Raw genomic sequence first — 130,917 nt, forward strand, 5'->3', positions numbered from 1 at the left:
TTTCAGGTAAAGTGGAAACAAAACTACAAAGGTACAAACGGTACAAAAGATGAATAATTGGGAATTGAATAAAGAAAATAAATAAATTACTTGTAAGAAATACAGGCAAGAAAGGGAGGCTGTAGCTCAGTTGGTAGAGTGGGTTGCCCACTAATCGGAAGGTTGGTGGTTAGATCCCAGTTCCTCCTGTCCACATGCCTGAGTGTCCTTGAGCAAGACACTAAACCCTAAAAAAAAAAAATTGCTCCTGATGGTGTATCATCGGTGTGTTGTAAGTTGCTTTGGATAAAAGCGTCAGCGAAATGTAATGTAAACGAAATAAATAAATGTTGCTGTAAATAATCTGCACCTTTAGGATACAGTAAGGGCTAACAAAGATGAATTTGAGGAATAATGGCACAAATAATCTGTTTATTTATCATTTAAGCTCCTCTTTAAACAATGATCCAACTCCATCTGTACAAATACAGTATTATCACATTATTATGTCAGTTCTTCCTCCATGGATAATTAGCCTTTGACAACTCAGCACGAGAGAAAGTATATTTTCTCCTCCAGTTTACCCGTTATGAACTGCTGCAGTGTAGAATGAAAATCCCTTCTGAAACACAGTTTCAGAAGTATAGACTAATTTAATGATTTCTCTATATGCAAAATCATGCAGTAAAATAGACATATAATAATAAATTCCTCTAGTGTGGCTGTAGCTTGCCTTCTGACGGCACACACGTAAACTTTGATAACCTACAACTAAACACAGAAAAACTTAAATAATTGCTTTTAGCCCCAAAGATGAAAGAGTAAAAATCTGTGCTTATCTGGAGTCCATGACACTAAAATCTACATATTGAGACAGAAATCTTGCTGTAGCTATGAACTTTGACCTAAATTTCAACTTACACACAAATGTAATGACAAAATCAGCCTGCTACTACCTCCAAAACATCACACAAATAAACAAATTGTAAACAAAACACAGTATGGTCATGTGTTTATTTTCAGCATGCTAGGCCATTGTCATGGTGTCTTCACAGGTCTTAGTGAAAAATAAAAATAAAATCGACCAGACAGCTGCAGTTTAGGCAAGGCAAGGCAAGGCAAGGCAAGGCAAGGCAAGGCAAGGCAAGGCAAGGCAAGGCAAGGCAAGTTTATTTGTATAGCACATTTCAACAACAAGGCAAAGTGCTTCACATAAAGCCATTAAAAGCATCAAAACATCAGGCAAAGGAAAAGCAGCTTTAAAAACAATTAAGAACATCAATCGAAACATTAAAAAAACTGTAATTAAAACATTAAACAAGCTAAAAATAGAATAAAAGTTGCAGTGCAGTTTAAGAAATAAAATACAGAAGTAAAATGCAGAAATGCAGGAAATGTAAGTCGCTTTGGATAAAAGCGTCAGCTAAATGAAATGTAATGTAATGTAATATGTGGAGCATAAAAACTGAACGCTGCTTCTCTGTGTTTAGTTCTGTCTCTGGGAACAGAAAGGAATACCCAAAATGCTGCTGCCAGACTTCTCACCAACACCAAGAAAGTGGAGCACTTTACATCAGTCCTTAAATCACTGCACTGGCTTCCTGTGTGTCAGAGGATAGATTTAAAATGCTATTACACACACATCCATTAATCACTAAATGGTCTTGGGCCTAAATACGTCTCTGATTTACTTGGACGTTACGAAGCGTCCAGACCCCTGCGGTCGTCTGGGACAGGTTTACTTAAATGTTCCCGGAATCTAAACCAAGCACGGTGAAGCAGCTTTTAGTTTGCTCCCCACCCGTGGAACAAGCTTCCTGAACACCTGAGGTCTGCTGACACCGTCAGCTCGTTTAAATCAGGGCTTAAAGCATTATTGTTTGCTGTGGCTTTCCAGTAAATTAAATGTGTAACCTCAATTCCAAAGTCTTGGACTTCAAACTGCCTCGTTTTTTATTGTCTTCTAAATGCAATTACCTCTTAATATCTTATTCTTAATGTATTTCTATGCCTCTCTAAAGCACTTTAAATTGCTTTGTGTCTGAATGGTGCTCTATAAATATACTTGCCTTGCCTTTTAAGATCATGCTTTTATTATAATTATTTTGGGCTTTGATGGACAGAATTTGAGGTAGAGGCCAAAGATAATGATTGTTTTTTGTTTTTTTACTTGCAACAAGTTCATAAATCAGGGGGTGCTGTTTTAGTGAGTCACAAAAGGGTCTGTAGGTAATCATGCATTCAAGCGATTAAATCATTGATGAAGCTGAGCATGAAAGAAAGAAGAAGAAAAAAACACACTTACAGGAAACATGTCCACTTACTTCTAAAAATAGCCGTTGGCCAACATTTATTTATTTATTTATTTTTTTTAAATGACTGATTACAAGCTTGACATAGCACTTAAATAACAATGAAGCTGTACTGTCTGAAAACACAGACAGATGACCACCACATGCTGCCAGAACAGCTTCAATGCACCTTGATGTTGATACAAGTCTGTGGATCTCTGGAGGGATGCACATTAACCGTCTTTAAGATGCTCCTTCGCCTGGTGTTTTGTGTACAGTCTGTCCAACATGGCAATCCAAAACCTCCTGTGGGTGTTCAACTGGGTCAACATCTGATAACTCCAAATGCCATAACATATGATTTACATCATTCGCCTACTCAAACCATTCAGTGACACCTTATGCACTATGGATTGGGGGCAACGTCATCCTGGAAGAGACTACTTCCATCGGGATAGAAATGTACCATCATGGGACAAAGGTGATCACTCAGACCAACTTGGTATTGATTTTCAGTGATCATTTTCTTAAAGAGGAAAAATGGAACTAAACCATGCCGGCAAAATGCCCCCACAGCATAACACAGCCACTACATCCCCTCACTGTAGGGGTCAAGCACTCAGGCTTTACCTTTAATTTGTCATCGCTCTGAATATGTTCAGGGTGGCGGCAGATGACACTGTTAGATCGGAAGAAGTACTCTGAAAGACCTCAGGACAAAACATATATTCGGTTTTAAGGTTCTGCAGATTACACCTTCTCAGGCTGCAGTAAAACTGATGTAGATTATGTTTATTCATATTATTACTGCCTTTGTAATCAGCTGTCACACCGTGCATGGAAGAAATGTCTCATATATTTGTTTTTAATATAGCTACAGCACTGCTGCTAATGTGGGTCACAGAGTCCTGCCAGGCAGCCAGGTAGCATTGCCCTACGTGAGAGTGACGCCCTCTTGTTTCTGTCTCGGTGACGTGCCAACAACAAGCACACCGGGACGGCCGCGGGCACTTCTGGCTCTTTGGGTAAACAACAAATATACTGCGTCTCTATTTGCAATGACCACAACAGCAACAGCCCACAAACGCCAATGTGCCAAACAAATAAGCTTCTGAATAATTTAGTGCAACGCCAGGGAGCACAGACAGCGAACAATATTAAAGTGCATGATGCAATATATAGGCTTTTCATTGTACAAGTCACACATTTCTCCACAATTACTCCAATGACATGGTTTCATAATATCTACAGCAAAGTCACAACAGCTTGTCCAAAATAGTGTTTTACCTCCTCAAATTACATAATACACACCACTTTCTCATATGCCTAAAACACACACGCATAAAACGAGCAAGCACGTTATATCATCAGCAGATTCAGCAACTTAAACAGCGTTTAAAAGCAAATAAAGCTTGACTTACCTTTCAGAAGTGAACACAGCTGGCCTTTATTCAGCCACGGTGGCAACAGTATCCTCTCTGTCCATCCTGTGCCAGTCCATGTTCTTTGGAAATCGTTACCAGTCCATTTAGGTTGTCATGTTCCGTTTCAATTTTGAGAAACTGCGTCCTCCTGAAGCAACATAAACTTGTGATGACGTCTCACCTTAATAAAATCACCGGGAAAAACCGGTCCCTTTCCGTAGTTGCATGGGTCTTCTGGTTTAGTTCCAGCTGATAGACATATTTTCCCAGAGTTTGTCCCACTCCCACAGAGAGTTTACAACAAAGACTTCTAATATACTAACGTAAACGAGCCAGGGCCTCTCCATGAAGCCTGACTGTAATGACACAGAAAAATGTTCTGTTTGCATCTTCTCAGGGAAATCCAGGTACTATAACTTGATATGATCCTCTCATTGTTTTACTTTTGTTGGGGTAATTCAAAATATGCATGACAGCTTTTGATGGTGGAACAACTGGGTAGTTTATTCCATCATCCTGGAGGCTCAGCAGTGGACTTGAGGGTGCGTCATCATGGCTAACACTCCCGGGATCAATACATTTTAACTGGTTGTTAAAATGTATTTAAAATGCATGCTGCTGTTTTTGGAATGTGTACCGTCTATTTTTTAACAATTTATAGGCAATTTAGTAATAATACTAATTCTAATACTAGAAATTAGTATTAAACATGAGCATAACAACATATCATTTTCACCAATGAAAGCACAATAAGTTTCTTTGTTGAGAGAATTTATAGTTCCCAACATTAACAATTATGTAATTCTTCACAAGCAACACTTTCAGAAAACACAAAGTAAAGAACAATGTCTGTATAGTTAACATTGGGCTGTACAGATACATGTATGTCCTTGAGACTTTTCAAAACCTCACTGCTGTGCATTCACCTGCATTTTTACTCATTTCTACTGAAAGTCGTTTTTTACAACAACGATACATCCACACTGTCAGGCAGCTAAAATCCACCCAATAGAGAAAGAAATGTATTTTTCTATGAATCATGGAGAAGCTAGGGAAAAAAGGTGCATATGGATTGCAATGAAGCAAAGAGGGTCTTTGAAAATTTTGATCAGAAATTTATTTCCCTAATGTTACCAGCTGAAAGGATTTATTTATTTGTCTGCAGCATCATCATCTACCTGATCTTTGCACATGCAAAAAGTGAGCATTGCATCATCTTCCACATGAATTGTGTTGCATATTTAACATCGCTGAACAGCCTCTCAGCCAAATACATTCACAAAACAGAGACACACAGTGTGTAAGTGTGCGCGTACCATTAGTATAAATGTTCTGTTGTTTCTTTCTGCTATGACTAATAATCCATCCTGATCCCACCCGGTGCACCCCCCTCCACCTCCCCCCAGCCCTCTCCCCCCTCCCCCCATCACTGTCTTTTCCTCTAATGAGCTGTGGTCTGTTATCAGTCATTACAGGAAGCCTGATTATCCGACTGGCATTCTGCACACGCTCACAGAGAACTTCCTGAAGGTGACCTTTACACGTCGCCATAGAAACTGCCTCTCTGCTCAGAGATGCTCGGCTTGCTCACTGAGTGTCAGAGAGACACACACAGAGAGAGAGAGAGAGAGAGAGAGAGAGAGAGAGAGAGAGAGAGCGATAACAGAACATTTTCTCCAAATAAAAGTACATTAGTATGCTGCGAAATAAAGCCCAGGTGCAAATCATTTTGTGATGGTTGCACAGATCATTTTGCGAACCAATGATAAAGATTCATGAACTCACCGAAACAAGGGGTTTCAGCTTCTTATTTCATCCAATTTATCCTAGAATTAGGACTATAAAGGTCCATGATTTTCTCTGGTTTTAGGGTAATTTTCACAGCCACTACTGCTTGAGTTAATTTACACTCATGCCCTTAATCCATTTGAAAAGAGTTGCTTGCAAGTTATATTCAAAATTCAAATATTCAGTAGCGCAATGTAGAAAACCGTTTACACTAATTAGACCTGTATCAAACATACATTTCATTGTGGTGTGTTTACAATTGGCTACAAAATGTGGATAAATTAAGAAAAGAAGGATCTATTAATGTAAATTGAAAAGGTCTCACTGAAAGATGTGAACTAAAGCGCCAGTGAGACACCTACAGTGCATCCGTAAAATATTCATACCACTTCACTTTTTCCACATTTTGTTATGTTACAACCTTATTCCAAAATTGATTAAATTCATTTTTTTCCTCAAAATTCTACATACAATACCCCAAAATGACAGTGAAAAAAGTTTGTTTGCATTTTTTGTTTCAAAGAACAAAAATATAACTCATACATAAGTATTCAGCCTTTGCTCAATACTTTGTTGAAGCACCTTTGGCAGCAATTACAGCCTCAAGTCTTTTTGAGTATGATGCTACAAGCTTGGCACCTATTTTTGGGCAGTTTCTCTCATTCTTCTTTGCAGGACCTCTCAAGCTCCATCAGGTTGGATGGGGAGCGTCGGTGCACAGACATTTTCAGATCTCTCCTGAGATGTTCAATCAGGTTCAAGTCTGGGCTCTGACTGGGCCACTCAAGGACATTCACAGCGTTGTCCTGAAGCCACTCCTTTGTTATCTTGTCTGTGTGCTTCGGGTCGTTGTCCTGTTGGAAGATGAACCTTCGCTCCAGTCTGAGGTCCAGAGCGCTCTGGAGCAGGTTTTCATCAAGGATGTCTCTGTACATTGCTGCATTTATCTTTCCCTCCATCCTGACTAGTCTCCCAGTTCCTGCCGCTGAAAAACATCCCCACAGCATGATGCTGCCACCACCATGCTTCACCGTAGAGATGGTATTGGCCAAGTGATGAGCGGTGCCTGGTTTCCTCCAGACATGACGCTTGGCATTCAGGCCAAAGAGTTCAATCTTTGTTTCATCAGACCAGAGAATTTAGTTTCTCATGGTCTGAGAGTCCTTCAGGTGCCTTTTGGTAAACTCCAGGTGGGCTGTCATGTGCCTTTCCCTGAGGAGTGGCTTCCGTCTGGCCCCTCTACCATACAGGCCTGCTTGGTGGAGTGCTGCAGAGATGGTTGTCCTTCTGGAAGGTTCTCCTCTCTTCACAGGACAACGCTGGAGCTCTATCAGAGTGACCATCGGGTTCTTGGTCACCTGACTATGGCCCCCCCCCCCCCCCGATCGCTCAGTTTGGCCAGTCGGCCAACTCTAGGAAGAGTCCTGGTGGTTCCAAACTTCTTCCATTTACGGATGATGGAGGCCACTGTGCTCATTGGGACCTTCAATGCTGCAGACATTTTTCTGTACCCTTCCCCAGATCTGTGCCTCGATACAATCCTGTCTCGGAGGTCTACAGACAATTCTTTGGACTTCATGGTTTGGTTTGTGCTCTGACATGCACTGTCAACTGTGGGACCTTATATAGACAGGTGTGTGTCTTTCCAAATCATGTCCAATCAACTGAATTTACCACAGGTGGACTCCAATCAAGTCGCAGAAACATCTCAAGGATGATCAGTGGAAAGAAGATGCACCTGAGCTCAGTTTTGAGTGTCATGGCAAAAGCTGTGAATACGTATATACATGTGATTATTATTTTTTTAATTTTTAATTGATTTGCAAAAAATTAATAAAAAAAACATTTTTTACGTTATCATTATGGGGTATTGTGTGTAGAATTTTGAGGGAAAAAATGAATTTAATCCATTTTGGTATAAGGCTGTAACATAACAAAATGTGAAAAACTGAAGCGCTGTGAATACTTTCCGGATGCACTGTATGTCACATGTAGTACAGAGTAAGTGTGTAATGTCTGTGTCTCCATTGTGAGTCTATGTAAATTGTTGGCATGCCTAAGTAAGCGATATAGTGAGGCTGAATTGTTGGACACCTTATATGTGTGTGAGTGAATGCTGTGAGAGGAAGTCTGGGCTATCTGTAAATACACAGAGACACTTAAGAAACAATGGCACACAAGGGCTTTCAAAGATGTTAAAGACTCTTGTGTGAAAGAGGCTTGTTCTGATTTACACTGGTATGAAATGAAGGATATGAAAGACAAAAAATCTGCACTGTTAATTTGTTTATTTTTATAATGCACAATTTCCTATTACGGCCTATGACAACATCCATAAGGCAAAAGGCTGGTGTACACTTTGGATGGGTCCCCAGTCCTTCCTGTATCTTCATCTGTATGTGGTACAAAGGTAGGACCAAAATTTGTATGAGTCACTCCTTTAATTAGAAATAAAGGTGAGATGCATTGCCATTTAATGCTCACCTATGGCACTGGTCTCCTATAAAATATGGGCCTTGAACATGTACTCAGAGAAAGTACATTTTTCCATTGAAACCTTAACAAAAAATGTTTTTACCATGACAGACCCATGTCTGCAAATTGTCACATGTATCTGATATACACAAACATATGTAAGATTTAGTCATTTATATATTGTTAACTTCACAGTACAAAGACACACAATGTTGTTGCTTCACCTGTTTTCCTGTAGGTAAAACGAAATGCTCATTTGAAGCACAGTGGGAAATGACCTCTCCTTTGAGACATGATAGCATCTCTTCATCTTAGAAATATCCCCAAAGTCATTGTCATAGTGATATCTGCAATAACCTTCTCTCATACTTGTGCTTCCTCCAGCACAACCTCCACTGCCACACACAAACATGCCTCTCACAATCATCATCTGACCCAGTCACCTGCTGTTTTTTTTGTTTTTTTTACACACCTCAGTATAAACACAGAGAACTTACAACAATAAGTGTGTTGGCTTTCTGAATATAGTTTTCACGGACTGACTGTCCTTTCACTGCATACTGAAACTCTGCCTTTTGACCAGGTAAAGACAGATTTTTCCAGACCTTTTATGCCTCTTAAAATACTCTTATGTTGATCCATAATCTGCTAATACTGCACCTCTCTGAACAGCCATTTAAAACAGAAAATTGCTGATTGCTTTTGCCTATAAGTGGAAACATCCATTTGAGCTGTTGTTGCTTGTAAATATGATGTTTGATAACATGTGGTGTTAAAGTTCCCGTATTATTTTCTATTACTACAGCAGAGCATGCAAGAAGATCACCTCATGCCAGGCAGCTTGATCTGCAGCAAAACTTAGAGAGCTGAAAAGTCAAAAGTTGTATAATTTTGAAGTGTTGTATGACTCGCAATCAATAAATTGTGACAATGACTCACTGAACAGGAAACTCATTCACCTTCTTTATTGAGCAGGGATTTCATATCGGAGTCGTGACGTCTCTTTAGGTCGTACCTTCTTTAAGAGCAGCGCTGAGATGGTGACTAACACCTCCTTCAGTTGTATACGTCATTGACGGAGCTAAAAATAGACTGTCGGGGAATGTGACTGGAATTCTGGAAAACGGGGTGTGTGTGTGTGTGTGTGTGTGTGTGTGTGTGTGTGTGTGTGTGTGTGTGTGTGTGTGTGTGTGTGTTTTGCATCATTGTGCACCTGCTGAGGATTTCGATTCATGACTCAGATGCATTTGTTCCAGTTTCTTCTGTGACTTTGTTCACTGGTTTGTCATTTTGTTTCTGTGACTGGTGCTCCAGGACATCCCACTGAGCCAGGCTTTGCGCGCTGTGTTACTTTTTGGGGAAGTGACTGCGTCATTAATATTAATGTCTTCTAAAATGTGTACAAATGTGAAGATTATCGTAAATATTTGGTAAACTATTTATTTGACAGAGACCAAATTCTATGGAGCTGTCCCTTAATATTTTTCCAGTGACATTGTTTTTGCCATCACCTATGAGAAACAACCCTCTCTTCCTATGGTAACATGTCCCAATTAATACCCAATCCGTCCGTCTATCTATCTATCTATCTATCTATCTATCTATCTATCTATCTATCTATCTATCTATCTATCTATCTATCTATCTATCTATCTATCTATCTATCTATCTATCTATCTATCTATCTATCTATCTATCTATCTATCTATCTATCTATCTATCTATCTATCGATCTGCTTGTCTTTTTGCCAACTATGTCTTTCATCCATTCGTTCATTCATGAATGTCATTCTCTGCTAGTCGTCCCAACCTTTCTGCCTGGTTATTTATATTCGCCACTGAATCATATGTTGTCATGGATAGGACGCATGCGCAGTATGCAGCGTGAAAATCTGAATCATCGATGGAAAGAGAGCGAGGGAGCGAGAGAGGTGACTGTAGAGTGATGGGACCCGGCTGAGGGAAGAGCAGCGAGTGATTACTCTCCAAGCTGGTAATGACAGGTAAATTGCGATTTTTTTTTTTTGTATTTTTTTGTATTATTAGTTGTAAACACTGTGTATCGATAATGTTACAGCAGCAGAGTTGGATTGTGGCTTTTGGAAATAGCATAACGGGAATTCATATTTCCTGCGGTGACTCATTCAGTGGTGTCATCCGTGCACAAGAGCCCATCATCTTGCACATCTGGAAGCAGCTTCCATTTGGAGAATAATGTCGAACAAATGCTTTCTTGAAATTTAGTGCTGTCTACAAATTCGACTATGTCTTCATTTATGAGCGTTCCAGGCATTGGTCCTAATCCAATCAAATAAAACTTTAAAACGTATAACTGTATCTGCAGAGGTCATTTATTTTTCAAACTTACTCCTTTTTTGGATGATTAAAATCGAATTTACTCAAACTTCTTTGACGCAAAGTCCGCGTTTCTAAGTTGAAGTGAAAAACGTGTTGTGTGTCTGTTTGCGTCTCACGGGGGGGTTGGGAGGAGGAATGGATGAGGTCTGTTTTCAGACTGGCGTCACAGATTACGTCTGTGTGTTTTCCTGCTGGGCTTGAGGGACTGGATGGGAGTAATGGCGTTTAGCACCACGGCCAGCTCAAGCTTCAGCGGTTCATGTTGGGGTTACAACACGATGTGGACATTCACAGCTCGATTTTAATCTTATCAATGTCTTCAGATTGTATTTCTCATAAGCTATCTGTTTTTCGTCAAGACAGGCAGACATTTAGTTTAATTGGCAGGCTTATTTTAGTTGTCTCGCGTGTTGTGGACAAAGTGTCAATAACAGGACTGATTGAAAATCAGAATTATATTTGTCAGTTGTTAAACTCATCTGACCACTGTCACAGTTTTATTTTTAATTTATTATTCTAGTTTATCCACAGCATTCCAGTTTTGATGTTTAGTCAATTAGATGACATTGTTGTTGGTTTTGTATGTTTCTGTATGCTTGACTGTTGTCAAACACCCATATGGTCAAGGACACTGATTCAATTTTACAAGAACTGAAGTTAATTGTCCCAAATGTTGCTCCTCTGCATTAACATTGAGGATGAAAAATGTCCATTTTCCTATAAAATACATATTGTAGTTACACATTCAGGCAAGGGTGTGAATTGAAAGAAATTAGACCATCATGCAGTCACGATGACTTGTAAAGGAACTGCAGCTCAAAATCAAGAATCTCATGTTTTGATTTTATTTGTCTGGATGATGGATATTTTCTTGCATATTTGCAGATATTGGTACAGCATGATTTTGCCGCATCTGGACAGACACAGTTGTGCATGAGAGTCCTCAGCAGATACAAATTAGGCATGATTTGATTAACACGGGGCGCCAGGGAACAGTGTGCCTCATCTTAATGCTGTATTTCACTCATCGCACTCTTGCTCTGTGGCCCTGGCATCTCCCATATACTCTGTGTACAAGGATGTTCAGATAACAAAGATAGTGGTAGATTGGAGTGTCTCTCCTCCCACAGCAGACACATAATTGGAAAAACAATCACCTAACTGGTTTACCAGGAAGTGCAACCAGGTGCAAGCCTGATAGAAGAGGTGTGTGGATATTGCTACTTTACTTAACATTACATCATCCATTAGAGCTGCTTGATTTACATACTTCTCCTGATGAAGCAGAACACCTATTTTTAAGCCACTTGTTGTGTTTCAAGTGCAGTTCTTTTGCCCTGTGTGTCATAAAAGCACACAGCATTGCCTTGGAACCATAATACACTCTGAACTAACGCATTGCTGGGATTTGCATCGTGACTTCTTTTTTGAAATGTCTGTGAGCATTTACAAGATACAGTACCAACAGTGGGATCAATATTTCACCACCACTTTAGCTCCCCAGTCTGACTTTATTGTGGTGCAGCAGAGACAGCAGTTAAGATTTAGTGCAAACTGATAAAAAAAACTTCAAACATGGCTTGTTCGTTCAGAGGCACTGAGCTGTGTATTGCCTTTGGAGACCAAACCATGAGGGAACTAATGTGTGTGAAATGGCATTTCCCAGAGCAGGTGCTGTTTTGTCTTTTTATGACATTTTTTTTATGATGATATAATAGGTATCTACTTATATAGTGACAAAACAAAAGTATGGGAAACATGTCATTACCAAACAGAACCTACCACATAAAATTTTGATATAAACATCTTTATTATGAGGTATATTCCTTTATCTGTTGTTATCTTTGTTCTGAGTTTAAAATTTACAATACTATACGTTATCTGTCTGTTAAACCGAAGAAGTATTTCTTTAATTTACAAAGCTTGCAAACTGCAACTCACTAAATATATTGCTTTGTTTGCAATGCGCAGCACAAAAAAAAAAAAGATTTTATGTTTTATCATGAAGCATATTATGAAAAGGAGGTCATTCTGTACATGTCAGCACTCTGTATTCAGCTGAAAAAAATATTGAATCTAAAAAGTCATATGTCACGCCTTATTTCATAAAAGCAGACAAGGAGAACGCATCATTAATCTCAATGCACTGAGGCATCTATGCCTTCGGTACACTGTTACATCATTTTGTGGCAGTGTGTGTGAGGGTACATGCTTGTGTGTATGAATGTACTGCATGTGTGTTTGTGTGTGTGTGTACATGTTTATGCATGGGGAACAGCTAGAGAGAATTTGTCCTCAAACTGTGTGGGTGTGTTGTTTTGAATGAGATGTGCAGTTATGCATTCATGCATGTGTGTGTTCACAGGCAGACAGATGTGAAGGATGACTTCTTGCTCAGAGATCTGTGGGTCAGATTATGGCGAGCAAGCTCAAGCCGGCGGAAACTACCAGAAGTATGGAGTCCGCTCCTACCTACACCAGGTGAGAGTGCAGACACACGCACATAAAGAAGTGCAGGATATTATCCTACAAATATTCATGATTCTCATTTCACAAAAGTCATAAGCCTGATCAAATAATTACTGGATCTTCATGTCTTGTGGGCGATTTTTTTCTGTATTTAAATTGTAAAAAAAGATATCTTTTGAATCCCTTGTTCAGTTTTATGAGGAGTGCACAGCTTCTATCTGGGAACGTGATGAAGATTTTCAGATTCAGAGATCGCCTAGCAGGTGGAGCTCTTTACTTTGGAAGGTAAGCTTTTTCAAACAAAACAACGTTGCTGTCATTTAAATAATCGTATGCGGATGAAGCACCTCGCATTAAGCGCTGACTTCTGTCTCTCCAGGTCTGTCTCGCGTTCGGCACTCTGATCTTGTTTGCGGGCCTCATTGTTGTTCTGGTGGGTTATGCAACTCCAGTTAGGATTGAAGCATTTGGTGAAGATGATCTCCTCTTTGTTGACAGGTAAAAGAACAGTGCAATACACTAACGGGAAGTAATCCGTGTAATATCTTAAATTAATTATTCATTAATTATTTTAAACCGTCCTCCTCGTAGGTCATGTACTGTTGTTGTTTTATGAAAATGGGGAAGTATGAGAATGTGTTGATTCTATAAAGGGGGCTGAAAACACCCATACATATCATTTTTGGAGTAAATGGAAACAGATATTTTGTTGTTTGGTATGAGGATGTGTTTATTATTCTTACAAAGCTATGCTATACATTTAACTTTAACAGTTGTAATCTGGACTTTATTTGCATTAATTGAGACAGTAAAACAGTATTCTATATTATAAATACTGTATAGATGTAACCATTATAAATCACACACTGAATTAGAGCTGCTGTTTTCAAATAAACTTGAACAAATATTGTGTGACAAATAAAAAATAAAAAATAAAAAAAGAACCAAAAAAAGAAAAACAAATCCTATTTAATTATGTGTTTGTTGAACAACAGGACATCTGAAAATGCGAGTAAAAAAATTGGGAAAAACAACACATTTTGTATCAGATGACTAAATGAATTAATGTTTCATTGTCTCGCTTTTGAACAGCCACGCTGTCAGTTTCAACCGTGCACTGGACGTTTGTAAGCTGACAGGTGCTGTGCTGTTCTGTGTGGGAGGAACCTCCATGGCTGTGGGTCTCCTGCTGTCTGCCTTTGCCAAAAGCTACTCCAAAGAAGAAAAGTATCTGCAGCGGAAGTTTAAGGAGAGGCTGGCAGATCTGCACGCAACAGTTGGTAATGTTGCATTCTCTACTTTCCCGCTATGACAAATAATGAAGTAAAGTTCAAATATTACGTGTTTAAGCTGTAAATAGAGTGACAGATTCTTGATTAGTGTTATTTTGTACTCATTATGTCACAGGTTCCCCAATAATGAGAGCACCAACTCCCGGAGAGGGAACGGTGCCAGTCACACTGTCCAAAGTCCAGAACATCCAGCCAGTGACCCCAAAGTCAGAGACCTGATTGATGTCCAGATGGAAGCATAAAGTGAAGTGTGTATGAGGATTGATTGGTGTGCAGACTTTGTGTGTGAGTGTGTGTGTGTGTGTGTGTGTGTCTATCTATGTGTGAAGTTTCTCTTTTTAAAGGTCAGCTTACATGACTGATAGCATTGGTTCCTCATCTTAATTTGCTTTGTTTGATATTAAAACTTGATTTTAAAGGAGTTAATATAGATGAACAAAGTTTGTGTTGTCATGAAACTCACAAGCACACAGGCAGTCTCACCCCGAAAAAACAAACCACAGTAACAAATAGTCAAACACAGCCAGTGAACAACGGCATCATAGTTTCCACAGAGCTTTTTTCTGTCAAGAAGATTAACATGTTGTAAAAGAGGATGTCACTGCTGGAGAGCTGTGGTGTTATTGGTGACTGGCCCCTATTCGCAGAAATTATCAAAAGTAGCACTGAACACAACAGTCATAATCTTCTGCCCAGTGAACATCAGAGCACGAGTGTTTCTGTGTAAAGAATATGTACTTTTTAAGCATGTACATATGTTCTGTTCAACTGTTCATCCAAAGACGACAATGACATCTGCGAATCACAATATGAATAATAGTTCAGTAGCGTTTTACAGTTTACATGTGACAATGACCCTAAAGTCTTAACAGATAGGCTTCTAGAGGTGTCAGGACAGATTAGACACAAACACAGATCCAAACAGACCTTCGGGGCAGATTTCCCACTGACATTATCTTCTGTCTTATTAGGCTTCCGATCTGGTTTCCTTCAGTAAATCTTCAGACAGGATCAATAGACGAGACCAGACAGACTGATGAAAGGTACATTGAACCAAACAGAACATGCAGAACAGTGTAGTCTGTCAGATTACTTTCTAGGTAGGACAGCTGAGGCATTCATAATACCTTCTATCTAATTTGTTACATTTTGACACTTAAGACTTCCTTCACCACATTCTCCCTTCATTTGCTTCCTTTTTCTCCCTTTGACAAATGCAAGCACGCAGACACACAAGTATCCATCACAGCATGCATATTTTGCAACATGTTGAATCCAAATGTCGTTAGCTGCCTGGCATGAGTTGGTGCTACTTGTGAAAATCAAAGACAGAACAAGGGCGCATCAAGAGAGACAAACAACGTGACAGGTTACATAACTGAGCGATGACGAGAGAACGCTCTCTCGCTCTCCAACGAGATATCAGCAGCATCATCAGTACTGATGCTGGTCTGTCATGATTCAAAGATTCTTTAGATACAATAACTGCCATCCCGCTCTCACATACAAAACTTAGATAGGATATGTTGCAGTTAGCCGAACACACGATGTGTAATATTATTGAACTTAGAAAATCATCAAAGCTTTTTTCACAGATTGTGTACTGTATTTGCACTGAAACAGATGTTACTTTAAGACGTTTTTTTGTTTTGTTTTTTTACAGGTTTGGCATTCACACTTACTGTAACTGTAACTTACAAGCACAATAAGCTATTAATGGTCATGTTTTGCTGCTTTTTAAAACACTACATGTATTATAAAATCTTATGTTCGTTTTTGTTACTGTTTCTTTTGGTTTATCTTTTAGATTCATTGTGAAAAATTCAAGGTATACTGTAAAATGCAACATTTCTTTTTACTGTACTTGGTTAGAACAAAGTTAAGGTGGTAGTTACTGTCCAATTGCCATCAAGCTACGAGCCTCCTCCTGTGCATCAACGCTGCAAGTCATTCCAAACTATGGCTCTTACACACATCGATGCAGCAACATTGCAGGATATTCACTGTAAAAAAAATGTTGAATTTGCTATGCTGGCTACATACAGTAGGTTCATGTAAGTTGACCTTTTGATATCATTCCCATGACCTCCACTCTTCTGTCTTTCTACTTTTACTTTAAAAAAAAAAATATGTGTCATTTTAACACAATTGCTATCAGATACAACACCAAATTATAGCTATTCTGTAACCATGAAAAATAATATACTAACAAATAAGAAATTTTCAGAGAACTTACTGAACCATTGAACAGCAAACCTGCACCACAGGACAAATAGCAAAGAAAACAAGTTATGGACAAACCCTCCAATGCCCCCTGAACTTTAGTAAGTGATCTAGATATGTGCTGATTTGTAATAATATGTTCCATGCTGCATTACAATCTCAAATCCACAATGGATATTTTTCTGCTCTGACTAACTTTAAATGTCTCCTGATGTAACTGTGGATTATCCCAGTAAATGAAAAAAAAAAGAAGAAGTATACTGTACTTATTGGAGACTGGAGTGGATAAAGAACTAATATATATATATCAACGTCTATAAACAGTATGTCTATTTTTCAATGAATACAATAAAATTGACATATCCGCAGCTCAAAAATGTGTGAAAATTGTATGTATCTAAGTCACAACATACTCACTAAACAATCAAGTTGTAGTTTACATGCATTTCTGTCCAAACCCAAATAGATATTAAACTCACAGTGAGCTTGACCTTTGATGACCAAAATCTTATTGGATGTCTTAAAAAACGTCATTTGTGTCACATTGTCCATGACCTTTCACCTTTGATTACTAGAATCTGCACATCATCCTTGTGTCCAAGTAAACATTTGTGTCAAAGTTGAAGGTCCCTCAAGGCGTTTGTGAGGTATCGTGCTCAAAAGAATGGGAACGGCGTGAGGTCACCTTCAAAAACTGAACAGTTCATTGCTGAGCAAATTTGAAAAGTCCATCCTGTCGTTCTTCAAAATATCACATTCATGACAATGGGTCATTGTAAGGTGACATTGACCTTGGACCACCAAAATCTTAAGATAAGGTAAAATAAGACTTTATTATCCCACAGTGGGAAAATTTAGTTAATTGTTGGTACAAAGTGAATGCCTTTGGCAAGTTAGAAAAAGTAACCTCAAGGTGCTCTTTAGATATTGTGGAACAGACAGATAAAGCGAATGTAAAGTCACAGTGATCTTAAACTTTGACTATTGACCACCAAACTCTAATCAGTTCATCCTTCAGGCCAAGTGAAGGATTATGCGGCATTTGAAGAAATACCATCCAGGCCTTCCTGAGCTATCATATTCAAGTAAATGTGATGAAATGGGCCCCTGTGACCTTGCCTTTGATCTTTTCCCCCTAAAATCTATACCGTTCACCATAGGTATCAAATAAATGTTTTTGCCAAGTTTAAAGAAATTCCCTGAAGGGGCTCTTGAGATATCCTGTCCAAGAGAACAGGGCAGACGGACAGACAACCTGTTTTTTAGTTGTCGGACAGGCCAAACGTTCATCTCTTTAATCCTCCCTGCTGTTTTATTTTAAACTCACTGCCTTGCTGTTTTGAATTAACCTAATAATTGATTTTTTTTTTTTTTTTTTTTATCCACTTAAATCCTTAAGAACCTATAGATGACTGGTTAGTTTCATATACTATATATATCTACTTTGACCAAGGTGATTTTATTCTTAAAGGTACGGTGTATTCCCTTAATGGTGAAGAACAGAGAAAGGATACATAATTATGTAATAATAATTTGTTATTTCAATAATTATAGGATTAAAGTAATTAAAGGAAGGCTACAAACTTTACACCGTGTAGAGGCTCTTATAATCAATCACGTGAGTGTCCTATTCAATACTTTATTAACACGGCCACTTGCACGCGTGCACACACACACACGCACACGCACACACACACATACACACACACACACACACACACACACACACACACACACACACACACACACACACACACACATGCACACACTGAGAGCACATAAGACAGAATTGATGGTGACTCCAGAAATAGTATCTTGAGGATCATCACCTCAACCAGTCAGGCCTCATGACTCAAACGTTCCCGCCCCTGCCTCCCCTGCTTTTCTCTGTGTCTTTTGCTCTTTGCTCTCTCCTCTCTTCCTCACCCATGTTCTCCATCTCTCGCGGGATGGTGACTCACCAACACACTGACTGTCTGAATCCCAATTTGAACAGTTGCAGGGATGAGAGGGCAGTGAGGCCATCATAGACACTGAATTAGATCACTGTTCACATTATGGTTTCCTGTCTGTGGGAGGCAGTTTGTAGTGGCTTTAATCAATCTTGTTTCAGGGTAACACAGTGAAGCCAAATGGCTAAATGGAAGTGAGGAGACTGTCTTTCCAAGACAGAAAGTCAGTTTTCTCTCTACCAGGACTGAAGCAGCTCAAGACAAGGGACCAGTTTCAAACTAAGGCTCTGAGGATGATTGCAAGATTTTGATTCGATGTCTAAATGTACCTGTTGCACGAATATTACCAATGTAAAAGCGAAGTTTAACTTAACACTCGCTAAAAATTTCACAAATTCCATTGCCTCAAAAGGTATTATCACAGTTCAAACATTTTTGATTTGGATTTGTTTTTGCTAAATTAGGTTAGTTATTCCATATTGAAGTGACAAAGTTAGAAACAGGAAGAAAACTGCCTACTGTATTTTTTTGTTTTTATTTTCTGGTAGCAGATACATATAAATAAACAAATATATGTTTGACATATCAACGATATAATGAAGAATTATGATATGGAAAAAATAAAGACTGAAAAAAATAAGACTTTCAAACTATAGTCATGATATAATTTATCTTATGATTCAGACACATACAGTGATACACATAGGATACTGTATTATACTCACTTAAAAAGTTAATTTTGCTTTGGAAAATACACAGACGTACCATACAAAACCATCTTTAAAAACAAGCTGCAAGCATGTTAAAAATAAATATAGAGTTTGGACTCAAACATTTAATGTATAAGTGTATTTTAATTTCCCAGCATCACTCACTACAGTGCTCACAAACAGTATAGCAACCCAACAGGTATCAATAGGTCCTAATGTAAAATAAGGATATATTTCAATAGAGTTTATTTAGTTTCTGTTTCAACGATGATAGTTATGTGTAATGTTTTGATGACATTTTTGTATTATTCAGCTGCCCGCCATTCAAAATATTACTTACTTGCTCAGCACTGTAAAGCTGCTTCTTTTAAGTGCAGCTTCTATGAGACCATCTAGAACAGTATCTGTGATTGCAGTGAACTACTTTTTAACTTTCTGTGAATTTTCTCTGCCACTGTAATTACTTTTAGATTGTACTATTTTCCACATTGCTCATTTTCTCTTTCCTTACTAATCATTCTCTTGTCTGCTTTTGTCGCTGTTCTCTTTATCATGCTCCTCTCCTTTCTCTCCATTTGTTGTGGCATCTTTGCTACTAGCTGAGTTTTCCTCCTCCACATCCAGCTCTGCTTCACTTTCCACCTCATCGTCTTCTCCACTGACCTCTCCATTCACCCTGTTCTCTTCTTCATGCGAATCTTTGGTTGCTCCCCCTTTTGTTCTGCTCACATCTTCATCCTGGTTACTGTTGCTACTGCTACTTCGACTGTTATCATTCTCTTTTGTCTCGTTATCTGACTGGATCTTCCCTGGTTCGTTGCCGTTCTCCGTCTTTTTCTGTCCCTCCCCCGTGTCTACATCATTAACGTGCTCCATACTGCTCTTCTCCCCCTTACCACTGCCTTTATCTCGCTTCTCTTCTTCAATATTTTTGTCGGGCTTCTTTTCACCCTCAATAGGTGTATGGTTTCCATCCTCTCTCTCTTTACTGTCTTGCGTCTTATCACTGTTAGTGCTGCTAGATCCCTGCTCCTCACTCTTAACCTCCTCCTTACTGTCCTCTGTGACCTCCCTCTTCACTTCTTCTTGTACCTCCGCCTCCTTCACCTCATTTGCTGCAGTTGCTTCTCCTTCTTTTCCATCATTTTGCTCATCGGTTTCCTTCTGCCCTTCTCCCTCTGTTTCACTGTTTGTCCCCTGGTTTTCCTTTTTGTCTTCTTTGCTTGTGGAAGCATCTTCTTCTGTGGTGTTTTCGGAAGCAACTGCCTCTTTCTCTCCGGCCTGTTGGCCTTTGTTCTCCTCTGTGGCTTTTGCATCTCCAGTGTCAAGTTTCTGCAATGCAGGACCAATACCACAGAGACATTACAGCTCTAAATAGTTGAACAGGCACACAGAATAATTGGATTGTTTACAAAAGTTCGGTCTGTGAAAAACACTTTTCTGAAAGAGAGTGGCAGTGCTGTTGGTGCTAGTGAGGCATCAGCATGTACAAATCAAGAGGGGCTGTACTTTTTCCTAAGACCCTTTTTAAGGCATGAAAATCAATAAGCAACAAGTAGTGTAGAAACAACAGGCATTTGAGCCTCCAAATGCCCCAGGGCTATACAGCTACTTTTCAAATAATAGGTATTAATGAATGTGTAATTACAAGCTAAATACATAATTGCATAGTTCTGCAATTGTATAGAATTAATTGGCTAATCAAACTAATTGTTCACATCACACATGGGTGTCATTTATATGAGCTCTGTCTGAAAGAATTCATGAAATAACACAGTCAATGAATATAAATATAATCTGTGTATATATATATATATATATATATATATATATTTATCTGGTAGAAAAAGAAAAAGAATCACATGCAACAAAGAATGAACCCACAACATTGCGACTCATTAAACTGAACGTACACCTACATCTCTATTCAATGATGTCATTTTTTTTAATGTTTATACCTCTTCAGCCAGCTGGTCCTGTTTTTTTTTGCCATTAGCGTTTCCATCATCAGCCTTTGATTCCAGCTCATCTGGGGACAGAAAGGTATTTTAACTGAGCAAATAAGTCAGACAGTAAGTGCGACTGATTTCACGGAAAGGTGTCTGATTCTTAAAAAAAAAAAATGTTAAAGCAAATTTCAATGTGATATTATGACATATAGAAAACCCCGCATCCCATCCTCATTTGTGATATTATGTCCTAAATGGGCTTTTTGGGCTCAGTATAAGATACAGTAAAGGTGCTGGTATCTTGGTGCAAATCCAATAAAATGACTCTATCTCACACTGGTAGAAGTAAACTTGACTTTTTGGGGCAAAATCAGACAAAAGAAAAATGAATGTCAATAGTGGCAAGTGGAATTCAGTTTTAAGGCTTCACAATGTAAAATTATATTGTCGCAAAACATATATATATTGCAAATACAATTAATTTGTGTCACCCAGATGAATATTACGTCACTTCTGCTGTGTGAAAGCTCACCCTTTTTTATTTTTTTTTGTCATGTGATTTTTCAGCTTAAGTGTTCCTTTATGTGCTCACTGCTCAGCTATTCAAAACCCTGAAACCTAAATTTCCCAGTCATAGCAAATTAATTCAATTCAGAAATCCATAAAATCTGTCCTATAAATAAGGGAGCTTTTATTCATCCTCCAGTGAGAGACTTGTTGAAATGATCCAGCTTTCATCCAGCAGCTGTGCAGTCAGGCTTGGACAAACACAGCACAAGAGGGACACCTGGTGGTGAAGAGGAACACCGCCCGAGACTGTTCATGGAAGTAAACAACTTCCCCCAGACAATGGACGTGTGCCAGAGAGAGCCAGTAAACACTTTACACGCTCATTCAGTGATCTAAATGTCAAACTGGATCACTAACATCTTCCTCATCATTGTTATTATCACCACTGCAGTAATCATCCCAATCATCACGACAGGTAAGGTAGACACTGTTCTACCTAGACCTTTTAGGAAGTACACAGTTCCATTAGAGATTCACACCACCAGTGCAAAGATTATTCTGCCTGAGGCACAATGTGCACGACAAACTTAAAACTACCAGATTGGTGGCACAAAAATACAAGAAAAACACTCGACCACTTGACCCCTAATAATTGTCCTCAAGATTAGTATCCATCTGTAAGACAATGTCTTTCAGATGCCCGCAGAGGAAACATCTGTCATCATTTAGTGTGTAAACAACTGCACCGTCCCGGCACTTAAATGAAGACATCATAGTGCAGCTCAATACCAGCTACACTCATTTCTATTGAAGCAATCAGCTCAGCAAAGCAGGTTTGTTGGAGTGCAAAATAAATATGGGGCTTTTTTCCGTTTCCATGCGAGCATATGCATCAAAGGCCTTGGAGTAATTAACCCTAAACATCATAAGAGGAATACAACTATACGCTCTGATAAACAACATAATTACACACTTGTTTTGAAACATTGGATGAGACTGAAATTTCCAATCAGAAATAAGCAGCAAGAGTGAGGAAAAAAACACAACAGTGTAATTAAAGCCTTTAATATCAGTTTCCCTTTCTACACATACCAGTTAAAGAAGAAAAATGACTCGGGTAGAGATTAGAAGAGTTTATGGAGACATTTAATGCATTTCAAATGCAAAACTGATTGAAGTTTAGCCATGGTGGGAGATGAAACGTTATGGTAATAATAACGGACCTCTTTAAGAATATTTTATGGAAATCACCCGCATTCATTAACAGTGAGGGCCGAACGATTGAGTGTAAGCAGTAAGCAGTGGATGAGCTGCTTCGACTCTAAACATTTTAACGTGATTTGAGGATGAGGCAGCGGCTCGTGAAAATGCTAAATCAAATTTAATACAATATTTAGAATCTCCTCTTCTTGCTCTTCATTAAATCCAGTAGATTTGGGTTCTGGCAGTGCAAATGTTTGGACAGTTTTGTGTGTGTGTGCAAAATGTGTGTCTTGACTTTTTTTTTTCATAATCAGGCGAACACACACATACTCCTTCTCACACTACTGGCACAAACACAGACAGAGCACACCCATGTTTCAGCATTAAAGCTCCATCTCATCCATCAGTATGAGGTAAAACAAGGATGCAACTGTAAGTGGGTATAATTACTCATATAAATGGCTCTTTCTGCCATCATCTTGGAAGGTAAAGTAATAAATGACTGTTGTTCTGGAGAAATGTAATAAAACACAACTGAAGATGAAGTGATAGCCTGGATGGATAATCTCCCACTCTTCAACTTCATCTTTGTTTATACACCAATACATTATTCTGCCTTACTGCTGCAACATTTTTGCTCAGATCAACCCAGAACCAGAACAACATCGTCAAATACCCACCATAGTAGATCTTTTTTGTATTTCATGTTCCGGCGTAAGGTACACTAACAGGTGTATCTTTTTACTTATGTAAGGGATTGCTGCAATTTTCTCTTGCAGAAGTTATAGCAATGGTTTTAAGCTTTACGGGGAGTTGGACATGTGAACAAACCTTTTCTTTTTGCTGAAAAGAATAAAAGAGCTACACTCTAATGTTGTTAGATGATGTTTAAAAGCTTCTCCACTCCTCCAGGAAGCCCTCTTGAGTTAAAGCCATTCAGCGCAATCAAGCTCTTGACTCTGCAGGACATCTGTACTAGGCCAGGGGAAGAATTTTTTTTTCACTGCAAATGGAACCACAAATAGGTTCATAGAGGATGTATGTGTGCTTTTGTGAAATCGCAATGCTGCAAATAATTTATTCAGATTTCTAGGATCAGTAAATGTTCTCAGTGGTATGAAACTTGCCTTGTGTTGACACGTTATTGTGAGTTTGCAATTTAAAAGGAGTGATGGAAATCAAAAAAATAAATCAGAACAACTAAAATGGAATATAATAGGAACAAATGCCCTTTACCTCTTTTGATTTGTTTTAGTTTTTCCAATGGATTCCTTGGAAAGGAAAGAAATAGTGAACAAAATCAAGCCTCTCAAGCCTAATAGGATACACATGTTTTATTACATCCTCTTTGTTGCTGATATTCATCACGAGACACTCAGGCATAATAATCCCTGACAGGTTGGTGTCTGCTTTCCAAGCATACTGGAAAGATGTGTTCTTGGAAATGCTGTGAAGTCAATGGTCTAGTTGCTGTGTAGCTTCACAGGAGCAGACTCTCTACCATCAAAGGAACTTCTCAGAAAGCATTACCAAAATGGCAGAGGTTGTAATTTTAAATCATAACATAGCTCCGCTTTGCACAGTATTGTATGCTCATAAACCGGAGCACAGACCAATTGTCGACATGGCCTCCACACGCCCATTCTACTTTCAGTGCAATAGTTCTACTGCAGATGTTGAACCAAACTATTGTACCATTATGTACTAAACCAAATTTCCAAAGCACAACTTCCCACTGCAGATCTCAACAACTTTTCTACATAACATAAAATTCACCAATTTAACCATGCAATAGCCTCAGTAAGAAGAAATAATAACAACATAAGGCTTTTTTCAAAATCAAAGAATACAACTCCATCTCTTGCCAGAAAAAGCACCACTTGGTGGCTAAAATACTAACTCTGACTCATCTTCTACATTAAAAGGTTAATCTGAAGCTATCAACGTGAGTCGTGTAATACGCATGGCCGTTTACTAAAGAAAAGCATGTCTTTGACATGCTTAGCGTCGTCTAGACATGAGAAGAGGATGTCACGTGATGGAAGTCATGTGACGAACATCACTCGACAAAGGTAAAGAGAAGAAGTACCAAAGGCTGCCGCAGTCTGCCTAAGGAGACAAGAGGGGTGGCTTGATAGTGTAAGTCATGGACTTAAAACTAGGATGACGGTTTTTTTTTTTATTACTATATCTAAGGTTTAGTTTTTTTATAACGCTAACCACTTAGGTTTCCACATGGTTTTTGACTGATGTGTCTGACGGTTTGCTCTTTTGGACTTTGTAGTCATTTCAAAATTTCACTCATTCTGCTTGCAAAAGATCTGTGACTGACGAATCAGAATTGGAAAGTTTCAAGCCAACATTAGCATTGTACTATGTTGGCGCTGAGCTAGGCAACCAACTTTATTTCTGAAATATTTAAATGATTAAAAGCAAATTTTTCCATCATTTTAATGTTATCTATAACTGTTGTTTGTAAAAAAAAAAAAAAAAAAAAAAAAAAAAAAAGACAAGAAATGACAAGCACTTGTAAGGCCGGTCAGCCAGACTATTGTCGACCATCAGGTGACGTCTCACAGACCACCGTTTACTAATCACTACTGTACTGGATTACATGAACTCTCAGATCTTGAAATACTACTTAATGTGCCTAAATAACTCCACACATCACTTCTTGTATAGCACCATACAGTACAGTACATTGCTCATTTACAGCCACTGGAATTAACCCACTCAGCAAATGCTTGAGTTATAGCGGGGTATAAAACAACATGGGCAGTAACTCTGAATTGCAATTATGAAATGTTGCCACTCAGCAAGTGTACTCCAGTCACTGACCAGGGTCCTGTTAAAACATTTAATAACTGCATGTGGCCAGCTACCGCGAGAGACACCCAGTTGGTGTTGAGTTTATAGTGATGTGACACACAGAAAAACAATCCGGCTGCTCAGTATAAAACATTAAAAGCTGATGACTAGACACTTTGTATCACTCTCATGCATACATACAGTATATGTTCATGTAATTTACAGGTTTATAAGGCGGAAGATCATACAGCATACGGCATACAGAGAATTATTAGATGTATAGGGTTGATAAAATCCCCTTGCTCTTTTATTCTGTAACGTAATATAAACACAATTTGATGTTTGTAAGGATTTGTAAATACTAAATTTGTGACTGAAATATGACCTCATAAATTCTATTAAAGGGGCACAAACACCAACAACACCAGATTCAGTTCACTTGTCATTAGGAGTACTCCTTTAGGCTAACTGTGAAGTACATTTTAAAATCCCCTCTGTAGCTGTGGAAAAAGCTTTTTCTCAAAGACATGCTATTTGAATTATGAGAATTGTAGGACCCAACTGTTTTGGAGCTTGATCCACACTGGGACCTAAACGTCAAAATATCTTGGCCTCTTTTGCAACAATTTTGACCTGTATTTTTTTTAAATGCAATGTCTCTTCTGAGTCCCACAGCTCTACGGGAATGCAAATCACTGGAGTATCCCTTGAAAGGTTATGGCGTATTTTTTTTTTCCGATACATCTTGAATGCACTAAAAACAGATACACTGATCTTTTTTATTCTGATTGTGCAGGCCATCTCCACTATGACATTTATTATGTAAAGTATTACTGTTCTATATCCTTTACATTAAGTTTTTTTTTTTCACAATTGCATCTGAATAAATAGATACCAAGCACTTTATCTGGAGTGAACTTTTTCAATAGAGAAAATTCCTCATATCTACTGTGTGCAGCCCTCCGCTTAGATAGCTTTGACATTAAATCAAAGGAAAAGCTCTGCTTAACAATGTTGCAGTCAGACAGGCAGAGTAATATTTATAAAGGTCATGGCTTCTGTTACATTTTTAAATAATTCATAGAGCTTGTTCTCTCTCACTTGTCTCACAGTTGCCGGAAATCTTACCTCCCAGTATCTTCATTATTTGAAAGTTTTAATCTGAATAGCTTAGGTCTAATCAGTGCAATATGAGCAGATATTAAAATCAGACTTTTTTTTCTTCTCAGCACCAAATAAATAAACATGACAGCATGCCCTAAACTGCAACTATCTTATATAAAAATGTTCTTAAGTCACTGAATATTGTTGGGTATTTAATGATTAAAACATTACTCATTGACCACCACAATTCTGTACTGTGCTGAAAGTGAGTGATTCACATCTTTTGTAAAATGCTTTCATGTTATATTTAGTCTTGAAATTCAACAAGACCAGAGGTTGTTTGTTCCTCGCCTCATATGCGACCAACAGGAGTGTTTCCAAGTGGCAACCCACCGTGACGTCACCCATCGGATTGTGAACTGCTGTTTTTAAGGCTCAAGTCTGGAACTCTGGTTGTCGGCACCTTGGTTTTTTGGAGCAAGAAGTGACCACATATGGACGAGCAGGGGAGGAGCAAGGATACTATTTGTGCTCATCTATCGCCAAAACTGACTGCATCCAAGGCATGTCAATCAATTAAGGCTTTGAGGCCCAATATCTAATGAATTATGGAATTATTTTCAGAGTGGCTGGCAGAGCACTAATCACTTCAGGGTGTTTTTGTAGATAGCCCCTAGCAGCCCTCAGTGGTATTGCACTTGAAGGCACTTCGGCATCGGCTTCTCTTTTCAGACCCGCAGACTACTCCCATATTTAATTAGCGCCCCAGGTTAGGTTTAGGCCCAAAATCCACTTGGTTAGGATAAGAGAAAGATAACAGTTTGGGTTGTGCATTATAGTTTCTACTGTATTTCCTTAAAGTTATACAACCTTAATCGTCATGGCAACAGTATATGTGGGTTTAAAAAAACGGTCTTAGCTGAACCCAAGTCTGCTAACGTTTCCAACCATCCACCCAAATCATATTATGACTTACATTATGTAGACATCATCTGAACTGCCTCACTTCTCTGGAACACCAGATTGGCAATACTTATACGATTTATTCGTTTTCGGAGAACAGTCTATCTAATTTACATTATTTGGACTAAAACTGGCTAAAGATAGAAATGCATAACATTTGAACATGTATGTTTAACTGCATTATAACTGACAGCAATGGACACAGCAACTTCCTAAGCCCAACACTAACACATGATGTAAACTTCAGATATCCACAAATGTCAGTTATTTACCCTTGCCATTTAGGTTGTATGTCAAAGCTGTTTCAGTGTCTGGGGCTGATACAAACCCCACACAGGCTGATGCTCCTATCACAACTACTCCGATGTGCGTCTACTGAGCTCAACGTCAAAAAAAAAGATTCTAAAACACGCAAAACAGACTAGATTAGAAGTGACAGACGTGAAGAATATTTGTGTCATTGAAAGTGTCACACATTACCCTAACCCTATATTTTGTATGTCACAGCCAGTAGTGTTGTATGTCACAGCTGAAACACTTGTTAACAGATTAATGTGACAGATTAGTACAGCTACCCTGCTCTTTAATCCAGTAATCCTGCATCAAAGGGTCATGAAGAACCTTTTTTTTTCCTGCTGTAGTGAAAAGAGGGAGATGAAAGCAAGGGGAGAATGAACGAGGGATAGACAAGGATGGCCGTGTTTCTGAAATATGACATACGAGCGTGTGCACAAATGCACATAAAAACCGGCATGCACATACTGTAATACACACGTAAATACTTTAAACGTAGTGCTCACAAACTACACTTTCTGCGAACTTTGCAAGGAGAAAAAAAAAAATGTTCTTTAAGAGTTGCCATCTCTCATCCCTCGCTGCTTAGCCTCTTTTTTTTTTTTTGACACGGGCACACGATTTAAGACACACAGCCTCTCTTTGTGTACATGTCTCCTGCCTCCCAATGCTGTTTGGAAACCTATTTCACTCTGACAGGCATTATAGATACATATGCTAACAGGGCTAATTCCCCAAGGCAGCATCACATTTTATGACACCAGAGGCAGAAGGGCTGATCTGGCTTGTCGGCTTGGCCGAATGCAAAGGTACGGATAAACACACACACGCACACACACACACACACACACACACGCGCGCGCGCGCGCGCGTGCACGCACGAATCTTTATTTCTCTCACATTCAACCTGCAAATAATACAAAGAATGTTTTAATTTAGATTTTTTTGAAACTGACTTTAAATGAAAGTCCCTTCAAGAATGTGCATCCTTCATGTAACATAAATTGAACTGGCTCCTGCTCCATTCAAAAATGGAGCCTAGTACATGAAAAGGAGGCAGGCGGCTATTCAGAACATGAGGTTTTGTGTAAAGTGGATGCCCTTGAGGTTTCAACACAAGCACTGACAGACTTATCTGGGGTATTTGGAACTCACCATCTTTAAACGTCTATATGTAAAACAAAAGACATGGAGAAATGTATTGAAGTACTGAGACTGCTCTGGAAGTGGACCAGTGCATTGCTGTTGTAAAATTTACTGCAAAATGTTACAGAGAGTAGAGATCCTGGAGCAGTCGTTTTTTTTTTTTTCCCATATTGATTGGTTTTAGGCTGCAAGCAATCCACCGTTTCCAAAAGATTTGCCATAGTATGGGAAAATACCACCAACTGCTCACCCCATTATGTGCACCTTTTCAAGTGCCCACAGAATAAAATATCTAATCAGCCAAACATGCGGCAGAAGCTCGATGTATTTAGGCATGTATTTGCGGTCAAGAACGTCTACTGGAGGTCAAACAAAGCATAAAAAAATAAGGGAAAATGGTAGTTTAAGTGACTTTGGACATGGCATGGTTGTTGGTGATAGACAGGCAAGTTTAAGTATTTCATAAACTAATGGTCTCTGGGATTTTCACGCACAGCCGTCTCTACGGTTTATGTAGAAAGGTGGTGCTTCTCTTGGTAAAAAATGTCTTGTTGATGACAGAGGTGTGACGAGAAGGGCCACACTGGCTCAAACTATTAGAAAGGCAACAGTGACTCAAATAACCACTCGTTACATAAAAAACTATGCAGAAGAACATCTCTGAATGGTTTCTTGAACATAACAATGAGTTCACTGGAATCAAATAGTCACCAGGTCTCAATCCAACAGAGCGCTGAATCAGCCTCACTTTTAGAACCCGGAAACTACGTCCACATTTATATACAGTGTATGGAACATACGTTAACAATATGCTGCATTACACTTACTCCATAAAATACTTGATGGCATAGAATACATATAACTTGTCACTACCCACCTCTGGTTTTATATAGTATACGAGGGGCATGTACAGGACATGTAAAGATTCAGATAATCAGTAGACTCCCCTTTTTCTATCTTTGCCTTTCCTCTCTCTCTCCTCTTGTGCATACCTTTCTGTCAGTCCTTCCTTCTTCAAGCACTAGGCTCTTTTGTTGATTTTCAGAGTAGCAGCAGTGGGCACAGGCAAGTAAAAATCTGCTTTGATGACTCTAAATGGAGAGATTATCCAAATGAAAGGCAATTATCCAAACCCCACCCATCCCTCTGCCCTTCAAAATCTCTGCGCTTTTTTTCTCTCCACCCAGTGCTAATGCTCCATCATCTCAGGCCACTCGTCATATTCACTATTTGAGTCCACTTGTATTCCTCTTTCTTCCCTTCTCCTTCCTCATAATGTTCTTCTGCCTCCACCATCTCAACCTTTTATTCCCACCTCTTTAACCTTCTCTTTTATCTCCCCTCCTCCTATTTCCATCACCTATACAAACACATATTTTTCTCGTTCTCCTTTATTCTTCTCCTTTTTCTCACTCCTGCTGCTTTTACTGCTTCTCTCCTCTCTTGTCAAGGGCGCCATTAATTGAATTGGTCACAAAGGCCCTTTAGGAAAGAGAACAGTGATAAACATCCTATTTCTATTTTGAGGTCAGCAACAACTGCTTATTGCTTCTGTACAAACAGAACATGAATGTGGTTCTAAAAGCAGAGGCTAACACAGATCGGATTGGACCAATAATTTAACTTAAAAGAGCTTCCGCAACATAGAACTATGTTGGGTGAAGCACAAGTCAGGGAGTATGCCTTGTTGGTTAAGTCTTTTAAGCCAAATGTCTTTGTTATAGTGAGTTCAAATTCATTCTGTGACCTTTGCTGCATGACTTGTCGCACCTCCTCCCCCATGTCTTTGCTGTCACTCACCGCTGTGTTCACTCTAATGAAGCAGAAAAGTTTGAGGCTCTACAATACACCAGACAGAAACTGCTGGAGTTATCCTCAGTCTGGCTCCCAGCAGCTGATAGACAGTGAATAATGGGGACTGGCGTAGCGACACACACACACATGGACATACACACAAAAACTAACGTTCCTGTCAAAACACAGCCAGGACAGAACAGAGGGAGAATCTCAAGTTACGGGGTCATCGTTTGTCTTTTTTCTTCTCTCTCTATCCTCTGCTTGCCTGTCTCAGTGCCTTTCAGTCTGAACATCTCTCTCTCTTTCTCTCTCTTTCTCCCTCTTTCCTCTCTCACCAATACATTTATAATGACATGACACCTTCATAATAATCTTTTGTTTTTGTTCCAATGTTCCAGCGCATCTGAGGTCTGAAGTGTGGGTTTCATGCTGTGTTCTTTCCACAGCCTCTGCCAGTCAGACAACTTTTTGGCTGTGTTCCTTTTGGCACCAGAGTTGGATGTGTTTACCTCATACCCAGCCGGGGCAGGATTTCCCTCCGGAGGAAAAGAACACCAAAAACACCTCTGTGCTATTGTGAGTCAGCATACAAAGGGAATAGGAAAACTGTCCTCCAACTGAGGATCTAAATATCATCACAACGCTCAACTCAGCTGGTCGAGAAATGCTAATGGCTACAAAACTCATTTATTTTTGAGCAGCCGATGGGTAGCTATGACAGCTTATGTTTACTTTTCACAAGCCAAATATAAAAATACAATTTTTGCATTGATTTGTTTTGGGAAAGGCAATGAACAAAAATAGTACAAATGCCCTTTGTAAACTACCATATCTAACATTAAGACAATTCAGCACCATGGACAGAGACAGACTAACTGCAATACAGAGACTACATTACATGCAGATGTCCCGCTCCGTAACAAAACAAATACGTAAAATTGTGTGTCTTGTTAACATGACAGCATTTGGACAAGATTTTATAGGTCAGACAGGGAAGAGGGCATAAGAACGTGAAATGCTCTCAAAGCCATTCAAACAATCTTCTCTCGTGCCTCGTTTAGTTTTCCGAGCTGTCTGTCTGTTAATTTAATTTTTGGTCAATGTCACCCAAGGGGACCAATAATGCAGCATGGTTTTCTGTGCCTGGAATATGACATGCCACCCAATCTGATGCAGGTGATTTAGAGGGTGACATTACAGGATGCAAATGTGTACATGCGCGCACAGACACAAACAAATACGCACACACGCGTGTTCTTCAATCCTGTCTTTTGCTGCCAAATGCCAGATCCCCTCAACCACAGACACACATTCTCCACGCTTCTTTGGGCTTCTGCTGTCAACTCTCCTGCCAGAGGAGAAAACAGGCAGCATCTATCAGGAGTCACAAGATGACGTCATGTGGTTCATACCAGAGAAAAAGTCGCAATAAGGCCAGCAGCAGTCTGCAGAAAAATCTATATTACTTTTAATGTAAAATACAATGAATAAAGTAGACAACATTTTTTTTTTAATTTTCTTAACACAATAATGAAAAACAGCTGTTGATGTCCTGAGTGAAAAAAAACAACCTCTAAATGTTGAGAAGAATGGCACCATTGGGGACAAAAGGAACAACTGAGGCAAAGTTTCTGGAGGACATAATAATATACTGATCACAAGCCCAGAAGATGACGTAATGTGTTTCTTGCAATAATGGTAAGTGTCATCATGCTAGACCTGCTTTCAATATTTCATGGTGTATCCTTTGCAGAGCAACAGTGCCACTATGTGGGCATTTAAAAGTGGAGCAGGTTGCAGAGGATGGCAAATACTACACATTACATCCTATACCTCATCATGTCAACAGTACATAAGCCCTCTTTGAGAAACATGAAATGATATGCAGACATGAAGAGGCAGGGTTGTAATTACTTTAGGATATTGCAAGTGTATAAAATAAATACTGAATACAGAGACTACTGATGATAAAGAATTGAATTACAGGAGGTAATTGTTGCAGCCACAACTCACCCTAATGTTTGACTAATTTCTCAAATATCCTTAAGCAACCTGTCATCAGACTGAATATGGTACTGCTGACCTCCAAAGCTGCACCCATACTGTAACTGTAAAGCCACCATTATATCAGCAGGTGTAACTACATGTCACTCTTTTTCAAACTGATTTATTGATTGTTTGTATTACCGTTGTCCGATGTGCCGAGAGTCAAGCTTTGTCCACTCCTCCTCGTCCTGAGGGAGAGCAGTCTGGCCTGAGAGATCTCCCTTACAATGGAAGACAGGTGTTCCCTGTTGTTGCTGCTGTGGCTTGGAGGACAGGCCTTGGACTCTCCATCTCCACTATCACTGCACCGAAGCATAGACTTACTCTGCAGGTAGTGGAAGTCAAATTTTTGTCAGTAAGAAACTTGTGAAACTAAAGACCAACAATAAAGATGTATGCATGGAAATAGAAAACAGATTGTACATAATATTCTGAGACATCTTCCCAATAAATTGCATCTGTTGATCTAAAGCCCTTAGACTGGAATTTTGACATGAGTTTTACATGGTATATTTAGACCAGCGATTGTGGAAGTTAAAGGATGTTGGACAAACGATTTATTCACAAATTTAATTTCCTGTCTCCAACTGTGGGATTGTAAAATATCATCTAAATAATGAATGCAAAAGGGGCATGCAATTCTTACATTTTCACTTTGCTTTGAGAATCTGTAGATGGGCGGTAGCGAGTAAGCTTTCATTCTGCAAATAAAACGGACCAAAAAAATAATTGTACTTACTTAATTTGAACACTGATTCATCAACATGGGCACCAGATATAAGCCACTAATTACGACAACTTTTAAAACCCTTTATAGATATAATTATTCAAACAAAAATTGTTGCGCTATACCATTTTGGTAAATCAGATCAGTTCATAGTGAAACTAATAGAAAATATAATATTTTTAAAAAGGACAGAACAAAACCAAGGAACCGGGGGATGTAGCTTCCACGAGACTTAAAAAAAATACTAGCCCTGAAGGAGTGATTAGTTGTCACACTGCACATACAAACACAAACTGAACGGTCTCCAAGAAGCATCCCTTGAAGCCATAGTATTCCATTTTTAACTTTCCACACAACTCTTTAGGAAGGACTTATAGGACTGACTGATACTAATACTGTGTATGATTTAATGCTGTCCCTGCTAAAATGAATACATAAATAGATGTTAAAGGTTTTATATGAATACATGCGCACAAACTGTACTGCTTCTTTTTTTTTTAATGTAGAATATACTTAGAAGCAACATTTCCAAATTCTCTGTTTGTGCACTTTTGTTTTTTCATATCTCTATTGTAGGATTGATATGAGTGCAAATAAGAAATAAAAGAATTTTCAAAGGTAGCTGATAATGACATTATTTTGCATGTTGTAGAGTTGTATGGCAGAGGGCAAAAAGTAGGACAACCTCTTTGCAATGCCTTTCTGAATACAATCCAGAAATACATCCATTCTGTTCTGAAAGTGACTTAAACTGTTTTTGTTTTTTTTAAATATTTCAATAACAGCAACATAATCAAAACTGCAGATATGTCAGTGATAAATGAAAGTCTGAATTTTCAATCAAGTTGTCAACCCTCACACAACATGTTAGTATAGTTTCCAAAGTGCAGGGCTTACCCTTTGACCCTCCTTGTCCCTCTGGGTTTGTTGAAGAGTAAGTCACTGTAGGGAAGCTTCTTAAACCTTTCTCTTCCCACAGCCACATAAAGCTGACCGCTCTCCAGCTGATTCCCATCCGTCACCTGGAGGCCTGCATAGGTGAAGAGACTAGAACACACAAAGAAACTCAGAAGCGTCGTGGTTTCCATCATGTATTCACACCACTACATCAGAACAAGACACACTTAAGTTGTTGAATGCTCTCCTAATCACCATATAATCATTACTGAGCTAATTGGAAGCATTAGGCACACCGTTTTTTTTTTGTTTTTTTTTTACCAATAAACAAGAGAAAATATATTCAAAAACACATTTGTTGAGGAATAATGAATGCATTTATGTTAAATCCATGCAAGTTTATGCATTAAAGTAAAAAAAAAAAAAAAAAAACGAATGAGATCATCTGCTACAGTGTAATGGAAGAACATGTGGTGTAAGTCTGAAGTTAATAAATATAGACAGAGTTCATATCAAAAAGTGTGGAAACAAATACAGTCTATACGTGCATTTAAAACAAAAGTGATACCATCGCACTCCACCCAGGACTCTCAAACCCATCTTCTCTGTGATCATTTCTAGTATTCCGTCGAACTGGGCCAGCATCCTCTGGTGGATCAGCAGCCTCATTGCAGGGTTTAACACGTCACCATTGGCTACCACACTGAGTAAAGAAAAGAAGAAAACACACTTGGTTGAAGTAAACATTGACAAAGACTTGATTCCCTTGCCAAGTATGCAAATTCCTCTGAGTTCAGGAATCCTTGACATTATCTTCCACATGTGTAAAAAAAATCGAAACCAGGGTTGATGCTGACTTGTATATAGTATCATACACAAATGCAGAGATGAATTAAGACGTATTTGCAAATGAATTTGAAAACTCAGCAGACAAAATCATTCGGTGTGACAAAACAATGAAAGATGTGAGTGTGAAACAAGAGAAAATTGAGCTTACAATATTGTGCATGGCTCTTTGATGGGTTTCAGGAATCGAGCTGACACCATGATCCTATTAAGTGGTGGCAGTTTGGCCTGAAAAAGGGGGATAAGATACAGTCAAAAAAAATCGGCAAGTACATATGTCAAACATTCAGTAACATCCTTTGAAATAATCTGTTCTGGGTTATGAAGGTCAAAGCAGATGTAAAAATTGGAGTCTCATTTCTGTATTGTGATAACAGGAAATGCAGGACTCTTCTGAAAGCTTGTTAGCAGATCAGCGCATCCACATGGGATCTGAGGACAGCTGGAGGCTCAGAACAACAGACCTTTATGAACTTTAGGGACTTTTGCTTTAGGGACCAACTCTAACGCCACAGTTTAATCCAGTTGGCACGGGCAACATTTAAGTTAACTCTGGAGCCTAAATTTAGCTGCCCATGCAGGACAGTCAGCAGGGATCATAAAGTACAACCTGAAGACCCAGAGCTGCTTGGAGAACCAGAACCACGGGGAGCAACAGTTTTGAGGGAGCATTATGTGCATATTGTAGGCAATATTTCATACCTTTAAAAAAATATCTCTTATCTTTAGTACTGTTTTCAGCAAACCAAGGCTCAAAACAAAGATTGCGTGACATCAAAAGCTTCTACCCCGAAGCTTCTACGCCTTTTGTACACGTTAAAAGAATCTGTCTCTGATCTCTGTGACAGCAAAAGAAAGAGCCCTCTGTGATCCTTTAAAGTCTCAGAGAGCTCTGCAGGTCGTGTCCCATAACACCTGTAACCCACTGTGACTCGAAGACTAAGATTTGGGTCCTATGAGAGAACGAGATAAGGGAGGAGGCGTATTGACAGTCTTCTGGGGTCTATGAGTGCAACCTGGCAAAGGGGGTGCGAGGGACAGAAGAACAAGTAAAAAAAAAAAAGACAAAAGAATGATTTCAAAAACAAAGAGTGGGACATGTTTCGAGGTATAGCAGGCCAGTACACATACACATCACATTAAATACTACAAAGTGTTATTTTGTCCCTTCTATTTGAATGAACTGAGTTGACAAAATATTAGGAACACTTTTCAGTATAACCCTGTGGAGTTCAACAGGACAGTCTCCAAAATCACCATTAAAATAAATTCACACTTCTCTCAATCAGACAGAATAACTATTGAACATTATAATCCTCTTGAAAGCAGGATATATGGCTCGGTTTTTTTTTAATTAGAATGTATGCTTCACCTGTCAATGGTTTGAATGTTATGAATACATATAGTTATGACAACATAGTATACTACAAAACCACAGAGACAGACACTACCCACCTGGCTAGTAACCAATCCACGCCAGGAACAAACAGAAACAAGCAAGGCAAATTAGTATAAATCAGTCTCTACGGAGCGATCAGACGCACACGTTTTGTTTTTCCTATTGGCAGTTATTTTTTATTAGCACCTTATCTTTCATTGTACAGCAAGCAAAAAGTCCCCTCCGGCTTGTTTTAGTGTGCTTATACACATTCCACTTGGCAACGAGCAAGTGAAGGGAAACACCGTGTACTTTTAATGCAGCTTATACTCTTCACTACATCTCACGCCCTCTCGAGTCCATCCAGAGTGTGCACATGCCACGTGCAGTTAAATCAAGTCAGAATTTATGACTTTTTTGTACAACAGGGTGCTGCGTCTTAACTGGTGCTAGAAATCACTATGAGCAAAATTCATCTCAATTAAACAAACTAACATTACTGTTTATTCAAAGCAGCAGGTCTGAGCGCTGCTTCGAGTGGGTAGTCTCAAATGCATCCAATCAAACATAGAGCAACAGAAAAAGCATATTTCAAGGAGAAAGGGAAATATAAGAGCATATTTATGGAAAGGACTGTTTTTAGAAGGAGGATCCAGAGCTGTGTTCAAAACAAACCGCATTTAGAATTGTACATTTAAAGCAGTAACCTTAACTCTGCATTAGTTCATCCTGTAATGCTCCAAAAATCAATAAGGACAACAAATTAACTTAGAAACCATCCAGCCCGTGAAGAGTTCTCAGCATTACTTGAGCCAATCAGGCAGGTTAAGTGTGTGTGTGTGTGTGTGTGTGTGTGTGTGTGTGTGTGTGTGTGTGTGTGTGTGTGTGTGTGTGTGTGTGTGTGTGTGTGTGTGTGTGTGTGTGTGGGGGGGGGGGGGGGAGAGAGGGAGGGGGGTTCTTGTAAACTAAATTGGCTCTTTAAATGCTCGACATGCAGCAACAGCAGCAACAACAGGCCCTTAAGGTTATCTGTGATGACAACAGTTCTTGCTATCATTCATGAGGCAAAAGTCGAACACAAAGAGTATCAGTGTACGCTGGCAAAAGACCGGAGCACCCTATTATTTTCTCTGATTACAATTAGCATGTCAAAGTTTTTGTTGTTGTTTTTTGACATATTGCCCCCATAACAATGTAGATTAAGTTATTAAGGTTTGGTGTATTGGGTACTATTACACGTATTAAATTTGACCATTAAACAAATTGCAGGTTCTCTTCATGTGGAAAGAGGACCTGCAGTTGACTTTCAAAATACATGAGCCAGTGAGCTGCCTGACTTTAAGCTGTTCTTGCTTTGGCTGTGACTTCATACCTGGTGATTAAAGATGCATAGAAAGGAGGGATGATTATGATCCATAAATCAATAATGCATGGCCACTGAGACAACAACAAAGTGTTTCTTCACAGAGAACAACACAGGAGGAATACTAAACATTACACCTTGCTTAAAAGTTCTTTATAAAATCTTTACACTGTGGGTGTTCCCAAATCATCATGTATTGTGTATTTAGTGGCCGTTTCAAACGTTGAAAACTTGGATGAAGGACGAGTGTTGTGGTTGAAGTCCTACCTCAAAAACAGAGCCAGTGAAAGGTTTCATTAATGTCTTAAAATAAAGCTAAAGTAATGCATGAAAACAAAAGCAATTTAAATACACATTACAACATGGTTCCTAAATCAAAGAGATTATATTACGTTTAAAAAAATCCAGAGTTAGGACTTTCACTGTGACTGCCATGTTTTCATTAAAGAGGTAATGACTTAGAAGGCCGACTGCATTTGTGTCAGGCTCCTACGACTACTGACAGCACGGTACAATCCCACTTAAATCAGGCAAGAGTAGCTGGACTTCTCACTGTATTACCAAAGTGAGAGTGGAAGCTGACAGCCTTCACTAACAAGAGTATATGTGAGGCTGCACCCCTCGACTGTCTGGATTATCAACAATGTTAACTGTGTAATCTATAGTGCAGTGGTGATAATTATGAATTCTTTCTAACAGCATGGCCGCTTGTTTGAATTGGATGGATTCACAAACCGTTTGCTGTGATGCACCCCACAGTCACACTAAGATTTGAGCCTAAATGTTTTACCACATTCAACAGAAACTTGCCTTTCCCTACTAACTTAACACATTATTGACTCTCTGACAGGACACTTGCTTACGTCAGCAACACTTTTGCCTTACCTGTATTGGAAGAGTCTGCATCATCCTCTTCTTTCTGGAGCCAATCTGTAGGTAACTGCAAACAAAGCATAAAGTGAAGTAAGCCGGAGTTAATCATACATTCTACTGTAATGCACAACTTAGTATTGTACCAAAAATATGCAAATGTATTTATTGTAAGAAAACATTTAGATGGTGAATTATTTGTGCATTTTTCATCTCTTGCAACAGCACTGATTTTCCACCCAATTCCTCCGAGTATTGAAGCAACAATGTGGTATGCTGTGAGAAGGACAATAGGATGATGCTGTGCAGCAGAAGGTACCCACATCATCCCCTGGATATTTACTGTAAACATACAGCAACATGGAGACGGTAAACAGATTTCACTTTCCAACTCAACTGCATCACTCACCACACTCTCACATTCAATTAAAAAGTGGAAACACAAATCTGATTATGTGTTTATTTTTAGGCCAGGGCAAAGCACCTCTACAGTACTGATCCCATTTTCCTCATGCTGGGACTCAGCACTGTTCGTAAAACTGTTGAGTCACATTAACTTCAAGACCATTTCTCAGTTAACAGGTCGCATGTTTAGTGCCTAATTTTATATAGGCTATATAAATAGACAACAGCAGGTTGGCCACATTGGCTGTGAAACCAAGTCAGTATATTTCAAAAGAGATTTTAATTACTTACAGTCACCACTATGAATTACAAGCATGGCCTCCTGCAAGGCAACGATTTAAGATAAATCTGCTAATCAACAGTTGGATGTAAAACAACGGTATTTACGGATATGTAAACATTCTCTTACGCTCATTGTGATATCAGATATGTATTGCCTGACCACACGTGAGTTTGTTCTTACTCTAGCTTTTTGAATCTCTCCTTCCCGGCAGCGACGTACTGCTCCCCACTCTGCAGACTCTCCAAGCAGTCCACTTTGTGACCTCCTCTCGGTGTGTAGATGTTTCTCACCGCTCCAAACGGGGCTTGTATACCGCCGGTCACCTCTCTCAGCAAAGTCTCAAAAGTGCACACCCTCTTCTGGTTTATCACTATCCGACGAGCCTCGTAGTACGGGTCACCGTTTCGGAACATGAAAAGGTTTTTCACCACGGGCTGCGACAGAAAGTTTGGCTTCTCCGAGCTCATATTTACGCGTAAAACCGAGCTGGCGCGCGACGGAGAGATACGTTTGTTATAGTGACCGTACAACAGGTTGACCCCAATTGCCCCAGAAAGGCGTATAGGCCATTATAATGTCATTAGAGCTGGTCCATTCAGGCCAAATGTTAAAGGCTGAGTGGAACAACACAATACGGCACGCAGTTCGTCGATCAGCAGTTCAAGGGCAAAAGACTACCCATAGTACAGGAGGAGGTTACTGATTAAAAACGTGACCACATGCACAAAAGCGTTCCAGCGTTATGAACGCCAACTACCCATAATGTTTTGCAGGATCTATATCCGCTACAAAGGAAACAGTGCAACCGCCAACGCGTGTGCACTGCTACGCCGCAGGTGATGGTAATAGCCAAATGGGTGTGTGTAGTTCCCCCACCCTGCAGGCTGGGTATCAAGGGAGCTCATCTGTTGGGATGTATCTATGGGAACAAGCCGCTGTTATCTCGCCAATTACGCGGCACCTCACACCGTAATCACCAGGTAGTTATTCATTAACGGGATGAAAAACAAAAAATGAAAAATATTTCATAAAAAGCACAATCTCACTGTGCACGTGCACAAAGATGTGTGATGACAGAAAAGGAAATTAAGAGCAACGTGTAACAGTTACACGGGACGAAACTCTCCAACAACCAAGCGACAAAGTTAATTGGGCATCAAGAGACCAGGTGGAAACCTGCCTTTGCCGGTGACATCCTGAAAGTAGGACAAAAAACATGTTTGTTTTGTGAACTATAATTGTTCTGCAACAACAGGGACATCTGAACTCTATATGCTCTTTTTTCTGTCTAGTGTTTTCTGTGGAGGCTATCAGAAGCCAGAAGTCATAAACACCTGCTTAATTTGTTATTTTAAATACAAATCCCTGAGCATATGTGAACATATTTCCCCATTGGATGAAGTTTTATATCAGATTTTGTTTGTTTGTTTGTTGGTTCGTTCACAGTTGTGGCACAGTCTACGGTTTAATTTCTCTGAATTTTAAGGTTCTGCTGACATATTTTTGACAGAAACGGAACCCAATATTATGGTGCCAGAGGGTTAATCATCATCAAACCTCTTCTTACTTCTTCCCCTCCTCCTTCACCTTCTTGTTGTCCTGACCTCGTTCATCAGCAGCAGCAATCACTGCAGGATTATTGCTCTATATGGGGTCTATTGGGTGGAGGATGCAGGACAGTCAAGGACAAAATAGGCTCGAACATAAGATTTCGTTTTTTAAAGTATGTGGCCTAATATGTAATGCACAAGTTACATCCTAATACATATCGGGTTGTTTTGTAACCCAGCAGTAAGAGTTTCCAGCTGCACCCGCTTACAGTCAAATACCACCATGGTGACATAGTACCCTTTACTGTGTGGATTAAGAACAAGCACATGGTAGATATACAGCATATACACATACATTGCAATTTATCTATCAAGAGAGGGCACCCTTGAGCCAATAAACCTACATGGGTGAATGAACATCAAATTATGGCAAGTGGAACAAACTCTTTTACACTAATGGACTGCATGTCCCTCTGGCAATTTGGATGCATTTTTTTTGTTTTTGTTTTGTTTTTTTTTGTTTAGTTTTCTTGTGTTTTAAATTGTTACGTTTGCACAATGTGTTTAAACATCCCAGAGGAGCAAGGCTATGAAGTAAGTTATTTTGTTCACAGTTCACTTCTGTAATTGAGCTTCTCAGGATAGTGATAAATTCTCAATTGGCTTTTCTGGAATAGAAAAACCAAAAGATGCGCACTGTTTGAGCTGTAGGAACATGTCTGATAATCTACAACGATGTTGTACATCCAGTCTTATGCAGTGCCTTTCTTTTGCCAGTAGAGGGAAGTGTACACCAAATAACAGGTCACTTCTGAAGACACACACTTGAGGGGGTAGTTTTCTGCAGTGAAAAAGTTGCTTGCCATTGTTGAAGCTGTGAAGTTATACTTGGACCACTGCATAATCACTGTTTACACAAAAGTGTTGCCTGAGAACCAGCAGTATTTAATGCATTATTCTTATAACCAAAGAAGCTATAATAGTGTGAAACTTAGAACTGCACAATCTAGAGCATAGGGCCATCTACATTAATGTGTTTGCTATAAAATTCAAATATCCCATTACTTGGGCCAAATCTAGTTTCCTGGTGCTGAAATTAAATTTAATAACTCCTTCCTCTCTCTAATGACATGCTTTGGCTTTTGGTGTACAAACTTACCCCCTCAGCACAATATCACTCACCTACTAATTCATTTTAACTCCTGGAGAGCCAAAAAGGTTTAAGCAAAATCCTCTGGCAGGTTTTTGAGTGTGTGCATGCAGTTTAATACAATGTCAAGTCAAAGCCCAAATCACATACTGTATTGTGCTGCCCACCTTGAAACAAGACAACTTCCATGTCCGTCCACCTCTCCTTGTGTATATCTTTTCAGTCTCAACATCAGTGGCAAGACATGAAATTATATATAATTGCTGTTGTTTATTGGATGTGATAATGGCACCTCTTAAACCTTGTACTTGCATGGCCAAAATTGCTTCGCAATTGCCCCATTTGACAACATTTGGAAAATCCACACAGCTAACATCTGTCATTGCTCGTTATCAGTGTCAACAAATGGAGGCAAGGTGGAAACACAAAGATTTAGAAACACTAAGGAGCCTGTTTCATATCATAAAAATAACACCAAATAACAGACCCATGATGGTATGAGGGGAATCAACAGGTTTGGCAATATTCACTAATCTCTCTGCTGTTACAACAATATTTGTTCTCAATTAATGCAGCATAATGCTAATGTACTGCTTTCCGTTTGTGTACTCTCTTCTATGAAAACTACAGTATGCTAGAGAGCTGTTGAACAGGTAATTGTTATGGAATACAGATTTAACAAAGACATTAGAAAGTGAATATTTACGTTTAAAAACCCTGTGACTGAGAGGAACACCATTCAATGATCAGACCGTCCACTGATTAGAACATGTCAATAAATCTCTATGTATTTTAGACGGTAATCATCCCCACATGCCGTCTGCTGTGGATATCGAGTCCTCTGTGTGTGTGTGTGTGTGTGTGTGTGTGTGTGGCTTGTATCTGAGAGTGTGTTTGACACTGTTCTTACCGTAATGAACACTGCTGATTCCAGGTCGTGCTGACAATCATGAAAAAGCTCAGTTATCAGAACTCTTCACTGCATGAGAGCGGTGTTTGTTTCCCTATTTTACTTGTCTGTGTTTGGACAGACAACATCACTTGTTTATTGATATTTCTGTCTGAAGGCTGATTGAACATGTCTCACTGTGGAATACTGAACCCAACATTATGATGGATCAATAATCTTTGTTCATTTAAGGCACAAAAGAGTTAAAGAGGAACCCTGCCATGCAGGAAAAAGATCCTTCTAGAGCTGCTGAGGAGAACCTACTGAAGTGACTGGTTTATTACAGTAATACAATTAATTAATGTAATTTAATATTAAAATAATACCTTTGTTGATTAGCATTTAATTACAAATATGAATATAAATCAGTATTACCTTTTACAAAACCACTGCAACCTTTGATAGAAAGTAATACAGAGAAATATTACTTTTTTAAGGGACAAACAAAGACAATTTAAATGTAATCATTTTTAATTATAATTTTAATTATACTTTATTTGACAGTACAAAACAAAATTATACAGTCAGAAACACCACAAGGCACAGAACAGCAGCACAGGCATACAATTTGGGACATAATCAACCCTTGTGTGTTACATATACCATAAGGGGTGAAAACAAGTCATTGCTGACCCTATTTGGAAAAAAAGGGTTTCATGGTTTCTGATTAACAGAAAAAGTTTGAGAAAAAAAAGTTACATGGATTTTCAATGTAATTCTCATCAAGATCCTTAAGGCTAATATATATCTATATATATAGTTGTTGGTCTTGTTACTCAATATCATACAGTACAATACAATACAAGGCCCTCTACATTACATTTACGTACACAGATATATAACTTAAATGACTTCATTAATTACATTACACACTATTTATTTGCAGTTCAATAAAAAGGAGCTTTTTAAAACAGTCTTAAATAGTGAATAAGATTGTGTAAACGGTAAAAATTAAAGCTTCATGCCTTCTGTGAGGAGAAAAAACGTGACAGTCATAGTTTCCAAATCACAACCTGAAACTTTGTGGGGTGAAAAATAAACACCCACAAACAATAAATTTAGCACGGTTGCACTAATTTGTGACTAGTGGGGAAGAAAGAATGATCTGAAAGTAAATTAACAATCAAGTGGTCTACTGATTAAAAGAAAGAACATCCCTTGGCAATATGTTCTCGTTTGAGGAAGCGATATCTGAATTTCTGAGCTCATAGTATTCTTTGGTTGATTAAATCAGCAGTGTGGTTGAGGATGTTTTCACTCTTTGAAAATGAGTTAAGAGTGTTTGTGTACTTGTTAAACCGATAGGACTCCAGGGCAGCTGTTAAAAAAGACAGTTTCAGTTTTATTATGTTGTGGGAATCAAGTCACCACTGTGATTATTACTGTAAAACACAATGGATGAGTGTTACAATAAACCGACAATTGCTAACACTGCCCAACTGTTGGGTCCATTCAATGTAACTGAAAGAAAGGACATCACTTACAGAAAAAAAAACATGAATTTCACATTTGCAAAAACTCGTGTTCATATGTGACCACATACACGTGACTGTGCACATGTGAAACATGATGTAATGTGTGAAGCCCATGTAGAGTCCCATGTGAAAACTTTATATTTTCCCAAAGTTACCGTATGTTGCAACATGTGGAAAACATGTGTCATACAATGATTACGTGTCCCATGTGCAAAACATGCAAGGAGTTGATTTATTTTCAATCAGTTTTACTGATCTGTAACTTTTGTGTTATACAGCCAGCTCCGTGAGAAAGCTCTTGTTTACTTGGACGTCGTTTTAGCTTTATCAAATTACGTTAGCAACTAAAGCAAAGCACTGCTTGTAAAGTATTTGGATGTAAACAAATGTATTTTGCAGGAATAGCTGACAGCGTTATACTATTGTTAACAGTCTTTAAAAAGAACCAGTAAATAAACAATTACAAAACATCATATGGACTGGGATTCAGTAAAACCTGTGCTATTCTTTTGTTTAATTTCTGACAGCTAAATACTTGAAGAGTTTTGATCCACAATAAGAATATGACAATAATAAAAATCCAAAGTAAAAGTCTCTAACAGTTTTAGATTATGAGCGAAACAAAAATGAAATTAAAACAACATAAATAAATGAAAAAGCACTGGCTACACCGAAACTAACATGGCATGCATTCAGGGACTTTTGCATTCATGGAAGTAGCGGGCTGAACACCACACAAACTGTTTGATTGAATCCCATTCACCGGTGTTCATTAAAAGGTGGAGAGGGCCAATGCACAGCTTCACACATCCACTGTCAAATTGAAAGAACACTACAACTTCTATGTTTGTTTTTATTTTTATTTTTTGTTGGCACTTTTAAACTCCACCCACCACCATTATCACTGTGATCAATTTCAATGGCTCTCCTCTTCTTAGCTCTTCAGACCTTTGCTGTGCATGCGTTCATCCACCCAGTGTCCATACTGTCATTCTGTCTGTCTCTCTGTCTGTCTGTCTGTCTGTCTCTCTCTGTCTCTCTCTCTCTCTCTCTCTCTCTCTCTCAGACCACCAACCAGTGGTGCAGCTGTGGAAAAGAAAAAGTTGAATGCCATTGAAATAAAACATAGCACTGTGCTACTGTACTGATGATTCTGCTTAGAATAAACTGTAACAGCAAATCAGAGAAATACAAAGTGTATATTTATATAAAACCTGCAGAATGCTGCTGCTGCTGCTGCTGCTGGATATGTGTGATTACAATAAAGTATGATCAAGTCAAGACTTACAGTGAACTGCCGAACCTCCCCGTTGTCTACCAGATGATGCTCTGTCTCCGGGGTGATGGCATAAGCCAGTCTCTGTTGAAGACAGAGGAGCAAATTAGAGTGCCTGCTCGAGCAGAACACGGTATTTAATCTTTAATGAAAGGGCTCCATCAAGATGAAAGATTAACACTTATACGACTTATTTCCGCCAAGAAGACATAGCACATACTTACATCGCAAAACTTTCCGGGCAGTGAGCAGAGTTTGTAGATGGCATAGAGAGGCACCATGGCCATCGAGGACATGGCCAGACACCAGCCCACCATGTTAGCCCACGGAGGAAATGTGTAGGAGCCATAGCTGGGAGGGTTGAACGTGGCGAAGCTCACCACAACCATGAACTAAAGGAGAAGATGTTGTGTAAACAAAATACTTGACAGTTCAATGGATATACTCTTGAGAGCAATTTCATTAAGTGGCCGTTGAAGATACAGGAGGTTAGCATTGGTCGTTGAGCCATTAAAACGACCTGCATAGGAAGAAATGAAGGGGGTTCTGGATGCCAAGCCATGCGCCCAATCAGTCATTCATTCCTGCGACTAAGTGAATCACATCTTGTAGCCATGCAAGGAAAGATGCTTGCAGAAATAAACATAAAAAAAAAAAATGACCCACCGGCAAATCTGAGAATCAAAGGAAGGTTTCTTACCATCAGAGATTCAGGACGGTTTCTTGATTCTGTCTTTTGTGGACAATGAGTGATTTATTTTTATGCATCTTGGATGAAATGCTATAAAAGTTAAAATTCCGTATGTTGTTACAGTACCAGCTCTAAAATGAAATTTAGTAGTCGATCTACAGATTCCTAATGACGTGTCTCCTTTTGTTCCAGAATCATAGTTATGTGGGTGTACTGCGTACAACCAGTTGATCAGAAATGTCATTGAGAATAAGACGGAGGATGGTGGGAGAAAAACAAAAAACATCTGCCACTCTTCGTTACACTTGGCGCAAAGTGGCGCCAAGCACAACTAAAGTCTTTGCTGGTTTTACACTGACGCAGCTGTCATTCTTCCACATACTTTAAACAGCAAATGTACTTTACAAGGAGTTTTGGTCTTAAAATGAGGTTTGGTAAGGCGCATTAATGGTGCATTGCTATCTTGATGCCGCTGAAAATGATTGCACAGTTGACCAACAAGAACCTAGTCTTACGACAATGGCACAGTATTTTACTGTTATTTTATATGATTGTTGTTATCGAGAGAGTAATATGTGCCTACGTAGGCAGGTGCACAACACGGATACATTCACACACACAGAGCGGGACATGCAGCAGCACACAAATATGAAAAAGATTACAAATAAAAAGATTAAAACGTGAAAGATTTATACTGGAACATCAATCTGCTCGTGTTTCTTCTGCAGAGAAGTTTTCTGCACTTTCTTTGCAAAGGTGCAAGTGCATCTGGCTCTTGAAGGGAATATTAGATGACACTATGATTGTCTTTTTTTTCCTGAAAAAGTTTTTGGTCGGCCTTGTCATTGCAACGTGTTTAATTAATGAGGTTGAACTCACAGTCTCACCTCAATCTAACGTATTCTTCATAGTTATTACCTGTCTGGTTTGTGTTAGTGTTTGTTCGACTCACCAGGAGGAAGCAGGGGCTGACAAACTTCCAGCACAGCCTCCAGTACCTGCCTGGTCGCTGGCCAATCATCTCCTCGATGTCATCACTGAAACGGTCCACTCCTTAAGCACACAGAAATACTATATATATATATATATATATATACATATATACATGTATATATACTATATAATAGCGTGGTTAAAAACGTACTAAAAAGGCCACATGTACAACCCCTCCTGTGTATTACGATACAGAGCATGTTTGGGTCATAAACTCTCTTCCTCCTACTTGGTAGGAACTCCATGATCCAGTTTTTATTTTTTTGTTCCCCATGCGTACTTTAAAATCAAAAGTTTCCAATGCAGAAATCCTCAACACCAGCTGTTACACCATTTCTGCCTTGTCACGATATTCCTTATCTTCTACCCCGAGCTGTGCGTGTTTTTGTGCCTTTCTGCCTGGAAGGCATCTCTCGCTGCAGAGGAATATATCCAGACTGACGACCAGGTATTCAGCACAGCTAAAGGTACTCATGCAGTGGACAGTAGAACGAAAGACCAAAGTAGCCAGGGGTCAAGGGTTCCCATTAGCAGTTATGAGGATGGAGAAAAAGGCCCACTGAAGCCTTAGGCTTGATTTATCTGGCTTGCCAAGGTCAGGACCCCCTAAAGTGGGGCAATATGTTGACCCCACTGCCTGAGGCCTGGTTAGTATTTAGTCCTTTCTGCACCTCTTCAGTCAGGTCCAGTTGACATGAGGCAAGAAACTTAATACAGAAGTTCAGGTGAATCGTTCTGCCTGACCTTTAGATTGTTTTCCTAATACTTTATGCCTGCTGGTGTTTCAAAATGGGGGTCAGGATTTCACACTCTATAAAAAGCCTTGTTTTTAGTTGGTAGTGCTGTAGGTGAAAATGCATGCAAACATCGACCACAAAGCAGCGGGTCCAGTATACCAATAGATATTGATTAGTATTGTAATTATTTACAGAACCATAAGAGGTCACTAAACAGCACACCAGGGGCTGAATTTGGAAGTTTTATTAAGCAATGCATCTTATAAAGAAGTTATTTACACCTTTCCAAATAAAATATTTCTTCCGTGTTGTGCCTGTAGAGTGCCAGAAAAGTGTAATAAAAATCACCCGAGACAATGCGTGAAAACTCTCTTATCGTATTTACAAATAAACCATAGTGATATGGAATGTTCGAAGAATTTAACCTCACGTTTATGGCAAAACTATGTCAAAAGGAATGTCATGAGAATCTGGTCATCTGGAGAGAAATTGACTCGGTCGCCCCCACCCACAACAATCTGCAATCTAGCTATTAGACAGCTGACTCCTGCCCATGACAAATGGGAATTGCCTGTTCCCCGGTTGCAATTTTCTTTGAGTTGCCTCACTGCTGCTCAGTGAACACAGAGGTAACACCGGCAGAGGTCAAAATTGTGTCCATTTGTTCATCTTATGAGCACCATGGCTATAGTGTATCCTCGTGCTTCAACAATACAAGCACAGAGACTCTGTCAGGAACTGAAGAAGCTGAAAACCATTTCTTAGGAATATACTTTTTTTTTTTACCTGCAGTATTCTTATATCTAATGGAACTATGCTGCATTCAGGCACACAACATCTATAACAGATTTCTCATCAAACCCTCTAATAAAGCATCAGCTTTGCTGGCCATGAAAAAAAATTAAAGTCGTCTGTTTTCCCCCACCGCCCATCCGTCTGTCCATCTTTCTCACCATAGAACCATGCAATACCGATAGCTTCAATAAGCACTCCAAAGAGAATTGATGTTCCAGCCGCAAAGTGGTCCAGCAAAGTGAACACATACATTCCTCCCTAGAGAGAAGAAAGAGAGAAAAAAAAAACATGAATACAAGTTTTATTAATCATGTTGCAGTCAGATCTGACAGAGAAAAAAAAAAATCAACTAAATGACATTAGTTTGTGGAAATTATGTTTGCATGTATGAAGTCCCAACAGTTAAACCACAGCTCAAAAATTAATATTAATCAGTTCTCAAACAAGAGCAACATGCCATGAAACAGACTCCCCAGTGTGGAACTTACATTTGTAACACAGAAGAGGGAAATGAGAAAAGTGGAAACGACAATGAAGAGGGTGAAGAGCTCTCTGTGTTTGTGGAGGAATTTGAATTCATCAATTAGCCCCGTGATCACCGACTCCATCCCACCCATCTGCAACACAAAACACAAGAGTTAGAAGGGAAGACAAAGTCAAAGTGTCAAGCTGTCACAGCAGCTGTCTCATTCTGTTTGGATAACTGCGGCCCGTACTGACTTTTTTGTTTTAGATTTTATATCCAAATGAAGATCCGAAAGGAATTTTCTTCACCATGTATATAGATATAACACACAGATATGACATCACAATGACTCTTGACACAGCACATGAACTAAGAGGCGTAAACGTGAGTGTGTGCTGGTGCATACTCACAGCACTGTCAATGCCCAGTGTCAGCAGCATGATGAAGAAGATAACTGCCCACACGGATGACCCAGGCAATGTAGCAATGGCTTCTGGGTAAATGACAAACACCAACCCAGCACCTACAGAACACAAGGTTCAAGCAGAATCATTGACTTCTTTTAAATCACTTCTTAAAACCCATTTTTATGGAATTGCTTTTAAGTGATGTCGTCCTTTTATGTCCTTTTATGTCCTTTTATGCAGTTCTTTTGTTCCCCTGTTTTTGTTTGTTTATTTCATTCAGTTATTTATTGTTTGTTTTCTATTCCATTTGCTCGTTTTGGTTATTTGTTTGGTTTTGTCGTATTCATTACCCTTCATGGGATGGTCTTTTTTGCCTCCTGTTTTTTTTTTTTTTAATGTTTACCGGTATTGACATTATGTATGACTATGCTTTGCTTCTCTGTAGAGCACTTTGTAAACTCTGTTTTTAAAGGCGCTATATAAATAAAGTTATTATTATAAGCATGTTCAAGTAAACAGCAGCACATCTCACACACACAGTAGTGCATAAAGCATTTACCATTGAGGACATAAAAGCGGCATTCATGACACGGTGGTTGAAGAGTAGAAAAAAAAATAAACAAAAAACTTGCTTTACCAAAATAATGTCAGCCTATCTTCCACTCTCTAATTTCACACAACATAACTAACTAACATAACTAAAAAATGTAGCTCCATTTAATACCATACCATCTCTGGCCACTTTGTCCAGAGCCACGTTGTGCTTGTGGGACATGTAGCCAAGGAAGGAGAAGACCACAAACCCGGAGAAGAAACTGGTTAAAGAGTTGATGGAGCTGGTAATGATGGCGTCTCTGGATCAATAAAATAAGGTCGGGGAAAACAAAAGTCCACAACAAGAATGTTAAAAAAAAAATGCAACAGTTAATTAGTCAGAGAAATAGTTATCTACATGATTGACCAGATCAATTAAATAGTTTATCAGGAATGGGTCAAGGGCATTTTCCTATTAGCTTGCCTGCTGCAATGAGTCTGGGAGGCAGAATAGTTAAGAGAAGCTGGATTGATTTTATGGATTGTTCTGTCAAGTTGTTAATATCTTGTGTGACACGCTGGTGAGTTATCGCTCTGTGGTCTCTTGGGAAGTAGCCTAACCTTTTACCAATTGTAAAAACACAAGCAGAGAAATGAACAAATAAGTGTTAAATGACAAAACCAGACAGGACCTTCCTTAAAGTGCACTCGAGAAAAGTGAGCTCACGCGTGTCGCACAGTGTTCAAGGACAAATCCTCGAGGTGGACTGTGTCATGTATGAGTTATCAGAAACATTGAAAAAGGCAAAAGAGGAGATAAAAGCCTCCTGATGATTTTCAAAGAGTGCGACAGTTTTGATTGGTGTTACGGCTGTCTGCAGCACAGCATGGTGTCAAAGACATAGCGGGTTTCAAGGAGCTTCAAAGGTTATTGTAATTCACCTGCTTATGTTGCGTGCGTGTTTTGCGAAAGCAACTTCCCATCCTCTGCCCGCCACTGTGAATCCCCACCTGCCTCTCCCTCCCATGTGTCTTTACCTGTAACAGTTGTTGCTGAATTTGTTGTAGCTGGAAAAGGCAATTAGCACACCAAACCCCACACCCAGCGAGAAACAGATCTGTGTCGCTGCCTCAATCCAGACCTGGGGAGCGACAGAACAAGCACACTTGTGTGAAGCGGCAAACAAAAGGCACAGGAGAGGAAAAAAGCCATTATTAGAGATAATTGCAGGAAACTCATTCAACAGCAGTAGATGAAAGACGCTTGTGAATACGGGGGGTAATTTTGCAAATTACTGCTCCATGCATCTATCTAATCTAATTCTCCAATTGCTCCCATGCATCTCTCGATCTCTCTCTTTCTTGCTCTATGATTCTCCATAACTGAGCGCTTTGGTCCCGCTTACTTATTGAGCCTCTTAACACCTATTATTAAGGTAAATAAGATATCGTACTTTGTGATAGCAAGTTTCACAATCTAGGACAATATTATAAACAGGTTACACAAACAATTTTCTCCCTTTTCTTTTTTATCCCTCGAGTAAATGCTTATTTACATTAAGATTAAAAACCAATGTTGTGTGCAATATTTTTTCCCAAATTGGTCTACAGCAGGGGTGTCAAACTCACTTTAGTTAAGGGGCCACATACTGCCCACTTTCATCTCAAGTGGGCCAGACCAGTAAAACCATAGCATAATAACGCATACACAACGACAACATTTCTCTATGTTTAAATCATTGAAGGTTTTTGGATGATAAACCCTATTTTAAAGGTCTTTCTACAATAAACTAGAAACATAAAGAGCAAAAACTCAGACATCAGCCCACTGTTTATCTGCCTGGGCTCTCCTCTGCAGATTTAACGGGTCACAAAGCGAGCAGCAGCTTCTCCCTCCGGAGCAGACGTCGCATTTACGCTGTTTCTGAAGCAATTACTGGATCGATTAAAAAAAACAATTACAAAATGTTTGTACTCATAAACCTTCATATTCTCATAGAAATGCAATGTATGTCTTTCTGTAATTTTCACACTTAGCAAAGTCATCCGGCGGGCCGAGCAGGACCCCCTGGCGGGCCGGATCCGGCCTGCGGGCCGTATGTTTGACACCCCTGGTCTACAGCATACCACAAGCAGAGACTGGCAAGTAACATCTCTCTAATGTGATGCGCGCAAATTCGCAGGAATGATTCCCGATTCAGGCTTTTGTGATTCAACATTGAAGATTAAAATTAAAAAAATTAAAAAGGTACATTTGCCATTATATATGGAGAATTGCAGCAGTAGAGTCTGCTGCCAAAAAGTTATTTACTCATCCTTGTCCCTGCCCTCCCTTCCCTTCAATTTTGTCTATTTAATTTCATTTTAACTCATTTTAATCTCTTCTGTTTTTCCATTTATCCATTTTGATCCTATATTTGTTCTACACTCACTATTGTTGGGGTTTTCCTTATCTTAGCAAAGCCATCACCACAACTACACAAATGGTTTCACTGAAGACTGCAATTCTAAAATACTTGAGTGAATGCAGAAGCGATCTCCCATTGTAACAGCCGATTTAATAATGCAATTCTCAAGTGTTTACGATGACAAATCACACAAAACATACTGTAAATACTGATTTGTCTCTGTTGGCAATTTCAAAAGGCTCCAATGTTAACCGATATACTTGCTCTCTGCGGCTGTCTATTATGTAATGTGCACAGGTGTCAATGCAATGTTATAATTTACTATTGCCAAGTCTTCGGTCTATCATAAGCATGATATATCCAACCAAACATGTTACCAAATAACATTTTAAGGTTTCTTTACATGTAAAGTGATAATGTTCGATGAAGAAAGTAAACAAAAAATGTCAAAGCATTACTTTAAAAGAGCCTTTCAGCCCAGTGATACACCTTCTTCTTCTGGACCCCAACCACTCTCACTTCACTTGTGTCCCCCCCCCCCCTCCTCCTCTGTTGGCACTCACCTTGGCATCACAGAGTCTCAGGAAGTCCACAGAGAGGTAGGCCTTAATGCCATCGATGGCTCCGGGCAGAGTGACTCCGCGGAGCAGCAGCACAGTCAAGACCACGTAGGGCATGGTGGCTGTGATCCACACAACCTGAAAGAGTCACACAAGATATATACACACACACACACACACACACACACACACACACACACACACACACACACACACATATAGATACACACACAACCCGAATACCAAGAGAGGAAAGGAGGACACACACACACACAGATATTTACACACACGCAAGTTAGAGAGATATTTCAAGGACTTTAAACCCAACTACTGCTACTGGTGCTGCATTTCATTATCAGGCAAGTTTATACAAAGATTAAAGTGATTGACGACTCACTTGACGAATATTGGGTAGGGAATTATAGCAGAGTTTTGGTTTTAAACATTAACAAACATGGCTACTGTGTTATGTGCCACCTTGCCAGAGGTCTTGACTCCCTTCCAGAGACTGAAGTAGAGCAGAACAATCACCACGGCTAGACAGGAAGTCAACTGCCAGCGGGGACGTCCCAGGTCATCAATACCATTACTGTCCTGAATATGGAGCACTCCACGTCTAAGGAAAGAGAACGTACAAGTGAGAAATGTGGCCACTCCTAAGGCCTAAAGTGAAGGGATTAGTTCAAGAATATTGTGATCAATTCACACAGAATTCTAGCCTAAAAAGTTGTCACCATAACATTTCCTGTTGTTGAAACACTGAGGTTAACATTGTAGCCAATTTCTGAGATGCTTTAAGACAAGTGCCAGAGATACAGTTACTGCCCACAATGCATATGGTATCCTTTTCAACAAAGGTTCATGCTTTTCTCACCACTAAAAAGGAACCAAAAGGAATTGATGAGATTAAAGGTAAAGAAAGACCTCTGTCCAAATCTCCTTCTGATCCTCCAAATGGGATTTAATTATACTTTGAAACAAATTTGGAAAGAAAATTACGATGGTAGATATGAAAATTAGGAAGACCTGCATGCATACACTGTGTTTAAAATGTTGCTCTCCAGGACAAGGGATACTATGAACAACACAAACATATCTGAGGTACAATATAATGTGCATTAGAGTTCAAGGTTCGCTCTTTGACCACGTGTGGCCTGCAGTCAAAGAGATTTCTGATATTGTCCGATATAAGCCTTAGGGTACCAGTTGTTTTGCCATCACTGTGTGCTATAATAAAAGGTTCATAGTACATATGAAGTGCAATCAAAAAGCTCAGACACTGAAGCAATAACTTTTATGAGTAAGTCTTACAAGTTACGTCACTTTTTCAGTGTTACATGTATTTTTTGAACCACTGGCATGTGCGCATTTGCGATTTTACCATGGACTTGAACAGAGCGCACACTAAATTTGGTGTCTAACTCACAAAATTTGCAATTGAGATGCTAGAAATACTTCAGAAAGCCTATGGCAGTGAAGCAATGAACCAGGGGAAATGTTTTAAGGGGGTGACAGAATATCACTGTCAAAGACTGAAGAAAGTGTGTCAGGGCAGGAGCGCAACCAGGTCACATTTGCGACATTGAATTCATTCCCCGGGGTCAGACTGTCAACACAGAGTTCTACTGCTGTACAATCTGAGGTGTCCGATGGACAACATTTTGCACAAATGAGCTGAACTGTGGCATGATTGTAACTGGGTTCTCAAACCTGACAACGCACCTGCTCATAGCATGCAGACGGTCAAGTTTTTTTTTGCTGGCAACAACACAACATAACTCTTCGGATTTGGCTCCCTGACACTTCTTTCTGTTCCCCAAATATTAAAAAAAAAAAAAAAAAAAAAAAAAAAAAAAAAAAAGATTTGCGTTCTCTGCTCAAGTTTTTGATCCATGGTGGAATCACAAATGTGCACACACCATTGATCACAAAAACAAATGTAGCAAATGTGCTGTTGATCAATTGACGTAACCTGGAATACTTACTCACTGAAATTATCACTTTCCCCCGCTCCATGTGAATGCTGAATTAGTGCGCAACAGAAACTTTTTGATCATATATACTTCATACTTACAAAGGGGACCGATACTGGTCCATCAATACGAAAGACCTACACCACCCATAGAAAGTGTTCCTACAAGTAAACTACAAGGGTCGACACCTATGATGACAAAAAAACTTATCAAATCTATAATTTCAATGTTGATTAAACCAGAAGAATATCCTAGGTATTTGTTTTCCAAGGCAAATACACTTGCATGGAAGTACACATGACCTGTCGGACTAGGGCATACGCAAAAAAATACAGTTATCACAAAACCACATCCTAGAGGAGTCTTGCTGAGTTGCAATTTAACTGAATGGACCGATTCTAGATATGTTATAGAGAGAGTGTTCCATCCAAAAACAGAAACTCTGTTATGTAAGTCACCTTTGACCTGTGATCACTAAAACCCAAGTAATGAAGAGGACAGGAAACTCAAACAGGCCCATCTGTTTCCTAATAGTGGTAAATTATATTGTTTGTACAAATGGAACATGGTTGCCGGAAAATCTGTATTTCACAAGAATTTTCAGCGTGAATGTTTGGTTGAAGTTATCACAGGAGTGCTTGGAAAGGAAAAATAACTCCTTTTTTGGATGAAACCTGGAAATCTGAAGAAGTTTAGGTGCCAGGGCTGCAAATACCGGTTCTAGCTGGAGATGAGTTGAGATTTAACACGAGAGCATAGTTTAGCAAGTTGTAACATCAGGAAGGAAAGCCAAAAACAGGTGTCTCTGAAGGCTATAAGAATCCTGAGCTTGCACACCGGGTTGTCCTTTCTTGATCAACGTGTACCAGGTTTAATAAAGCGCTCAATAAATCTTGACCGTCATTGACTTTGCAATCCATTATACTCCATTGTTTTAATTTCTTTGTTGTGCACTTAAATCTAACATCAATGACTGACCAGTATAAGTATGGAGCAAGACAAATCCTTCTATCTTATGTCTATTTCAGATTAATACTTTTAACTCCTTTGATGATTTATTCACTGATCTATCCTTAGTCTTTGCTTTGCACTGATTACCCCCATATTTACAACAGTTGTAATAACATATAGTGCACAATCATGTAGGTTTTTAGGAAACGCTCATGAGGATAGATCACATCAAACTTTCCAACCACACACCCTCTTTCCCTCAGCAGCCTTAGTGTAACTATAACGTGAGTTTCCGCCATATAAACAAACTGTCCACAGCTACCCCCACACACATGCACACAACTTATCTCAGTTTACCAGTCGAGTCAGGTCAGAGACTATTTACAGTTTAATATACATTTTGGATTGAACACTCTCAGTATAACATCTACAACTAAATGGCGCACTCAGGATTCATATGGCTAAATTCTAGCAAATGACGATGGCCACACAGAGGGCATGCTGCACAACAACATCGTTATTCACAACGGTAGTTGAGGTATACGCCAGGATCTTGATATCGATCGTAAAATTGGCTCAACAACCAATGCCTTTTTGTGAAAGCCGAGTACCTGAGGTTTCTCACTGACAAAGGCACATTTCAGAACCCAGGAAAGCAGAAAGATGCTACACAAAGGGGGTTTGTATATCTGTTGCAAAATCGTACAGTATAGTTATAACATCTCAAAGATAGAGACAGGTTGCCAAGACAGGAAAACTGCATAGGCTATAAAAGGAATCAGATTTCAAGGTGTACTTTTCTATAGCATCTTATGAAGTTGAATTATATGTTTCACCTGAAAGACTGTTGACGCCTTGATTCAGATAATTTCAGAGGGAGCTCAGCAAATAAGACTAAATAAGATCAGCCGACGACCATCAGATGTGGTCACATTGGCTGCAGGTGGTTCTGCGTAAATAGCACACTGCCATTTCGACAAACATGGATGAAGTGCCTGCACTGTCACAACAGAACACCCCTCACTTGTTGGAATAGGAGACACCTGGTCAGCATCACAGAGAGGGAGACAACATCAGCTAAATACAGCCAAATGCTTGGTTTATTCTTAAGAAGAAAAAAAAACAACTGATGTTGAGTTCGGAATATTATATTATTTAAAAAAAAAAATATTGATAAACAGAAATTCATTAGTGAATCTAGGCTAGAGAGAATCATTGGATTACTGCATTGCACCAAACTTATTTCCTTGTGCACTACCTGCAATGGACATGTGCCAACATGACCCTCTCCATTGCTGCACCTAAAAGTTTTCAACTTTGGACTCCTTTGGCCTTGTTCAGATTGTCAGCCCAAATCCGATTTTTGTCATATCCAGATTGATTTTATGAACAGCAAAAAAAACAAACACATGAAATGTAATTTTTGCAATCCGAATCCAAACCAATCCAACCTCATTTGGAGGAGGTTTGAAATGCGATTCCAATCGGATTTTTACAGATTTGTCTCAGTCCGGACGCTCTGCTTGAAGCTCAGAACGTATTTTTAACAATAGGCCACAGACAGAAGCTGCCATAAACCTGTCTTCACGTTAAATGTAGTGAGCCAAAAGTACCAGGATGTCCTACTGCATACGCTTGTATTTTGCAGTATGCAGGTCAGCATGCTACTGTGGCTGTTCAAACCCACAATCCTCTGCGTAGTGGAAGATACGTAACATTGACTTAGCTGCAGAGAGAGTTGGTGGCACTAATTCTCCGCCCGCAAAAGGACAAAGAAGAAGAAGAAGAAAAAGAGGCATTACAAGGAAGCGTACTTGTTCCAAATTGCATCCTTTTTCCTTTTACTTCAAATGTCGTGCTACAGATCGCGACAGATATGACCAAGCGGCTCAAAGTTCAAGGTGCATTTTTATGATGAAGTAGTATGTCCCAATTGTAAACATACTACATGCAACAGTACATACTTTCTAAGGGTAGCTGCAGTAAATACTAAGAGTGAAAAGAAGTAGTATGCCATTGGGAACGCAGGGAAACTGTCTTCCGCCACTCTTGTGCCAGAAGCTTCCGTGTTGGAAAGCCATGTCACCAGCGTAGCTACACGTACATCGTTACCACAGCAACCCATGCTGACAGGTTGATGTCTTCACACTCCAAATCCGATCTGCTCACTTGCAAATAAGAGTGCAGAGAGTCTTTCCTAAAGGTCTGATTTGAGAAAAAAAACAAAACTGATTTGATTGTAGTCTGAACACAGCTTTAGAGCTGAAGAGGAGGCCAACTTACTCAAAGTACTCCTGAGCAGGCGTGGCTTTGTAAATGTCAGTAACTGAGCTGTTGTCAGCCCAGTCTGAGCAGTTCGGGCTGTTCCAGGTGTTGTTGCAGTGGACCCATGGCAGCTCGCGGGTGAACGAGGAGAAAAGGTAGAACAGCGCCCAGGAGATGATGACATTATAGTAGAAGCCAACGTAGAGGGAAATGAGGATCACTGTAAAGCCTACACCTGTTAGGGGAACACAAATGATCAATATTATACATTATATATAATACTGTATGTGTGTATATATAATCTTGTAGTTTAATTCTATAGAAATTAAATTAAAGTGTGGACATACAGAGAAAGAGAGAATGGAGATTGGCTGAGCTCACTGCCTACATTTGCACCTAAAATACAGAAAGGGGATCTTGCGGGATCTCTACCAGTGCCTTAGCTATTCTGTTGTTCCTGAATTACCAAGTAAAAAAAAACAAAACAATAACACAACTTTAAAAACAAATGTCCTCTTCATGCCATAATTATCAACTCATCTACCCTTTCTGCAAATCTGAAACAATGTCCAGTCTTCTAAGGCTGAATTTAATTGTTAACCTTTGTTAAGAAGCATGACCGCGACCGTGCCTTATTGATTTCTTTGTAATGCGGATGTGATATTTGTCTAGGGAGTGATGTCTCTTATTAGCACCACATGCGGCCACGCTGTCGCTCCATCTCGCTCCCCGTCTCCCTTTCTCGGTCCTTTTCTCCAAATGCATCGATCCTGAGAGGAAACCAGCTTGTTGATCGGAACAATTACTGTCAATACGGGCATGCGTGCGTGTATTTGAATAATTACTGTTCTCCTCCTGCTGAGAGACAGAGAGCGATTGAAGCGTGTGATTAGAACGTCAACGTACTCAGTGTGGTCCCTGACAGACGGCACATGTTCACACGCAGGAGGCACACGCACATGCCGAAACACATGGAGCAACACGCACCCACTGTGGGCCGTCTTCAGACCGACGAGGACACGGTTTCACACAAGACGGTGCCACGGCTTCATGCTGCAAAGCAACAGATGGTCTGCTGGTAGCTCGGGTACATCTTTAAATTCAGAGTTAAATAAGGATTTAAGTGACACTCCAACTTTTTTTTTTTTTTTTTTTTTTTTTAAATGATTAAAGAAAATCAGCAAAAAAAAAAAAAAAAAAAAAAAAAACCAGAGCAGGATTATACAGTGAAAAGAAAGAGACGTTTGACTGCACAACAATCACGACTTGTAAAGTGTATAAAAAGCAAGAAAGAGTTGAAGTGTGTCATTATATTTTCAACCTATGACTTTGAACAGAAACGCGAATTGGTCGTAATGTTTGTTTCTCCATTAGTGTGCGTTTGGGTAGCCTTCTCCGGAACTGCGCTTTGCTTAATGATGTGTTGAAAAGTACCCTAAAAGAGTGTCAGCCGGTGTTACCTGCCACCGTCTGACAGAAGGATTTGGACAATCAGGACAAGAGTCTAAAAGCCCAATTTCCATTTGCTTTCCATCTGAGTGCCAACAGAACCTGACGTTCATGGTGGGGTGGGGTGGGGTGGGAGGGGGGGGTGGGGGGCAAACAATGCCTGTCGCTGCTCAAAAACAGAGACAAGCAGACAAAAGAGACTGGCATGTGGGCAGACTAGCAGACAGAAAGACATGTACATATTAGAGGGGGTATGTTATCAAACAGACAGCCATGTGGGCAGATGGACATACAGGGGAAAAGAAAAAAAAAAAAAAAAAAAGGCAAGTCACACCGTGACGGACAGATTTATTATACACGTGCAAGGGCTCCTGTTAAAACATGCAAGTGTGTGAAAAAAAAAAGCGCATTTGCATGTGTATGCAGCCTCCAGTGTTGGCGTGTGTGTGGGCATGAGCCTGTCCGCACTTCTGGATATGCTGTACAAAACTTTTTTTTTTCCCACAGAAGACAGTGTAACTCGTTACAGTTGGGGGAGCACAGCTGTATTATTGACGGATGCATTTCACTGAGGGGAGGTCCTGCTTCTGTGCATGCTGGTTCACTGTCGTGATTTACCGGGACACTCAATGGAACTGAGCCATCATGAATACACCTGGAACACATCATCCCCTACGGTTTCCTACAACATGCCCTTTCCTACCTTTGAATATGGGGCATATCTTCCACACCCCTGCAGCCCCTTCTCTGTTGTACTGTCCCAGAGCCAGCTCCATGTAGAACAGAGGCATGCCGGCTATCACCATGAAGAACAGGTATGGCACCAGGAATGCACCTACATGGACGCAGACAAGAGAAAGTGAGATTTTGAATGCTGAGCACGCATACAGCATATACGGCTCCTCAGAGATATTTGTTTGATCTGCAGTTTCAAGCCAGACATTTTATTGAAAATGTTTTGAGCCTCGTTATGCAAAATGTGTCATTTGATAGAATATATACCTAATAATCTAAATATTTTATTGGTTTCTTACTCACATGGAAATTGTCATATATGTTTGATGCCAAGAGACCACTGAGAAGCGACTCCAAAGCAGAGGGATAAATTTAATATTAATTGAATTACTTCACTGCTCTATGTTAAACTGCCTCCATGAAATTGCCAGGTTGAGGGAGATCCTTTATACTGTATATTACAAATGTTTATGGTGGTATGTGGTACAGCTACAGCACAGGGGATGTAAGAGTATTATTATTAGTATTATTATTATTATAACTCAAAAAAATAGTTGTGTTTTAGTGGACTGTTTCTTATTGTTTAATAAAAACAAAATGTTGAGGAAAATGAGGGAACTCATATTTTCCTGTGCGAAAGAAAAAAAACAAAAAAATTGTGCCAATTGCCTCAAACGAAACCTTGCAATATTTCCCTACACACAGGCTGGATATTTGCAAATATTAGTGTCCCCAGAGCCGAGTGTCAGCCTTGACCATGGCTATAGTGTCCTTTCATTTCCAGCCACGGTATCATTTACAGCTCTTAAACATAATGAGAGCTCTATGTTAAACAGCCGTAATTAGTGACACTGATTGTTAGAGCTAATCTATTCGGAGCAGCTGTGGTGTTTTTTCCCCTATTTTGATCTCTGTAAAGGGTTGAAAAAGAAAGAAAGAAAAAAAAAAACCCGGCGCCCATCGTACACAAGGATTTGAAAGACACACATAAACAAACACACCTGCACACATGCGTAAAATACTGCGTGCACCCACAGCCATACGTGCACGGGAAAACATGGTATACCAGTGTGGCGTTAAAATAAATTTCCCCTTCTTCTCTCCTTGAAGTTTTTTTTCCTCCCTGTTTTTTTTCCCCTTCAAACACAATAACAATATTTATCCTCTTTCTCTTTCAGTGTAGCGGATTAGTGAAACCTTAAAACAGCTCCCCCCCCCCCCCCTCTCTTTCAGTCCATCTCACCTCCTCCGTTCTTGTAGCAGAGGTAAGGGAATCTCCAAACATTCGCCAGGTCCACAGCGAATCCGATCACAGACAGGAGAAAGTCGATTTTCTTTCCCCATGTCTCCCTCTCCTCCTCCCCGCTGGGGTTAGTCTGAGTCTGAGTTGGAGCCACCAAGGTAGTCGAGGTGAACTGGACCCCGTTCTGCTCCTTTACAAGGACCAGCTCGACCTGAGGGGTCATCAGGTTTACAATCAGTCAAATACAATGTTGGATCAGAAGTTTCAAACAGAAAGAACATGTTTTTCCAACTAGTGTTAGAAAAGTTACTTGTGCCTGAATATCAAACTATTTGTAAAACATTTTTTTACTTCAGTTCAGACGTATTTTCATCACGCTTTAATGCTCATTATGCATCATCACTATACAATTTTGATGTAATAGAACCACAAACACATCATATAAATACACTGAACGCATGTGATTTAATGACAGTTTGACCCTCATTTTTTTATTATTCTTTTACTTCCCACACATGGCGGACGGCACCTATCGGCTTTACTTCGTGCACCAAGCAGAGCTTTTCGTCAGGTCCTCGGTACCGCAGGGTTCAGTTCAAAACATTGTAAATATTCCCCCACAAAGTCAAGACAAATTCAGTAGAAAAGAAATGGAGAAATTTGCACAACGCAGTGAATCAACGTGAACCACCACATGCGTCTCAGGTCTGTACTGACCTCTTTGGGACCCGTCGTGTTGGAAGCGGGTTTTTCTGGGGCCACGACTGAGGACATCACGGCGACAGGGACTCTCTCTGTCAGCGTGAAACGGTGCGCAGCCTTTGAGAGAGAAATGCCGGCAGTTGTAGCAGAGGAAAGAAGGTGACGAGCATTTGGTGCAGAGTGAGAGACAGCAAACATAGTAAAAGGGAAATGAGAAATAAGGTTTATTGCTGCAAATACACAAAGCCTTCAGGGGGACTCATAACAACATTTGAGCAAATATGTAACAATAAAAAGCTGAAAATGAAAACCTTTTCAACACTTAAGCTGTAATATGAAAAAAAAAATACAGTTTTTAGAAAAATGGCAAAGATTTGTTCTGCATGTTCAACAGCCTGCAGGGCGAATACACAATGATTATGGGTACATAAATGTACTTCCAGCTTTTGAGTTGTTTGATGAAACACATACTGAGTAAGAGGAGAGTGGAGAAAAGCAACAAGAAGTGATGGGATCCGGGTAACGAGAGGAGATGGGGGAGCATCTCTACAAGCTCATCACTGCGTGCTCATTTCATTTTACACTTGTTGATCGCCATTTTGCGTACAGATTTGGCCCAGCACATACGCACCCTGTCTAACCCCCACGACATGTTGTACGTCAGATTTAATTCAGTTTAGAGGTGTTAAAGTGAACATATTTTTATCACTAAAAGTACCAATATAAGGGCCCAGAGCTGTTCGTTGTTTTAATGTTTTCTTTTTTTTTTGATTTTTTTTTTTCAGTAGGTTCTCAAAAATGGAATCTGCTTTTGTAAAGATCATGTCATTTTATTTAAACCTTTCCCATTGAATTGCTAAAACATTTTCCCAAATTTAAAAGAGGTTACATTTGAAACAAAATTCTCTTCAAAACTAAAACAAAAAAAAGAAACAAACTCACCTTTGAAAAATGGCAGGTCAAAGCTTCTCAAGTTGTCACTTTGAAGTATTTAATTCCAATGCTGATGTTCTTCAGTGCGCTGTAAACTGATGCTGATCATATTTATGCAGACATTCGCTGATAAATTAGATTCGGACCCGGATTAAAAGCCGAGATGTTGAGCAAAAAACAGGAAGAAAAAAGACTGATAGTCACAGTGAGACAGGAGATGAGGATAAAGACAGAAAAAGATGAGAGGAACTGGCAATCTATGATGAGTTGTAGAAAGCCCTCCCTCCTTGGCGCTGGTGACAGACTCACAGAGACCAGAGCACCCTGTGGTCTCTCGTATGGAGATCTGTCTGCGGGACCACTCTTGAAATATGAGAAACAATCAACAACCCCCCCCTCCCATCACCGTCACTCTCCTCCCTCCCTACTCACCCAAGCTTCATCCGTTCCTCCTCCTCCTCCTCTCTCACATGTCATTGCATTTTTTCGCACCTGATTTAAGCATTTTTCTGGATGCCGTTTAAAGTCTATGGGATAAAAACAACAACAACAAAGATATTTCAACATGTTCACACATGTATTTTTCTATTTTCCCTTTGTAATTTTTGGTTTGAGTCCCAAATCCATAAGCAACATTTTATGACAGTGATAATGACTGTCTAAACGTATTAAACTGATTTCAGTGGAGAGCCTATTTCTGCTTTCATTCGACAGTTTCTCTGTGGATGATAAATGAATGTAGTTGTGGTTAACTCTGTCCATAGGCTTGATGTTGAAGTGACTTATCTTAGCGGTAGCGGTGTTGGCAGCAATCTGGTGCAAATTCAGTAATCAAAGGAGTCTTCATCGGTAAGTGAGCGAAAAGATGGAAAAAACAAGTTATTTAAAGCTCCTGGAAGCTTGACTTAACACCTTAAGTGTTTCTTGAATGAAACACCCCTCAGTATCATCATCACAGTAAAATAAAAATCAGATGCAGAACTCTGTGTGGTGTGGTTTCTTGTATTTGATTGACATTAACTTGGCAACATAAGCAAACAGCCCAACAACTGTCTAATTTTGATTTAAACGTTGCTGATCGATTGGTTCGTGGGATTAAGCGACATACATTTTTTCCAACTGAGCCCCCACCCAAAATAACGGCCAAAAACCCAAACACGGAAATCTCTGAATTAAAAAAAACAACAACAACCCTGAGCTTTGGCAGGTCATTCTGTGTTCATGCAGGACACAGTTTCTCATAGTATGACACGGATTAAGAAAATACATTTTAAGGGACTGTAATTCTCGTCTATCTTGTTTTTCCGTAGGCGACATCAAATCCCCTCCTTGCCGGTCACCATGAAACCAGCTGCCCTTTCCTCTTCTTCTGTCCTGGCTCCACCCATAAAAGACCCTAATGACCCACCTGCAACACAGTTAAAGCAGAAATCTCATTACCTGTAATGTCCAACAGCCTAAACACAATCCGTCATGACACCCAGACCTCTCCCATTTCAAACTCAAGCAAAATAAGAGCAGGGCACCAAATAACACAATCAGCCCGCTCCCCACGGACAGATTTATGACCCGCGCGTCCAGAATGACAGCTTGTTGTTTGCACGCCAATCACGGTGATCAATTGGCCACTAATCCCATCCTCTGCCGCCACCACAACGCACACCTCTAAAGTGCAATCATTCACCGAGCCCCGGGCCTCATATCAGAAATTGTTGGGTCGATGCAAGTCGTGCCGGAATTATGAGGTCTCCGATGTTTGCTTGGACAACGACGAGTTGGACGTAATCGAGTGGCTTGTTTTCATACATAAACAGCTGCGGCCCACGGAGGAGAAGGGACCAAGACGACGAGGAGGCGGAGGGGGAAGGATCGGGAACAGAAGATGGCTGAGCGAGGGAAGGAAGAGGGAAAGGAGAGGGGTAGCAGAGAGAGGAAATAAAAGGAAAAACAAAAAGCAAAGATGATGATCAAAGTGATGCGAACTAAAGCCTTTCCTTCCAGCCCAACCTGTCCTGAAAAAAAAAGCATTTAGTTCCACGAGCTGACAACAACAAACGTCCTGCCTTGACCTGAACATGTATTTTCCATTCTAACGGGTTTTGTTCCGCTTTGTTGACGCTCTTGCATCTGGATCTGAAACGGCACAAAACATACCGAGAGAGAGAGAGAGAGAGAGAGAGAGAGAGAGAGAGAGAGTGGGAACCACAAGCTTCTCTTCCACCCGTCTTGCTTCGTCTGAGCAACGTCTGCTTACTCCTGCAGGAGGAAAGAAAAGTCGCACAAAAGAGGAATTAGGACAAATTCTTGATCTATTCAGCCATGAGCACCGATTTCAAACAATTAGAACTTTGCCCCCCCCCCAAAAAAAAAAACACAGACTACCATTTCACCTGCTGAGGAACGCAGCGGGGACTCTCGACAAAGTCTCATTCGGTAACAACCGATGTCGTGTCGAATGAGATCTGCAAGAAGGGAGTAGTTGTTGGTTAAAAGAAAACATTTAATTAGTAAGTGTTCACTCGAATTATTCACTGAGAAAATGCCACAGGCACTTTGTTTCCAGTTACATACCAAGAAAGGGAGCAGCTAAGGCCCCGCTAAACACGAGGGGATATTACTAAACCTTGAGATACAACAGCTCTCAGAGCAGACACATTTGAACTAAATGTCTTTAAGCATGGCAACGTGTTCATTATGACATAGCTAACGCACTGATGTTTAGCATGTATAACGGTTTGTTCTTAAGCTGAGCGAGTTACGCTGATATTTGTATAATTGGGACCAAGCAAAGAGCAGCAGAGGCTGATGAGAATAGTCACTCGTTTGAGAGACATTTGGTCATAAACCCAAGGACAAGTTCCAGGAGCGTCACGTGAGCAGAGCAGACATCTACAGGCGTTTCAATTAAAACCACACACACACACACACACACACACACACACACACACACACACACACACACACACACACTCATCATGGAACTAGAGGAACAAGTCAGGAGATTGCCCACGTAGTTACAATTCATCCTCTGGGCACCACGGATGTCTGTAGAAACTCTCAACAACAAAACCTCCGACAGCTGTTAAAATAATTCAGTCGGGAGCAAACTGGTGGTCGAACCAAAGGGACTGACCGGTCAGCAAAATCTCGAGAGCCGTGCAGCTAAAACATGGCAGACCTGCAGGGAGAGGGACATGAGAGGGTTAGATGTACTTCATATTCAGTTAGAGCTTAAAACTACCACTCAGCCAGTGCAAATCCTTCAATCAATGTAAAAAAAAAAAACTCCGTTTTTGTAGAGCCACATACATAATACAGACACTTCATTTAAAATGTATCGATAGTCTCGAGGCCCGTTTCCAGGGTCTTCGTAGCAGCTCTCATTATGCATCTCATTTACAATAAAGCTCAATATATTACAAATCATAATACAATACATTTAATGGGACGCAGAACAGCTTGAGGTAAGTTTAAAATGACTGTACCTTCTCCATGCTACCTCAAGGGGGAGACATTTATACATTAATCTGGCAGTTGAGGACATATTATTTTTTTTATTTTTTTTAAATGTAGCCCTGCTTGCAGTAAGGCATATTTGGAGGATTCAGTGAGACTGGAACTACTAAACTGATACCACAATTACACTTTCTCCTTAAGACCTTTTGTTTTCCAATTCAAAACTAAGAATGCAAAATTAACTTTGTTGTAAGCAGTAAAAAAAAATCACTGCAATCACTGCATTTGTGATATAAAGTATGAATATGCAAAATGCGTATGGTCATGTATGTTCTATTGGCCATCAATGTCAGCCTAGTATGTTCATTATTTTGAAAAAAAAAAAAAATCTACATTTGCAAATGTTTTCTTGCATTCCACACCCTCATTTCACACACACACACACACACACACACACACACACACACACACACACACACACACACACACACACACTACAACACACACTTCACCATTTCCCATCGTGACAGTGACACAGCTATGCGTTAATGTTTCTTCTTTAATTCCATCCAAGAGTCACATTAACAAGTTATATCATCATAGCAGTCCTGAACAAATTCAAAGTAGCTTGCAGTAATGACTCTTCATCAAAATGCATTAATAAAATAAAACCTGTTTAGTATAGAAAAAGACAGGAAGTAAAGCTACAGAGAAAAAACAAAAACAAAAACAAACAAACAAACAAACAAAAAAACAGTTCAGTTTTTTGGTCCACGCACAGTAAGCCATCAGAAAGACAATATCGCTCTGGAAGAGTACACAAGTCTTTCGTCTTAGGCTCACTGCTGGACAAACTGTTGTAAGCAGGCAGCAGTAGCATAAATACAAGTTTCTCTTGCAGGTTTATAGTTTTCTCAGATTGATACCAAGTAGAAAAAAAAAATAAAAATAGGTTCACCTCTACGGAGGTATTTGAAGCAAAGGGAAGTGAAACAAGAGCGAAAAGAGATGGACCCAGTATTTTCATACAGCCCCACTGCAGAAATATTCTGACTGTAAAAACTGAAGATATATAAAAGTACATATTTAATTTGCTGATGAAGTATAATAACATTTAGACCTTCCAATGAAGTTTTCCGTTTAAAACAAAAGTGCATGAGGGGTTACTGTGGCTCAGTACGTTTCATTCTGGGTCGGTGTTTTCAAATATCAATTTTCAGTTTGTGATTCCCAATCAGATTCCCAGTTTATGTACAAAAAACATTGTCGTTTCCCCTCATACACACAAAGTGAATTGTATAATTAACCACATGGTGTATAATCACATCACTAAAGGAGTACATCTAATACTTATCCATTTCACGGTGCAAACAGGTTTAACTCATTCAAATCTTTACGTTGATGCCAAGTCCTATAATTTTACTAATTTATTTTCAAGCTACAAAATTTCCATATCCTGAGACTAAACAGAAAAGTAGGTTTAAAAAGTGTTTAAACCAACCAAAAATAATGTGGGGGGGGGGGGGGGGGGGGGCAAGGAACAGCTTTCTTTGTGTGATCCCTAATTTCCTCTGTGGTCCCATTACTGTAGAAAATATATGAATGCAAAAACTATTCTTGGTAACAAAATTGAGCTGTAATACTATAACCTAAAAAAAACATATACTCTCGAGCAATGTGAAATTTCTTTAAAAAAAAAATACATAAATAATAAATTTGAAAGTGCAAGCACAAATACATTAAATTTCAGGGGAAAAAAGTAGTCAGGGGAAAATGCTAATAGATTGTGATATAATATATCAAATGCGAGTTTGTTTGTGTGTGTGTGTGTGCAGTCTGGAGTGTTTGTGTGATGCGGCCTGTCATGTGGCAGCGTTTAACCTCAAGGCCTGACACACTTACACACTCACACTTTGCTCAGTTCAACCTGCACGTCTAAAACATCACAAAAAAAAAAAAAGGAAAGGAAACAAAAAAAATGGTGAGAAGGTTCAAACGGGGATAAAAAGCGTACATTTGAAAACCATCGTTTCTTAGGAAAATGTCCGCTGGAGATCAGCGCTTTGAGTAGCTTCTGATTGTGACAAGATTGTCTATACATTCTCTTTTTTTTTTAGCATAAAAATTATATAGATTCAAGGCTATCGGTTTCCATATGAAATCTGCATTTTGTTTCTAAGCAGTCAACTCAGCGATAATAGTAATAATATAACAATAAAACTTTACACTGTGTAGGAGGAATACAGCACAAAACAACTGCAGTATTATACAAAAGGAAAAGAAAAAACATGTGGCTCATTTTTCACCATCAATACAATCTGCAGAGGAGAGAAGATCACAGATCTTTGTCATGGCAGTGAAAATAAAAATCATTCATATACGTATATCAAAAATTCACAGAATGTCCTGCATTTGGAATATTCAAAATACATATCAGAACTCTTCAAAAGCATACATCTTGAGAAGGCTTAATAGATGTGAAATATAGCTTCACTGAAAGCCGTAATGGGGATACATATACAGTATACATTGTCATGGATGAGATGGGAATGCGAGGACTTTACAGAAATAAAAGTAAAAAAAAAAAAAAAAAAAAAAAAAAAAAAGTTGTAAATCCTTGTGCGATAGCGGTAAAGAAAAAAAGTCGGACTAGAAACAGATCGTGTATCCTTCCATCTGCTGAGGAGACATATTCCCTTTAACAATGAGTTTGTCTATAAAACACGATGTAAAGCACTGAAAAGTTTGACCGCAGCAGTAACACAACCTTGGTTTTGTGAGTTTCACGTTACTTTGTGTGTTTCCAGAGAGAGAAAGAGAAGAAGAAAAAAAATAACCAAGCTGTTGCTGGCAAATGATTGAAGCGAGCGTCATTGTGTTATCTAGAAATAGAAGTACGCGGGACAGTGACTGACGATTGCGGTTCCAGATCATATTTCCTGAATTAAAATCAGACGAAAAAGAACTAAAGTCGGGGAGAATCTCGAAACCGTAAACGTTCTTTCCGATATCACAGTACGAGCAGCCTAAAATCGAAAAGTTAAAAGACAAACCCTCTCCACCATTTGTCTTGATTTGAGATAAAACTGTAAATCCTCAATATCCTTTCATTTTTAATTCAAATTTGACAGCAGAGGCCCCACTCCACCTCTGATCGTGAATTCATTTTGCGGCCACAGGCCGCATGTCAGTGTACCGAGAACTTTCAAATTAAACCACAGTCGGTGATAAATACGTTTGAGCCAATTTGACCACCACTCACAAAAACTTCACAACAAAGGTATAAATAATACCACAGGCGGACACTTTTCCCAATCGAAGACCCTCAAACGATCCCTCAAATGCGATTGATTAGATGCAAAGGGACTTTGAAACATGCCTTGGTGAATAATAACGGCACACATTTTCGTTCATGCAGATCAGAAACACGAAGGACACGTTTACAGGTGACTCCGGGGCCAAATGCGTCCTTCAAAGTAAACAGACTGAGGAGCCGTACGCTGTGAAAAGGGCAGGAATGATTAAGAAGTTGTTGTTTTTTTTAACAGTGTAATGCAGTAAGGGACGTAGTACAACCGTGCCTCTAACATAACCACCTGACTGAATGTGCTTTCAGTGATCACATACTGTGAAGTTTTCCCTTAAAGCCATTACACCGCTCGCTCACAGGGACAGTACAAACACGAGGTGGCATTAAGTCGTCCAATGAATTTTTGGTCCACGTTGTGAAATTTCGAATAAAAATGAATTTGAGAGAAATAACAATGCAAGGTTTATGTGAATGAGGGATGACTGGACAAAAGAGTACTGATGTCATAGAAAAAGAAAAACAAAGTTTACATGCACGTAACCCACCGAGCGCCAAAAATGATGACATCATACGAGTTAAATTTTTCATTTTTGTCACTGAACCCTGAGCTAAATCAAATACATCATTGTATATATACACACACACACACACACACACACACACAACAGGCTCATAGCAGTTATGACCATCAACTAGCAGAGACCTGAGTTCACCTCAAATGTGGCTAGTGAAGTTAAAAGCTCCAAGTAGTCAAACAATTGTCACCGGTACCATCAGGTCTTCCCTCTTTCCATATATATTCCTCAGTACTGCTCAAAATAACATGAGCCCATGCATTCTGCACTTTCAATTCAAAAAGGCAGTTACCATTAAAGAGAGGAAATGAAAAAAAAAAAAATGAAAAAAAAGTGACATATAAATGAGAATCAAACACTGATTTCATGTAAAATTAGTTCACTTCAATGTCCAGGCCAGACTTGGTTTTGTCTTGCTTCCCTTGTTTTAAAAACATGCGCAGTCTGTATCATGTTGGAGGGAAAAGAAAAGAAAAGAAGAAATGAAACAAAACATCTGCCCCGGGAATCCTAAAAAGAGCTTGCCCTTCAAGTATTTAAGCATTGTTTCTGAAACGGCCGTTGTTTGGCATTTTGACGATTCTTGCTATGAAAAAAGGAAAACAAAAAAAAGGAAAAAGAATTTATCACAAAATAAACTGTTGAAAAGCTGAAAATAACTTCTTAAATTCCATGGACACAATATTAGTTATACAAAAGAAAAAAAGAAAAAAAAAAAAGAAAAAAGGGCAAGGTAAACTTCTTAAATTTGTGTTGTTGTGGTTACTGAAATGTAGTCCCTTACTGTTTACACACGTTACTAAGAAGTAACCAACTACTCTCTGGCCCTTACACAACACCCTCTCACCAGGAGAGGCGTTTGTTTTCTCCCGCCACATTTTGAAACCGTTTTAGTTGTGTTTCTTGAGGAGTCCATCTTTTGTGCCATCGTGGTCGCTGGGGCCAAAGTCGGGACAGATGCCGTTAGCCGCTTTGCTGGTGGCAGTGCCTTGCAGGTTCGGGGTAGACAGGCTGGACTGCGTTTGGTGACCGTGGCAGGGACCACTGTGAAGGCCTGCTTTTTCTGTGTGAAGGTAGTCCTCGGCAAAGTCTGGGTGCTGCTCCACAAAGCTTCGGAACTTGTCTGTGGACAGACCACAGGGGGGTGCCAGAGAAAAAGGCAAGATTAAATAGAGGCTGCAGACTGCACTGTAAAATGAAGTGGCTTGGTTGTTCGTGAGAGGTTTGAAAAAGCCAGAAAAGAAAAAAAAAAAAAAAAATGGCACTTTGATAACCGAGAGAAGAAAAACTCAAGAAATATTTCAATCGCTATTTCATTGGGCATCTTACCAATTGTGATCTTCCCTGTGTCTTCAGCGTCGATGGCGGTAAACAGTCGTGACACGCCGAGGTGAGCAACTCCTAAAGCCGTCTTCAGAACAACTGCCAACTCCCGCTCTGTGATGGCACCATCCTCCTCTGCCTCAAACATCTGGCGAAGATAAAGTGCGAGGACATGCAGACATCATCTATTTAGCTTTGCCTTGGGCAATGACACTCTGATAGTGTTTGCAGATCAGGAGCCGGTGCTCAAGGCGTTCGCGAGCCTACAGGTCAAAGAGGTCGCACAGCTTCCTCAATTCAAAAATATATAAAGCAGTTCAAAACACCACAATGACACAAACTAAGCCATTTGGTTTTTATGCAGCCACAACAACTGATCAGTTGCAACGATAACACCCTGAATGCACCAGTCATCTAATAATATGAAAGGCAGATCTGAGCACGAGTGTGCAGAAAATACAGTGTAAACGTGTCTGTGTGCTATGTACTAATGGAACAATAATTTCATTACTCCACTTGCAAAAACTAAAAGAACCTACAGTATGTGGCATTATAATGTAAAAAAATGACATGCTGATGACATCGAAACAAACACAGAGAACTCTGTTCCGCCTGGTGGCAGGATAAGCATACAACCTGAAACGGAGCATACCTTGAAGGCCAATTTCATCGTTTCCAGAGTTTTGGCAGGTCTGCATACGACAGATAAGGCTATCACATATTCTCTAATATCCATGCTGTTATCTTCATGCTGGGAAAAAAAGACAAAACAAACAGAGAACACAGAGAAAGATGAAGAAAGAGCATGTGAGCAGGACTTCCATATTTCAGAGGTACCTACGGGTGATTTTTGTTTCGGTCACAAACACACTGCTGCAATAAAGCCTTTATTGCTTGTTTGTGTACTATCCTGCAAATATATCCCCTCATTGAAAAGCAAGGTGCTGTGATAAGTTCCCAAAAAAGCATCTGGCTTTAATTCAATTTTATAGACTCATTTCTGAAATGACTGCTTCAAATCGTGCCCTAAACTATAGCAAAGATTGTTCACTACCTATGCATCACATCTCCAGTTATGTATTGTTGGAACGTCATTTTATTGCAGTTTTGTATTTGAATCAGCGTGACACAAAAGACACACAAACCGAGTAGTAGCAGGTGCAGTTGACTGGAAAGTCTCGAGAGATTTTACCTCATCAAAAAGAGCAAACATGTCTCGCAGCATATCTGAAACTGGCACATCGAGGAACTGAGCAAAGTCCTCCAAGTCCAGCTTCTGTCCCTCCAGCTTCCTGGCTCTGTTCCCATACTCCTGCAGAACCTTCTCAATGTTCCAGGGTTTCAGCCTGAGAGCACAAGGGGAGGAAACTTTATGTTAATTCACATCCTAATATGAACAATGTGAGCAAGGGAATTCAGAAGTCCCATGATAAAATCAAAAAATAACAATTTTTTTTTTTTTTTTTTTTTTTTTACAGAAGAGCAGAAAGAGATTACTTTTAATTGATTGCTTGAAATTACACAGGAGCACTTAACATCCTGGCCAGAGACGCCGACAACAGAGCAGTCATCAGACGCCATCCCACTATTTGAGGTGAGACTTCTTGTCTTGGCGTTCGGTCTCCTGACAACACATGCAATCTACTTAAATCTCAAAAAGTGACCCAGAAAATGTTGAGGATTTTCAACTGTGTTAATTTGTCTAAAAATGTTTAGAGATTTGATTGTCTGGTCTTTCTCTGGATTGAACAGGAAAAATGGATATCAAAAAAACATGTATGGAGGTAGCTTGAAAAATAATCCAGACATGATTGTGAACCGTTTATTGTGCCATCAGGCTCTGCTTGTTACATCTGAGATCATGTGGTGTTTTTTTTTTTTAAGCAGTCAGTCAGTCGGTCTGTGTGCAGCTGTTGTATTCTCCCATGGAGAACATCCAGCGTGTAGCAGCACGCGTCCTGTGTGAGCTGGCCCGGGATAACGAGGCCGCGGAGGCCGCCGAGGCCGAGGGAGCCACCGCCCCACTCACAGAGCTGCTGCACAGCCGCAATGAAGGAATTGGGATGTAAAAAAAAACAAAAAAAACACACTAATTCACATACTTCTCAATTAGTTTTTAAACTACACAAATCCTCTGAAGATCCAGTCCAACTTTGCAGTGAGTGCTTGGGATTAGATAACACGCTGGCCTACGATATGATGACTCTCCACTGTGACATGGATCTCAATGAGGTACAACTTTGTAACTTTAGATTGTATTATTGTATTTGCTGTATTTTCTGTAATCTCATTTACTTCTATTTTTCCTTCTCGGCTTCCCATCAACCCCCCACATTGTCTGCCTTTCCACTGTCGTTGGCTAAGGAAGGAGGAGGCTATTATACACCTCCCCTGATGCACATGGTGCTGCCAGTTGCTTCTCACCAGCTGCTGGACAGAGTTTCACAGGGAAGCCGCACCCCAGAGTCCGACCTAAGCAGGCACCCGACCGAGCGCGTGTCACCAGTGCATTGACCCCGCCTTCTGATTTGTACACACGACTGGTTGCAGTTACTGGACCTCACAGCCAAGCCCGAGATGCCACTGACAGAGGCTGAATCCTTGCCCTGTCTCACCCTTGTGCGGTTGACTTGGTGATCATTGACTGATGCATTGGCGAGTTGAAGCGACTCACCCCAGCCTCCTGACGAGCTTGGCAAACTCCAGCAGACAGGTGTCGACTGGCAGTTTGAGCTGGCCTTCTGCCATCGCCAGCTGGCAGTCTTCAAATGAATAGTCTGTGATGGGTACGCCCAGGGCTCTGAGCACAACACAGAGCAGACAATGATGGGGACATTAGTGTGTGCAAATCAATACAACTTTGCATACGATTCGTGAGGCCAATGTAGTCGCCGATGCCGGTACTTCCATGTTGAGAACAACGTGCATACTAGGTTATTGGCGATCTGTACAACTCGAGTTTCTCATCCTCGGCCCAAAGTGGTGAAGCACATAATGAAAGAGTTTATGAAAACACAGGAAGTCAGTACAACTTGCACAACATAAGCACTGAATCAGACTTCACATATAGTAGACAGCAACAGCGGGCGGGACACAACTGGAATGATGTTTCTCATTCAACTATGAGCGGACACATAATTATTATGCCTACAAAAGGAAACAAACAAGGCCATGACAACGTGTATATTTAATATGTTCTGATTAGATCACAATGAAACCGTAAAAGCAGTTGTGGATGAAGGAAAAACTTTGCCACCCATATTTGACTTTATGACTTGCTTGGGCAGCAAATGATGATCTGACAATTACTTAATCAATTATTGGATCTGCTGTTTTCTCTTTAGAATTTCAGATACTAGTAAAAAAAAAAATGTCTACTAGTGTTTCCCAAAGCTGAAGGTGCAGCCCAAAATATCCTGTCCACAACCAAAAGATATTTAGTTTATCGTCACGGACGACTGACGGAACCACAAACTATTCACATTTAAGAAACTGCAATCAGAAAATCGGAGCATTTTTTTTCCTCAAAACATTACTCAGCATGATCGATTGTCAAAATAGTTGTTGATACATTTTTTTTGTTGATTAGTTAATCAATCTATTGACTAATCGTTGCAGCTCTAGAACAGTTCAGCCCACTTTAAAACCAAAGCCATTCAGTGATGGAACTGTGTTAAAACCACAGCTGCATCTGGCTCTCTGTTCAACAGTAAAAATATAGTTTCCTTTGCTTCCTTCCCTAAATGAAAGAGATAATGAACTGTCTGAATGATGAACCGAACCAGAGCTCGTTGTACCTTCTAACTGCCAAGAAAAACAAAAGTTAACAAACAAAATAAATGAAGTATCACAACTTCGTGGTTTGAACGTGAAGACATTTCACTTACTTTGCCATGACACGTCTCACATTGATAGCAAAGAGAGCGGGATTCCTTTTCTCCTCCTCTGAGGGAGTGTAAATAGGAAGGAACTGTGGAGAGAGAGCAAATGTTATCAACGGGCCAAATCACAGACACTACAGGTGATTTGATTTTTTTTTAATTTTTTTTTTTTTTTTATATATGGACATATTATTCAAACAACAAGTTCAAAAACATGGAGGAGATACGTTCACCCTTACCTCTATCACAAATTCATTGTGTAACTGGCAGAGTGTCAGCCACAAGATTTCAAATCTGGATAATATAAAGTCATTATTAACAACAATAAACAAACAAAAACAAACAAAACAATACTGACACAAAGAGCCTTAATAGAGAAACAGTTTTGACAGAACAAAATCCACTTTATTTACATTTTGTTTACATTTATTAATACCCCCTAGTGACAAGAAACTTTTTAAAATATAAATAATAATTACTATTATATTTTATATAATCAATTAATCATTATGGCATGTACGTATAGTTCTTATTTGGTACTGGTAAAGTTATACTGCCGAGGACACAATTGGAAAAAATAAAACACACTGTCTTAGTAGAAATGTGTGATATTACAAGAGATAAATCATTTTGTGTATTTTATGTATTTGAACCCAAGTCAGGTTTGTTTATATTTTATTTATCTATTGTTTGACTTTCTGCTGACACAGAATGCATATACATTTCCTACTGTATCTTAATATTAACACCACCATATAACAATAACAACTATTACATTTTTGAATTGATGTACTTACGCTCCTGGCCCTTGCCACGTCCACGTGATTGTGTCCTGTAAAAAAAAAAAAAAAAAAACACATAAAAGCAGTGATATCATGAGACAGAGAGATATAAAAACAAGTTCAAATATTTTGGGATGCATTTTCAGACTAACTGTTCCACTAAAATAAGAGTGCAGCTTATTTGCATGCAAAAAAATATGATTGCGTAATCAGGTCGGCGCAGGAAATTAGTTTGTATTCATCACTCTACAGTCAGACTAGTTTAAACATTGGTTTACACGCAGTTTGGATAACCAGATTCTTCAGCCAACAACAAAGCTTTTATCCCAGATTTGGCATGTTTTTAAATATATTTGACATACATTAGCTCTGGGCTGATATGGCCAAGTGCTTAGGATTCGTAAAAAGAAAAAAAAAAACTTGTGCTAACTGTTATTCTTTAAACTGGAAAGCTTATGTTGACATATCTAAAATCAGGCTGCTGCAAAAAAGCAGGAGATGCACGAGTTAATCCTGGAACGTCTCATGGCCAGATAACCTGTATTTACACGAGGCAAATTAAGAAATACATTTGAGTCATATTGCTTGTAACCTGTTCGGGGTGTGTCATTAACTATAACACACAAAAAAAGCTTGTGAAATGTTGATGTGTGTTTTTCTTATTCACTAATAAGTGTGGCGATATATCTCGTAGAGTAACACCAGCCAAACCCAACTCAGTCAGCACAGTAATCGATAATCACAATCACTTGCTCGTGGCTTTATAGCACGAGGACCACATTGCTCCACTGTTTGGTGGTGTTTGCCGAGTGCAGATGAACAGAAGGGGCAACTCTTCCAATTTTGAATGGCAAAAACATGGAGATTTTTCAGCACGTCATTCTGCCATTAATTTGTCCTTAAACTAGCTTACCAGTTTATTTGGGTAACGAATCACTACAGGCTGCACTGGCACAGCTGGGATGAAGGCCCCTACAAGAGTAAAACACACAACGCAGATTTAGTTCAACTTCACAAATCTGTATGAACAATAAATTGTGCTGAAACAAGATCCCACAAATTAGGACAGTAAAAACACATTTATACAATCTGCACTCAATAATGACATTTTATTGACAGCTAAAAATTACACAACCTCATTTCATACCCAATTGTTTTTTTGTATATCAAAGGTCTTAGTGACATTAAAAATGTGTTATTTGGAAAAGACCAGTTTAAATTTAGGTTTTAACTTTTACATCATATTCAAAAACTTTGACATGAATAAAAAAAATACACTACATGCTGTGAAGTATGAGGGAAAGCGATGGTTAAACAGCTGACGCCATAACTTCAAAAGAGCATAAAGAAAAGAAAGCTGAAAAAAAAATAACAGGAGTATAGCTACCTGGCTTAAAGGTGATGAGGCAGGATCTATTGGTGCACGTTCCCTCTGGAAAAATCATGATCTGTAGGGAAGGGAAGGAAATGAGTCAGTAGTGGATTCTGCAGTCCTGGATTTTACCAATAACATTTTTGTCGTGAATATTCATTTTCAGGAATATGCAGTTATATCTAGTTTTGGAATTAAAAACTGCCGTTAATGTTGAAAACCCAAGTTATACCCAAAGTAAGATGCTGTATGACTGTATTTCATATTTTGGAATAATAATTTGTCAGTACATCAAATTTACAAATATGTCAACAGGAAATGTTCCAAAAGCTGCCTTGCAGTCAGTAAATCAGTTGAGATGTTTGTTGATAGATTTCAATCCTGTGTTTGGCAAATGTGTTGTAAAAAAAAAAAAAAAAAAAAAAGTCAACTTAAGTCTGCTGGTGTTGAAAAGTGTTGCTCTTTTGGATGAATTTGGTAGCTGCATTTGTATGTGTGACTTCTATATTTCGTCCACTTACCTGAGGCCATTCCCCTCCAGAGTGGGCTCTGCGTTTGATCTCCTCCACAGTCTTCTTTCTGGAGTCCTGGTCTGACCGTGACACAAACACGGGCCTGATGTACTTAATCAAAGCTAGAAGCAAAAGGCAAAGAGAAGATGGAGATAATATAAAAATAATAATAATACAGAAACAGTTGCCTCAAACAACAACAACAACAACTTGTTTCTTCAATAACGTTCATGATCCTAACTATAAAACAATCACACATTCAGTAGCACAAACACTTTACTGCACAAGCTAAGAAAGACTCAACAAGGGAGAGATCAAAGCACCTCTTTGCGTCAGCCAAATGCCCTAACAGTGTTTCTAAACAAAGCTCGAGATGCATACGTATCTAACTCGTGCAACGAGCATCTCACAAGTCTGGCTTTCCTCTCTGATTACAGGCCAGGAATGAGGAATTTCCAGCTACGTTAGAAACAATCCAGTCAGGGTTTTGAAGACCCGTGGGGTAATTGTACGCATTTCAAATGACATTGCAAAAAGCAAAGATCTCGTGAAGATCCAGCTGCAAGCTGGATTGATTAAGATAAGGAGGAATCTCTACAGCAAGGCCAAGCATCAACAGACTAAATCCACAATAATCAATATCAGCCGACTGTGCTTCGCTGTTTGATCTACACTGTGAAGCTGAGCAGTGGCACTGAAAATATCAAAACGATATGACTGTCTTAATGTTACTGTTTTACAATAATGTGTGTCAGGAGTTGTAGCTGGTGTAAATCCAAACAGGAACAGACGCAGTTCACTGCATCAAGCACCTGTGACTATTTTGACATTGTGCGTATTTGTCGCGCAAACAATGCATAACCTTTCAAAAGGTTCCTCAGCGTAGTGACACCACAACTTCCTATCTCACTTCCTATAGCCACTTGATTGTACAGACTAAGACGTCCCTTTACAGCAATCAAACTAAAAGTTACGCAACAGCAACGTTGTTGCATAATGATAGGAAGAACTCGCTTAAAATCCAAAGTGTCACTTGCATGAGACATTTGCTCAGCATAGCAGACCTACAAATGAACAAGGACATGATACGGAAACTGAGACTAGACACAGACGGGGTCAAAGATTTGCAGGGGTTGTATAGATGTCAGAAGCATTTTCTTGTACATTCTAATGCAAACTCAGCAAAATAAATGTTTCTGGTGGCCCTGAGACAAAAAGCTGAAAAGACAGAGGCAGACGTTTAAGATGAAGAAAGAAGAAGAGGGTGAGGTCGTTAGAAGAAGAAATTGATTCTAACTGTGAGCTGTCGGCTGACAGGAAGGGATTAGGGCTCGAGCTGGTACCCTGAGAGACACTGCACACGTCACTGTGGCTGATCAGGTCTTAATGCCTATTCTGGATTCCACGTGCATTGATGTGCTTGGCTGAACGACTCATTTGTGCAGCTTCATTGAACATTTTAGGATATTCCAACGTAGAGTCAACAGAAACACCAGGATACAGCTATACAATAAATGAATCATGAATTTGTAACATCTATTTATTTGTTTATACCGTACTTTACGACAAAACATGATCTCAGCTGACTGCATGTTGTTGACGCTGACAATTGGCCATCGAGCAAATATGCATAAATATGGTTTCACTGCTGCAGGGCCAACGAATAAAGCTGCTTTAACTTGGCAAACCCTCCCTCAGCCTGGAGGTAACAATGTGACTAATTACTGACTTAGTGGGAGGAGGAGAAAGGAAGGCTAAAATAACACACACAGACCTTTAGTGTATCTCCTGCTGGCAGCAAAATAAGAACCAATGCCTCAACTGGCAAGCAGAGAAGTAACTGAACTTGCAAGCTACTTAACAGGATCGGCTGCTGTTGCGGTAGTGCGTGTACTGAACGCAACTGAACGAGGCCTACCTGACCACTGCACTGAACTTTAAGTTGTGCACAGACAGAAACGCTGCACAGCTATCTGGATGGTGCCTCTGCTCAGTGGGGTCCATCAGTGGCAGTGAATAGAATTAAAGCAATCGCTAATCAGCAGGAAGGGGGTTGAACCGTCAGGACTCCCCTGACTTCTCATGTTGAGGCTGGTAGGTCCTGATTTTAAGATGCAGGTTGAAAAATAGAAATGCAGAAACAGTCAGGTTGAGGCAGGATTTCCATTTTTGCAACTTGAATTCCCCTGTTCTTAAGGTAACAGTCACAGACAATCCAATGTGCGGTTTACTTACTGCCCCAGAGAGGTATATCCTTGCTCTCAGCCTTCATGACAATTGAGCACATTGTCATTGTGACTGGGATGGCATCAAAGTATGAAGAGTGGGGTGCCAGGGTGAGGATGGGTGCTTCTGTTGGCAAAGCCCTTCGCCCTTTCACAGTCATCCAATGGAAACCTCCCGCAAACCACATGACCCGCATGAGGATTTTCAGAATTATGTCCACCAGTCTGAAAACAAGACTATACATGTGTGAGGGGCACTTTTCATTTACACAGTGGTTAAAAAACAACAACAACACACACTGTGCGTGATATAACATACTTTGTTAAAGCAGCAGCATCAATAATCAACAACATCCACAGCACTGGATTACATGACAGATGTACGGATGCATATACCCAATTACAACATCATGAGCGACATAGAAGATTAAAACTAGGTTAATAGTATGAACGAGTGAGTCGTGACGAGAGGGGGAAACAACACCATGACACTATGAAATAACACCGACACCCTGAGAGACACCGTGTGTAGAATCTGCCATTAGTGTAGTCTGCTCCTCTGAGTGTGTTATGCCTCACCCTGCCTTGCCCAACCTGTCGGGGCGCATTGTTTCTTCCCTCGCATGACTGGTGAGATGTCACAACTTAAAGAGTCCAAAACCTCTCTTCATTCAGAAGACTTGCTAGGATCTTGTCTTTCATAAAAGTGTCATTATTATTATTATTATTATCCCATCATCCAAAAAAACATGCACCTCAGGTCAGGTTACCTGGCGCCGCGCTAGTGGCAGCCTGCTGCAGCAGCTCCCCCCTGAGAGCCCCCCTGCTGTAGTAAAGAAATTTCCCCTCGGGGATTAATAAAGTGTATAAAAAAAAAAAAAAATTAAGAAGTAAATAAGCAGCAAGAACAAATTATTTTTGACAAACAGCCCTTTTATATGCGAGTTTTAAAATCAACACGGGTGCTGTATTAGTAGAGTGTTACTGCAAACTGCGAAATGCAGTTAAAAAAAAGGAAATTCAATTAATCATACTGTAAGCAGGTAACCTAAACTATTCTGATTCATATCACTATCTTGGTTGCTACCCACCTGTGTCTGGATTTCACTTCCTTGTCTTTTTTCTTACCTACTTGATCTTTACTTCACCTCTCCCATGAACCTACTCACACGTTTAAGGTACAAGCATTGTCTATCAACGAGTCTCCTGTAAAAACAACCTGACATCATTCACCTACATATTCATTAACTGTTCCAGTTGTATTTTTTTACTTTTTTTTGTTTTAAACAAGTGTAAAGTAAGAGGAGACCTGAAGCTTCTGTGGGAGTTTCTTGAACAGACCACTACACAAACAGGGGAAAAAGAACCAGAGGGTTGAACAGCTGAACCATCACACCTCGAGAATGACTCCGAATTAAATGTCATAGGAAACTAAGTCACACTGTCATTTCGTTTGTTTTGTTGTTTTACCTAAATTTTAAAAAATTTCCCCTCGGGGATTAATAAAGTAAATACCTACCTACCTACCTACCTACCTAAAACTGGAAGTTAGGCTTCGGCCGTATCACCGTATTAAGCTGCGGTTCTTAGAAATCCCCCAAAATATGATAGACAATAGAAAGGCTTCAAGCATATTTTTCTAAGAGGACAGAAAACAGTGATGATAGAGGAAATCGCCAGAAGAAGAAGAAGAAGCAGGGAGCCAAACTGTATTGATTGTAAGATGAGTTGGGATACGGGCCTCCCGGATTGGGAATCTCTGGGATCAAATGATGCAGGTGAGCCAACCAACACGAACAAAGGTGTGTGTACAATTTGCTACAAGAACATTATATAGATGTACTTCTGATAAAGTGATATACAAGAAGCATAAATAAAGGATGCTATCAAAGATTTTTGGTTGGCTCACACTTGATTATTATTTTTTTCAAATTATATCTAGAGCCCTATTTTTCTCTTATTCACCTAAAGTACCTCAAGAATCCCTGACTGAACATGATATATTCCTGACCATAAGAGTGGGTCCCTCCCATTAACCTATAATTGTTTTCACTACATGCACTGGGTATTGCATATTTGGGAATGCCTGTCAGCAAGAAAGTTAGCTAATTGCAGTTATTAAGTTTGAATTATGTCTTTCTTGGTAAGAAATAATGAAATGATTACAAAAGCGACTGTAGCCAACAGAAGAATAATTTGGAGGTAGAAATGACTGGCGGTTAGGTCAGTTTAACTCGTCATCTGTTTTTAACAACAACAATAATAATAGTGATAATAATAATAATAATAATAATAATAATGTGCAATAACAAAATATTAGCCAAAAGCATTAAATCATGCAAAGACTCATGCAGATATGTTTTTAGACAGCACTGTAGGCTACAACAATGTCAAACATGTGTGGCAATAATGAGTTTATGTTGCCATATATCGTATTTCACCATCAAACTTTGAGATGGTATTAAGGCAAGTAAAAATAGATACCGCCCAAGCATGCTGTAACATATTACACATTTCTGCTCCTCTGACATAGTTGCAGTGTTACAGCCACAGGTGCAACACTGCACAAGTAATTCCGAGAATAAATACCTTGCCTGTGCTTCCTGAAATGCAGAATTCGTTTAAAACACCCCCCCCTCCCCCCCCCCCACCACCACCCCCACATATGCGTAACAAAGCACTCACCTTCTCCAGAGGCACTGGGGTTCAACGGTGGTCTCGGAGCGCCCTATTGAGGCAAGGAAGGCAAAAGGCCAAGCCAGCAGCATCATGAATGCAGCCATGAGTAGACGGATGGGGAATAGTGTAACTGTCATTAATGCAATCTGAAAGAGAGAGAGAGAGAGAGAGAGAGAGAGAGAGAGAGAGAGAGAGAGAGAGAGAACCAAAAAAAACAGGGTTAAAAACAACAACAACAACAACAACAACAAAAACAGACCCTACTCGGTACAAATGTTTTGACAGTCATCTGGGTAGAGTTACAAACCGAGTTTGACTTCAGACTGGGCAGGAATTCCTCCACAATGAACCAGTTTATCTACCGATTTAAATGTTCAGGGCCATTACAATGCCTGCAAATACACAGGCATCATTTATCTTATTTTCCACAGGGGAAGTTGTCATTTTCTCTGTTCCACTTCTCTTTATCAGGTGCGTTCGGCAAATAAACGAAAGCTGCCATTGACACTAACTCTACGACTTTTTTTAATGCGCTTTTCAATGAATGCTTTACGAAGTGAAGCCTTCGGGGTGAAGTCACCGATGTTTAAATTGACCAAAAGTTTACAAAAAGACAGAGGTTAGCACTTTTTTGTTGGTATGGAAGAAGAAAACTTGACCACAAAGAAAGGAAATGACTTCAGGAAACAACAAAGCCTCCATCTTAACAACAGCAAAGAACTATTAGCAACTGGTGTGTGAGAAAAAAAATAAAAAATAAACGGTGCATTTGGTAAAACGTGCTGCGTGTGCTGAAGCTGAGCTGTACGTTTTCCCTGCTGTACTTGACCCATATACATGGGAAGGGCAGCAGCTGCCAACGAAAGCTCAGCGATACAAAACGCCGTCCGTCCGTCCTCCTGGAGGAGCACGGCGTGCTAAAGTAGACAATGTAAATGAGTCGGAGTGCATACTGTCCAAGTGTGCTTTCTACAGCCAGAAACATGATCATATTCTATCACGTGTTCCTGATTTTCAAAAAGGTTCTGACAATCCTGCCGCCTCCCTGTTCGGTAGCAACGGCGGCTATTTACTCTGCAGCTTTTTATGACTCTCTGATAGCGGTGCCTTATCTTTGTTTTCAATATTTGTCTTGATAACAACCACTACTGCGGAACATGAAGTCTATTTGGACTACCTCATCTGAAGAGAGTTTATTGTCTGACTGCAGGGTCATTTTAACTAAATCTATTTAAACTATTGATAAACAACAAGCACCGAACGCACGTTGAAGACTTTCGGGGAGCGGTCATTCTTCAACTAAGCAGTCGCTCCAGGAAATTCGAGCACAGTCGGCAATATTTGCGGGAGCTTGCGATTTTATCAATTCACGCGGTTTTCTCCGCAAACAGGGTTGTCGAGCAGAAGCTGTGGTGAAAGTGTTACGTCATGAAGTACGTCTCTTCGCTATATTTGCAAAAATAATTCCTCGTTCCCGTTGCAATCGGCAAAGCTGCGCCTCCTCTCGTTACCCAAAACAAACTGTGGGCACCAGAGGCAAACAGAACAAGCAGAACAAAATGGGACGTATTTGCGGAAAATGTGGCCTTCACAATAACGTGTTCTAATTAAATGCTTATTATCAATGGAAGTGATTACATAATGCTGTATGCTTAAAAAAAGAAAACAAATTAAACACGTTTTAAGAGACTGCACTTTGTTTTTGTGGATACAGTCGGCCTATGTGTTAAATTAACAATAATTACACAGCCTCTAAAGCTCTGATTTTTTTTTTTACAGTTGATGTGGTCGTTGTTTCTATGTTAGAAAGTTCAATAGTTCAATAAATAAGTAAAAAAAAAAAAAAAAGAAGGTCAGAACCGAAATATTTCTGATGGGCTGCATGATTATTATCAAAGGAAGTGATTACATATGAATTCCTTTATCAGGTGGTGCTTTAAAAAAAAAAAAAGCGTGTCTACTTCCCGCAAATTTCCGCAAAAAAACTCACTTAAAACTCAGGAAATGAAATTGCAATTTTTCAGAAAATCGACAGCAAAATCAAGCATTTTTGATCGCAACAATCGCAAAACAACTCGGTGAAATCCTGGACACATTTTACACATTTTGTCTTTCCCCGAAACATATCCCTGGTCGGAGAATGAACCTTGATCCAATCATGACTCTATTATATCCATTACATGTTTTGATTGGTTTGGAGTGCAGGAGGTGCAAAATGACATTAAACGTGAATTGGTTGTTTTCTCTTCTCGTTGTCCTCCACACGGTTTATTTCCCTGAGATTCACCTAAGATTCATTAATCATGCATGTCTACCGTATATAAGCTCTCTTTTGATACAAACATAAAGTATACAGTTTTGCAAAAATGAACCAAAAAAACATTTTAAACTGCCAGTATTTTTTTTCCAACGATAAAAAAAAGGAGCCTTGCAGGAATGTTTCAGACCCCTCTGTATAATGCATTTGTTAAAAGATTAATTCAGACCCAAAGCGCGAGAATGCATGAATGTCACTTTGAATTAAACTAAAGGCAATATTGCATAAGCAAAGGTCGTTTAGGAGTGAATTTCACCATTTTACAAAAATGCGTCTTTAAACTCGGGCAAAAAGACTGATCGCAGTCTTCAAAGTCAGCGGAGAAACAAAACTAAATTCACGTGGAATGATGCAAATTGGAAATTATGCTGTAGCTGCCAGCGCAAGGCCGACAATGTAGACAAAAATGAAATGGGGCTTCTTGGTATTAGAACCACAGTCTAGTCTAAAACAGCAGAACTCGGCGGTGAAGGTGCAGGTTGTAGGCATCTCTTAACAAAATGCAAACCAAGAGTTGCAGTCACCTAGAAACTCAGCCCTTATGAAAACTCCTGCAGGTTGAAACCAGTCCGCCTTTTTTTTTTTTACCCCGAATAAGCAGAAAAGGCGAGAATAGTAGACTATTTGCTTGTGAATATAAATACCAGCTGTAACCATTACATAGCGCATTAACCTCAAAGTAGGCCCACAAGCGTATCTTGTTCTGTACATGCTGTCAAACCGAGAATACTTCATCAGCAAGTGCTTTTCAAAACCTGTGGCCTGGTATGGAGGCGCTCTGTCAACCATGTTCGGACATTTGTAAGCGTACATGTTATTTACCGTGACAGAAACACAATGCAGTGAGTCACAAACTCTGCTTACGTTCGCGGTTCGTTGACCTGCCTTGATCAAATCAACACTGAAAGAGGAAGCTGTGCAAAATAAATAAATACAAATCAAATGACAAAGCTTGAGCTGTAACCTTTTTATTTGGTGGCATAGAAATGCGTGAGCCGAGGCCAGGCGACAAACTGGGTTTTGACGATATATTGATATTTCTTTTCCCGATATATGGAAAGAGACAACATTGTTTACATCAAGTTTTACTGTTGGTGTGAGGTGCTGCTCGTAGGGCCGTTTGATCAAACGTAGCGCTGACCTCGTTACTGTAGGAGAGAAGATAAGGAGTGCGATAGGTTTCGTTATTTGTTCTTACCTCTTACACTTGTGGTTTTGATTCAGAGCCCATTTTATGTATCATTATTTGTCTTCACTGAAATGTTCCCAAACTGCATGTCTCATCAAAAGTAAATATCATTTCTACCTGTCATTTAGACTAATGCATTTAGTTGCTTTGCTCTCAAAAGTTATAAAGGAAGAACTGAGGCATGCTGGGAAATGCTAATACATTTTGGCAGAGAGCTGTAGAAGGTAATGATCGTTTGGTTTTGTTTTTTTATGATGCGGCGTCGTGCTTCCAATTCACTGAGACTCGCCTTCATCACAGCAAACAAACTCCATTCGTTGCATGTTGGATTGTTCCTCCCGGGGGGGCAGAAGAACTGAACACAAGACACACTGAGCAGCAGAGAGCCGGACAGCGAGAGGAAGAGAAGCCACCGCTAACCGAATGAGCTAAAGTCGCTGACAGATCTGACCTGCTGTGAGCAGAACTAACGCACGTTTACATTCACAGCAGGTAATAAACCGCAGTGATGAAGAATGGAGCAGATTCACTGGGCTGAGAGAGAAATGACACGGCTGTGCTTTAAAACCAGAAATGAGCCGATGCACTTCCTGCAGCACCTGACGGTCTGTTTGATGTTGAAAACAACTGACGGAGCATCTCGGAGAAAGACCCGTTTCTTTTACTGGAGGCTATTTACTTCATATCAGTTTTCATTTACATGTTTTGCAGCAGTATATTTTCAATCAATAAGGAAACCCTGCGTTTTATTTTCATCACTCTGGGTTAATAAAAAGGTTTTGTGACATTTCACGTGTAGCTTTGACTTGCAAATGAATATTCGACCCACTTCACAGGAAATGTCGAGATGAATATCGTATATTACCAATCAGACAAAACATATATTGGGATGTTACTTTTGGTCCGTATCACCAGCCCCAGAATGAGCCTCCTGTTTTCTTTCTGTTTCTGGGTTGTAGTCACCGATTGCGGACGCCAGTTGGGCTGCACAGATTTGAGTTTTTATTAATTGTCACTTTAGTACAGTAAACATTGATAAGGTTCATTAATCAAATTCAATACTGGATTCTGGTTGGATAAAAGGATAAATTCTTCATTTCAAATTCCCAAAAATAATTCTAACTACTTGCTGTAAGAAAAGGGGTGCATTAATCAAGCAATGCATTCCTGTTTGTTTTATCCCAGGTACATAGTTCAAACTTCTTCTGGTTATGTCCGTTTTTCCGCTGCTTCTGAAACAGACTGCATGTTTAATGTTAAAAGTTTACTGTTTAAGAAAAAAAAAATACACCTTCATGTTATTCCTTAAAAAAACGAATACTGCTCATATATTATCGTCTGCGCCCCTCATTTTTTTTTCCATTTAGGGGCACCAGTCACTAAAAATAATTTTAGGTGTAAAGCCCTGCAGAAAAACAAACAAACAGAAAAAGACAAATGTATAAAGGAGACCTTCTAGGCTTTACTGTAATCACACCCAAAGGGCTCAATGTCAAGCAACACTTTATGTTTGGCTATTGACGTTTGGCTCGACTGAATCATTTCAACCTGCGGTCTTAATTGGAGCAAACAAACTCTGTCTGATGAATGTGTACGACTTCTCTCGTGAGGAAAACGTCGGATGCCCACTTTTGACGCCGATCCAAAGAAACACTGACCTACGGCGTATAGTGTGGGAATAAGCTACGGATTCATTGCTGCTTTGGCAACATCACAACAGATTTAGGTCTTTGATGGATTTATCCAATAACTCACGCAGGACTGTAGATCATGCTTGTCAAAGCTGAGCTGGTCATTTACATTAGCAGCTTGCCCTCTGACACCGAAATTACTTTTAGGATATCAGGCTATTTTAGGTCTGCAATATTGGCTGATAGAGCGAAATCGCTCACAAAAACACTGCAATATGTTGACACATCAGGGCTAATTAATTGATCTACCTCGCTACATCAATTAGTTCGCTCATCAAGGTGACAAAAAACTGCATGAATAGCTTTATGTGGATTGAAGGGTCAGGCTACTGAAATACAGTACAGCCTACTAACGAGCTCCTGCAAGCCTCTACAGTCGAGTCAAGACTCGGGGCAGTTGACTAATGTTGCTACGAGTCCGAAACATGCACCTTAGTCCGTAAGCCTCCTTTACAGCTGCCCTCCTTTTCATAAAAACAAACTCAACGATTCAGCACTCAAGTGAAATTGAGTTGTTGTCAACTGCATGGTCTTAGCTCTCGGGCCTTTAGCATGCATGTACAAGCTACAGCTTTATGGTCTAATGGCAAGCGTGGGCTGAGATAATCCAACAAAACTCATCTGCCCCGATTACAATCTGTTACCCCTACGTGTGGGGACAATAGATGCTTTCACAAATATAATCTCGTAAGACATGATTTACTTATCAAAATACATATTTTAGACAATCTTGTCCATCTATGGCAAACCAATGGAACACAAAAGAAACCCTCAATGTATGGGTTTCATGACTGTGACGATGCAAAAAAACAACAACAACAACGATCTCCTTTTTTAAAACGGACAACAGGAACATACCTGCAGTCCCTTTTCTCTCTGAACCCGAAACACCCTGTTGGTTCATCAGTCAGCTTAAAAACACAACTTTCACCTTTTTTTTTTGTTCTCATCTTCATTGTTTACATTCAGACTGGGTCTTCCTCATGTTGCTTAAGATGTGAAAGCAAAATCAGTGCGACAAGTCGAAAACAGTTGTTCTCAGTCACAATGAGGAAATTAATTTCCATCATTTCATGACCCACTTCTGGTTCTGCACTTAATGCGTACAAGACATCAGCTTTAAGAGCCGAGCCTCTCTTATTTCTTTAATGGAAAGCTAAAACTCATGTACATGTAAACAAAACAAAAATATGTTGCCGAGAGCGTGACGAGTAAATTCTCTGTAGAGGAAAATGACGTTGTAACGTACGTGTGTGTGTGTGTGTGTGTGTGTGTGTGTGTGTGTAACATCCAGCCATTTATCAATAGCCCAGTTGTTAAGCTCGAACATCATTCTACAAATTTAAAGTGCACATAATCACAAAGTACAGTAAGACAGCATCACGGCAGCAGATCTCCTGAATGGTTCAGATAAAGAAACTGAGTTTGTTGTGTTAGAGAAACCAGAAAGTCGTCCTGTTTCCTTGGCTTTGGTCCATCTGACATTCTAACTTTATCCTTCAGTCTCAGTGAAAAGAGCCAGGAGGAAAGAGGTGTGTGTGTGTGTGTGTGTGTGTGTGTGTGTGTGTGCGTGTGCGTGTGAACCTCCCTAGGTCACTCTGCTTATTTGTAACAAGAAACCTGCTGCAGGGCAGCGCCATTCATAAAACTTTGGCTTTCCCATTCGACGGAGCTCTGTTCACAGCGGTGTCCTGATTCCTCACTGATACTATACAGAATGTACCATTCTTAATCCAAACTTAATTTTTGCAGTTAATATACAAACAAATGAACAAGCAACGCTGTTACTGATTAATGCTAACTCATGGCTCAGAGCAGACACACACACACACACACTTATCTGACTATCAGCTATTTTAGGATATCATATGAGGTGAACTACAAAGGGCCCACGTGCCTCTAAATTAATAGGCAGTCCTAGTTTTAAAGAACAAGACAATCCAATACTCAACCACATGCATGATGAGGTGAGGTTTCCATCATCTATATATAACTATATATATATATATATATATAGTTATATATAGATGATAATTATAGTTATAACAGAACATGTTGCAACACGTTGAGCAGAGGACCCGATCCTAACTGTCACAGGTGCAACATGAATCACTCTTTAAATGTCTGCGATGATGCCGTTTCACAGTTTGAAACAATGAGGCTGAACAACTAAAAAAAGGACCAGCGGCTGCAAGCTTGAAGTAGGCTGCAATTAACAACCTTCAGCAGAGAACCCTGGAAGCACCAAATCTAATTATCAACAGCGGAGAGCTGGGATGTACTCTGCAAGACTGTAAAAACTAATCAGGCGATTTCTCCATCTGAAACGACGCTGGCAACACAAAATAAAAAAATAATGTGAGTTTTATAAGCAGGGGAGGGGAGGGGGGGGGAGATATATATTACAGATGAAAAAAAAAGGCATGACTGTCAGTTCCCCGTCACCTTCTCCTCCACCTTCTCCTCCACCTTCTCCTCCACACGTGTCGGTTGCTGGTTCGGCACCGTGACAACCAATAAAACCGGAGACAAATACAAGGGAAGCTAGAAAACGGCACCGTCTTTAAAATAAATGGCACGTGTAATGTTAATGTTTACCCGGTGAACATGACATCTTGCCCCCCCCCCCCCCCTCTCTCTCCCCCCTCCCAACAGAAACACACGCTCGCTTCTAATAGCCATGGTAACAGTTGGGGAGCAACAAGCTAGGCCCCTCTCGGACAGGCGGCCATGCTCAAATAACTGTACTTCATTTTTTTTTTTTTTTTTTTTTTTGGAGGGTTTGTTCAGCAGAATCCGCAGACGTCCAGACGGACTCGTACTCTTAAGCGCAAGATACACATTTGTAGCTGCAGCTTAAAGTCCCTGTTGTTGTTGTTGTTTGTTTTCCCCTGTTATAAGGAGGCAGTAACTCAGCAGAGGAAAAGCAACATGTATGCAGCTCGTGTTAGCCGACTAGCTTCCACTAGCTCAGCTGGGATCGGGAAGACCTGCCCGGTGACGTGCAAAGGTGTTTGTGTCCCACGAGCTGCTCAAATAAAAAACAAAATAATAATAATAATAATAATAAAACGACCTGTAACGTGAGAGACTGGAGCATTTACCTTTGCCTTTTCCAGAGGGCTGAATTTCAAGACGTGCACGAAAGGGTTCCTGAACGGAGGCGCTCGGTCCATCTTCTTCTTCTTCTTCTTCTTCTCGTCTCCTTCCGTCGCACATTGTCTGTTACTCGGTAACCTCATCCTCCGAGGAAACGTCGGTCGAGAGGTTTGCAGCTGTATTCTTGGAAGATTTTTTTTTTTTTTTAAACAAGGTGGGGAGGAGGAGGAGGAGGAGGAGGAGGAAAGAAAAACAAGAAAAAAGTGATTCCACTGGAGGAGGAGGAGGAGGAGAGGAGGAGGAGGCTCCTCACGCAGTTTCCCTTCTCCGACTCGGACGGCGGCTCGTTGAGGTGGCGGTGCAGGGGAGGGGGGGGGGGGGTTATCGTCCTTTCTTGGGACAGCGTGGAGGGGATAATGGTGAGCCTCGAGGATTATCTGGGGATATCTGGAGTCGTCTGATATCGGTCTGGTCGCAGCTCGCCTCCTTCACGCCGTGTTGTTGCTCCCCGGACACTCCGGTTAGCTCTGGATGCTACAACAGACACTGTTCCGCTCCTCCGGCAGAGCGCATGCGCACGACCATCTTTCTCGTGGCCGTAATCGTTCGCGTCGTCGTCCCCTCCGGCACGATGCGATGCCGCCTTCAAAACGACCCCAAATATCGTAAATATCATACTTTCAGCTATTGCGTGAGCCGCGGGCACGGACGGACGGACGTCGTGGAGCAGTAGTTGTTTATAAGACGGGGTTACATAAACGAAACGGCTCTAAACGTGTTTGTAACGCACGTGTTTTACATATTTTTGACCGGCAATGGTGTGAGGTGAACCACAACTTCTCCAATTGCTTAAGTCAAAATTGAACTCCCAACTGGTCTGTAAACTAAACGGATACATTTTGTATTTGCCGTGTTGTGTTATATGAAACGTGTGTTAGTTTGAGGCTATGTTTGTCCCACAGTCTGACTGGGCACCAGACACTAATAATAATTAAAATGGAATATGTATTCCCAATATAATGTGTATTCCCAATAAATACTGAGAGATTTGTTCATTTCTTGTATTGTGTAATTGAAGTACCCCACATTGTTGCACATAATTATGAGGGAAGTTATGCAAGAATATAGGTCAGCTGTACCGCAACAGAAAAGATAATTGCAGACTTTTTGAAATATTATGTGTTGCTGCAATAAAGTGTAATTAACTTAGCCTTTCATTTCTGACATACAACAAGGACAGAGGATGTTATTATAACCAGTTTCTCTTAAGGAGCTGCAAATATGATTGGACCATATGGCTCGAGCACAAAGCTACACTTCCAGTGTGGTCAGTGTGTGTGTGTGTGTGTGTGTGTGTGTGTGTGTGCGTGTGTGTGTGTGTGTGTGTGCGTGTGTAGTGTGTGTGTGGGAGAGAGAGAGAGAGAGGTGGGGTCAAACTGTAAAAGTCTCAACTGAATTTTAATAAAAGCACATTATTAGAGCACAAACACACAATACATGCAAAGAGACCTGCACATAGTCAGTGGCCAGCTGGAAATGGTGTAGCTTGGTACTTTGTTTAATAATTACTTTATTCCATTTATGGATCAGATTTATTGTTTATCAATACTTTTTCGTTTTAGCTGATGATGTGTCTTCAATCACATTCAAATGTGTGTCTGGATGGGTCTACGATGGAACATCAGAAGTGTGCCTGCATCTATGCAAGTATTAGAATCTATGTAGCAATGTGTCTATCTATTTATCCATCCATCCATCCATCCATACAAGAGGATCCTTGTGGCTATAATAAAGATGCAGTGCCAGCTTTGCTTAGAACAAAGGAAAGGTTATACTTATTATTAGCGAACTACAATTGGTGTCCAGTCCTTCATGTAGCAGAAGAGTGGGAGTCATAAGAAATGCTGTTTATTATTGGACGGCTGAGTGAAAATGTATTGTATGGCGCACAACAGCTGTAACTATCATCAGCATGCTTGTGGGCGTGTGTGCACATCTGCCTGTGTGTGTGTGTGTGTGTGTGTGTGTGTGTGTTTGAGTGTGTGGTGTGTGTGTGTGTGTATGTGTGTTTGAGTAAATTCGCATTTAATATAATAAAGTGCATTGAGCCTTTCAGCATTTAGTTCCCATCTCATGCAGAGACCTGATACGTGTTAACACTTTCATTTAGCCTTGTAACTGGTGTTCATAACTGAATATATGCTTCCCTCTAGTGGCAAAAACTTTACATTACTTTTAGAGCTACATTAATTCAGAATAAATAGTAGAACATCACATCCATTCAATAATATGTCTGTACAGGCACTTGCATATACACTAATACACACAGATCCAGAGCCAGCTGTTTTGGCCCATACACTTCACTGTACATGTTCACTCACTTCTTTTCATCATAAAGAGCTAGAAACTAATAGGTTGATGCATAATAACCAATCCTTTTGTTCTTACTTTTAACTCAAAAGATTAAACTAAATTGAAAGTCTCCACCTGGAAATAACAACAACAACAAAAAACGTCTGCAGACTTTTCGAGCCATAGAAATAATGATTCACAACATATTGACACACAGACGCAACCAGAGAGGACCTGTATGTGCTTTGGAATAAATGTATTATTTTATGGCACATAATGCAGGGGTATCCATCCATAACATATACAAAGTATTGATAGAAACACTGTTCATGAAGATATTATAGAGCAATATTCACCTAAAAAGATTCAAAAAGTCATTAAATTACATGCATACGTGCCAGCAACAACATCCAACTCTCTGGGTGGAATGGGGCCGTAGTTTCAGTAGAAACCTGGTTATCATTATGAGACTCCCTTTTATACCAGAGCAGATGGTAACGGGCCATTAATGAGGTAAGAGAGAATAAACATGTGACTTTAACAGGGCATATAAAACAAACTCGAGAATATAAAACACTTTTGTTTCAGAAGAAAGCCTTTAACGAATCAATTTGGGGGAGACCACAAAATCCTGGTTGTCCCAAAGGAAAGTTCTAATTTTCATTTATTTGAAGAAATGTGTGGTTTTTTTTTGTTTTTAAGAGAAGCTAAAACAAATGGAATGTGCAATAACAAAACCAAAAAGGAGGATTTACCTTTACCACTGTGTTGAACTTTATTGCTTACAAGCTGAATTGTTTGCCCAGCAGTTTTTAAAGTTCCCCGTTTGCAAACATATTGATTAAACTGCTCATAGGTGCTCAGTGTGAGAAATGGTGCTGTATGTTGGAGGCTGATACTATATTTATGACACTTGATTTCTCCTTGTTCTCATAGCAATCATGTTTTTTTGCTTACAGTTTTTGAAATTACATGTATGTCAAGGACAGCCAGTCAAATATGCACACGTGCACAAGCATGCAGCACGTTATACAGCAGGCACATAACACAAACACGCACAGTTCAACTTCATATTTTAATTTGGGTGTGGACTAGCATGTAGCCAAAGTGCCCTGTGGGCTGACCATATCAGGTTGTGACATTTGCATTTGACAGGAATCACATCAGACAGGGTTAATGCTGGAGAGGATGGAGAGATAGAAAAAGGAGGGGAAAAATATTGTGGAAAAGGTTTCCCCCATTTCTCCAACAACCCCCTTCCCTCTCTCTTCACCTCCTTCAATTCCATAGCTGAGGTGCTTAAATTAAAAAGGAAGAAATGCAATTTAAAGACATGGGGTAAACAATCACAAAACACTTGTTTCTAGAGGAGAGACAATTTCCTGGTGCCTTGTCCAATTTCTTATGGCCTGGAGGGCTGCTGCATGCGTTTTAACACCTGGTTCTACACCACTGATTAAAATTGTAATGCTGCTGTTGAATCAATCCATATGACATTTTGGAAATACACAACTATCAGGACATTTTATATATACAGCATTTTTTCTATTGTTTTCATTTCGAAACAGAAAGGTGCAAGGTGGTGACTCGCACTGGTTGTTGGTACTATGCCTTCCAACTGTTTGAATGGAAAAAAGGGACATTTCAACATCCTAAACATGTATAAATATGTCACTATCATCGTGCAAAGGGTTCACTCCAAAACCACGTGGAAGGTATAAGCTGTAAAACCTACAACGGGACGATTATCAATCTATTTTTTTGTCAATATCACTTTGTAATCATCATTAAATGTGGCCGACGTTTATTTCTTTTTCTCCCAAATAGTGTCTGTAATAGAGTCTGAGGATAATTTACTTCCACTTCTGACGTATCCGAGTGGTAGCCAGCATTTTAGTTGCGATTACCACCTCCATCTTTACAACCCAGATCTAAAACTAAAGTACCTTCCCACATTTGACCAAATCTAGCTCATAGAAATTGTCTATGATAATTTGAAGACTAAATATGTCAAAGTATAAGAGGACAAACAATAGATCAGCGCACACAGTCAGAACACCAGGTTGAAAGTTAAAAGATAATTGAAGGGCAAAAATACAAATGACAATGATAATTTGAAAGCGGCAAGAATGAGTGAAAGGGAAACACAGGAGAGAGAATGAGAACAAGAGTCCAGATTTTTGTACCACTATTATATCAAAATACCCCCCCAGGCCAAACATCTGAGGCCGAGTGACAGACGGACCGTTGTTTGCTTCACACCACAGAAATGTTTTACCAGCCCTTGCGCCCATGTCAATCAATGGCCGGCATGTTCCAAAACATATTCAACACACAAAGAGAACACTTTGGCTGGAGGAAATGGATTGTGCCTAAGATTGGCAGGGGACTCTCTGGATGTGTCAATCACCAAAGGCCCTTTGTTTTACCCATATCCCAAGCTTCCAGAACAAAGACTTTCTCCTTTGTTTCATTTGTCTTTGCGTGTGATATAAACAAGTGCATTTTTTGTTTTGTTTTACATTTGGCTCCAAAAGAAAAGGAGATTTAAAAAAGAGCTCAAACAAAAAGTATAATGCTGTAGGTTTCTTCCAGAGAGGGGATTTTGTGGAAAGCCTACAGGTAAGCAAGGAATTCAAAACAGTCATCTCTGCGGCAGGCTTTTGTGAAAGCACTAATCTACACATTTCATGATGTGCTGATGATGGGTGCAGGATGGTAGGAAGGCAGTCCGATTGGTAACGTTTGAAACCACAATTTCACACAACGGACATTTGAAATCTGAGAGAGCTGCCGGTTCCTTCTCTGGCATCGGATCTAAGAGGCTTCTCTCTGTTTCCCCCCCCCCCCCCTCATCTCTCTCCCCTCGTCTCTTGTCCTTTCTTCCTGTCTGGCCTCTCCAGGTGCCGCGCTATCTCACAGCTAACACAGGAATCCATGAGCCATGTACATCCACGGCCCTTTGAAAAAGGAAGCCACTTTTGCCTCTCATCTTGGAAAGCACCTTCCATCGTCCTCTGTGTTCCTAGCAGAGATGAAGGGGAGCTTCTGCTAGAAGAGCGGGTTTTGTAACCAAAGCCACATGTTGGGCAGGACAGCCAGTTGTAAGACAAGAAAGATCTTTGTGGCGAACACAAGTGCTTGGCTGTCCTCTTGCATGCCTGTCTGTCAGCGTTGCTTTGCTGGCTGGACACCTGTACAACTGTAATTTTACACAGGCAAAAACAAAAGGAGGGGTGTAAAGAGGGATTACACAGGAGTGTGTTTGTATTTTCTTTTAGAAGAATCGGTAAGTGGTGACGAGTGCCCACTCTTAAGGGCAATGTTTGATAAAGACATTTTCACTCAAAAGACTCTCTCTGAGTGCGAGTCTGACACATCTTCAACGCTCATAGATAAATGTTGCCGGAATATTCAAGAGATGACCTTTGACCTTGAGAGACAGCTGGCCATGCCCAGTGTGAGCGCTGAGAGACTGAATGGCTGAGAATTTTGGATTTTCAGCACACTTTGATCGTCTCCTTGTAAGCTCCACATTCAGTGGTGTTCTCAGGCCTCTTGAAAGAAAGTAAACGGGCGCTGAATAAACAGAGGAGGGACAATAAATAGAGACACAGGCCTGTTGGGGAATGAAATGGGAGGTCATGGCTTTGGAATGCGACTGGATGATAGAAAGCAGGAAGAGGAAACAGATAAACTGCTGCCCTTGCACACACAAACACACACACTGCATTCACATACCTTATTGTGCTATCAACAGGGGTCGAGTGTTAGGTGACAGAAACCACCAGTCTGCCTCAGTGCTAAAACCATGATAAGACAGGACACTGGTGACCTGTGTCAGTGTGTCTGTGCAAAAGAGTGAGATGCATGTGAAATTCCAAGGCTTTGCTTTAGATGGCAAAGCTGTGATCATTATTTTCTCTATTTCTATTTGCTTGTGAGACTGTCATGATACTCTAATTAAGAAAAACTGTCACTCTGGTTTCTGAAGTATAATAAAACACTGCCAGCATCACAGTGTGACAGGTGTTATGCTCCATAATTTAGTAGGAATAATCCATTATGTATATAATTTGTTTTAAGTGATACTCACCAAAAGGCACACCCGTGGGTTCAGTGGTCCACACCTTAACATCGAATTTGCTTTGAAATTTGTCCTTCTTATATGTCCTGTATTTTTTTTTGTTTTTTTTTGCCAAATATTCATTTTGGTTTCTCATAAGCTGAACCCTCTGAGCTGAGGAGGGAAAGTTGACTGCGTTTCATGGCATGTTTCATGTTTTGGTGCAGGATGTGGTAGGGGATTTTAAATGATAAAATGCAGGTTTATGTCCACAAAGTCATTGTATAAATCATGGCCTGTGAATAAAAAGCATCACATAACAGATTTAGAAGAATATTTTGACATTTTTAGAAATATGCTTTTCCACATTCTGTCTGAAATTTACATGAGAAAACAGATACAGCCACTCTCATGTGTGTGAGTAAAAAAAAAAGCACCAGTAAAAGCAACAAAATACTGACTAGTTAACATTGTGCATATTGTTTGTTTGATCCATAAAAGAATAGAAGTGATATATGACAAAAATGACATATTGTGTGGAGTAAAGATAAATTATTTCTCAACATCACTGTGAGGTTGACAGATGGCCACAGTAAACAGAGACTCCAGGAAGTTACTGAGCCTTGTCTAACACATGCAATACCATACCACAGAAGAAGTATGATTACCAAGGGAGTGCCAGGATTCTTGTAAAACCTCTTTTATTAACTGTACACTATCAGAAATAAAGGTAAATGTTCACAACAGTATATCCTTCTACACTGTACACTGGACTCTCAGCAGTAATATAACATTATTATCATTTGTATATATAGTACATCGCTTTTCATTCAAGAGCAGCAACATGTGTGAAATAATCAGCCTCTCAAGAGGGAGTTTTGACTCAAATATATGAAACAATAAAGGACCAGACCAAACATTATATCATTAGACAAAACGAAAGTCAAGGAGACAAGTGAGCGGAGAGAGAGAAACAGATTGTTAATTCTGGTCTTGACAAGCAGGTTGAAAAGATTAGACAAAAACAAAATTACTCTACTTTGATAGGTACAAGTGCTCAGAGAATGTGGGAATGGAAGAAGCGTGGGGATCTTGGGTAGACAAATTTGCCGACAGAATAGTGAAAGAGTGATGTCATATCTCTCGTGTCAAATGTTCTTGGTCATTTTTTAAAATTTTTTCCTTTGGGAGAAATGTCCTTCCCTGTCTCCACATCTGCCAACACTGCAACAAATGTGTCCTTATTTTCTCTTTCTTCCTCTCTCTCAGACTCTCTTGCCATGCTTGATTCTGTGAGAGGGATCATGTTTAGTCTAATTGACCATCTATGGTGATGACAAAGGTATCAAAGCAATGGAATTTTGATTTCACGCTCTCTCCTCCGATTGGGCTTTCCCTGTCTGTTTCCCTTGGTCCTTCCCTCATCTTCTCCTTGGTGGCGACAATTTAAAAGTTAAAGATTATGCTTGTCAATTTTCCAGTTTTAATCCTCAAACCTGGGAAAACACTGTATAGGTGGAACAAATTTATGATTGTGAACTTTTCTTGACATGGTGAAGGCGTGTTTGTGTCATTACACATAATAATAAAATTACTACCAAAATATTATTTAAATTATATACATTTATATGTCTCAAAAAATGTAGATACATATTTATGAATGTGATGTCAGCTGCTACAAATTGGAATATGTGATGCAGAATTTTGTGTTGCAGTACTTCCTGTGAGCAAATGGAGGAGCTCTAGTGATGTTCTTTGACCACTTGGAAAGACCACTGGGAGGACCACATCTACATCAGCGAACATTTACATCTGCATGGATCTGTGTATAAGCCTCTACTGTACTGTATGTTTGTGTTTGTTAATACTACATGTACAGTATTTGTGTATACTCTGCACAAATATACACATGCATTCGTGGATGATTCTGTTTTTGTGCGTCTCTGCAGGAGTGCTAGGTGTGTTTGTGTGTTATGCATGTTCGTGTTGAATATGTGCATGTATTTTGGGTATTCATGGATTAAAATGTGAATTCTAGTACAGCAATGAAAATATTGCAGTTGTAAAGTGACAAACACTGGTATGACCAGTGCTTTGGTCAAAGGTAAAGGTGTTGCACTTTCACAATTAAAAAAAGCTCTGTCTGCTTTCTGCAGAATCACGAGGAACTATTCTAACTGAAAGTTTGGTTTAACTCATTATAGACTGTAGAATGTCAATTTTATTACAAGCATTTCCTTTGTCTTAAGAGCAAGAAAAGATCAACTTTAAGTGACAGCAACATACGGTACTACGTATATACCATAAGCAGAATGTTGCACCATCAAAGAACCATGGGAACTCTTGATTCCCTCAGAACTGCAGTGCCACATTGACAGAATGCTGACCATGCTCTTATTTTGACTTTCCAGATTTGCACAAGTTGCAGTAACAAGAAAAAAATACAGTGGATAAAGAGGAAAAAAAAAATCTGATAATTTAAAATGTACTGGGAAGTATTTTAAATCTAATACAATGTGATGAGAACAAGCATGAAGATTAAATGTGATTAAATATGTTGTAGGACTTTGAAAATTAGAAAATATAAAAAGTCAAGAATATGAACTGGACATGAATTGCATTGAAAATACATTTTGATATAGCTCAAAAAACAAATGTAGCTGTTATGGAGTCACCATTTGATGGTGATAAATTATTTTTTTTAAAAGTCATTCAAACGTCACACAACTTTGTGGATTAATTGAGTCAAAAAATATACAAAATCATAAATAAATGGAGGGACAGAATAGACATAAGCAGAGGTGAATAGTAGGTAAACATTAAAGCCATACCACACTTACCTAACCTATATTATTGGCAAAACATCAACACCAACCTTTCCAATCTTTTGTTCACATAATAAGCAACAGCTACTTGTTAGACAGTTAAATCCAGGAGGGAAAGAAAAGACTAACTTGAGACCCTGAATTGCTATTTTCTTTCATGTCGCAGTGTTGGAAATATATATTTTCCAACACTGCGATTTTGATTGTGAAATCAGAACAATTAATCATAGCCCAAACAGTGCATTCCATGCATTAATGTAATGAAAAAATGCATCTAATAATTACATGAATGACAGCAAAGAAAAACACTGTAAAAGGGTAAGTGCACAGCTAAAGGTCAGTGTGCATTGGACTGACTTTGGTTGACATGTTCAATAACTTGCAATAATGCAAAAAGAGAGATATTTTATAATTGAGAAACTTCTTATAAGTATTTTGTCAAAGAAAATAGAAATACAAAGTTTGAGAGGATTTATGTAGTTCAGAAGGGTAACAGCAATTTTCCACTGTGGTTGCATACAGTAACAACAGCCGGCAGATTATCAGGCACATACATCCTTTCTGCACATCTAAAATCCAGCTGTCTTGCAGCCTTTACATGCTGTTAAAACTGTCTGGGCACAATGGTTGACATTGGTCTTGCAGCAAAGAAAACAATGGCCTTACATGCTCCTATCAAACTCTTCCTTAAATCCCCCCTTTTACCCCGCTTTCATTCTGTGTCATTCTGCCTTGTATCTGGCCAGGATTTACAAGTCTCCGACTGTGACATAAGGGATTCCATGTTGTCCACTCCTTACAGATTACACAAGGATGCAAGACAAAAGGACAGCAACACAGCCCGTGCATTTATTTGCCTCTGTAAAGAGAGGGGGAAAGACGGAAGGGAGTTTAGAAGGTGATGGAGGAGGAAGATAAAAAAAAAAGGGAGGAAAAGAGAGACGAAGAATGGAAGAAAAATAAATTATTATTTATTTTTATGGAGCCAAGAACAGAGAGAGAAAAAAATACTAAAAGAAAATGCGGAATAGAGGGGAGAAAAAGCAAAGCATTTCTTTGTACTGTCTCTTGTTATCGCTGGTCCAGGCCAGCATCTTTATTCCACCAAGAGAAAATGCTAATCATCAATCTCAGGCTGCATGCTATGTCTCTGTTTAATAGCTGATAGGGAGTCTCCACAGGCTGCTTTGCTTCTTTGTTTAAAATGACATATAATGGGACTGAGCCTTATCAGTGTCTCCGCGCATTCTCTCTCTCCCTGTCTCTCTGGGATTGTGGTCCAGCGTAAAAGAATAAGGAATAGCAAGCCACGATTGATTTTGAGCCAGGGATAACTTAATCCATCAATTTAACATGAAATGAATATGCAAAAGTAAGGCTGTGGGAAGGGGAGGGGGGCATCAGGCAACCTATTCAGCACTGATGAAAGAAGAGGAGAAAGAGAGGGAGAGAGGACGGGTAATGGATGGAAGCGGGTTTGATATGAGCCTTACTCTCATCTTTAAGACAACTCCATCACTGAAGAAGATGTACTGGAGTCAAAATCACAATTTATTGTTCCACAATAAAATACATCACCGCTATAACATTATTTAAGATAAATCTACAGACCTGTAGGAGCAACACCCACAATATCTTCTCTTAAGAACAAGTTTAGAAGTAGGTTCACTCGGAGATAAGTTGGGGAAATATTGAGATGTGATGCAGTCACACTGACTAACCTTAACTAAAGGTAAAAGGTACGCAGTGGAGTTTTTGAGCACTAGTATCCAATAGGGCAATGTTGGCCCCTGTTTTATCTGTTCTTGTGTGCATGTCAATGGACTTAATATGCATTCTTGCTAAAGTCTGGACACTATTCCACTGATCTACAGGTGGTGGTAATGCAGCAAGAAACACAGCAATATGCCAGGCAAATGCAAGAAAGACAACAATGGGTGTAAAGTGCTTTGTATTATGGGGAAGGGAATGGGTTTATCACCTCAGTTAGATCCTGAGATTAATTTAGGTGATTAATATGTTTTTTTTAAACACATTTTTTAACACAAAAACTTACGGGAGCCGTAAACTTCACAACAAGACGGATGGAGTGTTGGTGTATGCATTACTTCTGTCTGTTTAAAATGGCTTTTCCTAAAAGTTCTACATTTGTACAGTCCGTTTATAACAAAGAACCCTCTGTAGCTGTGAAATGCAACACTTCCTCTGAAGAAAAGAATGACAATTGCGAAAGCTTTGTGGTACCATCTTGACAAAGAAGTACAACATTTATATTCATTTCTGCAAATAAGTTGGAGCTGCAGTGATTGAGGACGATGTTGGAAAATGTGGAAACTTAACACAAGACTCAGCTGTGACAGAGCACCCCCCGATAATTTTCCGGTTTGATAAAGGAAGACCTGTTTTGGTATAAATAATCTAAATTCTGAATTAAGAGAAAAAGGAACATTAAAAACATTACAGGCAGGCCTAAAAGGACAAACTGGACAGTGCTACGACTGCTGTTTAAGTGAGAGGTACACTATCTAATCCTAATTAATAAAAGCTGTTTGATTATCCTGTCTAGAATCAGCTATTGTATACTGATGATGTTTTGATGGGTCTGCATACTGTATTAACTGTGTCAAAATAGTCATGAAATGAATGCGTTGCTGTATTTTTTTTAAATTTTTTTTTATTGAAATAGCTGTATCTGTTTTCTTTTCTTCTTTTTTGCACCCATAGAGCTACTCTACCTCATTCTTTTGTGGCCTTGAATTTGTGTTTGTTGACCCTCTTTTCACTCTTTTGTGTGAAACTCTGGTTTGTGGCCGAAACAGGCTTTAATAAAGATCCCAAACTAAACATAATTTCAAACTCAATTAAGCTTTATACATAATACAACAAATTCAATTTTTGTTGGAGGATATTTTTGAAATTCATCCCACATTTCAGTACTTTGGTTTGAAAAGGTTTGCATATTTACAACTGAATCTGCCTAAGTAAGACTTGAAATCAAAATCAAATAATCGAGCTAGATATTTCCATTTCCTCATTGTCATGCACTTACAGAGTGCCACTGTTTGTGGTGGTTTCGGGTCAGCTGCTTGTCTGTCACATGATCAAGAAGGAAGAAAAACATTAACATTGAACATGGGCTGGAGCAGATGAAAGCTCTTGCCTGACTGTCAGCGCTCCGAGGTGATGAGAGATGTCATTACTTATTCATGAGTCCTAAATGCAGAGCAGAGGAGATGGGCATGGCTGACCCTGAATCATAGGGGGTAGGTTACATGTATGTGTGTGTGCGTGTGGTGGGCGATATTAGATGAAAGCAGTGTGATTGAATTAAACTCAGTGTGCCAGCTGCGATGTTGACTTCATTTACACGACCATCTGAGATAAACAAAGAGCATGTAGTATTATTATTTATAAAATGTGTTCTTTCATCATGCTAAAAACGTTTAGAGTTTTTGACAGAGATGGAAGAGTGTTGGCAGACAGAGTTGGAGGTGTTGTCTCTGGTTTAATATCTTTTTGCGTAAAATAAAAAGATTATGAACAAATCACAGTATTTTACAGTACTGTTGACAATTTTTCAAATAACACATGTTATTTGTGCAAGGTGACTTGTCTTTGTCATGGCAAATATACAATGTTTAAGATATGTCTGAGCAACAGTTGCAAGAAGTGGGTTGGTCATTATAAACTATCCACCCACGCATCCGTAGTTCAACGAACAAAACAAAAGTAAGAAAATGGTTATAGATTATGGTCGACAGTTCCCGAAGACAGCAAATGTGGCTATAAAATTTTTTAAAAATCCCCAAAATCCAAGAATCCAAAAAACACAGCATGTGGAAGTGTGAAGACATAAATCAGTTGAAAAAGGTTGCATGTCATAAAAGCCACAAATCCTCCTACTGAACCGACACAATCGGTCAATTTCCACTGACTCCTTAAACAACGCGTAGTTTCTGTCCAAATTCAAACTGATAGTCAAGTTTTCCATGAACTGATTATATTTTTGTGCCTTAACCAAGCCAAAGTTTAGAGGGTAGGTACAAAGGACTTATTTGTTTTACAGTTTGGAGGACTTGAAAGATTGTACATATAAACCGCTAAATGACTTTGAATAACCTGAATGTAAGTTTTCATTCTCTTCACCCAGTAAACACAAGGGGACATCTGGCCATGTTTTCTCCTGACACTTTGTTTGAACTCTGCTCTCCTCTTCCCTCTTCTGCTGAGTGCAGTTATGCAGTGAGACGTGGGACATTTGGAGTGAACAGCATCTTTCATAATCCACATCCAGTTATCCAGTTTCCCACTGAGTACAGCTCTTGTGTGATCAGAGACCTGTACGCAGCTGAGGGTGCTACTGTTTCAAAGCAGTTGGAAATGATCTGTCATCAGAGGGGAGAGATGAAGATAATGGCTGGGTATTAGGGGTTGTATCTGAAAGCTTAGGAACATCATACGCACTCAACACATGCACATTCTCTGTTTAAATATGATACCTGAAGAACAGGGTTTGGAAGCTCAAGCCAGACAGCTGTACTAGCACAATCTCACTTTATTAAAACAAACTAAAAGGCAAACTGTGAGCATAAAAAGCATGAATAACCACACTGAGGCAACTACCTCCCTCACCCTTGCAAGTACATTGAGCAGCTTGCTGTATTTAATACTGCTGGTTGTGGAGGGGGAAAAAAAAAAAGTGAATTTAGTTTCAGGCTTGTAGCTAGACAGATGATAGCAGGTAAAAAACAGTGTTGTCTCATGTACTCAGGCTGATTTACAAACTCTGCGCTCTGTTTTCTATCTACCAGACTGCTGTGCGAGCAGGCCAGAGAGGTTACACCACAGGAAATGAACTCCATATCACATTACTATTTCTATTTGATAAAACCGGGTGTAAAATATGCGCGGCTGGACTGTGCGGGACAACCCCGCCATGCTATTATTGACTATTCATTTTTCCTTGCTTGTCATTGATGTATGTGGCCAAAGGAATAAGTAATGCATATGTAACCTACAACATATACTGTGTATTCCTTTTAAATATACATTGGCCAAGAAGTAAAAAATAACAGCGCCAGTGATTTTTCCACAGTCCTTATCTGCATGTGCAGGTTGCCCAGATCCATCAATGCTTATGAAGCCAAGGCCAGAGTAATTCTACCACATTTATCCACCTGGAACACACACGTGCATGTAGACATCCACATGGAATCATACGAACACAAGCACACACACTTAGTGGGACTTTTCCATTATGCCATGAATATCTCCTGCACAGGCCATGCTTTTTTTTTTTTTTTTTTTCCCTTTTCTTAATATCCAGCCAAGACAAAAATCTTGAATTATTTTCAGAGGAAAAATTCCCAAATATTTTATAGTAGATAAGGAAAAGATATAGCTGAGGGAGACTCCTGGCTGGGCGTCACTGGAAGATAACTAGGTTTTTATTAATGACCTGACAGTGGAACAGGCTAAAGTAATTAGGCTATTCCCTCTCTCCCTCTAGTCCGCGCTCCTTCCCTCATTCCGCCTTGGTAGATGGGCAAGCAAATTTTGGTGATAGTTTGATAACCACAGGGACAACTGCATCCAGTGGACAATACAATAATAATACAAAAAAAAGACGAGAATGAATGAGTGCAGAAAAAAAAGATGAATGCCATTGATGTTATCAAAGTTCATTCGATTTGCTGCAGAGAAAGCAAGGCGCCTATCGGTTACATTCACCTGTGAATGGTTAATTGTCCAGCACATGCATACGGGCGAGTCATTAATAACAATTGACTAATGGTTTGGTTCTCTCTCTCTCTTTTCTCTCACTCTCAAAGCCGTTCTCTCTCTCCCATCTCCCAGTTTAAAAATAGAAAAGCTCCTGATTTTTTCAAACAGAATATATTTCCTTCAACAACCAGATGTAAATTTCAGTTCTCTGATTATTTGTCCAAAGTTGTTTTTTCAAAATGCATCTTTCGCTGAAATGCATATTTAATAAAATCAAATAGAAGGAAAAGAGAAAGAGATATATTTTTTTCCATCTCTCAGTGAATGTAATAACAAGAGTAGAAGTAAAAACCTGCAGTACTATGTTTGAAACACTAGAGGGCGTTTAATTTGAAAATTAATACAGGATGTTATGGGATTTGGCTGAACAATTGTACAACTTCCCTCAGTCACTCACTCAATCAGTGACGGACATGACCTTTTCCAGGCCTTGCCCCGCATGTGTTTGCAGTCTGGCCAAACATAGAGTTGCATTGAATGGTAATTAATTGTCTTTACACTTGTTTTTTTGTGTGAATTAAAGAAACTAAACAGAGTGTGTTCATTAGTGAGCTTTAATGTTGCTGGTAGGCAGATCGTGTCACCTTTGGACAGAACCAGGCGGTTTCTTTCTTTTTGCTTTGCTATTTAATCTATCCTCTCAACAAACTTTCACCAATAAAGTGAATGGAAAATACACCAAAATGTCTAACTTTTACTTTAAAGAAGATTTTATTCCTTGAATTGCCTAATTACATTATTTAAATCATATCAATTCATCTTTAGATTAGATAAGATCTTTTTACAGCATTTAAATCATTTTTCATCATTTAAATGTCCAAATATGAGAATCCAAATTTGTTTTAATCACATACTTGGGGCTGATTCACAGATACATGTTCAACACTCTTTGAATGACATTCAAATAGTTACATTTTCTGAAATAGTCAGTAAATCAGAAAAAAAGCATATAATACACCCTTCCATCCACTAGAGGATACCAGTGTGTCAGAGTCACAATTTGCGTGAAAAGTAAACACACATATGACACAGGATGTCAAAAGGAGGTAATGTGACAGAGGACATATAACAAAGTACAAAGCGTGATAAAGTGAAGAGGTGTTGGGGGTGGTTGGATGGATCAATTTCTGACGGACGAGTTGCATTCAGGTCTGCAATAAAGCTTTTTAAGTAACATGAATTAGTTACTTTAAAAAAATGCACTACATATCTTACTTTAAGTAACATTTGGTACGTAAGTAACGTACTATTACGTAGTTTAACCCAAATGATGCTAGTGATTTGTTTCCTAATCCTAACCAAGACATTTTAGTACAGAAACCTAATCAAACTACAACTGTGTCAAATCGAACTTAAACTACGATCTTTTCTGAAACCTAACCACATGGTTTTTGGTGCCTAAACCCAAGGAACCTTACTTTGCATGCATAGGTGAGGCATAACATGACACTAAAACAGTATCCTCTAGTAGACTGATGGGTGTATTACACACTTTGGTTTGAAATAAGGTTGAAACAGTAATAAACAGCAGGTATTCAAATGATCAAATTTACCAAACCATGAGTGTAAACTAATGAACATGTACAAGTACCAATGTAAAACTGTTGCCATCTGTTGTAACTGTTCATGATGACATGGTATGGAAAATATCGTAAAACATGTGGCACACAACGTGATACATTGCACTCCTGCAGCTGCAGAATATATTTTCAACTGAGCTAATAAAAATGTCATATGATAAAATCGCCAGAGAAAGAATATGTCATATAATTATCTCCCTAGGACACACTCCTGTGAAGCAGCTATCCCTTTTAAAGCCCCATTTGTCTTTTGATCCATTAGCAGAAACATCTGCAGTATCTGTCTATCTCTCCCAGCAGCTGTAGGACGGAGAGAAAGAGTCTGAGATACATTAAGACAGCCAGTTGGTCTGTTGAGTGTTTAAATGTGATGCCATCCATCCCCTGGACGCTCAAGCACACCCTCAGACTGTGTGTGTGTGTGTGTGTGTGTGTCTGACCTGGTTGTAATGGCCGGGATAGTGTATGTAATATGTGTATGTATCTGTGCATTTGCATTTGGTTAAACTTTACTTTACATATTTGCATAGCTATCCTTGTTAGGACATTGGGCTGACTTCCATTCATTGAGGACAACCTAACCCTAACCTTAACCCTTTTATGTATTACGACAACCTTAACCTAACCTAAAGTCACACCTTACCGCTAACCTTAACGAGAACGTCAGAAATAAGGTTTTGCCTCATTAAAACCTGGATTTGATCCTCATGAGGGCTACAGGTCTCGGCAAGAACGGCATTGTTTATACTGGAAAAGGTCCCACGTAGGTAACAAAAACTCGTACAGGGATATGCGTGCATGTATGATTTTGTTTTGGGTTTGTGCTTGTGTTAGGCTGTCCACGATGAATGGACGGTAATGCAATGTCCTAACAAGGATAGATGTGCAAACTTGCGTGTGTGTGTATGTGTGTTAATGTGTATGTGTCTGTGTGTGTGTGTGTTTCTGTATGTATGTATGTGTGTTTGCGTACGTGTGTGTGTGTGTGCGTGTGCGTGCGTGTGTGTGTGTCAGACAAGGCAATCAGGCAGACAGACAGAGAGAAACAGCAAGTCAATCCAGATAGACCCAGTGTTCACTTATCACAAAGCAGAGGATAAGAAGATTATCTCAAAATCAAAGGTTGCCAGTATCTGAACTTGGATAAGTGGTATGGACAGGCACTCTCTCCTTCTGAATCTCTCAGTCTTTCAGGCTTTAATACTCCTCCTTCAATATTTGGCATACTTCATCTCTGTTTAACTTTCTCTTTTATTTTTTTTTATCCCGTCTCCTTGTCTCTTCACCCAGTCCTCTTGCTTTCCTTTCTTCTCTCCCTCTGTTCTGTCACTTTTCAAAAATAATCACATCCAGAGACCCAAATTCTTTGAGCTGCAGTTCAGTTTTCTCCTCCTGAATTGAGTATTTCCTCCCCAATGAGGCTTTGTAAATGCATCAAGTTCAAGTTTGTTCCACCTGTAAGTTTGTGGAGAGCTGAGAGGAACTGTATGACTATTTGTTGTTGTAAATTAATTAATTAAACAGTGTTATAGATAAAAGGCAATCTGCGGAAAGAAAAACAAGACAGAACTGAGTAGAAATCAGAGACAGAATTTGCAAGTTATCAGCAAAGGAAAGTGATGAGACAGGAAAGGAATTCACTTACTCTCTGAAACAACATAGGCAGCGCAAAGCACTATCAACTCTGTATCTTCAGGAACAATAAAAACACAATGATAATAATAATTTAATTTTGAGACAATTTATGAGCAATTCAGTCAGTGCAAACACAGAACTCTTTGAGCAGAATAGTGTACAATATATCTGACTTTGACACTTGAACCAAAGCTTTGCGTCAGTTTGATTCTCTTAATAGCTACCTATGAAAACAGCATTTAAAAAAAAATTAACTAATTGTTCTAATCTCCACTGATACTTCCACAACAACATTATTTTGGCTATCAAATATCCATTTAGGGGCTTGATGTTTGTAGCTTGCTCCTTTGCAGAGGACCATTAGCAGTTACCAGCTTGCATACACAAACATTACAATGGATTTCACGAGACACACTGTGTTCCATTCCACATACTATCATACCATTTAGTATCTCTCAATAGATGATATATGAAATGCAGTATGCCAAAAACACCAGCATGCTGAGAGAGTCCGTGGTGCTAATCCTCCGCCTGGATGCAATTCGCAAAAGAAAGAAGAAGAGGCACTTGAAAAAAAAAGTGTAATGTTAAGTGTAGCACTCGTTCCGAATGACATAGTTTTTCCTTTTACTTTAAATGTCGCGACGGACAGGGCCAAGATCTTCAGACTTCAAGTCTCATTTTTATGACGGAGTATTATGCCCCAGTTGTATCCATACCAGCTCATGAAATCAATCAAAGCATGCTTTGACATGTTTGCGACAGTGAAAGAGCTCATGTATGGATTAGTTAAAGTACAGGCAGTACATTTCTTTAATTTTTGTATGCTATGTGTTTTCAAGCAAAATATTAGCTTTATTTGTTTTTTGACCATCACATGAATTAAGTCATGCCACAGGGTTGACCCGTAGCTTTGAGGAACTTTATATGGGTGCTACTTAAATGTTCATTGGTGTAGCTTTGCGCCACACCAATGAAGTAAACATTGCCGTGGTCTGAAGTAAACAGAGAGTGAGCCAACAGGGCTGCATTCTGAGCAAAAATGCAAGTACAATTTAATTTTCAGAAAGCTATCCCTATACCTTGCAGATGCTCCCGTGTTAGCATTCATGCATATTTTAATATTCTAGCAGATAGTATCTTTTTGTATTTCTATACATTGGAAGACCAAGGCACTTTTGGTCAGTTTATCTTTTAAAAATGCTCGTCTGAAAACAGCTGGTGAGGTGTTTAGGAGGCTCACAGCATGTGTACAGTATATTGAGCTTTTTATGTTCTGGTAATTAACTTACTGTGTAATGGAGTGTGAAATAAAATACGTCAATACAATCAAGCCAAAGTGAAATTTCCTTAGTGTGTATGTAAGTGTAAAATCCATGAAGCCATGATTGCCTCAATTTGCAGTCTTAGGTCTGTAACAAGACAGACTTGATGTTCTTCAGCCAGTACAATGATGGACCTGTGATTTAAGATGTAGTACAGCATTTTAGCTGTAGTGTGTGTGTTAGACAGACAAGATGTTCTACAGCCTTTACAATGACAGATCTGCGGTCGGAGTTTCACAGCTAGAGTGTGTGTGTGTGTGTGTGTGTGTGTGTGTGTGTGTGTGTGTGTGTGTGTGTGTGTGAGATGGATCAGCCCTGGGTTGACATGATGTCCAACAGGAGTGTAGTACAAGCTCCAAGAAACCATGTTGCTTCTGGTCTACATGCTCTGTGCATTTGCTCAGCTAACTAGGTTTTCTCTTGTGGTAAGCAACCAGCACTTTCCACCTTTGGGCAGCATGCTTTTCTCTCTGGAATCCCTCTTTCCTTCAGTCTTGTATTTGATACTCATCTGTCAGCTTTTGGATATATTTTAGTTTTAATGAATAACCTTTGACCTGTTTTCTGACAATATGCAGATTAACTTGTCAATCATATTGGAATATAAGACATGAATAACTATAATCTCGAAAACAACCGCAGATTTTGAATCACTCCTCTCTGACACACTCTTAACAAAAACTGAACATCGCCACAGTGCTATGAAATTATTCGACTATTTGTATGGTTTGCTCTTTCCATTACGCCTACACTCATCACATTAGCTTAAGGTAAAGGCATTTAATTAACCTTTAATTTTACTACATTCATATTGATATGCTACTTTTTAAAATGCACCTTTATCTCTATAATTTATACTTTTGATACTGCAGATAAAATAACTGCATTCCTCCCAGCAACTTTGGAGTGCATGTGTTTTAATTGCTTCTTATAGGTTTTGGGGGTAATTGGGGAAAAAAATGCTGTTATTTCCCTGTACTGACCTGCTACAGCTGCCTGCCATCGCAAATCAAATCCCCACAGAAAAGCTCACTCTCTTTTCCTCCTCAATTTACTTTGTCTGCAAGGGCTGTAGAGTCCCAGCAGAACATGACTACCGTGCACACAACTCTCTCTCACACACACACACAAACACACACACACACACACACACACACACACACACACACACAAAAGGCTATTATAAAATGGCAATTTATATTTCATATGTTCCTGTTTGAATCTGTTTGGACCACGCAGTTACAAATGGAGGCGACGTGGTTAAAGTATTTATGCTATGCAACCCAACAGTCTATCTATTAGTAATACAGGGAGAGTGAAGGGAAACATATTCTTTGTCTTATATCCCATTTGTTGTCAGGATGGATTCACTCATTCAGCAAGATGCCATACGGGGATAACAAGGGGATCATCAGGGGCAGGGAGGAATCTGTGTGTGTGTGTGTGTGTGTGTGTGTGTGTGTGTGTGTGTGTGTGTGTGTGTGTGTGTGTGTGTGTGTGTGTGTGTGTGTGAGAGAGAGCTTACTCCCTGTTTTTTGTGGGGAGAACTTTACTTGTATATGTGAGTGTTACTTGGGTGGAGGCAGGGACTGAAGGGAAATGTATGTAATTGTGCTGTAATTACATGTTTTTGCTGTATGTTTCACTGTGTTCTTTATATTTTCTTTTATGCCTACCTGTCTAATATTTAGATATGGTACAGGAGTTACTAACGTAACAGTAAGTCATGTATTATTTCAACAAGTATTTGTTTGTCATTATTTATATATGTTATTTGATGTGTCAATCATTGTTTCAGTTAAGGCAAAAATAAAATGTTTGCAGTTTAATTTTTGTAACTGCTCTGCAGACCATTTAGTTCATGACACATGGCTAAAACTCCTAGAAACTGTGGTATACACTGCAAAAAAATCCAACAAACTTAAAGTACTTGAAATACTGCACAATAACTTGGGGACTACCCCAGTGTCCACATTGACAATAATTAAAACGAATAAATACACTAAATCCCATCTGGCTCCCGTGTTATACCCGGTAGTGAAAGAAGATTCCACAGTTCTGATAGTGACCACATTACCCTTCAGTCAACTTTAATAACAAAGTCCTAACTTTTGAGATGAGATACTTGGGGACCCTGTTATTCTTGCAAAGATGCAAACTCACACTTGTATCGTAGGTATTCCGGTAACATCGGATCTATTTGTTGAATCACTTTAGAAAACAGACAAACTAACATAACCACAGTGGAAGTAGTCAGGCTAACATCATGTAAACAAGAGGAACTGGATGCCGCATTAGGCTAAATGACAGTTAAATCTAAGGCATGCAGTGCTGGTAGCGATATGCCAAAAAGTCGACAGCAAAACAAAAGGAGAGATGTTTACAATAGTGTGACAATGAACTATGCCAGGGAGAAAGGTAAGAATTAATAGCTACAAAATGAAATCTTGCTTAGGATGCATGTTTACCTCTGGTTAAATGCATATTAGATGACTGGGTGGAAGTTCAAAATAAAAACAAATAAAATTTCAAAGCCAGGGTGAAGTGCACAGGGGCATATTGTAATCACAACATGCTGAAACATAAGTTAAAAGTCTTTCAGAATTTATATAACATGGAAGTGACATTATTTTGCATGTAAGTGAAGAGGAGAATTTGCATGAGATATGAATTACTCATAAGGGCACAACATAAGTTTTTTAGTACTGTAGGCACCAATCAAAATTAATTATTTCTATTGTTAATTTTTTATTGTCTCAACACACAACTGAGAAAGTGCATTAGTCACTTAGCATCTATTTAATTTTTCATGGCAAGCTGCTTGGCAGAACAAAATATGGTCACCAAAGAGAAAACAACAAAATGGAACCACATGATGCAACGACATACAGATAGATGTCACACAAAACCAGAGGACCATATTGGCACAAAGTGCAAGAATCCAGTACTTATGTGAGTTTTTAACTCAGCTGTGTTAGATTCGTTTTATAACGAATTAAAATAGAACTTAGAGGAGGGTAAATTTCAGATTTGTCTGATTGGGATGATTCTTTTTGGAACTTCTCTGGAAAACTGTCACTGTCACCTTATTTTATTACAGCTGACTGCCTTGAAAAGTAGCAGTATCCTGTGTAATGTTCCAGATAAGAATGCAAAAACCTAGTTTTATCATTTACATGTCAAGTTTAGATTATATTAGTTTTAAATTAGTTTTATAAGCATATCCTGCATTCTTCAAGTGCTTAGAAATTTTGAAATCTTGCGACATATATACCCTCTCCCTGCAACATTTTCCTCTCTTCCCTCAGCAGTATCAGGAGGGTTACAGGCCCCACAGTAAAGGCCTTTTTGATTTGATCAAACCTTTCTTAATTTTTTTCCACAATATTACCAGGCTAACAATGCGTGATAGGCACCATGCATATTAAAGACATTTGTTTTAGTGTCAAGCCATGATGATGATTTTTCTGAAAATATGCTCAATTAGCTATCAATTCTTTACCTCTGTGGAATCAGCATTCTTTATGGAGGTGGGGGAGCTGGGTGCCAGGTTATAACAGTTTGGTTCCAGAGGAACTGAAGGTTTTCAATCTGATCAATAATACAGGCCTTAATGAGGCACAACCGACCCCCAGCTGTGAAGATTTCATCCAAAATTCATTAATTCCCTGTTTTATTAATCTGGAACCACAAGCTGAGATGTTCAAAGCTGCAGGTCGGCCAGAGCCTGTGGTGCAGGGAAAGAGGGCAAATAAGTGAGAGGAGGAGACCGAGGAATTATATATGCATGTTTGCCAACGCTTCATCAGGAGCCCCTACCATCCCTATCTTCAAAGTTATCGGGAAAGTCACTAAACTCTAAAGAACTGTAATCAACCACACACAATGTTGCCTTACAGCTTCTTCTCCATTGCTGCGTGGAGGATGGAAAGGTAAAATACATTCTTTAACATTCTAGCTGTCTAAGTGTAATAAAGTTCATTTCACATCAAAAAGGTGTTAGAAGTGGAAGTGAAACACCCTCCCTTTGTGCACGTGACATGAGCTCAAACTCAAGTTGTCTACAGTAGCACACACTCCGGTGGTACAATAACAGGAACACTGAATGAAATCCATATAATAGCAATATAAAAAATTCAACAAATAGAAAGCAGTAATTTTTAATGCTGTATTGTAGCCTCCTCACTAGTGGGTCATATATATATTCATAATTTTTTTTCTTCATTTGTATGTTGAGGAAAAACAACCCACCCATGCACATACATAGACACACTCACAGTTTTGATGTATATTTCCATTCATTTACCCGGCATGGTTGCGGGATGCCGGGAAGATCACGGGACGTCATGTTTTTAAACTGACAGGGTTTTTTAAGGTACTTGTCAATCTGGGACGACTAAGCAGAAAAGCTGCTACCCTACTCTGTGTGGAAGGGGGGAAAGTAGGGAGGGGATGGGGGAGGCATAGAAGGGAGAGAGCCAAGTGAAAGAATAAGGGAAATCAACGATGGGATGATGGCGAGAAGAGGATATGGGAGAAGCAGCGGTTATGGAAGAAGACAGGGATGTAAAGAGAGAAAAAGAGAAAAAAAAAGAAAGCAAAGATGGATAGAAAGGTGGAAGCAAAGAAAACGGCCTGAAAATGAAGGGAATGTGATGAAATTCTGCAATAAATATAAGCTGAAAAAAAATGGGAAGCGGTAGTATGAAAGTTTGAGTTATTTTTATCTGGCTATTCCAGAGAGCGACACAGCAAAATTCGTCCAGACGACTCACGCAATATGTGGTTCTGAATGCTTGGTATAATATGGTATGCTAATGTGGTATGATTTTGGCCTCATCTCTCAAAGGTCAGCACTGTCAATACAGCATTGCAAATTTGTGTGTCCACTGATAGCAGTTATTCCAATAAAATTAACATATTTTGGTTCACAGAATTCTGCTGTTATAAAAGCCAGTCTAATTCAATGTTGGGTTTTATTGGAAATTAAATGTGTTACCTGCTTTATGACTACACCGAAGGGGTCAGGCTTCAGCTCCCTCTGAACAAGCTTTATTTTCAGAAATCTGATATTTCTTTATATCTTTGAAATGACAAAGTGTGTGTTGTATACGTATTCCAAGATGTCTGGTATTTTAAATCCATTCATTTGAATCTAGTAAAGGTCAGGCCCTGTGCTCTTTGAACAGATCTTTTTTAAGTACATCCTTCTCCATGCTCCGGGACCTCCCATGGCTGCCCTCGCCTCCATTTGCATTCATTTTCATGATTGCTCCATGCCTGTCTCTCTCTCCCCGCTTCACCCTCCTATTACCTGCCTGTCCACTTGGTTTTGCGTCAGTCTACAGACAGAATTCACCATATTCGCCTCCTTTTCAAAACCACAGGCATGGTTGAGGGGAGCTGTAGTTGAAATCGTTCAAGTGTGCTCATTCACTTTTTTTAGGGGCTTGTCATTTCACAATTCTACCTTTTCCAACGCTGCTGTCGGATAGAAGGGGGATTAATAGGCATCACCTCAGTGCTCCTGAAATCTGATTTTTTATTTCTTTGCCTTTGAAATTATTAATAAAAATTCAATTTTCTGCTGAATATATGTATTTTAAAAGACCTTTCCTAACTGACAGCATATCCGTGACATTCAACAATCAAGGCAATGAAATATCTACACAGGTGAGAACCACACACATTTTTTGCTCTTCATACACCAACTTCTTCTTAAACCAGATGATATTAAATAGAACGAATAGCCTCGTAAAGAAAGCTGGAAAACTGTTCACAACATAGATAAAATTCAACACGCTCTTTTGAGTAACACACCTGTGCAATACAGAACATATGATCCCATTCATCATGGGTGAAGACATTTCCTTTTCCTAAAATAAATAAGTATTTGCAGTGTAGTTTCAAACATAGTTTTGAAACCCGGAACTACAGCAACGCCAGCCACACTGAGGCTGTACTTATTGGTTCAACAGTGTCAATGCCATCGTTAACAATGCATGGATCAACATCACTAACGAGCGGATGTTTTGCTGGTATAATGTCAAATTCTTAATATCTTTGTGTAGCCGGGTGCAATTTAAGAGTATATTCCACAGAGCACAGACTATATTCAAGGTTCTTTGTATTGACTGGTCTCAGAATATGAGGGTTGCGTTAAATTGATGTGGACTTTTCAAATATATTATTTATCAAGAATTACAGTATTAGGCAAACTAGAGGTGCCTGAGCACATATTAATCGCTAAAACAAGCCGATACTTCGGCCTGAGAGGGCACAGTGTCATCTACTGGCTTTAGTGTGAACATTGTATTTTCCACTAGGCCACATTTAACCTGTTAGCTTGATACTCTTTGCTAAGGCTGTTAAGGCTAAAGCCAAGCTAAAGACAGTCATGCTATTTGTTTTGCAAGTATTTGGTCATATATTAAAGTATTTGCCAGATTGATATTTTGACCAGATGGTGGCACGACAGGCAAAGTCATGTGGATCGTCAAAGTGGCTAATATGCAAACAAAAAGCTAACTTTGTAAATCTTACCAATAGTCAATATTTCTCTTTGGATTAAAGAACCATGCTACAAGCACGACAAAACATGCACGCACTGAAAGTTACTTTTCCAAAAGAGACATACATCTAGATTGTCTTCCCTCAGTTTCTTTTTAAATGTCAGATCAACATCTATCAAAACATTTACTCCTTTAGGTTCTCCTGTATGACAGTTTAAGTTCATGAATATATATTGCTGCATGTGAAGAACCAGGAGTGATAGAACAGAGTTTAGCGTTGATTGTATTTTAGACCAAGGTCAGACTTCGGTCAGATCTGACTCACAGTCATACCTTGCTCTCAATCCAGCCACTCCAGAGCCAAGGCGAGGGAATACATGAATGGTATCTAAAATTAAAGCATGCAGCAAGTTAACGGGTCATTCAGACACCGATATATTCAAAAGTTATGTATTCAAGCATGCATACCCGTGTTTTTATTACTGTACTTGTTAAGGTCTTACACTTGAAAACAATCTGAACTGACCCTTTTGCCTTCCTTCGCACAAACCTCACTGGAACCATGTACTCACTTTGTGCCAGTTGATAGGTTCCCTGACATGAAAGTATAAGTGTCTAAAATAAAATAAAATAAAACCATTGTCTCTCCTCTACCGCTCTTAAGTACAGAAAAGGTAAATTCCTTCAGTGTAAAGACCTCATTTCAACCACCAGGGTTACATCCCTGCCTCTGTCTTCTAAAGACAACATTTAAATTTTTTAAACCTACACGTCCTAACCAATTTAACTCTAGCTGATCATTCTACAAAACCATATGGTGCAATAAAAAATGCATCGCAACCACGTTTTTAATGGTTAAGATGGAGATACAGAAAGAAAATGTATCTTGTTTTAATGTGTAATGAAGAGAACAGATTTTTATTCTAAGAAAACTTCTGAAATTTTATCAAAATTAACAAAGATGTCAAGGAACATGTCTGGGTGGTCTTTGTGAACAGGGAGGCCTGTCAGTTAAACATCTATGCTTCAAACTGCCCCTGACCCACCTCCTTTTTCCCTTTGAACATAACTGAAATGTAGTCCTGTTATTTTGTACCAGTTATTTGCTTCACGTTATTCAGTGCCTTTCAGACTGACACATAAGGATTTTTTTAATCTGATGCCACTATCAACAGGATGATGCTTAAGTGTCAAACTAAAATATTTTCTGACCTTATACCCCTCCTGGTTAAGGTTAATGTGGATCTACGTATAACATCAACTAAGATCATGCCATGGTTACTATGGCATCACTTGGTTATGGTCAGGAGTCTTCGTTTAAGGCACAATTACGTTTTAACTCCAAAAAGGTATTGCAGGTTTAAAGTTAAAAAAAAGTTTTTCCCATTTTTGAAGTTGGTGTTGCATGTACATGATTGCTGTAGACCCACGTTACCACTCAATACTGACACCACCTTACTTCAGTAACTTATAAACAATCAAAGAGCAGATTTAAAGTTTGGCTTATTCAGAACTGTGCTTGAAGTCAGCTAATAGAGGGACATGTGCTGTATAAATTCTGACAGGAAAGAAAAACTGTTAAGTTTAGTTAACTGACATATATAATTAAATTTAAATGCAATCAAATTCAAAAACTGAACAACCTACGATAGACATATTTCATGAAAACAACTTCATCCTAGATGTTATCCTGTGTATGCTGACTGTTGTCATTCATGTCCTACTCCAAGAACATCTCTCAGTCTCAGTCAACCACACACTCATGCATGCACAGGTGAACACATAAGTACCTGTGTATCTCAGTCTCTTTTGCATTGTGTCTCTCCTTATCGCCGGCTTTCTAACAAATAAGGGGACAACAAGCAGAAAAGTGTGCCGGACATACGAACGCATCCACACACATGCCTTCACCCAGCCACCCCTGCCGCAGCATCTCTGCACCGCAAACAAGCGTGCGGTTGTTATCGCTCTCCGCCATGCTCGCTGAGGGAAGTTTAAGCTGATTCGGTGACAACCCAAACTGAGCCACCCCGGCATTTTCTTACAGCGAGGCCCCTAATCTGCTAGACTATGGGAGAAACAGAGAGTGGTCTGCTCTCTAATTCGACAGAGAAGCGAGGCTTGAAACAGCACAATTAAAAAGATACTGTTGTGTTTACACTCGCCGGCCTGTGTAACTGCTGAATGGGGGACATAAACAGCTTAGCTGCAGCCAGTGTAAGTGGCCTGCGTGGGCCTCCTCCTGCTGAATGCGAGAAGAGCTACTGTATTCTGTCACACCGCATTTGACAGGAATTGGAAATGTGGTGCATTATGCGCTGCCCACAATAAACCTTGTGTTGTTTGAAAAGCCGGCATTAGACAGCAGAATGCTGGCATCACAGAAGGGAAATAATTTGATCTTGTCTAATCTGGCTGAGGGGGGAAATATTGTAATCCCTTCCGTGCTGTGTGATTGCACATGTGCCTGTGCCTGTATCTTACTGTGTGTTTGTGCAAGTTTGTGTATGTGCACTCATGTGGGATTGTGCATATGCATTTGTTTCAATCCAGCAGAGAGGTTTCTGAAAGCATAATTCTGTTATTTGGTCCTTTGTGTGAAATTGTTGATATTGCCTTTTCTGTTGCTGAGGTTCCCACAGGTGTTTCTCACACTGCAGGATATAACATGAGACCGAGGTGGAAATCCATTGTACAGACAGACACACACACACACACACACACACACACACACACACACGCTTGCAGGCCCATTGGAGCTCCATTGTAAAAGCTTCTGCTTTTATGAGGAGTGCAGATGCAAATCCTCACATTCCCTGTGATATGTCTTTGGCATCCTGTTGTCTTTATCTTTGATCACCCATCTTCTGGGAAGTGATGAGCGCTGAGAGCCAGAAATCTCAAACAACAGACACATTAGGCCACTTGTACTTATACCCGTACGGAAACAATGGACCTGTGTCAGGGCGATTGCTTCCCCCAGCGACTCTCATGGAAGGCTTTGAAAATAAAAAAAATAAAAAAACTTTCCGTTTCATACAAGCCTGTCCCATCTTTCACCGCCATTGTTGTTCCTCTTTGATAACAGGCTTGAACAAAACCCAATACTAATCTCACATGCTTTCATTCATTATGATCCTGGATCATAAAAATGGACATTTTTGGATTGTTGTCGAACCCAACTCTTTGTTGCTTTTTTATCATGCCAACATTTTCTGTTCATTTGTCTTTGTTTGCTGTTTTGTTTGAGGAAAACTGCTGTATAGTCATAACCGCGCGATGGGTAATAGGTGTTGTGAGAGAGGGGCCTTTTCTCACTTTGTCCTTGTTGCTGGAGGGATCGGGGGACTGATTAGCAGGGCGCACTCACCCAGGGAGAGGAGACAATGAACAGAGTAGATTGTCTTGTGTACGACGATAAACTAAGAGGCTCATTATTATCTGCAGAGTGATAAACCACATGGATGGTTCAGATATAACGCTTAGACAGCTGCTGTGTGGTTTGGTCTCAGGCTTCAATCTCAACGCATTCTGCTGGATTAAAGCATGAAGTTTTGCTGAAATCACTGTAATAGTTTTCAGATGCAGTCAACAACTACTTTGTGGAGCTAATCATATCAAGAAGCAACAACTAACCATTACCATAATATAAACATTATACTTTGCTGTTTACTGATGCAGAAAATGTACTTTTCCACTTTACAATTTGTGTTTGATTCTGCTTTTCCTACCACAACGCTTTGTCTAATTGTTTATACTAAGTTCTGAGCAAATTTAGTTGTAGTCTTATGAATAAAACTTGGTCTAGTTTAGAATTAAAACAGGTTGGAGAAACTAAAACTGCCAGAAGTAACAAGCACATATTCTTTCAGGCATTAAAAACACAGTTTCCAAAAATGAAATTAAACTCTTCTTATCTAGGTATTTGTCCAATCCTGCTTTCTTGAAATACCCCAACCAAGTGCAAGAGTTGTGTGACTTATTTACCTGTCCAGCCTCACTGTGTACAGCGTTGTCAACAAGATGTTCGCACTCAAAGGGGAAAATAACTGCAAATATAAACATGGTGAGGTACATCTTGAGCTGGAACAAACCTGCTTTTCTGACAGCTTGACAGTCACCTGAGGGTGAAACAGATTCCGAAATCACTGTCCAACCGGCCACACATTGTCTTGCTTCGTCTGACTTATACACACACACACACACACACACACACACACACACACACACACACACACACACACACACACACACACACACACACACAGCTGTCCGCAGAGGGGCCGAGCAGGAAAAGAGGCCGTCTTTGGCTGTGCAGCTGTACGGTCAAGCAGAAATATCTGGATGTTTCCCCTCCAGCAAACTGCGAGTATCAGTGGTGACAGACAGACAGGCTGACAGTCAAGTCTCTCTCTCTTCCTTATATACACACAGATGCATGCGCACACACAAAGAGCACAGTGATTGACATACAGATGGACAAACAAGACTGATGAACAAGGACACACATTCTGTACATTAAACGCAGGCAGAGAGACACACAAAGACACAGTGGTGCAGATTCCCTTTGGACACACACACACACACTTAATTCCTTCATGTTATATTTTAAGGCACAGATTATTGACAGAAACTGGTCCTTGTAACTTGGCAACTTGCAACTGTAACTGATACCAGCTTTGCATGTAGGTTTGCCCATGTTTTAGCTATTAAAATGCAGACAATATAAATGTTTTACATTATCTTATTAAAGTAGCTGTTTTAAAAAGACAACTGTGAAAATGTTGACCAGCTCTGAGCCTTAACATCATATTTAAATTCAAGTTTTTCAATTTCATGTTCTCCTCCAGTTCTGTAATTCTGCTTTCAAACCATAGAGGTCACTGTTGCTTTATATTCTACTTCACTGATTGGCTCTATGTAAACCTCTGCTCATCCTGTTCAAAGTATCTAAGGTATTTGGTTTTCAGATCCTGGCTGTTGCACACATGAGAGAGTGATCGAGTTGTAAGGCAGCATAAGTACTTGAAGCACAACCTCAAACTAACCCCAAGCACTTAATGCTGGCTTTGTGTGGTTAAACTTGCAACAAGAAACATAACCGGCATTATAGAAGAAAAATGCAGCTCTCTCAAAACCACAAAACCAAACACTGGGAAAAAAAACAAAAAACTCACATACATGTGCACAGGTATTAGTATTAAAATGTAACCTTTTAAAAAGACCCACAACGTTAAAAGAAAGACAGAAAAAAAGTATCCGAACTTCCAAATGGAACACAAGTATGGTCATTCAACGTAAGCATAACAGAAAAACTACTAACACAAGCAATCTATTTTAATACCCAGCTACATGCTAGCAGGCCCTACAATGGCAGGCAATGAAAACTACTAGAAATAGTATTTTTAGCAGCCACAGCATGCAAAATAGCCAAAGCGGAGAGCCCGACTTTACCCCTTAAGGGACAAATGGGTCAAACTCAGCAACGGTGGCTGAAGTCCTTTCCGAACAACATAACAGCAGCATCAAACTGCAGTCATTATTTCAGATACAAGGGATGGTGATGTTTTTAAATGTTAACCAACTGATCCTGAAGTGCAACCTCAATTAAACAAATACTTAAGCAGAGCTTCTAAAAGTGACCGCAAAAAGCTTTGTGATTTGAAGATGAAAACAAGTTGGAATTCATGTCCTGACAGGAACTCCAGCTTTGGGCGAAAGTTTTGTTTTTCTCTGTGTAGCTCACACGCATCTCTGTCATTATACATCATCTGTGTACTTCCTTGGAAAAACAGTGATCTATACACTGGCTGTCATAAAACGCAGTTTGTACCATGGTCATGAATGTTTTTTTTTGTTAGTTACAAAGGTCTCCAGTGTGATCAAACACAATCTTGCACACACACTAACCCACTTCTAACCCTGTCTGCCATACATACACACTCAGGCAATCAGACACACAAGTGTGTGTGTCTTGTGTGTGTGAAGCCTCCATAACTCAGACAGGCTGTGTAAAAGTATACAAAGTGTGTAAGTGTCCGTGGGACATGCTAAGCAAGTTCAACACACCTCTATACACGTTGACAACCATGCCCACATTTAACACATGAACTGCAAGTGCCAAATGTTCAGGCTCTGCTGGTTTGTTCTGGGGGTTTGCGCCCACCCACACACACACACACACACACACACACACACACACAGGTACACACCCAGTGTCTCCTGGAGGAACTCACTAGAGACTTTGTGGCTTGGCATTTGGCCCATTAACATTCTATTTCCTTTCTGGCCCTCTCTGCTGAAGTCTCATTTCCATCGCCTGACAAACACAAAGGCAGGATCCTCCCTGCCCACTGAATCTGTTAAAATAAATAAATAAATCTCCACTCTGCTGTACATCAGTTAATTATCTGTTTCACTGAGTGGCAGACTGTCTCTACCTTACCTTCTGCCTGCGTGTTTCCTCCCGCGCGCGCACACGCACACACACACACACACACACACACACACACACACAGAGCCAGAGAGGGAGGGAAAAAGAAAAAGATGGCAGACTGCCACAGTGGCTTTCAATGTGAACTTGTTTAGTCAAAATAACGAGTCGGAGCATTATGAAAGACTGCAATTAGGTGTTGCTGAACAATTGTGCAAAAGAGTGAGTGACTGCATGGCATACTCCTGACTTACCTTGTTAAAATGTCCTTAGGGTGAGTTGGCATGTCACTCAGGCTGTAATGCGTTACACCTAGCGGGGGAGTTTTAAGTCATTTTGGCATGTAATTATCAAAGGAACACTTTGTGATAGATGGCAGAGTCAACGACAGAGAGATCAAGTGAGCAGGAGGAAAAGAGAGAGTGAGACACCCAGGCTGAACCTCATCATAATTAGAGGATTCCTCTGACTTTGATCCAGCGCACAAGAGTTTTTCTCATGAATCCTTTTTAAAGCTGATATATCAGACCTATACCTGAGACACATCTGTGCACCTGTCAAACAAACAATTCTAATTAGCTGTCAAAGGAAAAACTGAAAGCTAACCTTTGGTGGTAACAAATAACACAGAGCTGATGTCAAGACGGTTGTGAAAAACCTGCAAATAAAGCTTGGAATAGTGGTAATATTTTACTATGCCATTATGCTCTTTAGCCAATTACCCAAATTTAAGCATTTCGTTAGGCAGCCCCTACAACAAGAGTGCTGTGGAACTTTTGAAATGAAGAAAGGTTGACTTTGGATCCTTGCAGCCTACACATGAATTCCATACACAGTTTAATTTATCTTGCACTGATCTCCATGCTAAGAACAGCCTTAGCGATACTTCATGTGTGATATGATGACATCACTCACTGAAAAGCTTGAAGACTTCTGGCCAGGTAGCACCAGAAAGTGACACATACATTTACTCATGTGCCTTTGTAAAATATCTGTTTCTAGATTGCCGGGGACGGAGGATTGTCCATAATTTTATCTGAGTTACTCAAATGGGAAAAGTTGTCTGAGCTCGGGGACCTGCTGTCAAATAGCAAACATGTTAGCTCAGTTGTTAATAAGTTTACACAATACACTGACTGCTGTCGCTTACGTGACGGAAAACCATTTTTCTTTTACGGATCAGTTTCAACACATCCTCCTACCAAAATGACACAATAGGTTGATTTCTACTGACTTCCTAACAAGAGTCAACTAACAGTGACGTCACCTATTGGTTTGTGAATAGTCGTTATGGATATTGGCCGGCGCCATCTTGCTCGTTCGGAGCGGTTTAGAGGGAGAAGTGAATATATTTGGACGAGCTGGGGGAAAGAAAGCTTGGATCTAACTTGATCTGATTGGAATCTAACAACCAACTACCAAACCAAAGCCACAGGCCTGTCAATCAAACAGACACCCCCCCAAAAAACTCAGCTTTTTGAGGCTTATTTTCTAATAATTGACGCTAATTAATGACTTCCCCATCGGCCTAATTTTTCAGGCCCGGAAGCTACGTTTACTATTATATTCAGTCTATGCTCCCAACACAACATATACGAGTATTTTAAGCATCCTCTATAGGACCAACACAGTCACAACAACAGTCATTTGACTTTTAAAGAGAACCAGTGACAGGCATACTGTACTTTTGTTATCATAGAGACAACAATAAACACTTGGTTAACGTATATCGATATTGTGATATGAGACTATATATTGTCTTAGATTTTGGATATTGTAACAATGTGATATGGAACAAGTGTTGTCTCTTCCTGAATTGAAAGGGTTTCAAAACATGAAATAATAGCCTTAAAACATCATGTAAAACATTTGTGGCTTTCAGTCACACACTGAGTATATGTCTTCCCTGTCAAAACTTTGGAAGCAATCAAACTCTGAACACCAAACACAAAGACAAAGACATACTTTAAGTGAGTTGCAGACTCCAGCATGGAAATGAAGGCTAAACACAACACTCTCTGTATAAGAGTACAACGTGGACTATAAAGAAATAATTCCTTGCCAGACCTACAATTTTCTCAAGTTTTGATATTGTTTCACAAGAGAAAATATCACAGAAACATTGATTCCCTGGTTCAAATGATTAAAACATGATTTGATTCCATCAGCTTCTGCATTCCCTCTCCTGGTCAAAGCTATCATTGAACTGCTGCCATGCAAAGGAAAGGGCACGATGATTCAACTCAGAGATGCTAGCCAAATCTGTTCTGTACATATGCATGGCATTCCTGTTTAGAGGATGAGTAAATACAGGACAGTGCAAACACAGAGACCTGTGCAACCTTTCCCTCTAATCGGCAACAATTTCAATAAGCAAGGAAGATGGGAACATATCATATTACGTTTTATGTTATGTCATATGTCAAATAATTTTACTCATCAAAGGTTCAAAATTGGAAATATATCACCAACATAAATCTGTATAATGTGGGGTCAAAGTAATTTCCTCTTTTCTTCCTTCCCCTTTTCTTTTGTTTTATTTTCCTCCCTTTCCTTTACCTTTTCTATTTCTTCCCCTTTCCTTTCCCATCTGTTTTATCCTCAAACTGATTTCACTATAAATCCCCAAATTCTGTTCAAAGGAAATAGCCATTTAATGTCAGGATTTCTTTAGAATTGTATACAACAAAGACATTTCTGGGAACATTCCTTTAACAATACAGGGGAAATGCCAGGCCACATAGAAAATACAATACCTTACACACTCTAAGAGAGACGTGCCAGGGGACAAACACTTTCTGCTTTTTTTTGTTTTTCTCTATCCAAGTCATATTTATTTTATTAGGTGTATTCTCCATAGGCTTCATGGTGGAAGGATAGCCATGCGCTCAGACATTCGCTCACATACACACACGTAGACACACGCGACAGGACCCCAGATCTCCACTGGTGCATGTAGTGATTCTATTTTTTTTCCCTCTTTTTTTTTTTTTTTCTTTCAAGCAGGGAAGATAACAACCACCAGCAGCCAGACATAATTAGTATTGGAGAAGACACAAAGAGTAGCTCCTAATGACTACAAACATCTAGGTGGTTGACTTTTGTGTATGTAATTGAAAGGGGGTGAAAATCAATAGTATTCAATGAAAACTAATTGCGAGAGGAGAGAGTAGCCAGCTGTGAGGTGTTTGTTTGGACAGGCAGCAGCAAACCACCTTAGAAAAGCGCTCTGAGCGCAAATTTGTGTGAAACTGTGCATGAAAAACGGCTGAATAAAATACCCATAATTCTTCTATTATTTAGTAACTTTCAGGCGTCGCGGAGTGATGGGAAGTAGATAAAGAAATAACGGGAAGAGAAAGGCATTGTGTCGGAGTTTCTGCAGTTGAAACTCAGACACAGTACCCCCAGGAAAGTATTGTAATGTATGTGTCCTTCTTTTTGGATTTAAATACAAATGGCATTGCTATGATGATACCTAAGCCTTTGAAGTCCATGACCGTCAGTAAACTTTGCATGCCCTTACGTAATAAAAGGTATACAGTAAGACAAATGCAAACATTTTAGAAATACTGCTAAGTAGTATTTATGTATTTTTATTGTTTCTCTTATGGATCTTTGCATCAATTTGTTATCCTCCTTTGTTTTTTGGTAATGTTTTCCAGTATTTGTTAAAATTGAGCATGGCAATATTGTTTAGGATTCAAAATTCCACACCACTGAGTGGGCTTAAAAAACCTACAAACCTATAAATCCAGCAAAATATCACACATTTACTGAAGTGATTATTCCTATGTAGACTGAATAAACAGGATATCGATGGAGTCACAGTCAAACACTCGGGCCATCAGGAGGATAGATACTGGCTGCAGACATCTGCCAAGTTCACCGGGCTGCATGTTTACACTGTGATTGAGTTTGAAGCCTGGAGTAACAAAGGGCAACCGCTGACAAGCAAATTAACACATTTATGTCATGGAAAGGAGCCCTTTACATCCTTTTATATTTATGATATCATGTGTTTATATCAATCATTCTATTGGGCTGGAAAATACAGCTCACATAAAACTTGGTGAGCATATTTCTAATTGGATATATCTCTCTTTTTTCCACGGACACCATATTGTCATTACTTGTTGTCCTGGCTCTGCTGCACTTCAAACATCACCTGTGGTCCGTACACACATCCAGATACACACAGAGATTACAGAGGCCACAGCAAAACAACCCCAGCCAGTTCACACTGACACACTGACACACACACACACACACACACACACACACACACACACACACACACACACACACACACACACACACACACACACACACACGCACACACAAAATGTCAGTTGGCCGTGGTCGTTGGCAGTGGCCTTGCCATAATCTCTCTCTAATTATATACACAGCCAGGCTTACCGTTTCAATGCAGAGACCTGAGAAAATATAACCTGCTAATCTTATTTGCACACAGCAGCAATAACCGGCTGGGAGAGGAGAGGAGAGGAGAGGAGAGGAGAGGAGAGGAGAGGAGAGGAGAGGAGAGGAGAGGAGAGGAGAAGAAAGAAGCTGGAATAGGGCTAAAATAAACTACTGACTATCATATCATAACAATTTGTCATGCGACTCTTGCGACATGTGATTCTCTGTATTACCATGCTGATGCTGACATTTAAAAAAAAAAAATAGATATGTGCCAATACCTTAGTTGCATGGGAAAAAGACAGGGGGTTTAAAAATTAAGGTGGGAACAATCTGGTAATTTACACAATATACATCCTCAACTTGATATCTATCCCATTAGGAACAATTGCGCAACAATCTGACATTCGGGAGAATCTTATGCAGTAGGTATTTAATTACCTATTGTATTTTACAGGACACAGTTTGATCGTTACTGTAGGCTGCAGGTTGGAAGTTGTTTTGGGGAGGGGGGATGGGAAAATTAATTACGTTTTTTCTCAAATATCAAACTCAACCTACATTTTATTTATTTTCTGTAACAAAGCAATTCACACTTAAAATATAAGATTACTTGTAATTTCTTCCCTCCCAGTTAAGTACAGTGTCAATGACAACATTTCCATTTTGACCACTATATGGAGAATGGCTGAGTCTTTGTTTCCACTTGAATGCCCTGTGATAGAATATATTCCTTCTCCAAAGGCGGTGCAATGCAGACGGGGTGTCTCTCACACACACAGGCCTACATGGCTACACACACTATTTAAATAATGCATGTGTCTTAAAGGGTTTCACCCCACCACAGCTTGCCCACTTCAATTAGAATGCTTTGCACTCATCTTTACCCTCCTTTCTCATGTGTCCTTTCTCTCCTTTCATTCCAGAGTATGCGCTTTTCCCCAGTTTGCACGGTGAATTTTCTAAATGAGCTCTCCCTTATACAGCTTCTGAGTGATCATGTTTTTACAGTAATATGCAATATTGGGATGCATGCATGTGATTACATTCAGTCATTAAACCTTCTTTTCTTCCTCACAAGCTTTTAAGTTAATGTATGTGTCATGCAAAGTCAAATTAATATGTAAAAAGTGTATATCGCCCAAGGGGAAATAAAAGCTTTTGACTATTACCCTGCCTCACAAAGTTTGCAGCTTCATTTTTACAGTTCTATTTTCTGTTCTGCTGCTGTATTTAATTGGTGTGAACTCGCTCAGAGAAGCCACCAAACTTTCTTATCTCATCTGCTGTGCAACATATTGAACAGTGCCAATATTCCAGTAATATTTCTACAGGTTTTACTGGTCAGAGCTGATCATCATGGTAGCATTAAAGTATCACTGAAGTCACCTGTCAGTCCCCCAAGGAAATTGCTATTGCAATAATTAACACAAATTCAAGCAATCTCTGCAATGTTTGTGTGAGCTTGCAGTTTTGTAAAATTCCCACAATATTTCTGCAAAAACATTTACTGAGCAGAAGCTTTAGTGAAAGTATTACAGCATAGCCTTTCCAAACAAAAGTCACTTTATAACTCCTCCTTTACTATCAGCAAGGCTCTGGTCCTCTCCTCGAATCACCAAATCAAACTCCATGCACCAGAGAAAACCGGGACAAGTGGGTAAACCGGAAGTGACAGGGTTTGTGGGAAATGCGGTCTTATCAAGGCAATGAGAAGTTGTCAAATTTGTTTCATACACACTTCAAATTGTAATAGACTGCACTTTATTTTTGTGTATAG

At 39.6% G+C, this 130,917-nt stretch overlaps 4 protein-coding genes across 4 annotated transcripts; 1 reads left to right on the forward strand and 3 right to left on the reverse strand.

Annotated features, from left to right (window-relative positions):
• Window positions 1-9,851: 9,851 nt before the first annotated feature.
• Window positions 9,852-16,789, forward strand: nrsn1 (neurensin 1). Its single transcript, XM_069143205.1, has 6 exons — window positions 9,852-9,960; window positions 12,681-12,796; window positions 12,977-13,069; window positions 13,164-13,282; window positions 13,877-14,064; window positions 14,192-16,789. The coding sequence occupies exons 2-6, from the start codon at window positions 12,698-12,700 to the stop codon at window positions 14,293-14,295; spliced, it is 603 nt and encodes a 200-aa protein (XP_068999306.1). The 5' UTR covers window positions 9,852-9,960; window positions 12,681-12,697; the 3' UTR covers window positions 14,296-16,789.
• Window positions 16,790-18,832: 2,043 nt separating this feature from the next.
• LOC138194455 (doublecortin domain-containing protein 2-like) lies at window positions 18,833-40,298 on the reverse strand. Its single transcript, XM_069143206.1, has 9 exons — window positions 39,731-40,298; window positions 38,878-38,932; window positions 35,403-35,479; window positions 34,974-35,108; window positions 34,406-34,555; window positions 33,428-33,482; window positions 32,923-33,106; window positions 20,920-20,990; window positions 18,833-20,293 (listed from the first exon to the last, which is right to left on the reverse strand). The coding sequence occupies exons 1-9, from the start codon at window positions 40,015-40,017 to the stop codon at window positions 19,472-19,474; spliced, it is 1,836 nt and encodes a 611-aa protein (XP_068999307.1). The 5' UTR covers window positions 40,018-40,298; the 3' UTR covers window positions 18,833-19,471.
• A 3,364-nt stretch (window positions 40,299-43,662) lies between these two features.
• slc6a3 (solute carrier family 6 member 3) lies at window positions 43,663-64,111 on the reverse strand. The gene is made up of 16 exons (XM_069143207.1): window positions 63,802-64,111; window positions 62,875-62,976; window positions 62,158-62,368; window positions 60,883-61,014; window positions 58,749-58,965; window positions 54,019-54,157; window positions 53,545-53,679; window positions 51,612-51,715; window positions 50,769-50,893; window positions 50,043-50,155; window positions 49,655-49,783; window positions 49,325-49,424; window positions 47,594-47,694; window positions 46,175-46,342; window positions 45,963-46,034; window positions 43,663-45,760 (listed from the first exon to the last, which is right to left on the reverse strand). The coding sequence occupies exons 2-16, from the start codon at window positions 62,929-62,931 to the stop codon at window positions 45,737-45,739; spliced, it is 1,827 nt and encodes a 608-aa protein (XP_068999308.1). The 5' UTR covers window positions 62,932-62,976; window positions 63,802-64,111; the 3' UTR covers window positions 43,663-45,736.
• Window positions 64,112-67,789: 3,678 nt separating this feature from the next.
• LOC138194457 (lysophosphatidylcholine acyltransferase 1) lies at window positions 67,790-92,775 on the reverse strand. Its single transcript, XM_069143209.1, has 14 exons — window positions 92,209-92,775; window positions 83,914-84,053; window positions 81,239-81,453; window positions 79,013-79,125; window positions 78,507-78,567; window positions 78,033-78,091; window positions 77,135-77,169; window positions 76,577-76,631; window positions 76,344-76,426; window positions 75,131-75,256; window positions 73,649-73,802; window positions 73,109-73,207; window positions 72,463-72,604; window positions 67,790-72,256 (listed from the first exon to the last, which is right to left on the reverse strand). The coding sequence occupies exons 1-14, from the start codon at window positions 92,344-92,346 to the stop codon at window positions 72,024-72,026; spliced, it is 1,653 nt and encodes a 550-aa protein (XP_068999310.1). The 5' UTR covers window positions 92,347-92,775; the 3' UTR covers window positions 67,790-72,023.
• Between the last annotated feature and the right edge of the window lie 38,142 nt (window positions 92,776-130,917).

The sequence above is a fragment of the Embiotoca jacksoni genome, unplaced genomic scaffold (assembly GCF_022577435.1).
Source record: "Embiotoca jacksoni isolate LCO1_2020_lvr unplaced genomic scaffold, fEmbJac1.0.p SCAF_11, whole genome shotgun sequence".
NCBI lineage: Eukaryota > Metazoa > Chordata > Actinopteri > Embiotocidae > Embiotoca > Embiotoca jacksoni.

Excerpts from the sequence above, each read along its gene's own strand:
- nrsn1 (XM_069143205.1), top strand. The coding sequence starts at position 12,698 with ATGACTTCTTGCTCAGAGATCTGTGGGTCAGATTATGGCGAGCAAGCT. Across the intron at positions 12,797-12,976 it reads TCCGCTCCTACCTACACCAG|TTTTATGAGGAGTGCACAGC; the intron begins GTGAGAGTGCAG and ends TCCCTTGTTCAG. Across the intron at positions 13,283-13,876 it reads GATCTCCTCTTTGTTGACAG|CCACGCTGTCAGTTTCAACC; the intron begins GTAAAAGAACAG and ends GCTTTTGAACAG.
- LOC138194457 (XM_069143209.1), bottom strand. The coding sequence starts at position 92,346 with ATGAGGTTACCGAGTAACAGACAATGTGCGACGGAAGGAGACGAGAAG. Across the intron at positions 79,126-81,238 it reads GGATATACCTCTCTGGGGCA|CTTTGATTAAGTACATCAGG; the intron begins GTAAGTAAACCG and ends TTTTGCTTCTAG. Across the intron at positions 72,257-72,462 it reads CACAGGGAAGATCACAATTG|ACAAGTTCCGAAGCTTTGTG; the intron begins GTAAGATGCCCA and ends GTCTGTCCACAG.
- LOC138194455 (XM_069143206.1), bottom strand. The coding sequence starts at position 40,017 with ATGAGCTCGGAGAAGCCAAACTTTCTGTCGCAGCCCGTGGTGAAAAAC. Across the intron at positions 34,556-34,973 it reads GTCCTGGGTGGAGTGCGATG|TCTCTTCACCTATGCAGGCC; the intron begins GTATCACTTTTG and ends TGTGTGTTCTAG. Across the intron at positions 33,107-33,427 it reads TCTCAAAGCAAAGTGAAAAT|AGTAAGTCTATGCTTCGGTG; the intron begins GTAAGAATTGCA and ends CACTACCTGCAG.
- slc6a3 (XM_069143207.1), bottom strand. The coding sequence starts at position 62,931 with ATGTCCTCAGTCGTGGCCCCAGAAAAACCCGCTTCCAACACGACGGGT. Across the intron at positions 58,966-60,882 it reads GATATGCCCCATATTCAAAG|GTGTAGGCTTTACAGTGATC; the intron begins GTAGGAAAGGGC and ends TTCCCCTAACAG. Across the intron at positions 53,680-54,018 it reads GAGTCAAGACCTCTGGCAAG|GTTGTGTGGATCACAGCCAC; the intron begins GTGGCACATAAC and ends TGACTCTTTCAG.